Source organism: Bos grunniens, chromosome 2, assembly GCF_055505025.1.
Source record: "Bos grunniens cultivar Pamir isolate PY7600 chromosome 2, Bosgru_T2T1.0, whole genome shotgun sequence".
Classification (NCBI taxonomy): Eukaryota; Metazoa; Chordata; class Mammalia; order Artiodactyla; family Bovidae; genus Bos; species Bos grunniens.
The window spans coordinates 132,198,882-132,343,060 of record NC_141166.1 but is presented as its reverse complement, the minus strand read 5'-3'; the positions used below and the strand labels follow the sequence as shown (position 1 = coordinate 132,343,060).

The 144,179-nt window shown below is 40.2% G+C and overlaps 2 protein-coding genes across 5 annotated transcripts; one reads left to right on the top strand and one right to left on the bottom strand.

The window, feature by feature from the left end:
• Window positions 1-27,893: 27,893 nt before the first annotated feature.
• On the top strand, window positions 27,894-137,691 carry WDR33 (WD repeat domain 33). Of its 4 annotated transcripts, XM_086362418.1 has the most exons (23): window positions 27,894-28,055; window positions 64,731-64,893; window positions 75,658-75,885; window positions 77,181-77,249; window positions 77,821-77,925; window positions 80,160-80,255; window positions 80,386-80,537; window positions 82,232-82,329; window positions 117,846-117,972; window positions 119,113-119,267; window positions 119,356-119,434; window positions 119,856-119,966; window positions 120,335-120,429; window positions 120,634-120,720; window positions 120,952-121,091; window positions 121,760-121,912; window positions 122,545-123,633; window positions 126,386-126,494; window positions 129,362-129,800; window positions 133,839-134,002; window positions 134,111-134,203; window positions 135,080-135,295; window positions 137,046-137,691. In XM_086362418.1, exons 3-23 carry the CDS (start codon window positions 75,682-75,684, stop codon window positions 137,273-137,275), a joined length of 4,011 nt encoding a protein of 1,336 aa, XP_086218544.1. In that variant the 5' UTR covers window positions 27,894-28,055; window positions 64,731-64,893; window positions 75,658-75,681; the 3' UTR covers window positions 137,276-137,691. The 4 variants fall into 4 exon arrangements, with proteins under 4 accessions (XP_086218544.1, XP_086218535.1, XP_086218561.1 ...); XM_086362409.1 differs by lacking the exon at window positions 64,731-64,893; XM_086362426.1 differs by lacking the exons at window positions 27,894-28,055; window positions 64,731-64,893 and adding an exon at window positions 70,579-70,721.
• Window positions 137,692-142,186: 4,495 nt separating this feature from the next.
• On the bottom strand, window positions 142,187-143,210 carry SFT2D3 (SFT2 domain containing 3). The gene has a single exon (XM_086362441.1). The coding sequence runs from the start codon at window positions 143,181-143,183 to the stop codon at window positions 142,542-142,544; it is 642 nt and encodes a 213-aa protein (XP_086218567.1). The 5' UTR covers window positions 143,184-143,210; the 3' UTR covers window positions 142,187-142,541.
• Between the last annotated feature and the right edge of the window lie 969 nt (window positions 143,211-144,179).

Here is a 144,179-nt window from a genome sequence, read left to right as displayed (position 1 = left end):
CTGGATCTCAACAAGGAAATCATGGATGAACTGGGTGTGACTGTGGTGGGCGACACCATCGCTATCCTCTAGCATGCCAAGGTGGTACACTGCTAGGATGTGTGCAAAGTTGCCACCAAGTTGATGCCCTGTAGCCCCAATCCCCTCCCAGGTGAAATTCACTGAGGCACCTGTAGGAATTCTTTTCCATTATAGGTTATTATGAGATATTGAGTATAGCTCCCTGTGCTATACGGTAGATCCCTGTTGGTTGTCCACTCCGTGTATGGTGGTGTGTCTGTTTTAATCCCAAGCTCCTAGTTTACTGGGCCCCCTTTCCCCTTTGGTGGCCAGGGGTTTGTTTTCTATGTTTGTGGATATGTTTTTGTTTTGTGAATGGATTCATTTGTTATCCTTTTTTTTTTTGGATTCCACATACAAGTGAAATCATGTTTGTCTTTGGCTTGCTTCACTTAATGTGATAATCTCTAGGTCCATCCATGTTGCTGAAAACACAGAGTCTTATTTCTCAAAAAACAAAACAAGTATCTTAAGTACAGAAAAAGCTCTCTATCCAGAGCTGATTCTCACTTTTTCTAGTAGAGAAATTGGCAGAGTATGTTATGGTCACTTATTTGTGGACTATACTCATCTGTTAAACAGGTGAGTTTTTCAGGAGCTAAATGGTTTGTAATCAAAATATTTTTGGTTTTGCTGGACCTTGAGGGCATCATGCTAAGTGAAATAAGTCAGACAGAGAAGGACAAATACCACATGATCTCAGTTATATGTGGAATCTAAAAAACCAAGCTCACAGAAACAGAACAGATGTGTGATTGCCAGAGGTAGGGGGTCAGGAGTGGGGGAAATGGGTGAAGTTGAGCAAAAGGTACAAGCTTCCAGTTATAAGTCCTGGGGGTATAATGTACAGCATGATGACTGGAGTTAAAAATATTGTATTATATATTTGAAAGTTGCTATTAGAGGGGCTTCCCTGGTGGCTCAGATGGTAGAGAATCTGCCTGCAAATGCAGGAGACCCGGTTCAATCCCCAGGTTGGATCTTCCCGGCATGGCAACCCACTCCAGTGTTCTTGCCTGGAGAATCCCATGGACAGAGGAGCCTGGCAGGCTACATAGGGTCCACTGGGTCGCAAAGAGTCAGACGTGACTGAAGTGACTTACCACATACACAAGAGAGGAGACCTTAAAAGTCCTCTTCACTGGAAAAAAAATTGTAACTATGTGAGGTGATGGATGTTAATTAAACTTATTGTGGTGGTCATTTTGTTATATTATGTTATACACCATCAGTTCAGTTCAGTTAAGTCACTCAGTCGTGTCCAGCTCTTTGTGACACCATGGACTGCAGCACACCAGGCCTCCCTGTCCATCACCAACTTCGGGAGCTTACTCAAACTCATGTCCATTGAGTTGGTGATGCCATAAACTAATACAAAATTTCGTGTCAATTATATCTCAATAAAACTAGAGAAATACATGAAACTTACTTTTTTTTTTTCTTTACTTAAAGTAAAAATTAGATGCTTGAGTAAACAGACACAAAAGAGGTGACCATTTATGCTTCCCTTCCTTACGGAGCATTTAAGAACTGAACTTGCCTCCTTACTCAGGTCAGTGTACTTTAGCATGGACAGAGGTCTGCCAAACGCCCTCCTCTTCTCTGTGTGGACAGGCGAACTCAGAGTGTGCAGGCCTGCTAACCCCTGGACAGACTGTGTCAACCAACTTTGGCTACACTCAGGGCTCCTGAAAACTCCCTAGCAGGGTCCCAGTACCACCTGGAGCCGGTCTGACACACAGTCCCTTTTTACTGCAAACTCACAGCTGGGGAAACCACGCAGTTGGCATTTCAGTATCACGTGAAGGAGCTCACAGTTGGATATGCCTCTGTGAAGTAGAAAAACCGTTATCAATGTATCCTTCTTGGTGGGAAAAAATGAGCTAGTTTTAATAATAATACTATCTTGCTTTTCTATATAAGACAAGATACAGAGGTCTCTGCCTTTACCAGAGGCAGTTCTTGGTAAAAAATGTTCTTTTCAGCAGCTAGTCAGAACTCACATTCTCCAATAACTTACTCCTGTCAGTTATAAATTTTCAATAAGCAGGTGCTTTTCAAAACATTTAATGATCTAGAAGCTAGGCTGATGACCTGGATGTTGTCAGGCAGTAACTCTGTAATTGCCAGATCATAGTGAGGTCCTGGGGAGATAGGCATGCTCAAGGTCACTTATGGAAATATTTCAGTATTTTAGTAACTAGTATGGTCCCGGGGTTATCTCAGCTGAATCTCTCCTTTCTATGTCTCTCTCACACACACCTACCCATGGATGTCTTGTAACTCCCAGGTTTATTTGCATTTGAAACAGAGAAGGGGCGAAGGCAGACTGCCCTTGAGCCCAGGTGTTTGTGGCTAGATGCTAAGTGTTTTATATATCTTATCGAAACTTCAGCACAACCCTTGGGGAATTTTTAAAAACACTCCAGGGCATGCCCTTATACTTTAATGCTCACTAATGCTCTTAGTCAAGTGGGCCTTAGAAAGCATCACTACGAACAAAGCTAGTGGAGGTGATGGAATTCCAGTTGAGCTATTTCAAATCCTGAAAGATGATGCTGTGAAAGTGCTGCACTCCATATGCCAGCAAATTTGGAAAACTCAGCAGTGGCCACAGGACTGGAAAAGGTCAGTTTTCATTCCAATCCCAAAGAAAGGCAATGCCAAAGAATGCTCAAACTACCACACAATTGCACTCATCTCACATGCTAGTAAAGAAATGCTCAAACATTCTCCAAGACAGGCTTCAGCAATACGTGAACCATGAACTTCCTGATGTTCAAGCTGGTTTTAGAAAAGGCAGAGGAACCAGAGATCAAATTGCCAACATCCGCTGGATCATGGAAAAAGCAAGAGAGTTCCAGAAAAACATCTATTTCTGCTTTATTGACTATGCCAAAGCCTTTGACTGTGTGGATCACAATAAACTGTGGAAAATTCTTCAAGAGATGGGAATACCAGGCCACCTGATCTGCCTCTTAAGAAACCTGTATGCCGGTCAGGAAGCAACAGTTAGAACTGGAAATGGAACAACAGACTGGTTCCAAATAGGAAAAGGAGTACGTCAAGGCTGTATATTGTCACCCTGCTTATTTAACTTATATGCAGAGTACATCATGAGAAACGCTGGACTGGAAGAAGCACAAGCTGGAATCAAGATTGCTGGGAGAAATATCAATAACCTCAGATATGCAGATGCCACCACCCTTATGGCAGAAAGTGAAGAGGAACTCAAAAGCCTCTTGATGAAAGTGAAAGTGGAGAGTGAAAAAGTTGGCTTAAAGCTCAACATTCAGAAAACAAAGATCATGGCATCTGGTCCCATCACTTCATGGGAAATAGATGCGGAAACAGTGGAAATAATGAGAGTCTTTATTTTGAGGGGCTCCAAAATCACTGCAGATGGTGACTGCAGCCATGAAATTAAAAGTCGCTTACTCCTTGGAAGGAAAGTTATGACCAACCTAGATAGCATATTCAAAAGCAGAGACATTACTTTGCCAACAAAGGTTCATCTAGTCAAGGTTATGGTTTTTCCTGTGGTCGTGTATGGATGTGAGAGTTGGACTGTGAAGAAGGCTGAGGGCCAAAGAATTGATGCTTTTGAACTGTGGTGTTGGAGAAGACTCTTGAGAGTCCCTTGGACTGCAAGGAGATCCAACCAGTCCATTCTGAAGGAGATCAGCCCTGGGTGTTCTTTGGAAGGAATGATGCTAAAGCTGAAACTCCAGTACTTTGGCCACCTCATGCGAAGAGTTGACTCATTGGAAAAGACTCTGATGCTGGGAGGGATTGGGGGCAGGAGGAGAAGGGGATGACAGAGGATGAGATGGTTGGATGGCATCACTGACTTGATGGACATGAGTCTGAGTGAACTCCGGGAGTTGCTGACGGACAAGGAGGCCTGGCGTGCTGCGATTCATGGAGTCACAAAGAGTCGGACATGACTGAGCGACTCAACTGAACTGAATGCTCTTATAGCCTTCTCCATATCTGATCATTCATTCATTCAACATATTTTATTGAGCACCCACCAAATAGACTTGGATTCAAAAAGGCGAGCTAGATGAGAAGGTTCCAGTGCTCCTGGAGTCTACGTTCTAGTGGGGAGAAAGGAACAAGAAAAGCAGTGAAGCAGATTAGCCTGAGAAGAGTACCAGATTAGATATGGTTCTTGGGGCTGGCCTCTTTAAAGAGTTGCAATTTGAGCTGCCAAGATAATGAAATCTAGCGGGGGAGAAAGAGTTCCAGATAAGGAGAGAGGATGCAAAGTGGAAAGGCATGGGGTGGGGACAGGGGTGTGGGCGCAGAGAAAACAGACTGGCGCTTCAACAACTAGGGCAAAACCAGCAGGAACCGAGGTGGCAGCAAGGGGTCTGGATTTTATACTCTGTGCGTTGGGAAGCCATTTGGAGGCTTCAAGTAAGGGGGACACAAGCTCTGGTTTGTGTCTGAAACAGGTCATTCTGGCTGCAGTGTAGACAATGGATTGGAGTTGGGTGGAAGAAGAAACTAAGATGGAAAAGGAGAGAAGGGAGAACAGTTAGGAGGCAACCACAATAGTCCAAGCAAACACGGCCTGGACTAGAGCAGAGGTCAACACGCTTTCTGTAGAGGAGCAGAGAATACTTCAGTCATTGTGGGTTACATATGATCATCACCCCAGATTCTTTGTCTTTTTCCTTAATCCTTTAAAAATGCAAAGCTCTTCTCAACTAGATACAGGCACATTCTGCCTATATCTGGACTAGAATGACAGCAGTGGAGAGGAAATGTGGTCAGGTTTACAATTTGTTTTGAACATTCCATGAGAGCATTTCATTTCACCAAAGAAGAAACTGAAACTCAGAAAACTCAATATTATGCAAGCAGTAAATCACAAAGATAAGATGTAAATTCCAGAAGCTATTTGAATCCAGGACTATGTGACCCAAGGGATTTCTGGTGATAGAAAATATTCATGACACAAATGGTATGAGGCTTGTGTATGTCCAAAGGGCAAACCCTGGGCTGGGGATTGAATTTGCCAAGTGCTCCTTAAATTCTCTAACAGGCATTAGAGGAAAAAACAGAGGCAGTGCAGGCCAACATCAGTTCACCATGTGGCAGAACCAGGACTCTGACCCAGGCCTGTTGACCTGGGGTCCAGTGTTCTTGCTTTATAAGCCAAACCTGGAGTTGTGTATACAGTATTCTAAATGCAAATTTTTATTTTCTCTAAACGTCAGAACTGAGTAGTCAAAGACATTATATGCATTGTCTTCTTTGGTCTTTAATTCAGGCACATAGTTTGTTCCGTTTCTGATTTGTTGTTGTGGTTGCTGTGTTGAAAAGCCTTGCTTTCTTGGCCTCTCAGAAAAATATTGGGATTTCCCTGGCAGTCTAGTGATTAAGATTCCACGCTCCCAATGCAGGGGGCATGAATTCGATTCCTGGCCAGGAAACTAAGATCCCATGTGCCATACAACATTATCTAGAACTCTGCATTATCTAGAGGGATCTCTAGAAATAACCTAATTTAATCCAGTGGGAGGTGATATATGAAGCTGTGTTTAGATGTTTAAAAAACATACAAGTATGGCAATTGCAGCATTAGTTGTACTAGCAAAAGATTAAAAGTAACGCAAGTGCCATCAGTGGTTCCAGTGGTCATGTATAGATGTGAGAGTCAGACTGTGAAGAAAGCTGAGTGCCGAAGAATTAATGCTTTTGAACTGTGGTGTTGGAGAAGACTCTTGAGGGTCCCTTGGACTGCAAGGAGATCCAACCAGTCCATTCAAAAAGAGATCAGCCCTGGGTGTTCTTTGGAAGGAATGATGCTATAGCTGAAACTCCAGTACTTTGGCCACCTCATGCGAAGAGTTGACTCATTGGAAAAGACTCTGATGCTGGGAGGGATTGGGGGCAGGAGGAGAAGGGGACAACAGAGGATGAGATGGCTGGATGGCATCACCGACTCAATGCACATGAGTCTGAGTGAACTCCAGGAGTTGGTGATGGACAGGGAGGCCTGGTGTGCTGCAATTCATGGGGTCGCAAAGAGTCAGACACGACTAAGTAACTGAACTGAACTGAGACTAAGAAAAGTGCCAAGACATGTTGCCACAAAAGGAGCAAGATAAGAAACGTTGTATCACATCCTTCTTGCGTAGGAAAAAATAATGTCTATATACTATTTCCATATATTATATAATACACAGGATGGAAGGGGACAGAGTACAGCCTTTAAAAGAAGGACATAGATGATACAACAAAAACTGGTTAGAACCAACTAGAGGGTACTTCCCTGGTGGTCCAGTGATTGAGAATCTGACTTGCAATGCAGGGGACACCGGTTTGACCCCCGGCTGGGGAACTGAGATCCCACATGCTGCAGAGCAAGGAAGCCTGCACGCCACAACTAGAGAGCCCACATGCTGCAACCACAGAAGGCGCGTGCTGCAGCTGCAGAGTGTGCTCCATAAAGAAATATCCCACATGACACAGCAAAGTTCCTTCGTGCCACAACTAAGACCTGATGCAGCCAAAAGAAAAAAATTAAAAACAAAAAAACAACTAGGCCCAACATGGTGGAAGACTTGACTTCCAGTAGACATGGAGCCTCATTATGTGCTCATTGTAATACATCAGCTAAACGACACACCCGCAGAGCTCCCCCATGAGCTCTGAGGTCAAGAAAAGCCAAAGGTGGGTGGTGGCACAATTCCTGGAAATCCTCGACCCTTCCCCCAAATAACTGGAATAATCATCCCACTTGTTAGCCTATGATATTACCCAGCCCGTAATTCTAACCACCCCAGATTTCGGGACTGCTCTTGCCATAGGAGGTGGACCACACTCTGGGGAGTGTTCTTCTCCCAGGGCCTCTCACCTGGGTCTGAGAGGGCCCACACTCTGACTATGGCACGTATATCTCCCTAAAGAAACCTGCTACCCCACTTAGTTCTCAGGACAAAGCCCTCTTGACTCTGCTTGTATCCTTCACAAGGGTTCTATATTAACATCTACTTATCCCTTTGTCTCTTGCTAAATGCCTCTGGTGCTTAGATGTAAAGAATCTGAGCTTCTTGAGATCAGGTGGGCTGTTTCAGCTGGGAGATTGTGGGTTTAAGTCCAGTCTGAAGTGTGACTGGGCTCAGAACTGCAGTCTGAGGTGTGCAGTTTCATCTTTGAAGGACACATAAGAAACTGGTAAGAGTGGCTGCCTTCAGAGAGGCGACTGAATGGGAAAGCAGTTCTCTTTTCCTCCTTTTTCCCTCTTGTAACTTGGATGTTGTGACATTTGAATGTATTACCTATTCCCCCCAATTTATAAGGAGCAATTGTTCAATATTTCCTTAAAGAATGTTTCAAATGCACACAAAAATAGAATAGCTTTATGAGCTCTCATTTACCTGTCACATAGCCCATTCCTGTCATCTAGCTCTTCCTTCCCTCCCATCCATTTTATAAACTGAGCCTTTACAGAAACAGAAATGCAGCTCTACAAGCAATGCAAAGCCTGCTGCTGTTCAGTCGCTCAGTCATGCCCGACTTCCTGTGACCGCACAGACTGCAACACGCTGCTTCCTCTGTCCTCCACTGTCTCCTGAGTTTGCTTAAATTCATGTCTATACAGTTGGTGCTGCCATCTAACTGTCTCATCCTCTGCCTTCCCCTGCTCCTTTTGCCTTCAATATTTCCCAGCATCAGGGTCTTTTCCAATGAGTTGGCTCTTCGCATCATGTGGCCATAGTATTGGAGTTTCAGCTTCAGCATCAGTCCGTCCAATGAACACCCAGGACTGATCTCCTTTAGGATGGACTGGCTGGATCTCCTTGCAGTCCAAGGGACTCTCAAGAGTCTTCTCCAACACCACAGTTCAAAAGCATCAATTCTTTGGCACTCAGCTTTCTTTATGGTCCAGCTCTTACATCCTTCCGAAGAGTGTCTTTTAATTTCATGGTTGCAGTCACGGTCTGTAGTGATTCAAATCCTACCTATCCTTTTTTCCCCTCTACCTATCCTTTTAATCAATCTCCAAACCTCCACTGTGAAGAAATGAAAGTGTTAGTCGCTCAGTTGTGTCTGACTCTTTGAGACTCCATGAACTGTAGACCACCAGGCTCCTCTGTCCTCAAAAGTCGGACATGACTTAGCACCTAACCAATAACAGCAAGCGTGTGTGTATATATATATAACTTTTGGGGGGGGGGCTATTTGTCTTGATAGTGTTAACTACAAATTGGCACTTGCCAAGGGCATTTGTCATCTGCCTCTGTGGAGACTGAACCCTGTACTGCGGCAGCTGTTGACCTTCGACAAGCCCTGAGGGAAGTTGAGTGTGGAGAATGAGGCACTCTGTGCTCCAAGGAAACTGGTGGAATAAGTCTTTAAATAGATATTTTTTAGGAACTGATTTCATGATCTCAATCTTTGCATCTCCTCATATCCAAAAAGCACTAAATCCCTTCATGGTGACACCAGCTCCTTGTGACTAGCAGAAAACCTTTTGTAAAACCAGTGCTTGGTTACACTGAACTCCCCCTTCACCAACATCATATAGGTTGACCTTCCCCACTGCCTCTTTGGAGCAGTTTCTCAGGGCTATCTGAGGTGCTATCTCCCAGGCTGCAGTCCTCATTTTGCCCCAAATAAAACTTAACTCACACTCTCACGTTGTGCCCCTTTTTTTAGTTGACAGCAGTTTCATGCTTCCTTTCTCCTTCTTTCAGATTTACTCACGATTGTTATTATTTTGTAATTTTTATCATTGTGCTATTTTGGAATTCATACATTCTACCATTTTTCTCACTGAAGTGGCTTCTCCGACTGCAGACCACAGGCTCTGAGCGTGTGGGCCTCCGGTAGTTACGGCTCATGGGCTCTAGAGCACTGGCTCAGTATTTGTGCTTTACGGGCATAGTTGCTCCGAGGCACGTGGGATCTTCCAAGACCGAGGATCAAACCTGTGTCCCCTGCATTGGCAGGTGGATTCTTTACCACTGAGCCACCAGGTAAGCCTAGGAATCATTGGGGTTTTTTTTGCTAGTGAATATCTCATTTCTGCCTACATGTACGTTTATCAATATTTGCTGAACATTCCCTCTGAGATCATGCTCCCTTTAATTGCCTCAGTTTGTCTCTGAGAAACCATCTTTATTTTTACTGTTATTTGAGTACACGTTGAAGTACACGATTCTATACTGATCTTCTTTTGAAGTCTGACACATTAAGGTGTTATTTTAGTTCCTTTGATTTTTACTGTTGCTGGTTGTTCTTTTGGGGTAAAAACAGTTCATCTTTCCCTTTGTTTTCTTTGCATCTCAATATAGCTGTATGTGAATTTTTAATTTCTCCACCCACCATGGTTTTCATCCTGTTTCTTAAAGCTGAGAATTCATACATTTTATTAAATCTAAGAAATATTTGGCTGTAATCACTTCAATGTTTTCTCTTCTCCATTCTCTTCACTTTCTTCTTGGAATAAAATTAGAAGGTTATCAGATCTCATCCTGTTTCATATTATTTAACCTTTTTATTTATTTATCTATTTCTTTCTTTTTTTATTTGTTTGTCTTTTTGTTTTTATTATGTTAACCTCCCTAACTGAGTATTCCATTTCTTTGTATAGCTGGGTTGGGAAAATATGTCAGATCTAACTTCCATTTCTATTTTTTTTTCCACCTATCTCTAATCTTTGATAGTTCATTAAATGAGTTTTTAGTTTTAATTTCTGTATTTTTTTATGTCTAATATTTCCAATTGTTTCCTTTAATAATCTGTCAGGACATGTTTGATAATCTGTAATTCCGTGACCATGCTTTTAGTTCTACACTTACTTTTAAAAATATTTTAAATATACCTGTGATTCCAACAACTCTAGAATCTCCAGCCCTTGACAGAAGAAACAAGGTATTTTTAGGTATTTGAAAATGTATGGGCTCTGTCTTCTGGTATCTGGATCTTAATCATTTCCTGTCCTCATTTCTTTCCTTTAATTACTTTTGTATCATAAAGTAGAATGAAATTACAAATGTAGCTTTTACAGAGTGTGTGTTTACTCATATTTGAACATACCAAACAAATTATTTGCTCTTGACATCATAAACAGTCTGATTATAGCCTTTAATAAACTTAGTTATGTGTCAGTACTTATTTCAGATGAGCACATGGCTGACCTAAAATAGAATTAGAACCCTCGTATTAAGGTAGAAGAGGGGACGGAGGAAGGAGTAAGCCACTGGTGTAACGTCCACCACCGTACTGAGTTTTCATTTTCCGCATGTGTGAGAATTCCTCAAAAGTGCAGTATACATGAAACAAACATGTCACTGCTGAGATTTTCAAAGTATCTTCGAAACATACTTTTAAAAAATGTTTAAATTGAAGTATTATAAACATATCGAAAAATCTTTCATAACATGATTGATTAGTTCAATGAATTTCCACAAACTATGTAATCACCCCCTAGATTAAAAAATAAAGACAGAACCCAAAATACATGACTCGAACCCAGCACCCCAAAGTTCCTTCAGACCTCTTTCGCATTATGCACCAGGGGGTCACCATTGTCAACTACTTGCAAATAAAGAAAATAATAATTCCTTTTGTGTCAACTTCATTTGCTCTACATTTTGTGAACTCACTCATATAACCATATACTTTAAGGATCCTTCTTCCCTATGAAACGATAGCATACACTTGCTGAAATATGCTAGAACTGGTTCACACATTCTACTGTTAGGAGGGTTTGGGTGGTTTATGCCTTTGGGAAATTTAAGAATAAAGCTGCTATGTACCGTCCTGTAAATGTCTTCTGGGAACATGTGTGTGCATTTCTAGTGTATTCTTTATTCCTCTGCCAGGAAGAACCACTGGGACACAGCAATGCCTATGTTCATCCTCGGATACTGACCGAGAGTTTTTCCAAATAGAATGAGTGTACATCTAACCCTCACACTGGCTGTCGAAGAGCATCTGGTTGGTTTGGTTGCTGCCTAGCCTCACCCACAATTGGTATTTTCTGGAAATGTCATATCAGCCATTCTGGGAATGCGCAAAAAGCACATCGAAATTTCAGATGCTTCTAGTCAGTTTGCAGATTCTGACAGTTTGCAGAGGCAAGAAGGGCAACCTGGTCAACCTCTGCCACTGTTGGGGCTGTTCCTTAGCATCTCGTCCAAAATAAAGAACTGGGAGATAGTTTGGTGCTACTTGATATCACTGCCACCACAAGCCCTGGAAACGCACAAATAGTGGGAGATACAAAACATGAGGACAAATAGACGCTCAGAGGAACACTGGCGTCCCTTTTTGCAATTCCCTCATATCGCTAAGCAAAAGCAGTGAGTGAGCCGGCCCATCAGTGTACTACAAGTTCATCTGCATCCTCTGAGTTCCCCCAGAGGACCGGTGAGCAGAGCAGGTAAAGGGGGGCCATCTAATGCCAAGTTAAGATTGTCTTTGTCTGAGGCAGAAATGTTGCTTTCTTGATTTTTTTCTTAATCAGCCTAGCTCAGATATGACCTGATCAGGCACATCATAGAGTTTATTTACAGTTTCCTTGGAGGACTGGAAGGGTAGTCTCTTGCCAGCTGTTTCCTTCTTTCTTTTTATCGCAGTATAGTTGATTTACAATGTTGTTTGTGTTAATTTCTTCTGTACAGCAAAGTGACTTAGTCATACACATATATATTCTTTTTTACATTCTTTTCCATTTTGGTTTATACCAGGAGATTGGATATAGTTCCCTGTGCTCTACTCTAGGACCTTGTTTATTCATTCTAAATGTAACAGTTTGCATTTACTAACCCCAAAGTCCCTCTTCCCTTTTGTCAACTCTTCCCCCCGTCTTTTGTCAACTGTTTCTGACTTGCTGCTGCTGCTGCTAAGTCGCTTCAGTCGTGTCTGACTCTGTGCCACCCCAGAGACGGCAGCCCACCAGTTCTTGCCTGGGATTCTCCAGGCAAGAACACTGGAGTGGGTTGCCATTTCCTTCTCCAAAGCATGAAAGTGGAAAGTGAAAGTGAAGTCACTAAGTCATGCCCAACTCTTAGCGAGGCTAAGAGGCTCTTGATTTTTTCTGAGCTCTTAGACTCCTACCAGGCTCTTCCATCCATGGGATTTTCTAGGCAAGAGTACTGGAGTGGGGTGACATTGCCTTCTCCGGTTTCTGACTTAAGAGGCACTAAAATATGGGAGTATCAGGTTATAAACTGTTGGTAGGGCACCTTTCTCCAGCAGCAATTTTTCCTCTTCAATTAAGACTTTTGAAATTGACAACCAGGACAGACTTGAGACACATCCTCCAGGAAACATTTATGTCTTTTGGTATTTGTAGGTGTCTGCTATTCTTGCTTATAGGTTTTCTAGTCTTGACCACTGTTTCTCATCTGATTCTCTAAAGTCAGAAGGAGAGCAAACTATCTGTGTGAACACACTGTGACCTGATCCTCATGGTGCTTTCATTTCTGTAACTGCAGGTGGCTTCAAGAGAAAGCAAAAAAACAAACAAACGAACTGTACACATTCTGGGTCAGTTACTTGCTGGGGAAAAAAATCCAGATGATAAGAAAGGTGGGTTTTTCCTTCTGGCTTTTATCTAGACAACCAGCCCTATTCCAACTTTCTGGTGGAAGTGAGGATTGAGAGGAGGCAGAAGAAAACGATTTTCTAGGTAAAGAACTGTGGCTGTGTTTCTGTAAGCTGCTGCACTCCCTTTAGATAGCACAGGTTTGTCGTGGGGTCTGGGACACATCTTCTCGTCACTTTGTGTGGTGTGTCTTTCCCCTAGATTACATCTCCCTTCCACAGCAAAACTGCAAGTGTCAACTTTTTCAGTAAAAACTTCTGTCACCTGGGACTTCCCTGGGTGGTCCAGTGGTTGGGAGTCTGCCTTAATAATGCAGGGGATGTGGGTTTGATCCCAGGTCAGGGAACTAGGATCCCACCCGCCGTGGAGCAAGTAAGCCTGACAGCCACAACTGGGGAATCCGTGCCACTGCAATGAAAGACCCCACACCACACATCAGGGATCCTGCGTGTGGCAGCTAAAGCCCTACACAGCCACATAAACAAACACATGAATATACAAAGTATTTTTAAAAATCCTGTTACCATTACCTCGTGGGTATGAGTGCATCCTCTTTCCACCCTAGTTGGGTGCCTTGCAATCCCATTATGACTGTAACCACTCAGAGTTACTATTAGACCCCAAAGTTAAGAATAAATTCTTCCACAGGACTGTCCTTTCTTTAGATACCCAGTCACAATTCAGTGGTCCCCAGACTACTGGTACTTCCCAAAGACTGGAGATAAATTTAGGGGTCCCCATGACCCCCTCAGGTTTGATACTTTACTATTAATGATTCACAGAACTCAGGAAAGGGCTATACTTATTACTGAAGTTTTATTTTATTATTTACTATTATATATTTATTACATAGGATGAGGTCTGTGAGAGGATCCTGGAAGCATAGCTTCCATCGCCTCTCCCTGTGGGGTCAGAGTATACCACCCTCCAGTACATTCATGTATTCACCAAACAAAAACTCCACTGAGTTTTAGTGTCTCTAATTTTTACTGGGGTTTCATTATGTAGGCATAATTGACTAAAGCATTGCCCAAACGATTGAAGTTGTGCGCTGTCTGCCCTCCCCTCTCCTAGTCTTTAACCATGGTCAAAGATCATATGATCTATGATCATATGATCATACCTGTCTGAGCATCAACATTTGCTATAGCATTTATATAACAAATACAGCAAGAGTACCAGCATGAATATAACATTTGGAGGAGCAAGTGTGGGGCACAGGTTTTTTGCCTCCAGTGTACTTCATAATACATGTGTCTATCAATACCATAATTATAATTTTACTAATAATGCCAGTGTTAGACCATATTGAAAAATGGCAGATATAAACTGAAAAATAGAAGTCAAGAGATACTGACACGTTACTAAAGTTCCTTTCAGTCATTCATAATTAGTTCAGCCCATCATCATGGTGTATATCCAAGATGTCCCCATGGGCCAGGGTCACACAACCATGCAGACTTCCATTTGAGATTGTCAGGTTCCACAAAAAGGAGCTGTCTCAGCTCGATATGCTTCACTCTTTCTGGCATCTGGAATAACTGGACTAAGGGCTATTTTTGGGACGAATACAAGGTTTATTCCATTGCATAATCCATGTATTCATTCCTTTACCCTCAGTATTACTTCCCCGTCTCTCCTCTGATACAGAACCAATGTGCTATTTCTACACTAGACAATACGGGTGCATTTACTGTGACTCCCATTTTGACCAGAGGAAGTGAAAGCACAACTCATTCAATCAGGCCCTTAAGGATTCTGACATAAAAATATAAAGGTATAGTTACAATTTCTTATCTAGAAACCATGTCTGATTCTGACAATTGTAGTTGCAACCCAATCCTGGAACTACTGGGTCAGTAGGATAAAAAAAATTGAGGTGATGGGGGAAGAAAGAAACGTATATAGACATGCCATCATCTTTCCCCAGTGGGAAGAAGTGCATAGACAGGGACTTCCTGTGTGGTCCAGTGGTTAAGTATCTGCCTTCCAGTGCTGGGGACAGGGGTTTGATCCCTGGTCTGGGAACTAAGATCCCCCATGCTTCAGGGCAACTAAGCCCACACACTGCAACTACAGAGCCCTCAACTCTAAAGCCCATGAACCACAACTAGAGAAAGCCCGTGCACGGCAATGAAGACCCAGTGCAGCCAAAACAATAAAAGAAACTTGGTAGTCATACCAGCATCCTCTCCCACAACCTCTTCCCAGATCCATCAGAAAAGTAGGAGGATCTATCTAGTGGGGACACATCCTCAGCACCGGTCATGGTGAGTGTGAGCAAACCCTTGTAAAGGTGAGTAAGCAAGCCTGTCCTAACTATCTCCCTGTGTTTTGGGCTTCCGAGTTGAAGCTAGTGGTAAAGAACCCACCTGCCAATGCAGAATACATAAGAGATGCAGGTTTGATTCCTGGATAGGGAAGATCCTTTGGATGAGGGCACAACAACCCACTCCAGTATCCTTGCCTGGAGAACTCCACGGACAGAGGAGCCTTGCGGGTTACAGTCCATAGGGTCACAGAGTTGGACATACCTGAAGCAACTTAGCACGCATGCATGCCCCTTGTTGTAGAGAAATGAATGATCTAGTTGCCTATCCCAATTCTCTATCAGATCACTATTCTGAGAATGAGTGTGTGTTCCTTGGTCTAAGAAAATCTAACTGGGTGTTCTAAATTGGTCCAGAACCTTCTGTTCTCGTTCTTTTGTTGTACACTGAGCATCTGCCTTTACCAGCTGGTACTTATAGTCTGGTCCAAAGTCAGGGTCTATTCCCATCAGGATGCGAGGAGAGCCCCTGGGACTCTGACATTGGTCCCATACCAGCTTTCCCCCTAGGGACTCTGCTCTGTGGCCATCTGCAGTTTCCATCACTGTTGTTGGCTGACAGAACAGTTCTTATTGGCATTTCATGTCTCAAAGGGTGCAAGAAGAAAACACGTAGCTTCATCCACTTCTGTTTTATTGCAGTCCATGGGCCAAGATGGCCACCTCAAGCAAGCACACTGATACATCCACTCGTCTATTCCAATCAAGCCTTAAGAAAAGGGTTTTTCTGATGGCATTGAGACACCCACCTTTCAAACACTCCTCAAATTTCCATAGTGATTTCCATAGGGCTACATCCTGTTCGGGTATCCTTCCTTTTTAAAGATATATATTTTTAAAATATCTATTTATTTATTTGCCCACACTGGGTCTTTGTTGCAGCATGCAGGATCTTTTTAGTTGCCGCATGCAAACTCTTAGCTGCAGCATGTGGGATCTAGTTCCCTGACCAGCGATCGAACCTGGGCCCCCTGCACTGGGAGCATGGAGTCTAAGCCATTGGGCCACCAGGGAAGTCCATGAGCATCCTTCTAATAGGACTGTTTTCCAGTACTCTCATGTCTGACTATATTGCCCTGGCTCTAGGTCACATCCCATTAGTAAAAAACAGGGGCAAACACCATTCGGTTTAGTCTGCTGAGCTAATTTATTTTTACTTTCTTTGATTAACATGACAGTCTTCCAAACAGAACACACTCTGTTGACCTTAGAACTGCCATCCAAAAGCTAAGCAGCTCTGTGCTGGTCAATCAAGAGCTGTTTATAGGGCGCTGTCCAAGTGGCAGTGGATTCAGGCAGCCCCTCATGTGGTTCTCAAGGCAGTCCTAAAGGAAAAGATCGTACTTGCTCACAAATGTGCTAACTCTTTACACTCCCCTTGCAGCATCTGGGCATTGCCCTTCATATTACAGTGTCTCTCTGATCTCTCAAGATATTATGGATAGTTCGGGTTTCAACTATTTTATATCCTTCAGTTGTAGGGCAGAGTCAATAAATATCTGATTCAAGTTATACGTGCTCCTCAAATGGAAATTCTTTAGTCCAAGATGCCAGGAGCTGTTGCAAGGCAGCGGGTGGGGCCCAGAGGATTTTGCCGTAATCCCCAGTCTGCAGTCTATACAGCCTTCTTTATGGTCCAACTCTCACATGTGTACATGACTACTGGAAAAACCATAGCTTTGACTATACTTAACATGGTTGGCAAAGTGATTCTCTGCTTTTTAATATGCTGTCTAGGTTTGTCATAGCTTTTCTTTCAAGGAGCGCCTTTTAATTTCATGGTGGCAGTCACCATCTGCCGTGATTTTGTGTGTTAGTTGCTCATTTGTGTCCAACTCTTTGCAATCCCATGGACTGTAGCCCACTAGCTCCTCTGTTTATAGGATTTTCCAGGCAAGAATACTGGAGTCAGTTGCCATGCCCTTCTTCAGGGGATCTTCCTAACTCAGGGATCGAACCAGGTCTCCTTCATTGCAGGCAGATTCTTTACCATCTGAGCCAACAGGGAAGCCCTGCTGTGATTTTGGAGCCCAAGAAAATAGAATCTGTCACTGTTTCCATCGTTTCCCCATCTATTTGCCATGAAGTGATGGGACTGGATGCCATGATCTTAGTTTTTTGAATGCTGAGTTTTAAGCCACCTTTTTTCATCCTCCTTTCCTCTTCCTCAAGAGGCTCTTTAGTTCCTCTTCACTTTCTGCCATGAGAGTGGTATCATCTGCATATCTGAGGTTGTTGGTATTTCTTCTGGCCATCTTGATTCCAGCTTGTGATTCATCCAGCCTGGTATTTCACATCATATACTCTGCATATAAGTTAAATAAGCAGGGTGACAATATAAAGACTTGATGTACTCCTTTCCCAATTTTGAACACGTCCTTTGTTCCATGTCCTGTTCTAACTGTTGCTTCTTCACCTGCATACAGGCTTCTCAGGAGACAGGTAAGGTGGTCTGGTATGCCCATCTCTTTAAGAATTCTCATTAGCATTTCCAATTAATACTGCTTGAAGGGTAGATTTCTGTGCCTTTGTTTTATCCTAGCAGGGAGGGGAAACATTTTCTCAGTTCAGTTCAGTTCAGTCGTTCAGTCGTGTCCGATTCTTTGCGACCCCATGAATCGCAGCACGCCAGGCCTCCCTGTCCATCACCAACTCCCGGAGTTCACTCAAACTCATGTCCATCTAGTCGGTGATGCCATCCAGCCATCTCATCCTCTGTCATCCCCTTCTTCTCCTGCCCCCAATCCCTCCCAGCATCAGAGTCTTTTCCAATGAGTCAACTCTTCGCATGAGGTGGCCAAAGTACTGGAGTTTCAGCTTTAGCATCATTCCTTCCAAAGAAATCCCAAGGCTGATCTCCTTAAGAATGGACTGTAGTCAGACACAATAACTATCCCCATAATACATTCAAGTGAAGCAGACACAGCCACCTCACACAGAGCCTGAAAAAACATTTCAAATTTTACCCCAAAATTTCACCTTAATCCTACCAACTCTTGTATTTCTACATTTTTCAATTTAATTGTAGGCTCCATTAGGATTTTCCCAACAGATTTTAGTAGCTCAGAGTTTATGAGGTTCCCTTATCAAGGAGTCTGAGAAACTTCTCCACTCCCTTATCATTCCAAAACTCAGGAGCATAAGGCTTTATGTCCCAGCAAAGGGAGGAGCCAAGATACCCTGGCTTTTTTGTCAATCTTTATTTTGATAAATCTGCTGACAATTGCCCCAGTTGATTCCAGGTTAATCAACTGGAATCTTTGGAAACTGGAATCAACTGTAATCTGTGCCTTCTGGTTTTTAAAATTCCTCCAAACTGGGTTAAGTAGAATGGACAGGCTTTTGCGGGGGACCCTGAGGAGGTCCTAATGGTCCACTATCCTTCGACAGGGCTCCATGAAGACCTTTGTTTCAGTGCCACTAACGTCTGCTTTACTCAGCCCATTCCATTCAAGCCATGTAGGGGTTTCCATTCTGTTGGGATGAGTCCCTTTATACTGCTTTCTGCCTCTCTATATATTTTTGTTAATTAATCTATGGTTTAAAATTTACTTATTTATTTGGCTGCTCCTGGTCTTAGTTGAGGCACCCAGGATCTTCAATCTTCGTTGTGAAATGTGGAATCTAGCTCACTGACCAGGGATTGAACCTGGGTCCCCTACATTGGGAGCTCTGAGTCTTAGCCACTGGGCCACCTGGGAAATCTCTAATTAATCTGTTTTTAATTCACATCCTTAAGACCCATAAGGTGAGACTGAGAGAGGAAAATCCAATAAGCTGGGACTTCCTTGGTGGTCCAGTGACTAAGATTCCATGTTCCCAATGCAGGGGGCCTGGTTCAATCCCTAGTCAGGTAACTAGATTCCAAATGCCACAACAAAACATCCAGCGAGCCACATCTGAGACTCAGCAAAGCCAAATAAATAAATCAATATTTTTTCAAAAATCCAGGAAGTCACTTGGGGGCCTTTGTTTGCTTTTACAGCTGTAAGTCTACATGATGAGCCCATGCAATAGGGGCACTTGCCCTAGATAATCACAGCACTTGCCATGTCCTAGATAAGTGGCATACTCTGTGCACTGAAACTGTGACCATCATAAAGCTAAGGATCCAGCAAGCAAAGGATATCAGCTGCTTCATCTGAGATGGACCACTTGGCACTCATAGGCAGAGTCCAATAGTCCCCTTTCTCAAGATTCACACATTTTACCCTGCCTTTTATCCAATCCACAAGGGTACTACTTTCTCAGGAGTAACCTGTGGTGTATCTGGATCATGCATAGCCACCTAGGATGGTTCTGTAGTGAGATGTGGGTCCTGTATAAACCCAAACATGCTCTTCCTCTCAGTTCAGTTCAGTTCAGTCTCAGTCGTGTCCGACTCTTTGCGACCCCACAGACTGCGGCACTCTAGGCCTCCCTGTCCATCACCACCTCCTGGAGTTCACTCAAACTCATGTCCATTGAGTCGGTGATGCCATCCAACCAGCTCATCTTCTGTCATCCCCTTCTCCTCCCACCTTCAATCTTTCCCAGCATCAGGATATTTTCAAATGAGTCATTTCTTTGCATCAGGTGGCCAAAGTATTGGAGATAAGAAAGCCTTCCTCAGTGATCAGTGCAAAGAAATAGAGGAAAACAATATAATGGGAAAGACTAGAGATCTCTTTAAGAGAATTAGAGATACCAGGGGAATATTTCATGCAAAGATGGGCTCGATAAAGGACAGAAATGGTCTGGACCTAACAGAAGCAGAAGTTATTAAGAAGAGGTGGCAAGAATACACAGAAGAACTATACAAAAAAGATCTTCATGACCCAGATAATCACGATGGTATGATCACCCACCTAGGGCCAGACATTCTGGAATGCAAAATCAAGTGGGCCTTAGGAAGAATCACTATGAACAAAGCTCGTGGAGGTGATGGAATTCCAGTTGAGCCATTTCAAACCCTAAAAGATGATGCTATGAAAGTGCTGCACTCAATATGCCAGCAAATTTGGAAAACTCGGCAGTGGCCACAGGACTGGAAAAGGTCAGTTTTCATTCCAATCCCAAAGAAAGGCAATGCCAAAGAATGCGCAAACATCCACACAATTGTACTCATGTCACATGCTAGCAAAGTGATGCTCAAAATTCTCCAAGCGAGGCTTCAACAGTACGTGAACTGTGAACTTCCAGATGTTCAAGCTGGATTTAGAAAAGGCAGAGGAACTAGAGATCAAACTGCCAATATCCACTGGATCATTGAAAAAGCAAGAGAGTTTCAGAAAAACATCTGCTTTATTGACTATGCCAAAGCCTTTAACTGTGTGGATCACAACAAACTGTGGAAAATTCTGAAAGAGATGGGAATACCAGACCACCTGACCTGCCTGCCTCTTGAGAAATATGTATGCAGGTCAGGAAGCAACAGTTAGAACTGGACATAGAACAACAGATTGATTTCAAATAGGGAAAGGAGTATGTCAAGGCTGTATATTGTCACCCTGTTTATTTAACTTATATGCAGAGTACATCATGAGAAACGTTGGGCTGATGAAGCACAAGCTGGAATCAAGATTGCTGGGAGAAATATCAATAACCTCAGATATGCAGATGACACTATTTTTATGGAAGAAAGCAAAGAAGATCTGAAGAGCCTCTTGATGAAAGTGAAAGAGGAGACTGAAAAAGTTGGCTTAAAACTCAACGTTCAAAAAATGAAGATCATGGCATCCAGTCCTATCACCTCATGGCAAATAGATTGGGAAACAGTGGAAACAGTGATAGACTTTATTTTCTTGGGCTCCAAAATCACTGCAGATGGTGATTGTAGCCATGAAATTAAAAAAAAAAAAATGCTTACTCCTTGGAAGAAAAGCTATGGGCAACCTAGACAGCATATTAAAAAGACAGAGACATTACTTTGCTGACAAAGGTCCGTCTAGTCAAAGCTATGGTTTTTCCAGTGGTCATATATGGATGTGAGAGTTGGACTCTAAAGAAAACTCAGCGCTGAAGAACTGATGCTTTTGAACTGTAGGTGTTGAAGAAGACTCTCGAGAGTCCCCTGGACTGCAAGGAGATCAAACCAGTCAATCTTAAAGGAATTCAGTCCTGAATATTCATTGGAAGGACTGATGCTGAAGCTGAAATGCCAATATTTTGCCACCTGATATGAAGAACTGACTTCTTAGAAAAAACCCTGATGCTGAGAAAGATTGAAGGCAGGAGGAGAAAGGGATGACAGAGGGTGAGATGGTTGGATGGCATCACCAACTCTATGGACATGAGTTTGAGCAAGCTCTCGGAGTTGGTGATGGACAGGGAAGCCTGGAGTGCTGCAGTCTATGGGGTCGCGAAGAGTTGGACATGACTGAGCAATTGAACTGAACTGAACTGATACTTTACATCTGAAACTAATGTGATATTGTAAAGCAACTGTACTTCAGTTAAAAAATATGGTATAATTTCCATTCCACTGAAGGAAGGAAGTTAGCATAGAAGAAAATACGTAAGGGAAAATGGCAAAAACTTCACAATTTGTAAAGCATAGATCTTGGAACCTCAGAAAACCCTGAACCTAACATGTCATAATTAATCTGCTAAAAATCAAAGGTGAAGAAAAATCTTGAAAGAAGTCAGAGAAGAATGACACACTATATGTAAAAGAATGTCAATTCAAAGGCCTGCAATTTATCAGGAAACAGGGGCCAGAAAATATATTTAAAATACTGGAAGAAAACACTACCAATCCAGGACATTATATGCTGCAAAGATATAGTTACAATCGAAGGCAGAACAAAGGGTGATGAAGACGAAAAAAAGCCTAGAGGCATTAATCACCAGGCAACTAGATATAAAACAATATCAAAGGGATTTCTTCAGATTAAAGTGAAAACACACAAAAGTGCCGAATCTGGAACTTCAGGGATAAAGGAAGAGGAACAGAAGTGGTAGTATCTGGATAAATGTGATAGTCTATTATTTTCTCCTCTTAAATTCTTTTAATATATATATATATATATATATATATATATAAAACTTTTGCAGGAAAAAAAATTATACCATAATCTCAGAGGGTGGGGTTCAGTTCATGTTGATGTTACACATATGACAACTAAAACATAAAAAATAGAGTAAAAGACTATATTGCTGTAAGGCCTACATTTTACTATTGTCAAAACAAAAACTGCACCCAAGAATGTTAAATAGGCAAGGAAGATGTCATTCAAGATTCCTGCAGTAAGGGAGAGAGAGAGCAGAACTCAGCCTGAGCTCGGTTTCACTGAATCCAAAGGTAGGAGAGTTTTAAGTGCTGAGGTTAATGTTGATCTATGGGGTGAGTCCAGGTCATTGTGTCATTCTTGAGTTTGCAATGGCTTTTCTCTGTGATTAGGACACCTGTGTGTGCTATTTAGTACCATTTAAAGTCAGGCTCCTACCCTCTCACAGACACATGTGGTACACATGTCCCTCCTTGCCTGCCTGGCTGCCACTTCAGTTGGCCTCCCCACCAGCAGCATCTTGATGGTGTGGGCACCAAGGGAAAGGGCAGGAGGACACACAGTTGGTGATCCCAAAGTTGCCACTTTGTTTAGGGGTGCTGAACCAGGAAACCTGTTTTTGAGTTCCCTCTCTGCTGGGTGGGGACTGAGGACTCTTTCCTGTACAGTTAGTTCCCCCACAGCTCTGGGGCCTGGCCTGGGGAGAAGGGCCACTGCCTTGCCAATAAGCTCATTACCCTTAAGGCAAACATCTCCAGCTCTTAGACCCCAGGACATTGGGAAGCGCTAGAGAGTCTGAGGTGAACTGCGCTTGTGCTGCCTCCAGTCCTCGAGTGCCCTCTGCACACATGCTGTCTCTGCAGGACCTTTGCTCGGGGCAGTCCCATGCGCCTGCACCCGTTCTTGGCTCCTGTATTCAAGAGCTGCATCCCAGAAGCAGGCCAAACAGGGCCTGTGTCGCCTGTAGAGGTTGGGAACTGGAGGAGAGCGCTTGAAGCCCAGTTCTCTATCTGAGGACTGACCTCATTCAAGTGTTCAATGGGCAATTACCTGAGCAGACTCTGCCCCTCACCCCCACGAAAGGCACTGGGGGCCAGCATGTGCCAGGAGCTTGGCAGCACAAGCCCAGCTTCCTTCAAGTTGAGGGTTTCAGGAACACGTATGGGCTTTACCCCAGATCTGGACTGATTTGCAACACTCAACATTGTAGTAGAGACAATGGGTCAAGGGGCTGAGTATAAAACACTGCTATGGGGGAAGCTCTGGCCTCAATACCTAGGGTTTCTTTGGTCAGAGAACCCCCATGGCGGCCACAGGACCCTGCACTAGAATAATAGTAACCCCGTTTTTGGACGCACTGCTTCCCCTACCTTAAGTCACATCCCCAGGGGCCTGCCCTGGTAGAGCCCCCATTCTTCTAGCCAAGAGCCGAGTAGCATTGCCAGCAACACTGCCTTTAGGGGCATGTTCATCCCAGTCTCTACCCTTGGGAACCCTGCCTATGAGGCCGGCACAAGGAGTGACCTTGTTGTTAACAGTTCCCTCATCACCTGCCAGGGTTTGGTTGGACACAAAACTGTTGGGCCAACCAAGTCATTTTCCCCCAGGTTAGGATCCAGTCACTCTCTTGGGGTCTAAGAGATGAATGCTAGCCTGAGTGAATAGCGCTTCCTAGAGAAGTAGTCAGTGTCTATGTTCCTTCCAGGCTGGACCTTGTATGAGCCCCATTTCAATGAGATACACATGTGTAGGTGTGACCTCTGTGATACTGGAGCAAAGTGGGCACACAGAGATACAGCATTCCCTCTCCCTGCTCTGCAGTTTCCCACAAAAGTGGGTAGTTTGTGGCTGTTGTCTGTAAACAGAAGTCCTTGCCCTGTCCCCTCCAGGCATGCAGCAGGCATGCTCTTATCAAGTGCAACAGGTTCACCCCCTTTCTCAGCCCCAACAGGTTCATCCCCTCTCTCAACCCCTCTCCCCATTTTTGTCTCAGAACCCTTGGGTCTTCTTCATGATTTACAATCAAGCCTTATTCTTGTTGTTTTTCATAATTCTCATGTTTGTACTTTGCAGATCATGGGGAAAACACTGACTTGTAAGAGTGATGATTAGGAAGTCAGAGCTGTTTTAAAGTTTCCTGTGGCCACTCAGCTCAAGGGGTGTGGACAGTAGCACAGACAAGGGAGAACAAGGGCAAAGGATAGAAAATAGTTACAAATATGGTATACATTAATCCAATTATCTCAATAACACTTTAAATATGAATGGTCTAAATATATCAGTTACAAGACACAGACCATCAGAATGGATTAAAAGAACTGCCTGTGCATTTTGTGGGTGCATGCTCAGTTATGTCTGACTCTTTGTGATGCCATGGACTGTAGCCAACTAGGCTCCTCTGTTCAGGGATTTTCCAGGCAAGAATACCGGAGTGGGTTGCCATTTCCTTTTCCAGGAGATCTTCCTGACCCAGGGATCAAACCCGCGTCTGTGTCTCCTGCATTGGTAGGTGGATTCTTCACCACTGTGCCACCTGGGAAGCTCCTTTAACACCCTCAAATTTTACTGAGCTCCATGGCCATAATTTTTTTCAGTTCTGAGCCACAGACCCAAATGGCAATTACCAGAAGGCACTTATGATTCATATTCACTTCTGATGGCAGGTTCCTACTCCCTTGGCTACGGGTAAGTGCAAATGAGGTTGTGACCAGGAACCTTTCTTCAACTCTTGAAGATATTGTAGAATCTTCTGCTAAAGCCATAGCTGTCCGATAAAAATCCCTAGACTCTCTGGCAGAAATGGTTTTTGATACTAGAATAATCCTTGATTATCTCTTGAGTAAGGAGGAGTTTGTGTAAGGGCTAATGTGACTTGTTGCACTTGGATTGATGCTTCTCAAGAAGCTAAGATTTGGCTATGTAAGATCAGCGAACAAACCAGTTATCTTAAGAAAATGACCCCTTAATTGTGGTCTTTCTCTGACTTATTTGATTCTGATTGATTTGGGTCTTGGGGGCTGCAGCTCCAAAGTACAAGTATTGGGAATTATCCTGCTTGTGGTAATTATAGTAGTCTCCCCAGGGCTCAGTGTTCTCTGAAAATCTTCAAATGCATATTGGCAGCCACTAATGAGCTAGCAAAAGATCTCCCTAAAACCAGAGCATCAGAAAAGGAATGACGAGAATGACTGGCTTAAAGTATGTGAATCTGACGTTTCGGCCTGTAGACACCACAGAGAGATTCAGCAAAAACTTAGAGAACTTCAGAGCAATAGTTGGGAGTAATGCCAATTCCTTTGATCACATCTCAGTTAGCCTGAGCATCTCACTGAAAGGGGGAAATTGATAAAAACAAGACAACAGGCCCCAAATGGAGTCACTTATGCTAAGTTTCACAGCACCAAACTGAGAGTTAATTATACTTTTGGCTCTCCCAGGAATGCAATCCTAAGTCAGTCAACCAAGAATTGCATAAACAGCTCTAGTTAAGTAGTAACCTACTTGATAGACCTCATCCCATAAAGGAAAGTGACTTTGCCACCGTTCTACTTTTTCTTAGGAGAACGTCCTTGTCCCTTCTGCCTACACTCTCCTTGGAGCACCTTTCCATCTGTTAGATTGGGTGCTGCCTGATTCATGAATCATTAAATAAAGTCAATCAAAATCTTTAAAATTCACTCAATTTTGTTTTTTAACACTACTCTGGAGTAGTGTAGATTTCCTAAATCTTTGCTTGTTGCTTCCAAGTTTGTGCATTGTCAAATGATGGTTAGCACTTTTTACCAAGAAAAAAAAAAAATAATTTTATAAGTAAGGTATGTACTGGGTTAGCCAAGAAATTCATTTCGTTTTTTCTGTAAGATGGCTCTAGTAGTGCTTAGTTGTCCTTAACTTCATTTGAAACAATTTTTTTAGGTTATATTGTGATAGCTGTCATATTAGCCTCGCGTTTAAAAAAAATCAAAATTAGTGAGTTTTGTGTATCCATTTTAATACTGAAGATGGAAAGAAAAAAGCAACATTTTTTGGCATATTATGCTTTATTATTTCAACAAAGGTAAAAGCACAACTGAAATGCAAAAAAAAAAAACCAAAAGGATTGTGCAATGTATGGTGAAGGTGCTGTGACTGATCAAACGTGTCAAAGTGGTTGGCCAAGTTTCATGCTGGAGATTTTTTCTTGCTGCATGATGCTTCATGGTCAGGTAGACCAGTTGCAGTAATCGAGAACCATTAACATTATACCATGAGAAAGACAGCCAAAATACTCAAAATATCTAAATCAAGCACTGTAAAATCACTTGCATCAGCTTGGTTAATTGCTTTTCAAACTATTAGGTGTCGTTTCAGGGGCTCTGAAGTGCTCTGGTACCACAGTCCTTTATGTCTCAGTACAGAAAGAATTCAGCAAGAGGCAAAGAGGAAGATGAAAAGTGACTTGATTAGAACAGGATGCTCCTGAGGTTTACAACAGGCGGGCAAGGGGATGCCATCTCTGAGAACTTAGTGGGCTACAGTTTTATAATCAAAGGAAAAGTGGGGAGGGGGAGAAGAACTTTGTCTTGAGTACAAGTTATGCTTTCATTATCCGCTCCTTCTGCCGGTTGGGCATGGGTTTTCTTATCCCTACATAGTCCAGCTAGGTCCACAAATTATTTTTTATATGTGCAGAAAGCATGTCCTAGAGATCATTAATTTACTGGGCTCACTAGGTAGGATATGGGTCTCATGCCACCATTGTTTTATTGCTTTCAGGCCTGTCTCCCACTTCTGTAGCATGGTTTTGTTGCTAAGCAAACCAACTCTCTTTAGTAATCATTAACTAACAGGGATCTTTCCTATTTTTTCTACTTAAAATTCTCTAGTGGGATTAACTATTTAATCACCTACATGGTTGCGCAGTGGCAAAGAATCCACCTGCCAGTGCAGGAGAGGCAAGAGACAAGGGTTCCATCCCTGGGTGAGTAAGATCCCCTGGAAAAGGAAATGGAAATGGCAACCTACTCCACAGTTCTTACTGTGAAAATTCCGCTGACAGAGGAGCCTGTCCGGCTATTGTCCTTGGGACTGCAAAGTCCATACCACTGAGTGAGCACACTTGTCCCTTGACTCTGTCCCTATCAATGGCATGACCACACCACAACTTATTTTCTGGTACATAGGTTCCTCTGTCCACAGAAATCTCCAGGCAAGACTACTGGGACAAGTACCCATTCCCTTCTCCGGGGGATCTTCCAGACCCAGGGACTGAACTCAGGTCTCCTGCATGCAGGTGGATTCTCTACTGTCTGAATCACCAGGAAAGCCCTATTACAAATAAAGCTGCTATGAACATTCTCATATAAACCTTTGGTGGACACGTGCACTCAGTTCTCTTGCAGGGTAACTGCTGCGTTTTAGGGTGAGTGTATGCTTAGCTTTAATAGACACTGTGGAAACAGTTTTCTAAACTGGTTGTACCCTAGGGCTCAAGTTTTATGACTCACTATCCACTCTCATTTAGAAAGGAGCTACTTTAAGAGGCACTGGGAATGCACAAACGACACAAACGTGCTTGACTCAGCTCGGTGCGTTTCTTCAAATTCTTAAGATATTGTCAGCCAGACCCCCTAATTTCACGGATGAATAAACATATTAGCAACTGCAGTACCGCCCACGAACAAATTTCTCATTCAAATTTTCCAAAAAGGGGTATTTCTAAGAGGACCAGGGTTAGCTCACAGGGTGAAGAAAGTAAGGCGGCACCACCTCCCCTAGTTCCTTCTCCCCAAGGAGTGCGGACCTCCTCTCAGCCGGAACAAAGAAGTCGCTCCTAGAGGCCGCGTGAGGTTCCGGTCAGGCCCCGCCTCTCAGCTAAGCACATGCGCAGAGTCAGCCCTACGGAGCCCGTCGGCCCAGGCGCGCGTGACGTAGAAGCGTACGCCGGTGCGTGATGACACACGGACGTGCGCTCGGTGGCTCATAGGGGAAGATGGCGGCTGCTCTTTTGGAGGAGTGGGATTGAGAGGGGAGGAGGGAGGGGGCCCGACGGGAGAGACATTCCTGACTGTGAAGACGAACATATCGCTCGCCAGTCGTTAGGACCTCTGATCAGCGCCCGAGGGTGAGTGCGGCGGCGGCATGGGACCGCTCACCTGCAGCAGGCGGCCGCACTCCGCCATTTTCGTGCTCGGCCGTTGCGTGCTTTGGGGACCTCAGGGGTGCCTGTGGACGAGTTGGAAGAGCTGGGAGGATCGACCTCCCGAGGGCTCTTTGAGGCGGGTTTGGGCCTTACGGGAGGGGGCTAGCAGCTTGAGGCAGACCAGGAAGGGCGGACATGGTAAGGCTAAGGCCCTGACTTGGGACCTGTGGCGACGCGAAGACGTAGGTAGGGTAGGCCGCGGAAAACACTGAAGTTTGGAGGAGTGAAGCGCCTTAAAACTGAAATTGGGGGCGGGAGTGGAAGGGGTTGGGCCGAGAATTGAATGGTTTGAGTGGTTGGTTGAAGAGGTCATGGAAAGTTAGTTAATACGAAACCTGTAAAACGGCGAAGGTTTAGTTAGCCTCGTTTTTATCTTGACCTAAAGTCTGTAATTTTAACACGTATAAGTCCACAGCTAGATACGCAAAAAACCTCTTCTCCTGCGGAATAGCTTTATTATTGTTTTGTTTGGTTTAGATCGTGCTCTCTGCAGGTGGCCGTTAGTAACTCCCTGCACATTTCTGATTTTGAGTTCTGGCAGTTAGATACTTAGGATCATAGAAGGCATTCTTTTTTTTTTTTTTTTTTTGAGGAAATATAAAAACTGTTGATACGTGCATGTAAACCCTTGTAATTGGTGGTCCTTCCGGAGAAAGGAGGCGGGTCGATAGGGAATTCAGCAGTTGGACATGTTTAAATCAAATCAGAAATGCATAGATTATTTCTAGAAAACCTGTCATGAATGATTTGAAGTATTTTCTACTCAGATGACATTATGTTGAGTGTTCCGGGAACTTTGGAAGACTAGAAAATGAACAAAAAGCCTGTGTAAAAGGAATACCTCTTACGAAGCCTGAGTGGACTTTTTTTAAGTACCCTCTGGAGATCTAGCACACGCAGTATTTTTTGCCTGTGAAAGTGATGCAGAGGTAGACCTATTTAATTCAAACAAAAACTTTTAGTTAAACGTGTTCGTTGTTCCCCGATGGCATTTTTTCCCAGCTAATCTTAATTGCATTTGGCCTCTCTTATTACCATACAGTACTTTTGCACTTTTTAATTGGTTTCCTTGCCTAGAAGAAGACAAAATACTGTATCGATTTGTATTTATGTTGAGGCCTTACTTTCTGTATTTGGCCTTTTTTCTTGAAGTTTAGAGAAAATTTTTAACTTTTGGTATTTAGGGGAAGAACTTTAGTAGAAAGTTGGCCTTAAATCACAGTGCTTTAGGAAAAAGATAAATCCTTATCTCTGAAGTTGATGGCATAACTTGTATTCTTTGGTTGGTGAAAAATATTAAAACGCAGATTTTACCCTGACCTAAGGCTTTAATTACACTTTTAGTAACCATTTAAGGTGCTTATTCAGAGCTCTGCATGCTAAGTAACAAGTTCTGTATACTTTTCACACTACTTAGGGAAAAATGTTAATTGATGCTGAAACTATTTCATATTTCAGAATAAGAATGAAGAAAGTAAGGCAATGTAAAGTTTTATAACTGTCACAAATATTTTGACAAAGATATTAGTGAAAGCTTTTCACGTAAGAATCTGTTTAATGTAATCCTTTTGAGGTTGCTTAGCAAAAAATAGGACTTTTAGATAAAGTAGTATTAATTAGAGCCCGAAGATTAGAAATCTTTGTTATCAAAGTATATTTAGTTGTCCAGCTCACCAGTTGTTTCAGTATTCCAGATTTGTTTTATAAGATTCCAAATTGTCCTAGTTTACTGCCAAACATTATTCCAGGATTTTATTTGTGTTGTAACTTTTGCTTATAAGAGATTGTTTTTTTCTTTTAGATGAGTGAAAGTTTCTCTGAGACTCATATATGGCATTGTATTGGAAAATCTTTACATTACTCTCATCCTTTCTGGCCTTAGAACATTTTAGTATTTTCTGGTAGTGACTGACTTTATAATGTTTGTATAGTACCTTATAATCATAATTGAGTGCTTGTTATTTTCTAAGATCTAGGTAGTATTGCAAAGGCTATGGGTTTTAGCAGTAGGTAGACCTAGGTTTGAAGGTCTGTCTACTGGTTAGTCTCACCACTACCTAGTTTTTTACATTTGGGCACTTACATGCTGAACTTCAGTTTAGAAATGTTAGTTATAGTACTTATCTCCAAGGTAAAAAAAAAAAAGAGTCTAGTACATAGTAAGCAGCAAATTTTGGCATTTTTCTTTTGTGACTTGAATTTGATGAAGTTCTTTTTTAAAATTGAGATGTTAGTTTTAGGTGTACATATATACAATAATGCTTCACTGTTAGTATATATTGCAGAATAATCACCACAATAAGTCCATCACCATACAGTTATAATTTTTTTTTGTTATGAGAACTTTTAAGATCTACTCATTTAGAAAATTTAAATATGCAATATAGTGTTAACTGTAGTTGCTATGTTTAACTTACTTTAGAATTGGAAATTTGTGTCTTTTGACCCCCTTCATCCATTTTGTCCATTTCTACCTTCCCCATTTTTACTTTTTAAAAAATTAACTCAAATGTCTTTGTTGGAAACAAAGATTGGATGAACCTCATTCCTCTGGTAAAGTAAATACTCCCTTCCCTGTGTTATTAAAGAGTTTTGTGTATATCTCTTCTTAATGTGTTTGTAAAATTTACTTAGTTATTTTTGGCTACTCTGGGCACGTGGGTTTTCTCTAGTTGTGGGCCCTAGGGTGCGCAGGCCTCAGTTGTGGTGCAAGGGCTCAGTTGTCTCATGGCATGTAGCATCTTCTGGGACCAGGGATGGAACCTGGGTCCCCTGAATTGGCGGGCAGATTCCCAACCACTGGACCACCAGGGAAGTCCTATTTAATGTATTTTGATTGGAGCATAACTTCTCCACTACTTTGTCAGCTCTTAGAAGGCAGATGCCACAGGGCCTTATATATTTTGTGTGCTCATAAAGCCTAAAGCATTATAAAAATTGAGTGAATGATTTTTCTACAAAAATTCCCATCATGACTCTCCTGAGATCTGTATTTCACACAGACTGGGTTTATTTCTGCTCCTTTGCCCTTACTGGTGACCTGTTTGCCCATCCCCCTCCTTTCATACTGCATATCCTGTCCATTTCTCAAAGTCCAGCTATGTCTTGTCTCATTAGTGAGGTCTTCAGTGAATATTTGTTTATTTTCAACTGTGCCTCTGGTTAACCTAAGGTCTGTGTGACTGCCGTCTATTACTTTAGCACCTGACACTGTGCCTTACCTTTTGAGCAGGTCCTTGGGTGTGTTGACAAACACACAGCTGTGCTTTAAGGCTGACTTTGTAATATAACCACCTGCTCTGTTTACTTACCCACTTAGTAAGATACGGTTTAGGAGCAATTTCTCTTTATTTGTGTGTAGGGTATTCTGGTAACTTTTTTTTCTTTGTGTGTTGGGATAAATCGCAAACATCCAGAAAAGCTGAAAGAAGAATGCAGTGAACACCTATTGCCTTTCATTTAGATTTATCTGTTTCTAACATTTTGACCATTTTGCTTTAACTCTCAGCATACCTCTCCCCTCAACAACCAGTTGAAAGTAAATGCTGATATCATGCTATTTGTTCCCTGCTGCTGCTGCTAAGTCGCTTCAGTCGTGTCTGATTCTGCGACCCCATAGACGGTAGCCCACCAGGCTCCCCTGTCCCTGGGATTCTCCAGGCAAGAACACTGGAGTGGGTTGCCATTTCCTTCTCCAATGTATGAAAGTGAAAAGTGAAAGTGAAGTCGCTCAGTTCTGTCCGACCCTTAGCGACCCCATGGACTGCAGCCTACCAGGCTCCTCCGTCCATGGGATTTTCCCAGGCAAGAGTACTGGAGTGGGGTGCCATTGCCTTCTCTGTATTTGTTCCCTAAATACCTCTTTAAACTAATGCCATTTTTCTACACTTCATATATCGTTATTGCAAACTAGCCTCCAGCTGAATGCTTTAGTCAGTTAACGTTAACCCTGGGTCGGGAAGATCCCCTGGAGAAGGAAATGGCAGCCCACTCCAGTATTCTTGCCTGGAGAATCCCATGGACGGAGGAGCCTGGTGTCCATGGGGTCGCGAAGAGTTGGACACGTGAGCGACTTCACTTTCAATTAATGTTGTCTCTGGCGTGGACTTTTTAAAGAATATGCCATATTTGGGATTTTCTGACTGAATGCTTAAAATGTCATTTAACTTATTTCTCTATTTTTAAATTTCCTATAAATTGAAAGATCTAGAGAGATTTAATTAAATTTGGGTCAGTATTTTTGGCACAAATACTTCCTAGATGGTAGTATGTAATTTACATTGCATTGCATCAGGAAAAACAGAATTCTGGTTCTCCTCTTTCTAGTGATCTATTAATAAGGTGGTGAGGACTTCCAGATGTTTGCCCCACTGTTTCCAATGCTAAATTTACTTGGTTGGTGTGGTGTCCATTGAATTTCTTCATTGAAAAGGTACATTTTCCCCTGTCACCTAATGGTTGATGATTTTTGGCCTAGTCATTTAATTTGGAGTTATAAAAATTGAATAAGTGAACTTTCTATAAAAATTCTCCTCACGGCTCTGTTATTTCTTGGCTGTTTTCTGTTAATAAAAAAAGTGCTTCCCCCTCCTTTATAGTTTTTACAATTTTATTTACTTACGTTTTTTGATGATCTGGGTCTTTGTTGCTGTGCGTGGACTTTCTCTAGTGTGGCAGGCAGGGGCTCCTTTCTAGTCGTGGTGCACAGGCTTCTCATCGCAGTGGCTTTTCTTCTTGCAGAGCACGGGCTCTGGGCATGCGGGCTTCGATAGTTGCAGCCCTTGGGCTCAGTAGTTGCAGCTGGCAGGGAATTCCGCCTATTCCGTGTGTTTTTTCCTGAAACATCTGGAGTCCTTGATAGCCACTGTGCATCTTTCCCGTAAGAACACCATTCTCTTAAATACCCAGAATATTAATAGATTCTACCGACTGGAGTTTTGAGCAAGCTTTGGGAATTGGGGATGGACAGGGAAGCCTGGCAGTCCAGGGGAAGCCTGCAGCCCCCTGCAGTCCATGGGGTTGCAAAGAGCCGGACGCGACTGAGCGACTGAACTGAACTGTAACTAGGTACAATATCTGATATTCAGATTTCATATTCCAGTTTCTCCAGTTGTCTCAATAGCATCCCTTACAGAGTTTTTTCCCTCTGTAATTTAGGTTCCAGTCTAGAATTGAACGTTGTATTTAATTGTCATGTTTCTTTAGTCTTTATAATTTTTTTAAACTTAAAAAAATTTATTCGTTTTTGACCATGCTGGGTCTTCGTTGCTGAGTGAGCTTTTTTCTAGTTGTCATGTTTCTTTAGTCTTTATAATTTTTTTAAACTTAAAAAAATATTTATTTGTTTTTGACTATGCTGGGTCTTCGTTGCTGAGTGAGCTTTTTTCTAGTTGGCGTCTCCTGGGCTCTAGAGCACAGGCTCAATAGTTGTGGCACATGGACTTAGTTGCTCTGAGGCATATGGGATCTTCCCAGATCAGGGATCAACCTGTGTCTCTTGCATTGGCAGGCAGATTTCTTTACCACTGAGCCACCAGGGAAGCCCTCTTTAGTCTTTGGTTGTTCAGTCGTTTCTATGGCCTTTCTTTCTTTAACGAGTAAGTTTTATTTAAGAGTCTAGTCTACTAGTTTTGTTTTCTCCTGATTTTTGGAGTATTACTTTTTTATTTTTAATGTGTTAGTTGTAGTTGTTATTGTTTTCCATGCTTAAGTTGTTGCAGACTTGGCCAGCGTGAGTTCCTCTTTAAGCTGGTTCTTGTATCCCCACCCCCACCCCGTGGTTTTTTTGGTTTTTTTGGTCATCCCACGTGACTTATTCCAAGATCAGGGATAGAAACCGTGCCCCCTGCAGTGGAAGATCTGTATTCACCAGGGAATTCTCTCTTGTGTCCCTTTTGGCTGAACCTAATTAATCTTTGAGAGCTTTTTTCTTGTTTTTTTAGCAAAACAAAATAACCCATGTCTTTCTCTGTTTTCCTTTTTTGTTTTTTATGTTTTTCTATTTCTCCAAAAAGTCTTATTTTCTTTTGATAGAAAATGATATTTATAAATTTAAGATTTGGGTGCTTGGTAATATATATACTGTTATTAGAATGTCTGTGTTCTAGGCCTCCTTCATTGGACAGAGCTAGAAAATATGTTTTCAGAAACCATCTGTTTATATTAGTATTTTGAATTCCAATTTATTATTATTTTTTATTTATTTTATTTTTTATTATTTATATAAATCTATTTTACTTGGAGGCTAATTACTTTACAATATTGTATTGGTTTTGCCATACATTGACATGAATCCTCCAGGGGTAGTTTAAAGTGAGCATTATTATTGGGATTTGCTACAAAGAAAGTAGATTCAACTGAGTGCAGTTGATTTCTTTTCAGTCCTTTTTCCTTAGACTGTATTCCACTGAAAATGAGCAGTTAGCGGACGTCCCCTGGTAGGCCAGTGGTTGAGAGTCCTTCCGCCAGTTCTGGGGACACTGGCTCAGTCCCTGGGCTGGAGAGATCCCACGTGCCGTGGGCAGCTAAGTCCTTGGGATCTAGAGCCCGGGCTCGGCAGCAAGAGAAGCCACTGCAGTGAGAAGCCTGCGCACCGCAGCCAAAGAGCAGCCCACCACTGCCCCCATCACTGCAACGAAAGAAAGCCTGCCTGCAGGAGCAGAGACCCAGCACAGCCGCCGCACACCGCCTAAAAAGAACTGTGTTCAAAAGTTGCTTGAAATGACACCTTTTTGTTTATTTGATCAATTTGATTAGTTTTGACTATCAAGTCAGACTTTTTGCTTTTTGTTCATGATTGTGTTTTTTTCTTTACTTTTTAACATAGTAAATGTTTACGTGGCTTAAAACGTGATACAATATTGAAAGAGTATATAAATCTTGCTTCTGTTTCTAAGCTGTCTATTCCTTTCTCACCCATCCAAAGTATGGCGTGTTTATGTCTGCATCCTTATTTTCTCTTTCTTACAAAAGAGGCATACTGTAAACAACTTGTGAACTTTGTTTTTTCCTAGTAATTTTATTCATTTATTGGCCGTCCTGGGTCTTTGCAGTCGTGGCCTGCGGGCACTGCCTTCTGGTTGTAGCGCGTGGGCTTGTCGTTGCCATGGCTGCTCGTGTTGCTGCGTCGTCTAAGACTTGGGGGCTTTAGTAGTGCAAGGGCTCAGTAGTTGTGATTCCTGGGCTCTAGAGCACAGCCTCAATAGTTGTGGCATATGGGCTTAGTTTGCTCTACGGCAACAGGATCGTCCCAGACCAGGGATCGAACTTGTGTCTTCTGCATTGGCAGGTGGATTCTTTACCACTGAACCACCAGGGAAGCTTGGGTAATTTGATTTTTGTTGTTGAGTTGTAGGAGTTCTTCATTTATTCTGAATATTAACCCCTGTCGGATTTGCAGACGTTTTCTTCCATTCTGTAGGTTGCCTTTTCACTCTGTTGATTGTGTCCTTTGCTGCACACAAGTGCTTAAGGTTGATTATATTCTCATTTGTGTGTGTGGGACCCTTATTTTTTCCTAACAGTGTATCCAAGAAATCATGCTATATCAGTTCAGTGCTCCCCCATCCCCAATGTGATTTATAGTAAGAAGTGTGTATTTGGTCTTTGTCAGGTTTCTGGCATAGAACTCCTAAAACTCTTGGAATTTTCTAAATGGTTAGAATGATAAAGGTGTTTTGATATTCATGACAAACCCCTGAAATCACACCTGAGTTTGTGTTAGTGAGGTGACTTTTAGAAAGCACCTAGGGGTGAAGGGAACTTTGAGTCCCACCCTCTAGGAGAGGAGGGGGGCTGGAGGTTGAATTAAGTGCCAGTTATTTAGTCAAACATGCCCAGTTTAGGAAGCCTTCATAAATACTCTGAAAGAACATGGCTCATGGTTCAGAGAGCTTCTGGATTGGTGACCGCATGAAGATTCTCAAGAAGACTGGTGGGCTCTGAGAACTCTAAGACCCTTCCTCCATACATTACCTTGTGCATCTCTTCTACCCGGCTTTTTCTGATTTCTGTTGTTTATAATAAAGAGGTAGCCTAGTAAATAAAATGTTTGGTTGTTTTCACTTCTTGATTATAGCAAGTAATACTGCTATGAACATTCGTGTACAAGTTTTTGTGTGGATAATAATACTTTTTGTTCTCTTGGGAATGTACCTGCTAATGCTGAGTCACTTCAGTCGTGTCCGACTCTTTGCGACCCCATAGACGGCAGCCCACCAGGATGCCCCGTCCCTGGGATTCTCCAGGCAAGAACACTGGAGTGGGTTGCCATTTCCTTCTCCAATGCATGAAAGTGAGAAGTGAAAGTGAAGTCGCTCAGTCATGTGTGACCCTCAGCGACCCCATGGACTGCAGCCTTCCAGGCTCCTCCATCCATGGGATTTTCCAGGCAAGAGTACTGGAGTGGGGTGCCATTGCCTTCTCCGTGGGAATGTACCTAGGATTAGAATTATAATTATATCCTTAGAATTTAGGGAAGTTCTGAACTGGTTTCCTAAGAGGCTGCACTATTTTGTATTCATTTCTACCAACAGTATATGAGGGTTCCAATTTCTCCACATTCTCACCAACCCTTGTCATTTTCTTCTTTTTGACTATAGTCACCTTAGTGGGTATGAAGTGTTTTCCCTTTGTGATTTGATTTGCATTTTCCTAATGATGCTTAGCATCTTTTCATGTGATTATTAACCGTTTGTTATCTGTAGAGAAGTAGCTATTGTCCATTTAAAATATTGGTTGTGTTTTTAATATTGAGCTGTGAGAGTTCTTTATATATTCTAAATGCCAGTCCCTTATCAGATACGTGATTTGTAGGATTTTTTTCTAATGATGTGGATTGTCTTTTCATTTTCTTTTTTTCTTATACTTCTGTTTATTTTTGTCTGTTCTGGGTCTTGGATGCTGAGATGGCTTTCTGTAGTTGCAGAAAGCGGGGTGGGGGGAGGCTCCTCTGGTTGCTGTCCTCAGGTTTCTCATTGCGGTGCCTTTTGTTGTGCAGCACAGGCTCTAGAGCGCACGGGTTTCAGTAGTTGGCCTCCCAGGCTCTAGAGCACAGGCTCAGTAGTTGTGGTGCATGAGGTTAGTTGCTCCATCGCGTGTGTGATCCCTCTGAATCAGGGATCAAACCCGTGGCTCCTACATTGGGAGGCAAATTCTTTACCACTGAGCCACCAAGGAAGCCCTGTCTTTTCTCTTTAAAGATGGTTTTATTGAAGCACAGAAACATTGTAATTTTGATGATGTCCAGTTTGTCCATTTTTTCTTGGGTTGATTATGCTTTTGGTGTTGTATCTTAAAAAGGCTTCACCTAACCTGAGTCACAAATATATATATCTGCTGTATTTAGTGCAGTTAGTAATTGGTCAAGCAATTGATTTTTCCAATGAAAAATGTAGATTGTTGTCCATGAGTATGCCTAAGAAAATGAATTTGACTGTTTAGAAAGCTCTAGTGAGTTTGCCTTTGTGGTTATGTCATGCGAGTGTATGCTCCTTGGTTTTTGTCTCACCACAGCAAAGATTTGGAGTGACGGACATTAAAGCCCCCTTGGCGTGTCACAGCTCTCGGGTCTTGGACAGACTGTGTTATAGCTCTCAGACAAATCAGCTCTATTTTATTTAGAAGAAAACAGGAAAATCCATCTTCAAGGTGTGAGGGCACGTCGATCCAAAGATGTGAAGAGAAGAGCGCCCAGGAGCGCAGGGGAGAGAGAGAGAGCCCTTTGGCTCCTCTTTTTATATGTTTTTTTCTTCCCCCTGGGCCTGCCCCATGCAAATTGGGCTTAGTCAGGAGTGCTGTTCTACCTGAAGTTCTCACTCTGGTCCTGGACCTTCCTTTGACCTTCCTCTGTTCTATTTTCGTGGGCTTTTCTCTTCCTTGTCTTTTAGCCACTGCCATTTTGGACTCCTTTTCCCTATTCTAACTACCTAACAGTTAGAAATTAATAAGCTTTAGTTTTAGCTGTAATAAAAGCAATTTTACGTAACTATACTGAACCTTTATAAAGGGGAGATTCACATAAAAAATAAAGGACATGTGTTTCATTGGTGAAATATTTTTAAACTTTACTTTTTAACTCGGTAATTATAACCTTAATAACCACTGTATTTTTGAAATTCTGACTGATTAGTTTGAAGGGAAGGACCAAACTAAGACAGTATGTGTCATAGAGTAAAGACACCACAAATGCCAGTGACTGAGGAACTAGTTAGGCTTGTAGGCCAGTGTGGGTAATAAAAGCAGAAGCAGAATCACTGTGCCAAAAGCAGGAGGCACCCAAAACCTCAAGCTTTTCATTTTATCTTGCTGTTGACAAATTTGAAATAGTCAGGACCATCTGCTTAGGATTCTGCCTTTGGTAATGATTGTGTATTTTGTTAAATGTTTTTACATTCAGTTTAGTTGTTAAGCTAAATTTAAAAATGAGATGAAGAGAAACTGGAAAATTCTCACCTGCTCTCTGTATAATCTTGGAATTTTAGAATTATTTTAACTTTAGAGGCCATAAGATCTAGACTCTTAAAAAAGCAGGATTGAAGAGATTGAATTTGTTCGAAGTCACACAGTGGAAGAATGCAGGTCACTTGAATACCTGTGTAGTGTTTTTTCTCCACCTTAAAAAACCCCCCAAAACCCATCAACATTTCAGTGTAACTTTGAAGAGCTTTTTTGTTCACTGTCTTTGTGAGAGAGCTAAAATTATAAGTTTGCATAGCCAGAAAAGTCTAAAATAGGAAGATCTTCCATCAGGAAATAAGTGATCATATTATTCGGTGGTCTTGAAGTTGTTATATCTAGCTTTGTTCAAAATTGATTACCACCTTGGACTTTGGTATACTTCTATTTTAGTAACAATGATTTCAGCCTTTAAATCTAGTATTTGACAGAATAGTTTTTGGTAGATATTTTAGAAATTAATTATATTATTTGGTCGTGCTGGGAAGCTTGTGGGATCTTAGTTTCCTGACCAGGGACTGAACCTGAGGTCTCTGCAGTAGAAGCGAAGAGTCCTGACCACTGGACTGCTGGGGAATTCCCTCTTGGTAGATATTTGTTATCCAAACATGCCACATCCCAAACGAGTAGCTAGGTTCCTCCCTCATATGTGTCACGTTCTCAAATTATAGTTTATAATATGAAGGAGTTTTTCTTTTTTCCGCCCACATTTTCTACCCACATTGCTCATTTGCGGCTATGTTTTTTACAAGTTTCGTGCCCAGAATATTCATTTCCAGTTCATTGCCTATGTTCATAACCCTACTTAGTAACTTCTTTTATAAGTTACTTTATCTTTATGCATTTGTTCATTCATACATTTACTTTTATACTGCATTCGTGCTAAGTCGCTTCAGTCATGTCCTGTAGCCTGCCATGCTCTTTTGTCTGTGGGATTCTCCAGGCAAGAATACTGGAGTGGGTTTCCATGTCCTTCTCCAGAGGATCTTCCCAACGCAGGGATCAAACCCACATCTCTTATGTCTCTTGCATTGGCAGGTGGATCCTTTACCACTAGCCTCATTGCCAAAAAAAGTGAAGACTATAAGAGGATATACAGTGATCTGTCTCTTCCCTGTGGCTGTCCTCCAAGCCTCTTTCATTTATCCAGTAACTAGAGTTATCAGTTCGTTGTGAATTTTTTTCCAGAGATAATTTGTGTTATATATATAGAAAATGTGAGGCTTCTCTGGTAGCTCAGCTGGTAAAGAAACTGCCTGCAATGCAGAAGACCCTGGTTCTATTCCTAGGTTGGGAAGATCCCCTGGAGAAGGAATAGGCCACCCACTTCAGTATTCATGGGCTTCCCTGGTGGCTCAGATGGTTAAGAATCTGCCTGCAGTGTGGGAGATCTGGGTTTGATCCCTGCGTTGAGGAGATCCCCTGGAGGAGGGCATAGCAACCGACTCTAGTATTCTTGCCTGGAGAATCCCCATGGACAGAGGATCCTGGTGGGCTACAGTCCGTGGGATCACAGAGTCAGACCTGGCTGAGGGACTAAGCACAGCACATAGCAAATGTATTTCCTACAGATGTGTGTGTGTTCCTTTTTTGTTGCTTTTCACATCCATGGTGGTAGTCTGTACACTGTTTTGTACTTCTTTTCACTTAATACATCTTGGAGATTCTAAATAGAACTACCTTCTTTATAATAGTTGCTTAATATGTATTGTATGGGTGTTTCATGTTAACTAGTTCTCTAATTAATAGACGTGGGTAGTTTCCAGTCTTTTGTTATTAAAAACAGTGCTCCATTGAATAACCTTATGGATATGTGTTGGCGCATGTGTGAACACATGTAGGGATAAACTCGTGGAATGGAAGTGCTTGGTCAAAGAATGTGCACTGTCAGTGTGTGAATAGGGTGTTTTTTCTCACACCAGTCTGTCACTTCTACTATCATAGTTTCTGCTTTCTTGAATGATGTGGCTTCCTAGTAAATGATGAGTCATTTTCAGCATGAATAACAAGGGGAATTTAAAATCACTAATTTGTCCCTTTTTGATAATTTTCATGTGATATATGTTCCAGGGATGATTTATCGTTACCTACAGTAGTGCTTTCTATACTTTTTGGACCCCATAGGAATCTGATAAAACTTACATATTTCTTCCTAGGAAAAAAAGTGAATATCCATATTAGAATTTTACCTGTAATTATGAGGTGGGAGGGTCATTGAAATCCTTTTTTCTTTAATTTTTTTTTAACACTCAAATCATTTTGTGTTGGGGTTTAGTTCCAGTTCAGTCCCTCAGTTGTGTCCGACTCTTTGTGACCCCATGAACTGCAGCACGCCAGGCCTCCCTGTCCATTACCAACTCCTGGAGTCTACCCAAACCCGTGTCCTTTGAGTTGGTGATGCCATCCAGCTATCTCAGCCTCTGTCGTCCCCTTCTGCCCTCAATCTTTCCCAGCATCAGGGTCTTTTCAAATGAATCAGCTCTTCGCATCAGGTGGCCAAAAGTACTGGAGTTTCAGCTTCAACATGAGTCCTTCCAGTGAACACCCAGGACTGATCTCCTTTAGGATGGATTGGTTGGATCTCCTTGCAGTCCAAGGGACTCTCAAGAGTCTTCTCCAACACCACAGTTCAAAAGCATCAATTCTTTGGCGCTCAGCTTTCTTCACAGTCCAGCTCTCACATCCGTACATGACCACTGGAAAAACCATAGCCTGACTAGATGGACCTTTGTTGGCAAAGTAATGTCTCTCTGCTAGGTTGGTCATAACCTTCCTTCCAAGGAGTAAGCGTCTTTTAATTTCATGGCTGCGGTCACCATCTGCAGTGATTTTAGAGCCCAAAAAAAATAAAAGTCAGCCACCGTTTCCACTGCTTCTCCATCTATTTCCCATAAAGTGATGGGACCAGATGCCATGATCTTTGTTTTCTGAATGTTGAACTTTAAGGCAAGTTTTTCACTCTTCTCTTTCACTTTCATCAAGAGGCTCTTTAGTTCTTCACTTTCTGCCATAAGGGTGGTGTCATCTGCGTATCTGAGGTTATTGATATTTTCCCCTGGCAGTCTTGATTCCAGCTTGTGCTTCTTCCAGCCCAGCGTTTCTCATAATGTACTCTGCGTAGAAGTTGAATAAGCAGGGTGACAATATACAGTCTTGACATACTCCTTTTCCTATTTGGAACCAGTTGTCCTAACTGTTGCTTCTTGACCTGCATACAGATTTCTCAGGAGGTAGGTCAGGTGGTCTGGTATTCCCATCTCTTGAAGAATTTTCCACAGTTTGTTGTGATCCACACAGTCAAAGGCTTTGGCATAGTCAATAAAGCAGAAATAGATGTTTTTCTGGAACTCTCTTGCTTTTTTGACGATCCAGCGGATGTTGGCAATTTGATCTCTGGTTCCTCTGCCTTTTCTATAACCACTTGAACATCTGGAAGGTCACGGTTCACGTACTGCTGAAGCCTGGCTTGGAGAATTACTTAACTAGCATAACATGCCAAAAATGTTGCTTTTTTCTTTCATCTTCAGTTTTAAAATAGTTACACAAAAATGCATGTTTAAAATGTTGCTTTTTTCTTTCATCTTCAATATTAAAATAGCTACACAAAAATTCACCAGTGTTGATTTTTTTTAAATGCACGTTGATATGACAGCTGTCACAATACAGTCTTAACAAGACTGTTTTCAATGAAGTTAAAGACAGCTAAATGATCCTAGAGATAGCTTATGGAAAAAACTGAATGAGTTTCTTGGCCAGCCCAATATTTATTACCATTTTTAGTGTGCCAGGTTGTATGCTAGACACTGGAATACAGAGATTAAAAAATGTTCAGTTCTTGCCTAAAAGGAATTTATATTTTAAATAGGCAGACATACAGGTTTTACCAGTATAATGTATGCTTTTCCATGATTATGGCATAGTATACTTTGGAAATGCAGACTGCTGAATAAATTTAAGTGTAATAAATAAGCATAAGTTCACAAAAGTAATTGAGAACATTGGTATAGAAATACACCAGCAAAGGATGTGAGAGTATTTGGCAGACTTAGAGATTTCAGAATAGCATTGAAAAAAGTGAAAGGAAAAAGCTCCACCCCTAGCTGCTTCCATAGATCTCCTTGTCCATTGTGGACAACTTGGAAAAACTCAAGGTGTAAAGAAGACAACAGAATTTTACCATGAGTCCATGCTCTGTTATCTTCGTTATGTGTTCCTTCTCATTTTTTGGCTTTTGAGGAAAAGTGTACAGTTCTTTTAAAATAATTGCAGTTGTTTCACAGTCTGAATTTTCCACTTAATATTAGATCATGTGCAATTTTTAAAAATATTTCAAGTATTTTAATGGTTATCTAAAATTTCATAATATAGATATGCAGAAGTATTGATAACTCAGGTTGCTTACTGTGCTTGTGAACTGAACTGAAAAACTTTGTTGTAAGACAGAATTTCTTAGTTGGCTACGTGAATCCCTATTAAATCATAGAATGGTTCTCTGAAATTTATAAATATATAAAGGTACTCCTGGCACAGCTAGGTGCAGCATGCTTTAAAAATTGCAGAAGCTTTCTTGCATTTCAGATAGAAGATATAAGTCATTCTGTGCTTTACAAATTTTAACTATTGGGTAATATTAATGGTTCTTAATACTATTCCTTCATTTTCAAAATTAAGGGAAAAAAGACCCAGAAGTATCACAGATTTCTTCAGGGTAGGAGAGCCTTAAATAGAGTCCTATCTTCTCCACTTGGTTGTTGTTTGCACTCTAATGATACGGTATGCCCTTCCCCCAAGGCTTAGGGGTTCTAGGGAGGAGTTGTGAATAGCATTACAGTGGTACAGCTTTGTTGTATATTTTTTTTTAATTTCATTTGCTTATTTTTGGCTGCGCTGGGTCTTTGTTGCTGTGTGTGGGTTTTCTCTAGTTCTAGCGAGTGGAGGCTACCCTAGTTGTGGTGTGCACGCTTCTCATTGCAGTGGATTTCTTTTGTTGCCGAGCACAGACTTCAGGGTGTGTGGGTTTCAGTAGTTGCTGTGCGTTGGCTCAGTAGTTGTCATATTGGGTCTTTCATTCAGGCTCATGGACTCTAGTTGTGACACTTTCGGGCTTAATTGCCCTGCAGCATGTGAGATCTTAGTTCCCCATTTAGGAATTGAACCTACGTGTCCCCTGCATTGGAAGGCAGATGGTTAACCACTGGACTATCAGGGAAGTCCTTCTTGAACTTACTTTTAAGATGTAGCTTGAAGAAAGGGATCTACAGTTGAAGGAGTTTTATAAAAAATGAGAATTTCCTGGTAATCCAGTGATTAGGTTTCTGTGCTTTCACTGCTGAGGGGCCAGGTTCAGTTCTTGGAGAGAAAAAGATAATGAGAACGTCCTTGAGAACATCTTTGAATTCTTTGTCTTATTCAGTCTTCTGTTTTTCACTTGTGAATGGTAGGTGCTGCCAACTCCAGTTGATTCTTGTTATTCATAGCACTGGCAGGTCTGGGAAGTCTCTTGTGGGGTCACTGCTCTTTTCTCCTGGGTCCTGGTGCGCACAAGGTTCTGTCTGTGCTCTCCAAGAGTCTGTTTCCCCAGTCCTGTGTATGTTCTGGTGGCTCTGTGGTGTGGTTAATGGCGACCTCCTCCAAGAGGGCTTATGCCATACCCAGGTCTACTTTACCCAGAGCCCCTGCCCCTGCAGCAGGCCACTGCTGACCCGCAGCTCCACAGGAGACACTCAGACACAGTTCTGTCTCAGTCGCTGTGGGGTCTCTGGGTCCTGATGCGCACAGTTTGTTTGAGCCCTCTGAGCGTCTCGGGGGGATATAGGGTTTGAGTTTAAACACGATTTTGCCCCTCCTACCATCTTGCTGGGGCTTCTTTGTCCTTGGATGTGGGGTATCTCCTAAAAGTTGTTCCAGCTCCTGCCGTCTTGCTGGGGCTTCTCTGCCCTTGGAGGTGGGAAATCTCACAGTCGCTCCAGCGGTGCACTGTAAAGAGCAATATTGCTGTAAAGAGCAGTATTGCATAGGAACCTGGAATGTTAGATCCAGGAATCGAGGCAAATTGAAAGTGGTCAAACAGGAGATGGCAAGAGTGGACATCAACATTTTAGAATCAGTGAACTAAAATGGACTGAAATGGGTGAATTTAACTCAGATGACCATTGTATCTACTACTGTGGGCAAGAATCCATTAGAAGAAATGGAGTAGCCATCATAGTCAACAAAAGAGTCTGAAGTACAGTACTTGGATGCATTCTCAAAAACAACAGAATGATCTCTGTTTGCTTCCAAGGCAAACTGTTTAATATCATAGTAATCCAAGTCTGTGCCCTGACCAGTAATGCTGAAGAAGCTGAAGTTGAATGGTTCTATGAAGACCTACAAGACTTTCTGGAACTAACACCCAAAAAAGATGTCCTTTTCATTATAGGGGACTGGAATGCAAAAATAGGAAGTCAAGAGTTACCTGGAGTAACAGGCAAATTTGGCCTTGCAGTGAAGAATGAAGCAGGGCAAAGGCTAACAGAGTTTGCCAAGAGAATGCACTGGTCATAGCCAACACCCTCTTTTAACAACACAAGAGAAGACTCTACACATGGACATTACCAGATGGTCAATACCGAAATCTGATTGATTATATTCTTTGCAGCTGAAGATGGAGAAGCTCTATACAGTCAGCAAAAAGAAGACTGGGAGCTGACTGTGGCTCAGATCATGAACTCCTTATTGCCAAATTCAGACTTAAATTGAACAAAGTAGGGAAAACCACTAGACTATTCAGGTATGACCTAAATCAAATCCATTACAATTATACAGTGGAAGTGAGAAATAGATTCAAGGGATTAGATCTGATAAACAAGAGTGCCTGAAGAACTATGGATGGAGGTTCAATGACACTGTACAGGAGGCAGTGATCAAGACCATCCCCAAGAAAAAGAAATGCAAAAAGGCAAGATGGTTGTCTCAGGAAGCCTTACAAATACCTATGAAAACAAGAGAAGCAAAAGGCAAAGGAGAAAAGGAAAGATACACCCATTTGAATGCAGAGTTGCAGAGAATGGCAAGGAGAGATAAGAAAGCCTTCCTCAGTGATCAGTGCAAAGAAATAGAGGAAAACAATAGAATAGGAAAGACTAGAGATGGAACTTTTCATGCAGAGATAGCACAATAAAGGACAGAAATGATATGGACCTAACAGAAGCAGAAGATCTTAAGAAGAGGTGGCAAGAATACACAGAACTGTACAAAAAAGATCTTCATGACCCAGATAATCACGATATGTGGATCACTCACCTAGAGCCAGACATCCTGGAATGTGAAGTCAAGTGGGCCTTAGGAAACATCACTAGGAACAAAGCTAGTGAAGGTGATGGAATTCCAGTTGAGCTATTTCAAATCCTGAAAGATGATGCTGTGAAAGTGCTGCACTCAGTATGCCAGCAAATTTGGAAAACTCAGCAGTGGCCACAGGACTGGAACAGTTCAGTTTTCATTCCAATCCCAAAGAAAGGGAATGCCAAAGAATGTTCAAACTACTGCACAATTGCACGCATGTCACACGCTAGCAAAGTGATGCTCAAAATTCTCCAAGGCAGGCTTCAACAGTACATGAACCATGAACTTCCAGATGTTCAAGCTGGTTTTAGAAAAGATAGAGGAACCAGAGATCAAATTGCCAACATCCGCTGGATTATCGAAAAAGCAAGAGAGTTTCAGAAAAACATCTGCTTCATTGACTGCACCAAAGCCTTTGACTGTGTGGATCACAATAAACGCTGGAAAATTGTTCAAGAGATGGGAATACCAGACCACCTGACCTACCTCCTGAGAAATCTGTATGCAGGTCAAGAAGCAACTGTTAGAACTGGACATGGAAGAACAGACTGGTTCCAAATTGGGTAAGGAGTATATCAAGGCTGTATATTGTCACCCTGCTTATTTAATTTTTATGCAGAGTGCATCATGAGAAATGCTGGGCTGGATGAAGCACAAGCTGGAATCAAGATTGCCGGGAGAAATATCAATAGCTTCCGATATGCAGATGACACCACCCTTATGGCAGAAAGCAAAGAAAATCTGAAGAGCCTCTTGATGAAAGTGAAAGAGGAGAGAGAAAAAGTTGGCTTAAAACTCAACATTCAGAAAACTAAGATCATGGCATCTGGTCCCATCTCTTCATGGTAAATAGGGAAACAGACTTAATTTTGGGGGGCTCCAGAATCACTGCACATGGTGACTGCAGCCATGAAATTAAAAGATACTTACTCCGTGGAAGAAAAGTTATGAGCAACTAGACAGCATATTAAAAAGCAGAGACATTTATTTGCCAACAAAGGTCCGTCTAGTCAAAGCTATAGTTTTTCCAGTGGTCATGTATGGATGTGAGAGTTGGATTCCGAAGAAAGCTGAGCACTGAAGAATTGATGCTTTTGAACTGTGGTGTTGGAGAAGACTCTTGAGAGTCCCTTGGACTGCAGTGAGATCCAGCCAGTCCATGCCAAAGGAAATCAGTCCTGAATATTCATTGGAAGGACTGAGGCTGAAGCTGAAACTCCAGTAACTTTGGCCACATGATGCGAAGAACTGACTCAGTTGAAAAGACCCTGATGCTGAGAAAGATTGAAGATGGGAGGAGAAGGGGACGACAGAGGATGAGATGGTTGGATGGCATCACCGACTCAATGGACATGAGTTTGAGTGAACTCTGGGAGTTGGTGATGGACAGGGAAGCCTCACATGCTGCAGTCCATGGGGTTGTGAAATGTACTCGAGTGAGTGACTGAACTGAACTGAACTAATTCATCAAAGTTATGTTCTTTGAAGTTTCCACAAACACTGGACTGGCAAATACTGTGCCATTGGTCCTCGGAACTTTAGATTCCTGTGAGCCTCTGTGACACTAGTTCAATCAGTCTACCAAAGCATATCCTTAGTTTATATGTGCTTCTGTTTAAAGATACCTTGTGCTGTACTCAGTCATGTCCAACTCTCTTCAATCCCCTGGACTGTAGCCTGCTAGGGATCCCTGCTAGGGAAAATCCCTTGCCAGGATTTTCCAGGCAAGAATACTAGAGTGGGTTGCCATTCCTTTCTCTGGGGGATGTTCCCAGACCCAAGGATTGAACCCAGGTCGCCTGCTTTGCAGGCAGATTCTTAAGCAATGAGCCACGTGGGAAGCCCTTAAAGATAACCTTAGTTATTAATATGTTAGGTTGGTACAAAAGTAATTCTGGTTTCAGACACTGAATTTTAAATCCTTTTAACTAGACTCAAACACATCTTTATTAATCAAAATAGAAACCATTATAGTCAACACATTTTTGCCAGTGAGAAATAAGTTTATTCCTGTAGCATAAAGATCCATGCTTTGGGGTTTGATGAACTCTTGGGACGCGTTTTCTGCCTCCCTCTGGTTGTGGAAGCATTTTCCCTGCAAAAAGTTGTCGAGATGCTTGAAGAAATAAATGATGGTTGGCAAGAGGTCATGACAACTCCTGACCAGACATCACACAACCAGTGCTTCCAAAGCTGAACAAATTGGGCTGTGAAGTTTTTTCTCATCAGCCATTTTCTCCTGACCTCTTGCCAACCAACTGTAACCATAGGTAATAGAATTATTTTACCTCAGTAATGTGCATACGCATGGTAAGTCGCTTTGGGTATGTCTGACTCTTTGAGATGCTATGAACTGTAGCCTTCCAGGCTCCTCTGCCTCTGGGATTCTCCAGGCAGGAGTACTGGAATGGGTTGCCATTCCCTCCTCCAGAGGATCTTCCAGACCCAGGGATTGAACCTTAGTCTCTTAATATGTCTCCTGCATTGGCAGGTGGGTTTTTTTACCACTAGCACCACCTGGGAAGCCCACCTCAATGATAATCTTTATCATATTTCAAAATAACTGTCTCTATATGGGACATTATTTCAATCTTTACTGACTCATAGGCATATGAAGGTGGAGAAGGCAATGGCACCCCACTCCAGTACTCTTGCCTGGAAAATCCCATGGGCGGAGGAGCCTGGTAGGCTGCAGTCCATGGGGTTGCTAGGAGTTGGACACGACTGAGCGACTTCACTTTCACTTTTCACTTTCATGCATTGGAGAAGGAAATGGCAACCCACTTCAGTATTCTTGCCTGGAGGATCCCAGGGACGGGGGAGCCTGGTCGGCTGGCGTCTATGGGGTCACACAGAGTCGGACACGACTGACTCTGTGCAGGCATATGAAGGAGTGCCAGCTTCTGCCTCTTCTTTGTTCTCTTCTTTCAAAGTAGATGGCATTATTTAATGTGTTTAATGCAGGAGAATTAACACTTTACAAACATACACAGTTAAGGTTAAAGTAATTGACTAGGGAGCTTGCATACTCAATTCAAAATTTAATGTATTTTCCTCCGTAAATACTTAATTTGTCATACATAATTGTCATGAGACAGCAATTAGGTTTTCAAAAACCATGTTTAGGGATACATTCATAGGACTGATTAGATGGTCCAAGTGAAATGGTTATAGATACAGAGACAGCGGCATCTCACAATAGTCATTTATATATCAAACTGTATTTTCTGAAATGTACAAAAACTCTGAAGTTTGCAGAAAGGCTGAATTCTTCAAACTAATTATGCCTTCTCCAGCTAAGACACTCTTCTCTTGGCAAGAGCCAGCTGAAACTTACCCATGAAGGTAAAGTACGTGATGCTAAACTTTTCTTCTAAGCTTAGATTTGAACTGCTTAAAAAATGGTGCCCCAAAAACCAGCTTGGTCTTTTTCTACATTTTTGCTATCTTAAGTAAATCATGTCATATTTAATGGAACATTTAGGAAGTTGTTAAAAACATTTGCAAAGCCTTCTGTAACATGGAAAACTCTTAACCTGTAATTTTTAAGGGGGAGAAAGTAAATAATTTAGGTATAATCCATGATTCACGTACAATTAACAAGCAACAATGGGGCTATATAGTTGTCTCTAAGTCTCATTGAAGGATTGGTTAGAGGCATAGTGTTTGCATAACCTACAGACATCCTCCCCTATATTTTAAATCATCTCTAGATGACTTATACAGAATGTAAATGCTATATGAATAGTTGTAAATGCAAGAACAATGTTTTAGAAATAGTTCCTACTATGTGGCAATTTCAAGTTTTTTGAAACTTTCAAGAATTAAAAAAAGTTTTTTCCCCATCCACACTTGGTTGAATCTGGGGGTGTAGAACTGACGGATTTACTTCCTCTCTCCTTACTTTCTCCTTTTCTCCCAGATTTCTATCATCACCCTATATTGTTTTACAGTGGATCAAGGTTTAAAAATATGTAAATTGTTGATAAGAAATGCAGATTTGGGTTGGGCTTCCCTTGTGGCTCAGCTGGTAAAGAATCTGCCTGCAATGCTCCCCCATTCAAACCCAAACCTGGGTTTGATCCCTGGGTTGGGAAGATCCCCTGGAGAAGTGAAAGGCTACCTACTCCAGTATTCTGGCCTGGAGAATTCCATGGACTGTATAGTCCATGGGGTCGCAAAGAGTTGGACATGACTGGGTGACTTTCACTTTCATTGCAGGTTTGGGTTACAGTATGTATTAACATATCATTAGTGTCTGTATTAATTTGACACTAAGATGAAACAGGATCTTCAAGTGCCTTCTAATAGTCATTCAGTTCAGTTCAGTTCCATTGCTCATTCGTGTCCGACTTTTTGCAGCCCCATAAATCGCAGCACGCCAGGCCTCCCTGTCCATCACCAACTCCCAGAGTTCACTCAAACTCATGTCCATCAAGTCAGTGATGCCATCCAGCCATCTCATCCTCTATCGTCCCCTTCTCCTCCTGCCCCCAATCCCTCCCAGCATCAGGGTCTTTTCCAATGAGTCAGCTCTTTGCATGAGGTGGCCAAAGTATTGGAGTTTCAGCTTCAGCATCAGTCCTTCCAATGAACACCCAGGACTGATCTCCTTTAGGATGGACTGGTTGGATCCCCTTGCAGTCCAAGGGACTCTCAAGAGTCTTCTCCAACACCACAGTTCAAAAGCATCAATTCTTCGGCACTCAGCCTTCTTCACAGTCCAACTCTCACATCCATACATGACCACTGGAAAAACCATAGCCTTGACTAGACGGACCTTTGTTGGCAAAGTAATGTCTCTGCTTTTGAATATGCTATCTAGGTTGGTCATAATTTTCCTTCCGTGGAGTAAGCGTCTTTTAATTTCATGGCTGCAATCATCATCTGCAGTGATTTTGGAGCCCAAAAAAATAAAGTCTGCCACTGTTTCCACTGTTTCCCCATCTGTTTCCCATAGGGCGAGGTTAAATTGTGCTACGTATTGCAGCATGGTTTTCATTTATTTGTTTAGTTTTTCTTTTTTCCTGAACTCTGAAAGATACAGACTTTTAAAATTTCAGTGTTCATCATCTGTAGAAATAAAGAAATTTTCTTAAATGATTATAATGGTGTTATCAGACAAAAATTAGGAATAATTACCTCATTATCTAATTCTTACTCTAATTTAACTAATAAGGTCTGTTTACCAAATTTGCCTAATTGAATTGTATCAGTTGAATAAATTATCTTATATAACTGGCACTTAAAAAGCTGAAGTATAATTGACATAACATTTTATTATTTTCAAGTGTTCAACATAATGATTTCATATATGTTTACAGTGCAGAATTATCACCACAATAAGTCTGATTAACATCTTTTACCTTATTTAGTCACAAGTTATTTTTCTTTTGATGAGAACTTTTAAGGTCTGTTCTCTCAGCAGCTTTCAAGTATGCAATATAGGATTATTAACTGCTGCCGCAGTGTTGTTCATTACATTCCCATGACGTTTATAACTGAGAGTTTGTACCTTTTGACCTCTTCACTCATTTCACCTACTTTGCACTCCCTCCCTCTGGAAACCACCAATGTATTTTCTGCATGAGTTCTGTTTTTTGTTTGTATTTTAGATTGCACATATAAGTGAGATCATACATTATTTGTCTTTGTCTGACTTATTTCAATTAGCATGATGCCCTGAGGGTTCATCCATGGTGTCACAAGTGGCAAGATTTCATTCTTTTTAGTGATTGAGAATAATACTGATACATAATATGTGTGTGTCTGTAGACACATTGTTTCTGTATCTGGCTATAATAAATAATGTTGCAGTTAATGAGGGTGCATATATCTTTCTCAGTTAATATTTTTGTTTTCTTTGGGTAAATACCCAGAAGCGGGATTGCTGGATCGTATGGTAGTTCTGTTTTTAATTTTGAGGGGAACCTCCATACCATTTTGTAGCTTACTTACCTTGTAGTGATAATCATCAATCTCCAGAGGCTTTTCTAATTAGTATCTTACAGTTTGGGAATAGAAAGAATTGCTTAAGCACATAGGAAAGGACAACTTTTTTTGAAAGTTGTACTTCCTGTTTTAAGTTAATTTTGGTTACAGATGTTTCAGGTAAACTCTAGATATTAGATTTGTGCCTTATTCATTTAAAATAATGTTGTAATGAAGCTGATTGTCAGTTCTCTAGAAATCCTGTATTGGACAGAATTCTTCATCTGGAGGGACTAGTTCCGTACATGGCATGCATGTTGTTTTTCAGTCTTACAGAGCTTCCAGCTAAGAACTATCTCAGGTTTTCTATTGAAAACTCAATCCAATAGAGAGTTCACAACTGAATTTATATTTCTGTCACATAAATTGATACCATCCAGTCATTAAACGAGATTTAGTTAGATTTCTTTTGTTTTAGAAAGATTATGTTGTTGTTCAGTTGCTAAGTCATGTCCAACTCTGTTCGACTCTATGGACTGCAGCACGCTAGGCTCCCCGTCCTTCACTATCTCCTGGAGTTTGCTCTAACTCATGTCCATTGAGTCGGTGACATACATACCATATACTGGAATGGAAAAATATTAAAAAAAAAAAAATGAATTGTCTTCTGCTTCCCAAGTTGAATGAGGGTGGAATTAAAAAAAATAGACGTATATGTTTATTTTTTGGCTCTGGTGGATCTTTGTTGCTGCATGTGGGCTTTCTGTAGTTACGGTGCTGCTGTTTGTTGCCGAGTTGTGGTGGCTCCTTGAGCACAGACTCTGGATGTATGGGCATCAGTAGCTGCAGTACATGGGCTCAGTAGTTGTGGTGCATGGGCTTTGTGGCTCCTTAATATATGGAATCTTCCGGGACTGGGGATCAAACTGATGTCCCTTGCATTACAAGGCAGATTCTTAGCCACCAGGGAAGCCCTTAAATTGAATTTTTAATGTACCAAATCATTATATATTTAACTGTGAAAGAAACTTCGTTTGCTTTTGGGGTGATACACATATAGTCTAAAATTCAAAAGGTGTTAACTGAATTTCTTTTTTTCTAAAAATTTGATTTATAAATTGTGTTAATTTCAGATTCACAGCATGGTGATTCAATTTTTTTCTTAGATTATATTCCATTATAGGTTATTACAAGATCCTGGGTATTCCCTGAGCTTTACAGTAATCCTTGTTGCTTATCTACTTTATGTACAGTAGTTCTTAAAATTTTTTTTTTAATTGTTTTTGGCTGAGATGAGCCTTTGCTGCTGCACTTGGGCTTTCTCTGGTTGCAGTGTTTGGACTTCTCACTGTGGTGGCTTTTCTTGTTGCAGAGCATGTGCTCTTGGGCACGTGGGCTTCTGTAGTTGTGGTGTGTGGGCTTAGTTGCCCAGCAGCACGTGGAATCTTCCCAGACCAGGTATTGAACCTATGTTACCTGCATTGGCAGGTGGATTTTTTTACCATGGGATCATCAGGGGAGTCCTGTATAGTAGTTTGGATTTGTTAATCCTGTACTCTTAATTTGTCCCTTCACCCTTCCCTTTGATAACCATAACTTTGATAACCATAAGTTTGATTTTTACATCTGTTTCCATTTTGTATATAGATTCACTTGTATTATTTTTTAGACTGCACCTATACGTTTATCATATAGAATTTGTCTTTCTGCCTGACTTATTTCACTAAGGCTGATATTTTCCAGGTCTGTCCATGTTGCTACAACATGTTTCCTTCTTTTTTTATGATTGGGTAACCTGTCACATTTTCTTAAGCCAGTTGTCTGTTGATGGGCACTTGAGTTGAGTCCATGTCTTGGCTGTAGTGCTGCTGCGAATGTTGGGGTACAGGTATCTTTTTAAAATTTTTTCCAGATGTATATATACCTGAGTGGAGTTGCTGGATCATATGGTGACGATGTCTTTAGTTTTTAAAGGAACCTCCAAACTGTTTTCTACAGTCACTGCACCAGTTTCATTCCCATCAGCAGTGTGTGTATGCTGCTGCTGCTAAGTCTCTTCAGTCGTGTCTGACTCTATGAGACCCCAGAGACGGCAGACCACCAGGCTCCCCCATCTCTGGGATTATCCAGACAAGAACATTGGAGTGAGTTGCCATTTCCTTCTCCAGTGCATGAAAGTGAAAAGTGAAAGTGAAGTCGCTCAGTCGTGTCCAACTCCTAGCGACCTCATGGACTGCAGCCTACCAGGCTCCTCCGTCCATGGGATTTTCCAGGCAAGAGTACTGGAGTGGGGTGCCATTGGCTTCTCCAGTGTGTGTATGAAGGATCCCTTTTTTCCACACACTCTTCCAGCAATTTTTATTTGTAGACTTTTTGATGTTGGCCATTCTTACTGGTATGAGGTGATACCTCATTGTGGTTTTGATGTGTATTTCTCCAATAATTGCTGATGTTGAGCATCTTTTCATGTGCCTGTTGACCATATACATCTTCTTTGGAGAAGTGTCTGTTTAGATCTGCTCAGTATTTGGATGGGATGGGTTGTTTGATACTGAATTGTATAAGCTGTTTGGAAATTAATCCCTTGTTAGTTGTATCAGTTATAAATCTTTTTTCCCATTCCTAGGTTGTTGTTTTGCTTTATGATTTCCTTTGCTGTGCAAAACCTTTAAGTTTGATTAGAGTCCTGTGTGGGTTTTTTTTTTTTTTTTTTTTAATTTTTGCTTTTGTTTCTTTTGCTGTGGGAGACTGATCTGAGAAAACATTATTATGATTTGTGTCAAAGAATGTTGTGCCTATGTTCTTTTCTAGGAGTTTAGTCTTCCTGATAAATTCAGAACAAGACAAGGATGCTCATTCTTACCACCTCTATTTAACATAGTGTTGGAAGTCCTAGCCATAGCAATCAGATAAGAAAAAGAAATAAAAGGTATCCAAATTGGAAGGGAGGAAGTGAAACTGTCAATATTTACAGATGACATGATACACTATATATACAGAATCCTAAAGTCTCTACATGAAAAACTGTATTGGAACTAATAAATTGTTTCAGCAAGGTAATGGGATTTAAGACTAATACACTGAAATCTGCTGAATGTCTGTACACTAATAATGAACTGTCAGGAAAAAAATCCTGTTTAAAGTTGCATCAGAAAACTTAAATACCTAGGAAAAGATATAAGGAAGGAGGTGAAAGACCTATACGCCAAAAACTATAAACCCTAAGGACAGAAATTGAAGATGATTCAAAGAATTGGAAAGATATTCTGTGCTCTTGAATTGAAAAATTAATATTGTTAAAATGGCCATACTACCTAAAGCAATCTACAGATTTAGTGTAATCCCTACCAAAACACTGATGATGTTTTCCACAGAACTAGAATAAATAAACCTAAAATTTATGGGACCACAAAAGACCCCAAATTGCCCAAGCCATCCTGAGGAAAAAGAACAAAGCTTGGAGGTGTAACCTTTCCAGACTTAAACCTATACTATAGAGCTGCAATAGTCGGAACAGTATTCTACTGGAGCAAAAACACATACATAGATAGCTCTGTGGGACTTAATAGAGAGCCAAGAAATGAACCCATGCATCTGCAGTTACTTATCTACAACAAAGGAGGTAAGAATATACATTGGAGAAAAGCCAGTCTCTTCAAGTGGTGTTGGGAAAGCTGGACAGCTGTGTGTGAAACAATGAAATTAGAACATTCTCTCACATCGTATACACAAATAAACTCAAAATGTTAGCTCTAAATGTAAGGCATGACCCTGTAAAACTTAAAGGGAGCATAGTTTAAATTTCTTATCCCGAGTTATCTAATTCCCTTCCTGAGGTCATCACTCATAATATTTCTGGTGTATTTGTCTGTAAGTGATATAATCCTATAAAAACATGAGTGCACTTATAAAATAGCTGGCTTTCTTTATTTCTTTATTTGTTTTATCACAACCAAGTTTAGTTTTTTTTCTTTTTTAGATCCTGTAGAGCTTTCTGTTTCCTTCTAAGGTTTATTTCATCAGATGAAAGTGTAACTTGATCATTTTCATCAGTGAATTTGAAAATGGAATTAAGAATGGATCACTTTTTTAGTATTAGTTGTCTGCTGTGAGTACTATGTGAATACCTTAAATTCCTAATAATTTTTGCAGTTTATAAAATTTTTTTCTATGCTAGTTATTTGAACTCAAGTCTGTAAGGCAGTGGTGAGTTCTCAAAGAGAAGTCAGAACTACTAATGCTTCTCAGGTAGCACTAGTGGTAAAGAATCCCCCTGCCAATAGGTGTAAGAGATTCTGGTTCGATCCCTGGGTGGGGAAAATCCCCTAGAGGGGAGGACATGGCACCCACTCCAGTACTCTTGCCTGGAAAATCCCATGGACAGAGGAGCCTGGCAGGCTGCAGCCCATGGGGATACAAAGAGTTGGACACGACTGAAGCGACTTAGCACACAAGATATTACTAGGCTTTTTTCCTATATTGACATATGCAGTTCTGGTACAAAAGGCAGTAATGGATAAACATGCTGACTCCTTAACATGATTCAAGGCAGTGGCACCAACTGTGTTAGTAGTCATTTCATGTTTACTGTCTCCTTACACTGGTAGTTAAAGTGAAGAAAGCTCAAGGATGGCATTGGAAAGCAGTAAAAATAATTTATTTAAATGTTAATTGTTGAATGTTAGTTTTTAAATACTGTGTAGTGTACTGTGGACAGAATCGTGTCCCTGTGAAATTCGTATGTTGAAACAGTAACTCCCAGTGTAATGACATTTGGAGATGGGGCCTTTGGGAGATTGTTAGGTTTAGATGAAATCGTGAAGGTAGAGCCTTTGTAGTGGCATTAGTGTCTTTACAAGAAGAGACATCAGAGAACTTCCTGTCCCTTCTCTGCCCCATGAGGAAGCAGGAGGAAGGTGGCCGCTGGCAAGCCAGAAAGGAACCCTCACTGAGACTTGGACGGTGTTCGTACCCTGGTTTCAGATTTTCAGCTCCATAACTGTGGGAAAATAAATTGTTGGTGTTTAAGTCTTTCAGTCTGTGGTAGTTTGTTATGGCAGCCTGAGCAGACGATGTACACTGTGTAATGAAATGAGAAGTACAGATAAAGCAGTTTTTCCCACTTAGGAAAGTATGGCATTTCTCTTGATGGAAAATTATGTAATGATTATACTCAGTTTTTCCCATGGAACCCGTTTTTTACATGAAAGAATGACGGGCTGTTCATAGAGAAGTGTGGCAAGTATAGAGGGCAGGGGCCTAAATTAACCATCGGGAATGAAAGAAGGGCTATCACCACAGTTTACAGACATTAAATGACAATGAGGGAATACTAGGAAAACTCTGCCCTAAGTGAAAATGATCAATTTCAGTGACAACACAAACTACTAAAACCTACTCAAGAAGAAATAGATAAACTGAATAGTCCATGTGTTTGAAAGAAACATATTTTTTTCTTAGTTAAAAATCCTTTCAAAAAAGGAAACTTGAGATTCAGATGGTTTTACAGGTGAAGTTTATGAAGCATTTACGGAGGATATAATACATTAGACTTTACTGGTGGTCCAGTGATTAAGACTGCTCTTCCACTGCAGAGGGCATGGGTTTAATCACTGGTTGGGGGACTGAGATCTGGCATGCCAGCAGCCAATTAAAAAAAAAAAAAAGAGGAAATGATACAGGTTTTATAGTCTTTTCCAGGAAATGTTAGAAGAAATGCTTTCCAACTCAGTATATAAGGCTTAATATAAAAACCAAATACAAAACCAAATACAAGAAAGTAAAATATATCAGTACACCTTGTAAACACAGATGCAAAAGTCACAAAATATTAGTGATTCACATATAGTCAATTATAAAATAGTAAGTCATGACTAAATGGGATTTATTCTGGAAATGAAAGGCTGTTCAACATCTGAAAATCAGTTAGGGATAATTTATCATATTAATAGGCTAGTCTTTGTAGAGGTTAGTCATTTGATACAGTTTTTCATACTTTCCTGCTAAAAATTCTTACAAACTGCATTCTGGCATGCCATGGAAGGAATGGGAGGGGTTTTCTTTTATCATGAAATGTGTGCACACTCAGTCGTGTCTGACTCTTTGCAACCCTATGGACTGTAGCCCACCAGGCTCCTCTGTCCATGGGATTTTCTAGGCAGGAATACTGGAGTGGGTTGCCATTTCCTTCTCCAGGGGATCATCTGGACCCAGGGATCAAACTCCTGTCTCTTGCATCTTGTGCATTGGTAGGTGGATTCTTTACCACTGGCACCACCTAGGAAGCACCATTCACTCATGAACGGCAGCTGTAAAAGTTTATGACTAATGTCATATTTGGGCTTCCCTGGTGGCTCAGACAGTAAAGAATCTGCCTGCAGTGCAGGAGACCTGTGTTTGATCCCTGGGTCAGGAAGGTCCCTGGAGAAGGAAATGGCAGTCTACTCCAGTATTCTTGCCTGGAAAATCCTATGTACCAAGGAGCCAGGCAGGGCTACAATCCATGGAGTCATGAAGAGTCAAACACAGCTGAGTGTCATAACACGATGTCGTATTGAATGGTACATACTTTAATGGTGAAAGACAGTGCTTTTGCTCTTAAAATTTAGAACAATGTAATAAGACAGGAAAAAAAAAGTACAGAGGACTTTCAGAACAGAAAGGAAGAAATAAAATTGCCTCTATTTGCAAATGACTTGATTGTCTATGCAGAAATCCCTAAGAAAACTGCAGGAAAGCTTCTAGAACTAGTGAGTTTAGCAAGATTTCAGCATATATAGACAATTTATACAATTAGTTGTATTTCTGTGTACCAGCAATGGAATTAGGTCAAAACTGGTTAACATTTAAGTAGCACCAAAAAAATAGATGTAAGTTTGGCAAAATGTGTACAGGATTTCTGAGCTGAAAAGTATAAAACACTGATGAAAGAAATTAAAGAAGGTCCAATTATAGAGAATTTACTTGTTTGTGGTTTTGAAGACTAAACATTAAGATGTAATTTCTACTCAAATTGATCCACCAGATCAGAATCCCAGAAACATTTTTTGTAGATAATGAATGATAAGCTGCTTTTAGAAAATCATAGAATGGCAAAGAAACACAGATTGCTAAAAGGCTTTTGCTAAAGAACAACATCATTGGAGAATCTGATATGAAATTTAGCTGATTTCAAGGCGTTCTTTACAGTTAGAGTAATCAGGGTGTCAAGGTAGACCTCTGGAAAATGCAAAAGGCTGTTTAGTAGAAAAAAGAGTTTTTTGTAATTGGTTACAGAATAATCGAGAAATGTAAAACAGTAAAATTGACACGAGAGAAAACAGAAAAATCTTTGTAGCCTTGACTTAGAAACTTCTTAGATATAATCAAAAGCACAAAATCAATTGATTTGATTTAGTTAACATGGAAACTTCTACTCTGAAAGAAATGGAGAGAATGAAAAGTGTTAGATTGACAGAAAATACTTGCAGATCATATATCTGATAAAGATTTTGTTTGTAGATTGTTGAAAGAACTTTCTAGAAACTCAGCAGTAAGAAAACAGCCCCAGGCCATTGAAGTCCAGTGATTATGGCTCCCTGCTCTCAGTGCCAAGGGCCTGGTTAAATCCCTGGTTGAGGAACTAAGATCCCACAGGCCATCAAGTGGGGCCAAAAAATAAAAGAAGGAAAGAAAACAGTCCACTTTAACAGTAGTAGGCAAGATTTGAACAAAAGCTCTGCTGAAAAGATTTGAGTGACAAGTAAGTACCTGAAAAGACTTCAACATCATTAGTCTCTAGGGAAATGCAAATTAAACCTCAGCAAGATGCTACTTCTTGGGACTTCCTTGGTGGCCCAGTGGTAAAGAATCTTCTTGACAATGCAGGAGATACATGGGTTTGATCCCTGATCCTGAAAGATCCCATATGCAGCAGAGCAACTAAGGCCAAGCACCACAACTCTTGAGCCTGTGCTCTGGAGCTTGGGAGCTGCAACTGCTGAAGTCCATGTACCCTAGAATCAATGCTCCACAACAAGAGAAGCCACTGCAGTGGGAAGCCTGCATGCCGTAGAGTAGCCCCTGCTCACCATAACTACAGAAAAGCTTGCATAGCAGTGAATACCCAGCACAACCAAAAGTAACCAAAATTATATACATAGTTTTATTTATATGCCTGCTTAGTTGCTAAGTCATGTTTGAGTCTTTGCACCCGCCATGGACTGTAGCCCACCAGGCTCCTTTGTCCGTGGGATTTTCCAGGCAAGACTGGAGTGGGATTTCAGTTCCTTCTCTAGGGGATCTTCCGACGAAGAGTGAAACCCACGTCTCCTGCGTTGGCAGGTGGTTTCTTTACCCCTGAACCACCTGAGAAGCCCGTGGGTGTGGGTGTGGATGGGGGTGGGTGTGGGTGGATGTGGGTGTGTTTACCCCTGAACCACCTGAGAGGTGTGTGTGTCTTTTACTACTTCTCAACTATTAGAATGACTAAGAAGCAAGACAGCCTTGTCCTCCACTTAGCGGACTATATACCAAGTGTTGGTGAGGATGTAGGATAGGACTGAGCTACTGAGCACACAGCAGAGAGCAACTGAAACTTCTACATATTGCTGTTGGGAATGCAAAAATGGTACAACCACTTTGGGTAACAGTTTGTTTCCCATAAAATTAAACTTACATGACCCAGTAGTTTCAGTCCTAGATATTTACTCAAGAAAAATGAGAATTTATGTTCACACAGAAACTACTGTGAATGTTCATAGCAAAACAGTAACAGCTGGTGAGGATATGGAGCAACACAAAGTTGCATTCACTGCTGGTGGGAATGCAAAATGGTGCAGCCACTCTGGACAGTTAGTTGTTTTACAAAAGGAATTATACTCTTTATCAGTGGACCCAGTAATCACACTCCTTGGAGTTTAACCAAATGAGTTAAAAATAAGTGCATCGAAAAGACCTCCATATGAATATTTACAATAACTTTATTCATAATTGCCAAAACTTATGTAACCAAGTTGTACTTTATAGGTAAGTGGATAAATATGATCCATCCAGACAATGAAATGTTAGTGCTGAAAAGAAACGAGCTAACCTATTGTGGAAAAGACCTAGAGGGGTTTAAACACATATTTCCATGTGAAAAGCCAATCTGAATACGTCTTTGAAAACGCATAGGATGTACAATACTGAGAATGAACCCTCATAGAAACTTCGGGCTTTGAGAGGCAATGATGCATTAATGTTGGTACACTGGTTTTAACTTTCACTCTGATGCTGAATGCTGTGGGGGAGGGGCACTGTGTGTGTGTGTGTGTGTGTGTGTGTGTGTGTGTGTGTGTGTGTGTGTAGGAATTCTGCGCTTTCTGCTAACTTGCTGTGGAGCTAAAAACTGCTTAAAAAAAGAAGTATATTTACCAGGAAGGTGAAAGGCTTAACATGCTGAGAACTGTAAAACTAATAAAGGAAATTGAAGATGACTCAGAGATATGAAAAGGTATCCCGTGCTCTTGGATTGGAAGAATTAATATTGTTAAAATCGCCATACTGCCTAAAGCAATCTGCAGATTTAATATGATCCCTGTCATATCACCCATTATGTTTTTCACAGAACTAGAACAAAGAATTCTAAACTTTACATGGAACCATAAAAGACCCAGGATTGCCAAAGCAATCATGAGGGAAAAGAACCAAGCAGGAGAAATCACCCTCCAGACTTCAGACAATACTGTGAAGCTATAGTAATCAAAACAGCATGGTACTGGCACAAAAGCATATATGGATCAATAGAACAGAATAGAGAGCCCAGAAACACCCCCACACACCTACAGTCAGTTAATTTTTGACAAAGGAGGCAAGAATATACAATGGGGATGAGATAGTCTTTTCAGCAAATGGTGTTGGGAAGGTTGGACAGCTTCATGTAAATAAAGTTAGAACATATCCTCACATCACACACAATAATTTAAAATGGCTTAAAACTGCGTATAAGAGACTATACTATGAAACTCCTAGAAGAGAACATAGGCAAAACATTCATTGATGTAAATTGTACCAATATTTTCTTAGGTCAGTCACCCAAGGCAATAGAAATAAAAGCAAAAATTAACAAATGTGACCTAATCAAACTTACAGGTTTTTACATAGCAAAGAAAACCATAAACAAAACGAAAAGACAGCCTAGGAAATGGAAGGAAATATTTATAAATGATGTGACCAACAAGGGATTAATTTGTAAAATAAAGTTATATTAAAAAACCCTATCAAAAAAATGGGCAGATCTAAATAGACGTTTCTTTGAAGAAAACATAGATGACCAATAAGCATGTGAAAAGATGCTCAGCATTGCTAATTAATTATTAGAGAAATGTAAATCAAAACCACAATGAGGTATCACCTCACACTGGTCAGAATGGCCTTCATTAAAAAATCTACTCAGAATTCTCCAACCCAGGCTTCAACAGTACATGAACTGTGAACTTCCAGGTGTTCAAGCTGGATTTAGAAAAGGCAGAAGAACCAGAGATCAAATTGCCAACATCCATTGGATCATTGAAAAAGCAAGAGAGTTTCATAAAAACATCTGCTTCATTGACTACGCCAAAGCCTTTGACTGTGGGGATCACAACAAACTGTGGAAGATTCTTCAAGAGATGGGAATACCAGACCTCCTGACCTGCCTCCTGAGAAATCTGTATGCAGGTCAAGAAGCAGCAGTTAGAACTGAACATGGAAGAACAGACTGGTTCCAAATCGGGAAAGGAGTACGTCAAGGCTGTGTATTGTCATCCTGCTTATTTAACTTCTGTGCAGAGTACATCATGAGAAATGCTGGGCTGGAAGAAGCACAAGCTGGAACCAAGATTGCTGGGAGAAGTATCAATAACCTCAGATATGCAGATGACACCACCCTTATGGCAGAAAGCGAAGAACTAAAGAGCCTCTTGATGAAAGTGAAAGAGGAGAGTGAAAAAGTTGGCTTAAAGCTCAACATTCAGAAAACGAAGATCATGGCATCTGGTCCCATCACTTGATGGCAAATAGATGGGGGAAACAGTGGCTGACTTTACTTTTGGGGGCTCCAAAATCACTGCAGATGGTGACTGCAGCTATGAAATTAAAAGACACTTGCTCCTTGGAAGGAAAGTTATGACCAACCTAGACAGCTTATTAAAAAGCAGAGACATTACTTTGCAAACAAAGGTCCATCTAGTCAAAGCTATGGTTTTTCCAGTAGTCATTGGATGTGAGAGTTGGACTCTAAAGAAAGCTGAGCACCAAAGAATTGATGCTTTTGAACTATGTTGTTGGAGAAGACTCCTGAGAGTCCCTTGGACAGCAAGGAGATCCAACCAGTCCATCCTAAAGAAGATCAGTCCTGAATATTCATTGGATGGACCGATGCTGAAGCTGATACTCCAATACTTTGGCCACCTGATGTGAAGAACTGACTCATTTGAAAAGACCCTGATGCTGGGCAAGATTGAAGGTGGGAGGAGAAGGGGACAACAGAGGATGAGGTGGTTGGATGGCATCACCAACTCAATGGACATGAATTTGAGTAAACTCCGGGAGTTGATCATGGACAGGGAAGCCTGGCGTGCTGCAGTCCATAGGGTCGCAAAGAGTCGGACACAACTGAGTGACTGAACTGAACAAATTTAAAAATGCTAGAGAGGGTGTGGGGAAAAGGGAACCCTCCTACACTGTTGGTGGGAATATAAACTAGTGCAGCTACTATGGGAAAATAGTATGGAGCTTCCTCAAAAAGCTAAAAATAGAGTTGCCATAGATCCAGCAATTCCACTCCTGGGCATATTATCTGCATAAAATGATAATTCAAAAAGTACCTGCACCCCCCTATGTTCATACATTACAGTAATCAAGACATGGAAACAACCTAAATGTCCATAGGCAGATGAATGCATAAAGAAGATTTGTTTGTATAGAGTGGAATGCTATTTATTCATAAAAAGGAATGTTGTTTGCAGCAATATGGATGGATCTAGAGATTATCATACCAAGTGAAGTTCAGTCAGAAGGAAAAAGACAAATACCATATGATATCTTCTGTGGAATCTAAATTATGACTCAACTTATCTATGAAACACTCACAGGCAGAGAGTACAGACGTGGCGGTTGCCAAGGGAGAGGGAGGGATGGAATGGGAATGTGGGGTTAGCAGATACAGACTATCGTATATAGACTGTATAAACAAGTTCCTGCTATATCACACAGTGAACTATATTCAATGTCTTGTGATAAGCTATAATGGAAAAGAATATTAAAAAGCATGTATATATGGGTATGTATAACTGAATCACTTTGCTGTATAGCAGAAATTAGCACAACATTGTAAATCAACTATAAAAGGTATATAGAGTATTAAATTTAAATGGAAAGGGTGACGAGCTATGGCATTCAGACTTCTTGAGTATGTGTTAAATATTTTTCTTGACAGTAAATGTAAGTAGACTGTTGCTTCAAGGAAAACAACTGTTAGTATTTGTTGCCAGTGATAAAAATTTAGTTTTCAAGCAAGAATTACAGTTTCGGAAAACTTGTGTCTATGAGGTTGACTTTCCCAGTAGTTAGTAGTTTTTATGATGAGGTCAGTGGTGATTTTAATAAAAATTACATATGTTTATAAGAAGTGTGACAGATGAAATACCTAATTTTGTGGAACCATTGCTTTCCAAGTGATCAGTACATCATGTTGTAAAATCACCCATGGTTTAAAGTTTCAAAGTGCAAAATAAACCAGTGTATTTTAACATAATAGTACAAAAAGCTTATTGATGTTGCACTACAGTTAATATTTAATAAACTATCACATCAAGTTTTGTTGGAATATCAAAAAGTACCTATAGTTTTCTTCCTGTTTCCTAATATATATTTCTGTGTGCCCAGACATTTTTCCTGTATTTTAAGTAACGTACTGTAACAGATTGAATACAGAAGCTGACAAGAGGACTTCTGTGGTGGTACGCTGGATGAGAGCCCACATGCCAGCTCAGGGGACACAGGTTTGCCTCCTGGCCCCAGGAATGTTCTGCACGCCACGAAGCAACGAGTAAGCTCGTGCGCCACAACCACAGACCCCATGCCCTAGAGCCTACACACCGCAGCTAGAGAAAGCCCTCCAAAAGCCCTCACAAAACCCAGTGCAGCCAAAAATAAAATAAAGAATTTTTTTTGAAAAGGTCCAACTTAAAAAAAAAAAGACATGAGATTTTGCCTGTTTCAGTTAAGCTAGACATTAAAGAAATTTGCAGAAATGTAAAACACAATGTGATTCTCACTGGTTGTTTTTGGTGAAGGGAAAATAGTTATTATGAGCTTATCTTTGTTCTAAAATAGGTTAAATACTTTGAATTTTTCTAATTTTAAAATTTTAATTTCTTTAATTTCTAATATGGTAAGTATCTATAGCTATAAATACCACAATAAACAAAAATTGGGTGGAAAGGAAGCCTCAATTTTTAAGAGTAAATGAGCCCTGAAATAAGAATTTGCTACTGTAAAGAAACTCTTTGAGAGAATTCTGTGGCTGTCTGTTGGTTAGTATTTGGCATTTTCACTGCTGTGACCTGGATTTGATCTTGTTGGGAAACGAAGATCTCACAAGATGCTGAGTATGGCTTTTTTAAAAAAAGAGCAAGCAGCTGTTTTATAACTAGGCTATCCAAATGATTTTGTTCTGTGGTTCCCAAACTTTGCCACACTAAAGTATCACCTAGAAGTTTTTAAAACTCTCAGCTGCCCAGTTCATATCCCATACTATAAAATCTGAATGACGTTGAGAGCCGTAAAGTCTAACCTTAGGAACTGCTGACTTGAGCTCATCCTTGAATGTTTGAATTCTTTGTCTTTAATTTAATTTGGGAGGTCACTTTATGGTTACCTTAGCTGAGGCATAGCTTTTGTATACTTGTGCAAAGATGATTCACTAATCCAGTGAGAATTTGTTTGTTTAGTTTTTATTGATTTAAACAGTTAATAAATTAATGTATAATTCAGTTTTAAAAACTGTAATAACGGGAAAACCCTCTTTCTATGGTAATGACAAGCGGGGGGCGGGGGAAACACACCCAATAACCACTGACTTTATTTCCATTGAAAACAGTTGATGGTACAGGTTCCTTATCCCAGAATCACACTTTTGAAATACTAAGTTGTACTGTCTAATTAAGTAGACAGATTTGTGGTCATATGCATTACAGTTATTTTTAATATTTCTGTGCCTTTAAAATGGCACAGAAAACTGAATGTAAAAGCCCAAATACAGTATCAGGAAACATTCATTAAGCTGATCCAGTTCAATATCCACTAAAATGTCTCAGTTACCTTGTACCTAGGTACACAACCAAAGCTGCTTACCCCAAGTAAGTACAAAAAATGGTGTAGTTAAATCTGAGGCTGAAAGCAATGAAAGTTGGAAAACTCCTGCACTGAGGATTAACTGAAATTGATTTTTAATGTCATATTTAGTTATCAACAAGATACAGTCACGTGAAGTTTTTTTTCTAATGGAGAGTTGATTTTATTTTTTTTCCCATTTTTAAATGTAAATATATTTTTAAAATGTTAACAGTGTTCTGTTGGTTTCTGCCATATGATGATGCAAATCAGCCATAATTGTACATACCTCTCCTCCTTCCCTAGCTTCCCTTCCTTCCCCTCATCCTATCCCTACAGGTCATCACAGAGCGCCAGACTGGGCTCTGTGCTACACAGCACGTTCTCATCAGCCATCCATTACACATCCATTACAGCTAATAGTGTGTATATGTTGATGTTACTTTCTCTTTTTGTCCCACTCTGTCCCTTCCCTACCGTGTCCACAAGTCCAGAATCATGTGAACTTTTATAAACTACTTACTTAAACAGTTTCCTTCCTGTTTGTTTTTTTGTGGAATGGTCTCAGTATAATGTCTCCTGACTTGTTCAGGATTCATATTTATCAGTGATTGGACAACCAAGAGAGAATACAATGTTCATTTTGTTATTGGTCTTTTTTTTTTTTTAACCACTCAGCGTAGAAAACTCCAAGTTTTGTGACAGTTCAGTTCAGTTTAGTCGCTCAGTTTAGTTGCTCAGTCGTGTCCAACTCTCTGCGACCCCATGGACTGCAGCACGCCAGGCTTCCCTGTCTATCACCAACTCCGGGAGTTTACTCAAACTCATGCCTATTGAGTCAGTGATGCCATCCAACCATCTCATCCTCTTGTCGTCCCCTTCTTCTCCCGCCTTCAATCTTTCCCAGCATCAGGGTCTTTTCAGATGAGTCAGTTTTTCTCATCAGGTGGCCAGAGTATTGGAGTTTCAGCTTCAGCATTGGTCCTTCCAATGAATATTCAGGACTGATCTTCTTTAGGATGGACTGGTTGGATCTCCTTGCTGTCCAAGGGACTCTCAGGAGTCTTCTCCAACACCACGATTCAAAAGCATCAATTCTTCAGTGCTCAGCTTTCTTTATAGTCCAACTCTCACATCCATACATGACTACTGGAAAAACCATAGCTTTGACTAGATGGACCTTTGTTTGCAAAGTAATATTTCTGCTTTTTAATAAGCTGTCTAGGTTGGTCATAACTTTTCTTCCAAGAAGCAAGCGTCTTTTAATTTCATGGCTGCAGTCACCATGTGCAGTGATTTTGGAGCCCCCAAAAGTAAAGTCAGCCACTGTTTCCCCCATCTATTTGCCATCAAGTGATGGGACCAGATGCCATGATCTTCGTTTTCTGAATGTTGAGCTTTAAGCCAACTTTTTCACTCTCCTCTTTCACTTTCATCAAGAGGCTCTTTAGTTCTTCGCTTTCTGCCATAAGGGTGGTGTCATCTGCATATCGGAAGCTATTGATATTTCTCCTGGCAAGCTTGATTCCAGCGTGTGCTGCCTCCAGCCCAGCATTTCTCATGATGTACTCTGCTCAGAAGTTAAATAAGCAGGATGACAATACACAGCCTTGACGTACTCCTTTCCCGATTTGGAACCAGTCTGTTCTTCCATGTCCCGTTCTAACTGTTGCTTCTTGACCTGCATACAGATTTCTCAGGAGGCAGGTCAGGTGGTCTGGTATTCATTCCCATCTCTTGAAGAATTTTCCACAGTTTATTGTGATCCCCACAGTCAAAGGCTTTGGCATAGTTAATGAAGGAGATGTTTTTCTGAAACTCTTGCTTTTTCAATGATACAATGGATGTTGGCAATTTGATCTCTGATTCTTTTGCCTTTTCTAAATCCAGATTGGACGTCTGGAAGTTCTTGGTTCACATACTGTTGAAGCCTGGCTTGGGGAATTTTGAGCACACTTTGCTAGCGTTTGAAATGAGTGCGGGTGTGTGATAGTTTGAGCCTTCTTTGGCATTGCCTTTCTTTGGGGATGGAATGGCGGCTAGTCCTGTGTCTACTGCTGAGTTTTCCAAATTTGCTGGCATATCGAGTGCAGCACTTTCACAGCATCATCTTTCAGGATTTGAAATGGCTCAACTGGCATTCCATCACCTTGAGCGTTGTTCATAGTGATGCTTCCTAAGGCCCACTTGACCATCCATGTTGCTGCAAATGGCATTATTTCATTCTTTATAATGGCTGAGTAATACTCCATTGTCTACGTTTTCTATATGCCACATTTTCTTTATCCATTTCTCTGTTGGTGGACATTTAGGTTGCTACCACGTCTTGGCTATTGTAAACAGTGCTGTAATGAACATTGGGGTGCATATATCCTTTCAGATCATGTTTTTGTTTATACAGTTTTTATTTTTACATTTTTTATAGTTTTTATTACTTTAATCAGACAGTCTCAGTGAAATGAGTTATTGTTTCACACAATTCAGCATGAAACTTGTAGTGACTTCTTTAAGAAAAATATTTGTTTAGGGACTTGCTTGGCAGTCCAGTGGTTGAGACTTTGCCTTCCAGTGAAAGGGGCATGGTTCAATCACTGGTCAGGGAACTATGATCCTACATGCTGTGCAGTGTGGCCAAAAAAAGAGCATTTGTTTGTTTTCCCTATCTTCATTTGTAATCTTGGTAATATCAGATGACTAAGATTATAAAAGAGGTTATTTTGTAATAGTTGGGACAAGAAGCAGAATTAGAATGCTTGTATGGATTTGCATGCTCAAGCATCTGAGAACTAAGTCTGGGTATTCCAGTTTGTTCACAGACTAATCAGTACATTGGCTAAAGGAATAATATATTTCATACAAAATAGTATCTTTGAGCAAAAAGTATCTTTGGAGTTACTTACATTAAACTGTTGTCCAGGTTGAGAAAACAGATGGAGAGAAGTTGCATGACTTGCCTAATTTTGGAGAAAGCTTGAAGCTGCTTGCTTTTGTGGATTCAGGAGTCTTTGTATTTGCCAAAAATAGGCGTGGGGACCAGACACCACAAAGTACGAAATCGGTTCTGTGAACTCAGAAGTGATACTCGTTGAGTCAGAACAATACGTTGTACCTGATGTAAGGTACAATAAAAAGTAGGCACTTGGTAAAATTGTGCCGGTTCCTTGCAATGTTGAAGGTTAGTGTGTATGAGAAAGACAATGAATTCAGTGTTTCAGGTGGAGTTTTTTTTTCCTTAGCAGTTTGGTTCTGTTGTTGGTATGTATTTAATAATCATACACAAATTTCTTGTTCTCATTCTACCTCAGTTTCTGTCTTGCCTACAGCCTCCTTCCCCCTACCCCAAGCTCCACCCCAGATATGAGATAAATACGCTTTGGGGATGACCCTGACTACTAGTTTAAATTTGTCGTTTCTGTTAGTGTAGCTCAAAAGTGAATACTGCAATGAGTAGAAATTACAGTAATTATTTTTATGAAAAGTACAGCTCTTCTTTTTTTGTATTTGGTTATTTATAGGGTTCCTTAAATTACAGTCTACTGAGTGAAGCTTGGAAAGAATAATTTCAGTGATTTGATTGATGGTTCTTTCTATCTAGGCCACTCAGTTTTAACCTCATATATCAAGTTTTCTGCTGTTGAAATCAAAGAGAGCTGTTATATCATTATTGTAGACATCTTTTGGCAACCCATGTTGAAGGAGGATCAGGAGGTCTAGGTGCTTTGCTTTGCCTCTGTGTTAATCTGCTTGGGTTGCCAGGACAAAGTGCCATAGACTAGGTGGCTTAAACAGCAAACAATTTTCGCACAGTTTTGCAAATTAGAAGTCTAAGAGATGGTATGGGGAGGGAGGAGGGAGGAGGGTTCAGGATTGGGAACACATGTATACCTGTGGCGGATTCATTTTTATATTTGGCAAAACTAATACAATATTTTAAAGTTTAAAAATAAAATAATTACGAATAAGAAAAAAATGTAAAAAAAAAAAAAAAGTGAATTTAGAACTCCCCCCCCAAAAAATAAAAATAAAAACAGAAAAAAAAAAAAAAGATGTGAGCAGGGGGTTAGTTTCTTCTGAGACCTCTCTTCCTGGCTTGTAGATGGCTATTGTCTTCCCTTGTTTTCACATGGCTCTCCTTCTGTGCATGTCTGTGTCATAATCTCTTCTGATTAGGGTACTAGTTATAAGGGTCAGAGCTTTATCTCCAAATACAGTCATATTCTGAGGTATTGGAGGTTAGGACTTCGCATGGGAATTTGTGAAGGTAACAGCTACTAAATGGCTTTGCTTTTGACTTTGGACAAGTTATAGCGGTTTGCACGAAGTGATGCTGACATGTGTTAAGACATTTATGAAGATTGATTACTGTATTGTCAGGAGGTTTGTTTATGTTTTATTTTAGGGCTGGATTTTGATTTGGAATATACTTTTTTTTTTCTCTTTTTCTTCATGCTGGACCTTTCTTTCTAGAATACAAATGGTACTTGACCATCCACGGAAAAGTGAAAGGCCTTTTTTTTCTGAACAAGTTTTATCAACAGATCAGTAAGTGGAAATATATTTTCTCCCACCCTCTGTAAAGTCTTTTTGAAAGCTTTATATCTATTTGTCCATGGATTGGACACGACTGAGTGACTGAGCTGAACTGTGTTTAGTTTAGTCTTGTTTTTGACATACTTCGTGGCATGTGGGGTCTTAGTTCCCCAACAAAGTATGAAACCTGGGCGCCCTGAATTGGAAGCATGGATCTTAACCACTGGACTGCCAGGAAGTACCTGGCAGTGATGTCTTAAATGAAAGAGTAATTTTATTTTCTAGCTTTAACAAGTGAATTATTTAAAAGTGTTAGTAACAACATATTGATTGGTTTGCATTTGACTTCAGCATTGACTTCAAATATTTTCTCGTATTTGTACAGTAGATCCTAGGTTTGGCTCTTGATTAATGCTTTATATTCGTGTACCCATCACCCAACTTTAATAGCGTCAGCTTCCTGTAAATGTCTCATCTGTGGTGGTGGGTTAGTCACTAAGTCCCGTCTGACTCCTGTGACTCTATGGTCTGTAGCCTGCCAGTGTTTCCTTTACTCCATATGAAATTTTTTTCCAGTGGACTAAACCCCTATATTTTAAGTGAGGTAGAAGTTGTATAACATAAAACTCACTGTCTAACCATTTCAGTGTCTAATTCAGTACTACTCAGTGCATTCTCTGTTGTGCAGCTGCCACCTCTTCCTAGTTCCAGATACTTCCACCATCATCAGAGGAAGCTCCATCCCCATTCTCCCTTTGCCTGCCAACCACTAGTGCGCTTCTGCCACTGTGTATTGGCCTGTTCTGGATTTGAGTGCACGTGAAGGCGTATATTACGTGACCTTTTATCTTTGGCTTCTTTTGTTTATGTAGTGGTTTTGAGAGTCATCATGTAGCATATGTCAGCACTTCATTCCCTTGGTTTTTTGGCTGAATAATTAAGCCTCTTTTGATATGTATAAAAATCTTTATTCTCATTTGATATCAATAATAGAAACTAGAATATTAGGATAATTTTATTTTAATAAAATTAGAAATTTGATGATTATAAAGTGAAAAAATAGTAATTTAAAAGTATACTTACCAAAGCTGCATTCTTTTAGAATTATTGACAGAGGCATCGAAATTAAAGCCTTTATTTGAAGTCTGGATGCTGAAACTTAATTGGACTCATGAGATAGCTGAATAAACAGATTCCCTCACCAGCTTTATTGAGGCAGTTGTAGTCTGTTTAATTCATACGTGCACAGCTTGAAAAGAGAGAGAGAATGTTTCTCATTGCACTGGTGTTGTTTTTAGTTGCTAAGTTGTGTCCGACTCTCTGTGACCCCATGTGTTATAGCGTGCCAGGCTCCTCTGTCCTTGGGATTTCTCAGGTAAGAATACTGGAGTGGGTTCCCATTTCCTTCTCCAGGGGATCTTCCCAATCCAGGGAATCCAACCCGCATCTCTTGCATTTAGAGGCGAATTCTTTACCATTGAGCCACCAGGGAAGCCCTGTCTCATCTCATTACAAATTAACATTTGTTAGGGTCTTCCGTAATTGTTCCAGAGTAGTGGAAATAATACTACATTCATGTCTTATTGTTTTGCTATGAACAAAGCTAGTGGAGATGATGGAATTCCAGCTGAGCTGTTTAATTAAAATCCTCAAAGGTTATGCTGTTAAAGTGCTGTACTCAATATGCCAGCAAATTTGGAAAACTCAGCAGTGGCCACAGAACTGGAAAAGATGAGTTCGCATTTCAGTGCCAAAGAATGTTCAGACAACCATACAGTTGCACTCATTTCACATACTAGCAAGGTAATGCTCAAAATCCTTCAAGCTAGGCCTTAGCAGTACGTGAACCAAGAACTTCAAGGTGTGCAAACTGGGTTTAGAAAAGGCAGAGGAGCCAGAGTTCAAATTGCCTACATTCGTTGGATCATAGAGAAAGCAGGGGAATTCCAGAAAAATACCGACTTCTGCTTCATTAACCACACTAAAGCCTTTGACTTTGTGGAACACAAAAAACTATGGAAAATTCTCAAATAAATTGGAATACCGGACCACCATACCTATCTCCTGAGAAACCTATATGCCAGTCAAGAAGCAACAGTTAAAACTGGACATGGAACAATGAACTGGTTCAAAACTGGATAGGAGTATGTGAAGACTGTGTATTGTCACCCTGTTTATTTAATTTCTCTGCAGAGTACATCATGCACAATGCCAGGCTGGATGAATTACAAGCTGAAATCAAGATTGCCAGGAGAAATATCAACAGCCTCAGATTTAGAGTGGTATTATCTGCGTATCTGAGACTGTTGATATTTCTCCCGGCAACTCTAATGGCAGAAAATGAAGAGGAACTGAAGAGCCTCTTGATGAGGGCGAAAGAGGAAAGAAAGAATGCAGGTTTAAAACTCAGCATTCAAAAAACTAAGATCGTGGCATCCAATCCCATCACTTCATGGCAGATAGAAGGGGGAAAGTGGAAGATTTTATTTTCTTGGGCTTGAAAAATCACTGTGGATGATGACTGCCTCAGTTAAATTAAAAGACGTTTGCTCTTTAGAAGGAAAGCTATGACAAACCTAGACAGCAAATTAAAAAGCAAAGGAATCACTCTGCTGACAAAAGTGTATAGAGTCAAAGCTATAGTTTTTCCAGTAGTCATGTATGGATATGAGAGTTGGACCATAAAGAAGGCTGAGTGCTGAAGAATTGATGCTCTTGAACTGTGGAGCTGGAGAAGACTCTTGAGAGTCCTTTGGACTGACTGCAAGGAGATCTAACCAGTCAACCCTAAAAGAAATCAACCCTGATATTCTTTGGAAAGACTGATGCTGAAGCTCCAAAACTTCAAGAGCCAGCTCACTGGAAATGACCCTGATGCTGGGAAAGACTGAGGGCCGGAAGAGAAGGGGCAACAGAGGATAATCTGGTTGGATGGCATCACTGACTCAATGGACGAGTTTGAGCAAACTCTGGAATGTAGTGAAGGATAAGGAAGCCTCATGTGCTGCAGTCCATGGAGTTGAAAAGAGTTGGACATGACTTAGCAACTGAACAACACCAACCACAACAACATGTTTTATTTCTCAAATTAAAAAAAAATTAATTTCAAAAGTTTGTCTGTGCTGGGTCTTCATTTCGACACGTGGGCATATCTGGTTCTGCACATGGGCTTGGTTGCCCCAAGGCATGTGGGATCTTAGTTCCCCCACCAGGGAGTAAACCCAAGTCCCTTGCATTACTGGACCTCCAGGGAAGTTTCTATTTATTTTTGGTATCATGGGAGTCAGGACTTAATCTCCCCACTCCCACCTTTCCTCCTCCATTTCCTTTCTGTTACCATCATCAGATGGTTTCAGGAGACAGTAAAGTGACAAGGATGTATTAAGTAGTACTGATTTTCATCCACAGGAAATCACAAATTTATTTTCAAGTCCTTAATTTAGTGTCTGGAATTAAGAAAGGCAAATGTAAGAATATAGAAAAATAATCATTGCTCTTTTTGAAACAAAAATGCAGGAATGCTAACACCCTTTATATATTTTTCATGATCTGATTTTTAAAATATGCTTGAAATGTGTTTTTAATTCATGCACATTTGTATTACTGGAATGTAAATTTAATTGGAGAGCACTAAAGTTGAAAAACTAAGCCCCTAACATTTTTTCTTCAGATGTTAGCCTAATATTGCCTGTATAGAAATGTAGCTGTACATACTGAGAAATACATTTCTGTGGTTGTTACTTTGAGCCTGAAATTAGATAGACATACTTTTAGTATTCATTTGAAATAAGATAGTTTATTCTACTTTTTATACTCGTCCTAAGAAATTTAAGAGGATAGAAATGAAGCTTAAGGTTTTTTTAAAATAACTTGTATAAAATGAGGGTCTTACAATAAACTTAAAATGATCTGTTTTATTATCAAACATCTGATGAAAACTTCATTTTAAAAATGTGAACAGTTCTCAAGTGATTTTACCTTCCTTTCCCCTGCAGTTTAGCCACCCTACACGTACAAAATACACTTGCCCCAAGCTCTGAAAAACAGATGTTTCCTTCCACCAGGCTAAATTTTACAACAAATACTTACTAAATTATTTATTTATTCTTTTTTGGGGGCTGGTGTGCTGGATCTTCATTGCTCTGCATGTGCTGTCTCTAGTTGGGGCTGCTGCTGCTGCTGCTAAGTCGCGTCAGTTGTGTCTGACTCTGTGCGACCCCATAGACGGCAGCCACCAGGCTCCCCTGTCCCTGGGGTTCTCCAGGCAGGAACACTGGAGTGGGTTGCCGTTTCTTTCTCCAGTGCATAAAAGTGAAAGTGAAGTCGCTCAGTCGTGTCCGACTCTTCACGACCCCATGGACTGCAGCCTACCAGGCTCCTCTGTCCATGGGATTTTCCAGGCAAGAGTACTGGAGTGGGGTGCCATTGCCTTTTCCCTACTTGGGGCAGGCAGGGGCTATTCTAGTTGCCGCGCTCAGGCTTCTCGTTGCAGTGACTTCTCATGGCAGAACACGGGCTCTAGGGTGCGTGGGTTTCAGTAATTTCAGCACATGGACTCAGTAGTTGCAGTCCTTGGACTCTGGAGCGTGGGCTCAGTAGTTGTGGCTCACAGGCTTAGTTGTCCCATGGTATATGAAATCTTCCTGGACCAGGGATTGAACCAGTGTGCCCTGCATTGCAAGTGGATTCTTAACCACTGGACCACCAGGGAAACCCCTACAACAAATACTTATTAGCACTTAATCTGTCAATTGACCTTTTTTCAAATTGTAACTGGTTTCTGCCATTAAGTCAAATTGTTCGTTTTGTAAATAGGTTGACTAAAAGCTAGAAATGATGCATATTAGAAAAAGGTACAGGAGTGTAAAAAAATGTTCATTTAAAAATGTTTTCTGGTAGTGTTACAGTGCTGACATATTTGTAGTGAAAGTACTTTTTCCTTTCCCAGGTGTCATAGAACGAAAACATCGCCATGGCTACAGAAATTGGTTCTCCTCCTCGGTTTTTCCATATGCCAAGGTTCCAACACCAGGCACCTCGACAACTGTTTTATAAGCGACCAGATTTTGCACAGCAGCAAGCAATGCAGCAGCTTACCTTTGATGGAAAACGAATGAGAAAAGCAGTAAACCGAAAAACCATAGACTATAATCCATCTGTAATTAAGTATTTGGAGGTAAGTTCAGTTAATGTGCTTTAGATGACCAAACTTCGGTTTTTTAAAAAGAAGAAAAGTTTTAAAATGTAGGGTAATGAGTATACCTGTGTTTTTTGCATTAGGAGGATGAAATAACATTTCAAATGAGGCCAGTAACCTCAATTAAGTAGAGTACTGGGTGGGTTTTTTTTTCCCTTTGAATGCATGAATAATTTCAAAAAATTTTAAAGACACTAGTTTAAAAATACACTTTGTTCTAAAGGTTCACAACATATATCAGAGTACTTTTGTTCCAATTGTAAAGCACTCATTAAACTTGTAGTGTATGTAAAATGTTAAGAGATTACCAATATAAGGATATTTGTATGAGAACATGTGTTCAGAGTAGTGATGTGTGTGTCCAGTACGCTGGACTTTTCAAGGCCCTCAAGGAAAGGGCCTCTGTTTACTTAGAGGATTGAGCATGTGCTACAGTCTTGTCGGGTGAAACTCTGATACGGCTCTGATAGGGCGTGTGAAGGCAGAGTAGGGGTCTACCTAAGCCTGGGTCAGCTTGACACATCTCCCCGTGAGTTCTTCATTTATCTTAACCTTTTTTAAGTCCCTTTGCTTTTTATTACCATCTCCACTTTAATCGGGTTTTGGTCTGTTTTGCTTCCTATGAAGAAAATTTGTCTGCTTTTCATTGCTGCTGCTGTTAAGTCGCTTCAGTCGTGTCTTCTGTGGACTCTGTGCGACCCCATAGACGGCAGCCCACCAGGCTCCTCCGTCCATGGGATTTTCCAGGCAAAAGTACTGGAGGGGGGTGCCATTGCCTTCTCATTACCTGAGACAAATTGCTGAAAGACCTATATGCCTAATTTGTATGTTGCAGGGACTTAGCAGAAAAATATTCATTCAGAGGTAAAGGTAGATTAAGGCTTTTTCAGATGTTTCAGTTGAAAAACTAGACTAAGAGAGTTTGGGAGGAGTTAAGAAAACCAAGACCAGGATAAGAGGAATTGTTTTGTGCTGAGGAATTTGAAGGAATTGGGAATGTCTGTCTATGAGAATGTGTTGGGGTCACCAGCATCTTGGATGATTGGTTGGGCATAATATGAGCAAAGAGAGGAAATTCTAAACAATGTCAGTAGGAAAAGGGGGAAATCTCTTAAGATAAATACTATTATCTATGTTTTAGAACATAGTGAAAAAGTTTTATTCTTCTTTTTCCCCATTTGATGACAGCTTACATTCTGTAAATATTTACTTAAGTTTCAAGTTGAGTATAGACTATATATTGATTGATTGATTGATTGATTGATTTTTAACAGAATAGAATATGGCAAAGAGACCAGAGAGATATGCGAGCAATTCAGCCTGATGCAGGTTATTATAATGATGTAAGTATAAGATATGTCATATTTGTTTAATAAAAACCTCTTTGCTTGGACCTAGGAACTATGAGATCTCTAATGTAAACATGGACTTTTCTTTTTACATTTTTTTTTTAATAATTAAAACATTCCTGAAAGGATAGTGTATCTGCATAAACCATGTTTTTTTTTTTAACCTGCATTTAAATTTTTCTTTTAATCTGATAATGGATGAACTTTTGATTTGGGGCTTAAAGCAATGTCCAGCAAAAGGTTGCACTGCCTAAGAGTCCTTATAATAGAGAAGTTAATTTTAAACCTTGCTTGTTATGAATATGTTTAAGTGTGTTGACTTTGAGAAGTAATTTGGGAAATCTGGCCCTTGATTTTATTGTTTATTTAGTAATAAATAATAGGCATTTAACTTTCCTGTACTTTCATTTTCTTCATTTGATTACTATAGACTAATATATTACAATACTGTCCTGTATGGTCCTGAATTTGTCTTTAAATGTTGAAATAATTACCTTACCATGTCCCTGGTTTATACCCTGTGCATGATCAGAAGCTCTTTAAATCTAATTCTCTTTTTTTGTAGCTGGTTCCACCTATTGGGATGTTGAATAATCCTATGAATGCAGTAACAACAAAGTTTGTTCGAACATCAACAAATAAAGTAAAGTGTCCAGTATTTGTTGTCAGGGTAAGTATTCTGTTTGATACTTTTTGGAAAAATTAATTTTGAAAAATTAACCTGCAAATATATTTAATAGGACAAAGAAAATGAAGCAGTGTTTAAAATATATAACTGGGATAAAAATCAGTATATTGCTTTTATTTTTATTTTGGACTATCCAGTTTATCTATTATATCCACGTTTAGTAAGGTAGTACTTTTGGATTGCTTTTATGTTGCAATTTCTGTAGAATTCTCTCTGAGCTGGCCATGGATATATATTGCAGCAGGTGTCTGACTTGCTCTTGAATAGAAATGTTCTGTTGCAGTTGAGAGAACAGCATCTCAAGGTGAATCAAAACTCTTAGGGTTACTGGGAAGGGAAACACCCAAGAAGAGCTGAAGTCCAAAGGTAGACCATAGTTGTCATCAGTGAAGGTACATTGTGGGTACTCAATACATTTTCGCTAAAATTTTTAAAATATAATATTAAAATAAACAGTACATTGACATGGTTCAGATTATTAAAATTTGAAGGATTTGTAATAAAGAAGTCTTCCCATCTCTGTGTCCCAGGCATCCAGCTAATATTCCTATAGATGATAGTATAATCTTTTTGTGTATGTGTTTTGCTAGTAAGAAAGTACTTGTTGGTTAGCCGTATATCAAGTCCAGAAACATAAGATAGTTAATAGTCAAAGTTGAGTGAATAAGAATTGAAAAAATAATGGGACAGAGGAAAGACATTTGTGGCAAATGAGCAAAATAAGCAGGTCTTCTTATTAGAGAGGTGTGATAGACAGCCCAGAGAACTCAGAGGGCTGAAAGAGATGCTGGCTTCAGCTCCATACAAATGTGACAGTCAGTCAGGCCTCCTCTTTGTTTCGGAGGCCTATTACAGTAGAAAACATTAGAAAAGGAACATTATTTGAATGGCTTTTGTGTTAGTAGAGCCAACCAATTTGTAGTGTAATTTTGTATGGCAGAGGATTTGGTGAAAGGAGTATGATGTGCAGCTAATTTTAATTTCTCATTAACATAACACAGAAAACCTTTTTGAGGTGAATAGAATCTGAGCATTCCATGTGCTGTATCTCGTTAGATGGGTAAATTGCTCATTTGGGAATCAAGCTATAAGGTCTTAGGAAATTTGCACATAGTGAAGACAAGTCCAGATTACAGGCGTTAAAGACATAAAGACTGTGGGTCCTGTGTCTACAGGGTGGTAGCCTGTAGTCTTTACTGAGTTGGGATCCATAGCAGATAGCAGAAACTAGGAAAGTAGAAGGGTTTTTTAAAATGATATCAAAATCGTGATCTTCAGGTAAGCAGTAAAAGGCTGGCTTGTCATGTGTATCTGTGTAATTTACCAAATAAACTTGATTTCATATGTCTCATCCTATAAGCACCCTTGTATTTTTCAGCCCTGTGTCACACTTTTTACGGGGGAATGTAGGATTGTTGTATTGATATTTCTTGTGTTTACATCTATGGAAAACGTGTGTAATCTGTCATAGAAACTTGAAAATAAAAGAAAAAGTACGTTGCGTTTTGAGTTGATAAGCATATGCCACAGATTCCTTCAGAATGCAGATTGTGACGTTGAAATACTGGGGTACTGTTAGTCATGCCTCTGTTGTATTGCTTTTTTCTTGTTTGATGCTAGATTAGCATGAGACTTGTCACTGCTTGATATTGTGAATGAAGAAGAACTTTATATGTATTGTACATTTAGTTTCCAGGAAAAGTTTGATAGCCTTGATTTCCTTAAATTGATATTTATTGTTATACTGTTTTGTTTTGTTATTTTCATAAAACACTGGTAACTTTTCTGCCCAAAGGTCCACTAGCAGCTGTAATAAACCAAATCTTTCACTCATTCAGTCTCTGAGTTTTTCTGGTGACTGACGATCTTATTTATTAGTATGATGATCTTCCATGTATTCTAGAAAAAGTAGATCTTCAGATATTCTGTTTTGAAATGCTCTTTAGGGTGCCTAGGTGTGTGTAACTTAACAGGTTATTGTAATGCACTTACTCTTTTTAATTTACTTAATGAGCCAAGTGCTAGAGTTTTCCTTGGACTGTGTTAATTTCTTTTCTGGCTAAGTATTTGCTTATAAATCTGAGCCATATTCTGAAGTGAAAGTATTGTCCACTTAACGTCAATTGTTGGATATTTTCTAAAGACTTTCTGAGTGTTTTAAAAATTAATTAAGGTTGTGGATTTGTGACCTTGTATAATGTCTTTTTCTTTCCCAGTGGACTCCAGAAGGAAGAAGGTTGGTCACTGGAGCTTCTAGTGGGGAGTTCACCTTGTGGAATGGACTCACTTTCAATTTTGAAACAATATTACAGGTAACAGTAATCATCAGATGGTAGCATCATTCTGTGTTACTGGCGTTTTAAAACTTATAATTGGACAGATCATTGCCTTCCATTGTATTGTCTTTGATATGATGTTTATAAATGTTTTGTGTTTTCACAGGCTCATGATAGCCCAGTGAGAGCCATGACTTGGTCACATAATGACATGTGGATGTTGACAGCAGACCACGGAGGATATGTGAAATATTGGCAGTCGAACATGAACAACGTCAAGATGTTCCAGGCACATAAGGAGGCGATTAGAGAGGCCAGGTTTATACACAATATACCATTTTCTGTAGTCCCTATTGTCATGGTTAAATTATTCTCTAAGTGTATTCTGGGTGCAGAGATGCATGGGTTCTGTCAGATTCTGGGAAACTTTTTGCACCCTATAAACACAATATTTTTCTTTGTTTTCACACATTCACCATTTTGCTGGCACTTTTCTGAAGTAGTGTTGTCCCGATATGAGCCTTTGCAATATGTTAGAGATGTATTGTCTGCCGCATTTTGCACTGGTTTTCTCTTTTCATTTATGGTTAATAATGTGTATACGTTATTCATTTTTATTACCTACTATGTAAGATAAGAATATTTAATTCCAAATAAAGAATTCAGTCTTTAATTATACAACTGAATAAAATCTAAAGCCTACAGAAAACACCTTCAGAGTTCTCACAAAATACAAGAAAAAAAAGGCTTAAGTGAAGACCTGGTTGGCTTGGTTATGCCACGACTTCAAAAGGAAAGTATAGTAGGGCTAAAAAGTCTCCAAGTAACTCTGGATGTGGCAAACATTAATGGATTAATGAGCGGGTTCTTTCAAGCTTTGGAGCTGTGAGCAGACCATTGTCAAGAAGACTGTAGGACTTTCCTTCTGATTCATTGTTGTTGACATCAGTAATGCAAATGTATGATAAGTGGGAGTTTAAAATATTTTCATTAAGTTGTATATTTTTACATATCAGTGAGATATGTATAGTAGAAATGGAAAAGAAAAAGTTTCAAAAACAAGCTTGAAGAAATGCTGCAGCTTCAGAAGAAAGCTAAGCAGCGTTCTTTATGGTTGTGCCACCCACACGAGGGAGGAGGTTGACATCTTTATAGAAACATCGTCCACTGTAGTCACTTGTTTCTACTTTCAGAATCTTAACAAAGACTTATTGGATAAACACACATCTGCAAAGACTGTGCCTTATTCTCCTGACTATACACTGAATTTTCAAAAGTGGTCCTTTCTTAAGCATAAGGTTCAGAAGTTCAGGGGCGTTCTTAGAGTTAAATGAGAAACTTGATGGTCTTTTACAGGGAGGAAGAAATGGATCCCTCCTTTGCAGCATATTCTTTGGCTTTAAACAGTCGGCATGTCCCCATGTTAGTTTCCTTCAAAAAGTGTAACATTCATGGGATAACTTGCGTGAAAAGAAGGTGTGAACATTTTCCACAAACCTTTTACATAAGTGAGAAACATCATATGAAGGAATGTTTTAACAACTAGTCTTAAAACAGCCTGCCTGAAACTTTTCAGCTTATCATTATATGAAGTTCAAAGCAGAAGCTGATGCTGGTTTTTTTTGAGCAGTATTCCTATGTGATTTTAAAAGACTTTACAGGAATATTGCAAAGAGAATTTGTTTAGTTCTATACTTAATCAGCTCTATGTTTTCTGTTGATACCATAGGAAATACTGTACTGTGGGGAGTCTGGATAGCATTAGTACTAATAATACCCTCATTAAGTTCTCTGAATATTGATGATTGAAAACTAAGAAGCAACTACTGTGAATTATTCTTTTGTTGAGATAGGTTGTTAGCTAACAGCAGTCTCTTTAAGGCCCTTCACGTTGGATGCTTCCCTCTCCTGTTTATCGCGCAGCGCAGTGTTTTATTTTTCCCTGTCTGAGACGCGCAGATAACCTGTGAAATGCTGACTTCTTTCCCCTGCTGTGTGTCTTCACGTAACAGTTTCTCACCCACGGATAATAAATTTGCTACATGCTCTGATGACGGCACTGTTAGAATCTGGGACTTTCTTCGTTGCCATGAGGAAAGAATTCTCCGAGGTACGTGTCCTAACAGTACTGATTGGAATATTTAAATAGGGAAGGCATTTGTGGTTTAAATCATCACAGTACCACAATACCAGCTTACATCTTCATTCAGTTGTTTTACATACACACCATCTCAACCAGGCTCTTTAAAGAAACCTGAACTCTTTCTGGTTCACAATCACTTTTTGTCTATTTTTACTATTAATATTTTGAGCTATAAATTAAATACACACACATTTCCTGCCTTGTACCCAGGACGGCTTTCTCCAACATATTGACGCTATAATTTTATTTATATAACTCACATTCTTCTGACATTGCTTTTTCAATAGGCATTAACCAAAGTCTCAGTAGCTACACTTCTCAATATTGGTATTTCTGAAAGGAGGTGGTTTTTCAGTATACCACATTTATACTACATGGGCCATTTGTTACTACATATTGGCGGGATTTTTATTTACTTTTATTGATTTCATAGTTATAAACTAACATCTGTGAATTACTCTATCCTAGAAAAGAAATCCATATTTTCACTTGGATTAACTTAGTTTTCTAAGATGGGGCTGTTGAAATAACTCACAGTAGTACATCAGCACTATTGATGTGAATTTAATAGTGTTAGAGTTAAGGAATTAACTGTGTGTTTTATATATTCAATATAAATATTGACACAAAAAACATTTACGTACATCTTGGTTTATTATTAACTAGGAAGGTAGTTTCCTCAGGTATTAACGAAGAGTACATTGTCTTCCATACTCTTGATTCCATTATGCCATAAAAGTATCATCTTCCTCTTACACATACATGCGTAGAGAGAGAATGGGTGCCACAGACATTGCGTGTCAAGAAATTACTATTCAGAGATTGCCCTTTTTTGTTCAAGAGTTGGTAGAGTGAGTTATCTTGCTTGACTTGTTTCTCACACCTTTTCAGAGTTTTATTTACAGCATATAGAGTTTATGCTTTCTAGACAAGAAGTTTAGTGTTCTTGATATTTAACCCGTATTTCAAGCCAGTGTATTTTTTAATCACAATTTTTAAACATTCCTGGCTTTACACATTTTGTGGGTTTTATCCACAGTAATGTATTGTGATAGCTAGAATAAGGATATCATACCTGTCCTATTGAAGGGGTATACTCAGGATGAGGTCATAATATTGACAACCAGAAACTAGATGGAGCCTTTGAAATCATCTAATCTGCGTTCTTTTATGGATGAGCACCAAGACCCAGGAGATTAAGTGAAATAGTCAAGGTAAAATAAGATCAGAGCCAGGACTAGCTTCCTATCACTTGACACCTATCCTAATTCTACTATGAGAAGTCTTAGCTGTTAAACAATGATAGCTTTTTCTAGACTTTGAAAATCCTAAGAAATATAGAGGAAACCAAATAATTTTATGTATTGATGTAATTCTAAAGGATCAAAACCATTAATTTTACAATGGCCTAGACTATAATAACCATGAAGTCTGATATAATACGACTATGCATCTTGTATTAAATAAAGAAGAAAAACTAATATAAGATAGTGTCTTTAACCCCAAGTGCCAATGAAGTGTTTTTCAGTTATATTAATGAAACTATTTCTAAACAGTGCTTAAGAACTTGATTCTTCTGAGATTTAGAGTGTAAGTTAGGTATTAATTAGCAGGTAAATATTTTCAAATTTGAGTCCAGGTGAATTTGGATAAAATTACATGAATGCTGAATCATAACCTGTTCTTCATATAGCTTAAAAAACAGACCAATATCATGTCTGTATTAACTGAGAGTTGAATTTTATATTTGCTGTGGGTATTCTTTTTAAGTTTTTACTATGAATATTTAAAAATGAACAAAAATGCAGTGAACCTCCATGTGCTTTTAGGATCAGTATTGTAGCTTACTCATGTTGTTGTCTTCCTGTAAACAGTGTTATATTTGGTTTATGGTCATGACTGTTTTCTTAGTACCTTAGTGAGTACATAAGAAATAGAAATACAGTCAACCAAGTTAATTATACCACCTAAGTAGTACTTCTGATAGTGGATCTGGTGTAGTGGATGGGTTGTTAGGGTCTAATTATCTGACAGAAAACTATCATTCCTCATTTTTCTAAATTTTCTGAATTTTAGACATGATTATAAAGTAATGAAACCAGTGTTGTTATAATTTTCCTATTCACTTGGTGGGTTTGGGATCAGGGCACTATGGCACTCAAGTTGTCTCAAGGGATGAGGTGAAATTCTTAACAAAGTGAAGTGAATTTAATTTAGTTCTATTCATAGAAAATGGAATCCCCAAGTTAAGCAAATAGGAGGCTTTTAAAATGCCTCTTGCCCTTTATGAAGGTGCGATAGGCTCTATGACGTCAGGCAGGTAAGCACACTTCCACGGCGTGTTAGTGTTGTGCATCAGACCATCACCTGGGATTAAGTTAAGGAAATCCAACAACATTTTGATTGAAGGGGATATTTGTGAGCACGTAGTCCAGCTGTTTATCGAATACTTTCCCACATCACTCCCCCAAACCATTTTTCTACTCACAAAACATTTTTATTGATACAGTATTTACTATGCGTGCGTGGTTACTCGCTCAGTTGTGTCCGACTCTTTGCGACCCTGTGGACTGTAACTCACCAGGCTCCTTTGCCCATGGGATTTCTCATGCAGGAATACTGGAGTGGGTAGCCATTTCCTCCTCCAGATGATCTTCCTTACCTAGGTATTGAACCCGAGTGTCTTGCATTGGCAGGCAGATTCTTTACCACTGAGCCACCAGAGAAGCCCATACGATATTCACTACCTCACATGAACCTCTCAAAAGAGGTTCAGTTTTATGTAGCTCTAATTTTCAGAAAGTTCTTTCTTTAAATCAGAAGCCTTCTTTCTCATAACTTGTCCTGCCTTCTGGAACACAAAAAATTAAATCTGAACTCTTCTACATGGCAGCTCTTCAAGTATCTGAAGACAGCGCTCATATCTTCTTAATGTCTTGTAGCTGTAAGCTTACAGGATCCCTGTGTGTGGCAGAGGCCATTATATGGTACTTTTGAGTACAGAATTTACAGTTGCTTTTTAGTGAGTGTCCTTACTGAGATTGTTCTTATGCTTCTTGGAAAAAGAAGACGTTACACAAGAGAAAATACTCAGTATTTTTAATATTTAAATGAGCATCGATCTATTGTCAGATTTGCTACTTTGAGGTTGTCGTATTTGTTCCATAGATGGGAAAAGGACACACTTGTGAAGCTGAATATATTGCAGCATTGAGAAATACTATGTGTATGCCCACCCATTTCCAAAGCATATGCAAATCAGCATAATTTACACACATTTATCTTTCTTTTCTAGTATGAATTACAGCACTCAGTTTAGGGACTGGGATTAAAACAACCTTTAAGCACCAAGAATACATAAGTCTAAATGAGCCTGTAGGTGTTTATGCACTTGACTTCAAGTGAAATAGAGGCATTAAGATCCATTTATTAGTGAGCATATATTGTATTCATGCTATCATAGGTAGAACACATTTTTAAAAAATAAAGTATGATGTCTTCCTACCCTCATGCTTCTTAAAGTTTATTTTCACAAACTTAAAATGTTGGGTATTGGGGGAAAGAGTCAGTGAGAGTCTTAGAAGTGTGCTTTTATCAATATAAAGTTAGAAACAGATCATTTGTGACTAAAATGAAAATAAGAAAGATTGGAGATACAGAACCAATAAGAATACTGTAGTTAATTTTAATTAGAAGTGAAATTTTATTTTTTTGTGCTTAGTTGTATCTGACTCTTAGTGACCCCATGTCTGCCAACATAATATATACTAAAAAGAATCCAATTTACTAGCTTTAGTATGAATTGTTTTACCTTCTTGATTTTAGCAACAATAACTGACACATTACACTTATTCTAAGTAGTTCATTTAATCTTACCATTACCCCTATGCGATAAATATAGTTTATTCCACGTTTTAGAAAAAAGTGAACTTCCCCAAGGCCATATAACTTGTAAGAGGTGAGGCTCAGATTTGAACCCCTCTCAACTCTAGAGTTCATACTCTGAAGCGTTATGTTAAACTGCCTCTTTTATGTTTTAAAAGTATCATCAGCATAGATGTAATGTCTTCCTGAGCTGTGATGATCAAATTGTAGAATAAAGGTTTTTGTAGGGAGAGAAGAGAAGTATTGGGTAGAGAGAACTGTAGATTCTCAATTTTTTTTTGCCATTCTACTTTAAAGCTGTCCATATAGGGTATAGGTTTTCAATCACACAGAATAGTTCAAACTGCAAATGAGTTACAAGCTATATACTGGGTTAAATAAATAAACATGAACATAAGGAGTTATACTGAGGCTTACTCAGGAGGTAAGATCTGTTTTCAGTTTTAAAATACACCATTCATGGAGAGGAAATGAACCCTTGAGTACACACAGCATAAGAAAATAATACTGTTAGTATTTTTGATAAGTCTCTGTGTATCTCTGCCTGACTGAATGTGACTGTGGTTCTTTAATGAGATAAGCCCCTCTGCGAAGATCTTTTGGTTTGGCAGTGTGTTTCTGAACTGTGTGAAGAAATATTTACAAAGTCTTGAGTGTTCAAAAGTCTCTGATGCTTTTTTATTGGTAATGTTTTATTTAAAATTGGCAAACCATGAAGTTTGCGATTAAGGGACCTTAATGTATTTGTACAAAACATTCCACAGAATCCTTTGTGTTCTCCCCAAGATGAAAAGCAAATACTCAGCTTCCTTTAAAATAGCCTGTAGCAGAATAACCCCTTTCACTAACATAGCATGTTTTAATATTAAAAGAACTTAGGGCACATCTTATATAATCGTCCAGTCATTCATGTGGGCCCATAAATATATTGGTTGATAACCTGTTTTCCCTGTGTTTCCTTATTTTGAGGAAGCGTTTATTGAAGGCTCTTTTCCCCCTGCTCCCTTGAACAGACTGGATCATGGTATGTTTTCCTACGTAAATAATTATCTGAGTATATCATGAGAGGGAAGAAGACTTAATATGTATGTCTAAAGCAAATTATTTGAAGAAATTAGTGTAGTAGCATCCTGAAATATTCATTTACTATGGTCCATTCATGTTTTACAGTATCATTTTAGGTTTTTATACTGAGCTTTGTTTTAACTATGTACTTATTTAAAATATTGCACATATGTTCCAAAAACTTGTTGAAAATAGATCTTGGCTTTCTTGGGATGCCAGGGCTGCACACTGTTACAGTCATTCTGTTTTAATTAAGAGCAATTTCCAGACATTCTTTTGTGTATAGAGATTCCAATTTTTTGACAGCAACAGATCACTATGACTTGTCATCTAGGCAGTCAGTTTTTATCTTTGCATTTAATAAATATTCTGTAATTGTCTGCTTCAGTTTGAGTGAGGCTTAAGTTTTTGTTTGCCAGTGAATTAGTTACCCTCTAGAGCTCGGCTGATGAAGATTTGTATAGTTTTTAAAATTAAAATTCAGGACATTGGAAAGAGCTGATAAAAGTAAAGGTATAGTATGCTTTTGGCATCTTCATTTTCAGTGGGTAGATCCTTTAATAAAAATAGTATAGGTAAAATATGGTATCACCACAAGTAAGTTGTTTGACAGTGAAGGAGGTTAAGTACCAAAACAAATATTGTTTTTTTCATAGTCACTTTCTTTGTTCACTTTTGTTATGTATCTGAAAGCCATCTTAAAATTTGATTTAAATCAGATCATGGGAATTTCTAAGAAGCACCTACAGTGGTGTGATCTCTTTAGTTATAAGAGACTAAGAATTTCTGTTTAAAGGAAGAAATGGTAGTTTCTTGGTCATTTATCCTTTTTTTTTTTTAACAAATCGTGTCATAAAATAGTCTTAATTTGTCCAAAACACACTATTATGACTCAAAATCAATCTGCTGAGGCTTCTTTTTTTTTTTTTTCTTTTTCAGTGAATATATTTTAATATAGTTCTCTCTGAGAGAACTTTACCTTCTTAGCCTGGTTTTAGAATGTCACATTACTTGCATTATCCCAGTGAAGTGTATCTACCTTAATTTGATGTTTTTAACTATTGAATTGGTTTCTAGGGAACCCCAGGAAGGGCCCAGCCACCACAAGACGCCTTTGCACAGGGATTGGCAGAGCTCCTCTAGCAGTGTGCAGCCCAGTGTGCTGCTGTGTGATAGCCCTGCCCTGACTGTGCATGCCTCTTTGTAGTTCTCAACAGGCAAAGGTACAGACATGGTGTTGAGATCCAATTTAGGTTATATAACTTTAAAAGTGGCTAAGTTGCTGCTGTTTAAATCATAAGTGTTCTGCCACATTAAAACAGTTAGGAAGTACTGAGGGAAATCAAGATGAATGCAGACCAAGTCTGGGCCAGAATACTGGAGTGGGTAGCCTTGCACTTCTCCAGGGGATCCTCCCAACCCAGGGATCAAACCCAGGTCTCCCGCATTGCAGGTGGATTCTTTACCAGCTGAGCCACAAGGGAAGCCCAAGGATACTGGAGTGGGTAGCCTATCCCTTATCCAGCGGATCTTCCTGACCCAGGAATTGAACCAGGGTCTCCTGCATTGCAGGTGGATTCTTTACCAACTGAGCTATCAGGGAAGCCCAAAGAGTATTAAGGTGAGTCCAGGAGACTTCGTACCTGGGAGCTCAATATTTTATCTGCAACAGAAACTTCTTGTATAAAACAAAAGTAATTTGTGATAACAGAAGTCACCAAAGGTTAGAGCAGTTGGTCTTAGTCCTGTAAAGCCTACTAATTGCTTTTTAAAAATTGTTTTACTCTTCTGAAATGAAATTTATTGATAATAACCCATACATATAAAACTTTTTTTTTAAAAGGTACCAGTGCACATCCAAATAGACTCTGAGAAGGAAAGTCTTTACAGAATGCTTATTAAGGGACATTACTGTTTCCATTGAAAACCAGTGGTTTGGAATAGAAATAGGTCATGCTAAAACAACCCTAGTTTTATAGAATTACCAGAGGGGGAGATAAAGGAATTGTTTTAAACCATAGTCAGTCTTTTGAATTAATCTGTAGGTCATGGTAGATTGTGGCATTATAGCTGCATGACTGACTGTTATTTCCAGAAAAGTTCATTGGATATTTGTTACCTGTGAGGCATGTATGCAGAAAGTGCTGCAAGATCCTTTACTTGGCCTCTCTCCTGTTTAATATTTTTTATTAAAGATGGCTTTTGCAAGTTAACAGGTGATTCACAACTATAAGCAGAAATTCTCATCTAGAATGGATAGTGTCATCTTAAACCTTGTGAATAGAATATTATTGTATAAAATTTTAATTAGAGATAAATGTGAAGTTCTGTATTTAGATTTTCCGTCTCAATTCTGGAGTTTACTAGATTGGTATATGAGAGTTCATATAAAAATAACCATGGGTTTTAGCTGATAGGTGTGAATTCTTGAGGTGTCATCCCATCCCTCACTTGTAAAAAATGTATGTTTCAGAATGATATGAGTGTGTGTGTTTAGTCTCTTTAAGTCGTGTGCAACTTTTTTGTGACCCCATGGACTGGAGCCCATCAGGCTTCTCTGTCCAAGGGATTTCCCAGGCAAGAATACTGGAGTGAGTTACCCTTTCCTTCTTCAGGGTATCTTCCTGACCCATGGGAATCAAACCCATGTCTCCTGCATTGCAGGCTTTGTAGTTAGATTTTGTGACTGAGTCACCAGTGAAGTCCTTCAGAATGATGGGGCATAGTTATCATGGGAGATGATTAGAATGGAGAAGGATCTGGAAATCATGAGGAAAAGTACAGCGAAGTTTAGTATTCAGCTTGGACAAGAGAATCTGAAGAAAAATTTTGTCATCTTCAAATATTTAAAGGCTTTTGTATGGGAGTAGGATTGGATTTGACTGTGTGGATCACAATAAACTGTGGAAAATTCTGAAAAAGATGGGAATACCAGACCACCTGACCTGCCTCTTGAGAAACCTATATGCAGGTCAGGAAGCAACAGTTAGAACTGGATATGGAACAACAGACTGGTTTTAAAGAGGAAAAGAAGTACGTCAAGGCTGTATATTGTCACCCTGCTTATTTAACTTCTATGCAGAGTACATCATGAGAAACGCTGGACTGGAAGAAGCACAAACTGGAATCAAGATTGCGGGGAGAAATATCAATAAGCTTAGATATGCAGATTATACCACCCTTATGGCAGAAAGTGAAGAGGAACTCAAAAGCCTCTTGATGAAAGTGAAAGAGGAGAGTGAAAAAGTTGGCTTAAAGCTCAACATTCAGAAAACTAAGGTCATGGCATCCAGTCCCAGCACTTCATGGGAAATAGATGGGGAAACAGTGGAAACAGTGTCAGACTTTATTTTTCTGGGCTCCAAAATCACTACAGATGGTGACTGCAGCCATGAAATTAAAAGATGCTTACTCCTTGGAAGAAAAGTTATGACCAACCTAGATAGCATATTGAAAAGCAGAGACGTTACTTGGCCAACAAAGGTCCATCTAGTCAAGGCTATGGTTTTTCCAGTGGTCATGTATGGATATGAGAGTTGGACTGTGAAGAAAGCTGAGTGCCAAAGAATTGATGCTTTTGAACTGTGGTGTTGGAGAAGACTCTTGAGAGTCCCTTGGACTGCAAGGAGATCCAACCAGTCCATTCTGAAGGAGATCAGCCCTGGGATTTCTTTGGAAGGAATGATGCTAAAGCTGAAACTCCAGTACTTTGGCCACCTCATGCGAAGAGTTGACTCATTGGAAAAGACTGATTGCTGGGAGGGATTGGGGGCAAGAGGAGAAGGGGACGACAGAGGATGAGATGGCTGGATGGCATCACCAACTTGATGGATGTGAGTCTGAGTGAACTCCAGGAGTTGGTGATGGACAGGGAGGCCTGGCATGCTGCAATTCATGGGGTCTCAAAGAGTCAGACACGACTGAGCGACTGAACTGAACTGAATTGAGGATTGGATTTATTGTATATAGCTCTATAAAGGAGCCAGGGAGAAAATTAGGACATCATCATGTGTGCTAAGTCACTTCAGAAGTATCCAACTCTTTTCAACCCTAAGGACCCTTTGCAACCCTCTAGGCCCCTCTGTCCATAGCATTCTCTAGGCAAGTATACTGGAGTGGGTTGCCATGCCCTCCTCCAGGGAATCTTCCCAACCCCAGGGATTGAACTTGGATCTCTTACGTCTCATGCATTGGCAGGCTGTTTCTTTATCAGTAGTGTCACCTGGGAAGCCCTAGGACTTCATATGTGGAGTTAATTATGGAAGTTGTTTTTTTTTTTTTTTAGAAAGATAAGATAATAGGCTATTATGTGAGCTATCAGGCTTTCCTTTGCTGAGATTTTGCCATGTTTAGCTTTGCCAGCTGTTAGGGAGATTTGAGAAGGCACTGCTTTTTTCAATTGGATGGTTCTATTTGAAAATAATTAACCTGGATTAGATTGTCTGTTTCCTGTAGTTTCTTGTTTTAAGGCAGACCCAAAAGCCTGAAAAGTCAAGCATGTGGATACATTTATTATCAAGGGTTAAAATGGGTAGGGTAAGTCCCATGAGATACTGCCACTTTGCTCTAAAAATACTTTTGGTAAGACGGTAGATCATTTAATTAATCCTATTATTTGAAGTAGTAAATAGAGCCTCAAAGCCACCTCATGTTTTTAAAGATATTTAAAAGTATTTATACTCTTACATCATTATACATACGTGTATACAGTAAAATATACAAATCTTAAGTTTACAGTATGAGGTATTTTTACATACTTAAACATTCATCTGTAACTACCTCTTAGATCAAGATACAGAGTATTTTCAGCGTTCTAATGTTTCCTTCATGCTTCTTTTCCCCCTATGCCTTTTATTAAGTAGTTTAGACTGTCAAAGATATTTTCATTCAATTATTTTTCCTTTTTTCCCCACTATTATTTTGTCGATTTGTAGTTTCTGTCATCTCACCTTCTCTTGTGTATAGCTTTCTTAATTTCCTTTCCTTGATTTGTTTCTGTAGCCTTTTGAAAATGTCTGTTTACTTATTTTGATTTTACTAGTTTTTCATTTTTACTAATTTTTCATTTATTAGTTTCCTGTTACATAATAAAACTTAGTTTATAAAGAGATAGTATTACGTATTACCACAATCACAGGCTCTGGAATCTGAATGTTGGTCACAGTTTTAGCTGTTAGCAGCTGTGTGAGTCACATTGCTTTGGTATGTCCTCGTGTATATAATGGGGATTAATAATAGTGCCGACCGTACTAAGCTGTGAGAATTAAATGGGTTAATTCAGAAGAAGCACTTAACTAGTGCCATAACAAGTGTTCAGTGAATGCTATTTGTCAGGTTCAAAGCCAGTTTCAGAACCTGTTTCCCTAGCTCTGCCTAGTTAAGCGCAAAAATGGTTGTTTCAGAAGTGTATTTTACTTGTTAAATGTTTTTCAACCATTGTCATTGGTGTTTCACTAGTACAGGTTTTATTTACAGGTCATCCGTAAATAGGAGTACTTGTTTAAACACAGTTGTCATGATTTTCTAATGTTTTCAGGTATAAAAAACTCAGCACTTAGAACTGGGTTTTCTAGGATCTCATATGGAAACATTCAAGGGATTCCCAGGGGGCTCAGTGGTAAAGAATCTGCCTGTCAGTGAAGAAGACACAGAAGATTCAGGTTCAATTCCTGGGTCAAGGAAGATCCCCTGGAGGAAATCTTCCCACTTCAGTATTATTTCCAGAAGAATCCCACGGACAGAGGAGCCTGGTGAGGTACAGTCTGTGGCATCGCAAAGAGTCAGATGCGACTGAGCACGAACACATGAAGACACTTCAAGGTTCTGTTTTTGTTAGATGACCTGAGTGTCTAATGACTACCCACTGTTCAAGATTCTGTGCTTGATTCTTCTGTGGATACATGGCACGATCTTTACACTTAAGCTGCATTTTCAACATTTCCCTAGTTTTTATTTTTTCACATGTTTTGTAAATTGGCCTAGTCCCATGGTGAACCAATTCAGAGTGCTGAATAACTGAAAAATAACTGAAGCTATTCAGTCTTCACTGTTTATCACATTGCAGTAGACTGTGGTAATTGGTGTCTAGACAGCTTCATCAAGACAACATTTATTTTTCTCTGGGAAAAGAACAGGTATTTTATGTAATGACCAAATTGATCACAGTTTTAAACTTCAGACTCCATTTAGCAATGTAATAAAGTTGGGCGAGCTAGTGATAGCCCCAGTAAAATGTCATTTTTTGGTCATCTTTGATGAGTAATGTGACCAGCAGTTAAGTTAGAAGTCTTGAATATTCCACATATTTTTTTTTGTCACAGTAGACAAGACTTAAACACAGAAATCTAATATCATCTGTCTGGGCTTCCTGATCATGTTCTGTCCCTGTCCCATCCAACTTGGCAGGTGACAACAGACTGGCTGGGGTAAGGCTTATTTGCTGGGTAGGAGCTAAATCTTTATATAAGGTGGAGCAGATATGGGCCCAGCTGGTAAAGTGAGCCAACAGCATGATGTTATAGGACATACTAGATGGTAAAGAGCATTGTAAGTTCCATGATTTATGAATGTATACCCTGCTTCCCTCTTGAGGTCGTATAGTACAGTGCTCACTTGTAATGTTCTCTGTAGGCCCTGTCGTGTTCTTTCCCAGCTAATGCCTGTACTTTGGGCCTTTCCTAATGACTCAGACGGTAGAGTCTGTCTGCAGTGGGGGAGTTTGATTTGATCCCTGGTTTGGGAAGATCCCCTGAAGAAGGAAATAGCAACCCATTCCAGTATTCTTGCCTGGAAAATCCCATGGAACAAAGAGTCTGGTAGGCTACCGTTCATGGGTTGCAAAAAGTCAGACATGACTGAGCCACTAATGCTGGATAGTAGGCCCTGAATGTTTTGAAATACTTCAACCAAAAGTTTTGTGTTTTTAATATTTTACATATTTTTTGTAATGGTCAAGTCAGGTCATTTTATTTAGTTCTCAGAGATTTAGGAAAACTATTTGATTTACATAGTTTTCAAGTGGCTTGTCAATCTAATTTTTGAGGATATTTTTAGTTTTACAGATTTAATGTTTTAATATATCATACAAATATAAATCACCAAGGGTGTTCTGGGTAAAAATAAAAGGTTTATTGACACAAACATTCAAGAGTATATGCTAGGCAAGTTATTTGGTTTATTAAATTCTAGCAGAAACATCATTAAATGTTACATAAATGTTACTGTAATTAACCTTTTCAATTATGTGTTTTAAATGTTTTTCCCTTTATATTTTGGACCATATTTTTAAAAAGGAAAAGTTTCTGTCATCCCACCATGAGGAAATAAGATGATACAGTTCTGATTTGGGGAATTGGATATTAGAAATTGAAGCCTGTGGTATGATGGGTATTAACAGACTCACTATGTTAGAGGAGAATTTTAGTCCTGGTGGAGGCTTGCCAAGGACTGTGATGCTTGAAAGGGACAAGGCTTGGCACTGTTGTTAAGGTCTAGACTGTAAAAAGAATAGTAGTCAGTATTGTGATGTTTCCTTCATCATTATTTTACAGTCACATTTGAATAAATGTGTTAAAATCCAATGGGTGATTAATCCACATTTCTTGAAAGAATTAAATGTAGAAGAGATTTACAGAGGAGGTTGAATTTAGCAGAACAGTCAGCCTTCTTGGATTACTTCTAATACTCTGGTACAAATGTTGGTGGAAGGATATAAAACTAAATAAAATGTAACATGAGTATTTACCAATACTCTCTAAACATTGTGGACTCATTTACCATGTGGACTCAAGGGAGACCACAAGCCTCCTTTTCCTACTGTAAGTTAACACTGGCATTACATGCTTCTGAACATTTTTTATTGATACATAGAAGTTGTGGTTTTTAACTGCATGATCCCCTCAGTTCGGTTCAGTTCAGTCGCTCAGTCATGTCCGACTCTTTGCGACCCCATGAATCGCTGCACGCCAGGCCTCCCTGTCCATCACCAACTCCCGGAGTTCACTCAAACTCACGTCCATCGAGTCAGTGATGCCATCCAGCCATCTCATCCTCTGTTGTCCCCTTCTCCTCCTGCCCCCAATCCCTCCCAGCATCAGAGTCTTTTCCAATGAGTCAACTCTTCGCATGAGGTGGCCAAAGTACTGGAGTTTCAGCTTTACCATCATTCTTTGCAAAGAAATCCCAGGGCTGATCTCCTTCAGAATGGACTGGTGGAATCTCCTTGCAGTCTAAGGGACTCTCAGGAGTCTTCTCCAACACCACAGTTCAAAAGCATCAATTCTTCCGCGCTCAGCTTTCTTCACAGTCCAACTCTCACATCCATATATGATCCCCTCATATAAGTGTAAATCATTGCTTGTCCTGCTTGTTGAGTAACTGGGTATTCATAGCCTGCAAAAAGTAAATCTGACGAGGGGAATCAGATTGTAACGCGTGTAGCACACGGATAGACGGCAGTGGTGGTGAAGGTGTTTCTTCTCAACCAGAATGCCTACACAGTGCACGTTCCTCAGGAACGACGTGCCTTTGCAGACAGCGACTTCCATGTTTGAGACCTCCAGACTGAAGTTCCTGGCATGTCTTCTGTGGCCAGGGAGGACACAGTAGACACCTGGGGAACTGCATGCACTCACCTCTGTCCCCAACCCTAGACATGATAATCTTCCAGTTTTATCTGGAAAGTAAGTAATGGGTGATTTTTTTTGTTTGTTTTGGTATATAGGGCTTTTTTTTTTTTTTTGAAAAGCAAATTTTATAGTTGACAAATTAGAAGATATTTTGTTTTTTCCTTTGGTCCAGAAACTTCTTTTTTATTATTATTATCCTCAGGTTCTTCAAGACTTAATAGTTTTTAACTTCTGTGTTAAACATATAGTTATGAGTAGATTAACTTTAAAATATTTTTTGACAGAATTCTTATTTTACTGTCTGTAGTAGATTTGGTTCTGTTATAGAAACTTGTTTGTTCTAAGTTAGCAGATTAATTCTTACAAAAAAAACATTCAGCTGCGAAGAGAGAGTTTTGCGCACATTTAAAAAAAACGTTCAGTGAGAAAGTACATATTAAAATCTTCATTTTCTTCTCATAGCTAACCTGTTATCCAGGTCTTTCCAGTAGTTATGATGAGCACTGTTGTGTAAGAAAAAAGCAAGCAAGAGTTATTTTCTTTCACCTTTTCCTTATATACCTTTGGTTTTATTGCTGTGTATTTCCATGGGATCCTTGGTTTTAAACTGCCTTTGAATCTGGATGTACGCAGACACTTTGCACATGCCTCTACTTGAAATGACTCTTGATAAACTCCTGTTCATTCTCCTAAACAGCTTGGCTAGATGGGTTTCTCCTATGCCTTTTCAGTATGACTAGCAGTAATACCTGCTTTTCATCTGAATTCTTCAACACATTTTAGCATGGTTTTGACATTAAAAGCAAAATGGAAGAAATCTTACACCAAAATCATCCAAAGTGGCCTTCCTTATGAATAATGAAATGAGTATTAATACTCATGTTTTAGAGTGTTTAATACCCATGTTTTAGAGTCATTTTGTAACCCTAGAAGACTTAGTCTGTTTTTATTCTGCAATTAGTATTGACAAGTATACCTGCAGTCAGAGACCACCAGAAACATACTTGTAGTTTAACAAGTTTATTTATTACTCGTCACAGCAAAGAACATAGGCCTTAGGGAATTTGAGGTGTCTCAGTAAGAGGATCTTATGAAGATTATATTATAGGCTTTGGACTGGATCATTGGGACGAGGGTTTAAGGACGTGAGGGCTGTCATTCTTTTAGCATAAGAGAGACGTTTGATATTTTGTGCTTTGTGCAGGACCTTATTTTTGTCTCACCTCATCATGGTCTCAGAATGACTTAATTTAATAGATGTTTAGTGAGATTGTCCAACAGAACAGAATGGTTTAGCTGTAATTGTCAGATCAGTTTGTAATAACATTGAGGCTTAGTTGTGAGCATTAGATTAGTTCTCAGAGGAAGTGACTGCTCCGCCCCCCCGCCCCCTGCCCACCATAGCTTTTAAGTCCAAGTGGCCTTTGATTATGTAGGAACCAGCTGATGGGGAGGCCAAGATTTAATAGCAGTGACATATTTGGTCTGTCACTTGAACAGGCTGCGATGATATTGACAGGGACATTTTTATAAAACAGCAACTGGGAAGCTTGCCAGTTTTCAGCTGGTTATAAGTAGTTATAGGTTTCCCCCACTATCCTAAAGTAGGACACAGCTTACGAACAGATGTACAAAATAAATTGAGACAAAGCATGGATGCTTACGGTTGCAGTGCACAGCTACCATGGCTTGATGCAGAGATGCTGAGTGTAATTCCCAAGGAAAGAGCTTGATGGCACCACTTTCGTTGTTCAGGGAGACCACTCTTCTATATTGGCTTTCCTGCAAAACCTGAATGCTTTTGCCTTTTTTGTAAAAGCAGAAATCCTCTTTGGATTTCCTTCTGTCAGCATTTTTCACAAGTTGAGGGTCTGTTGCTAACCCTGTGTTGCACAAGCCCTATCATGCCGTTTTCCAACAGCATCCGTTTTTAATTAAGGTATGTACACTGTGTTTTTAGGTGCACTGCTTTTATACACTTAGTAGACCACAGTGTGTGTGAGCACAAGCACTGGGACACCAGAGGTTCGTGTAGTTTGCTATATTGTGGTGTTCTAGAATCAAACCCACAACATCTCTGAGGTATGCCTGTACTAATGTAGGTCTTTCATAAAAGTGAAGCGGTGTAAAGTGAACTTTGGAAAAGCAGGGGATACCTGTAGTGGGTAAAAACATGTTCTTTTTAAGAAATAAGATCAATAAACTTTTATTAATCTCTCTGGAATCCTAAGGGTTTACTCCACTAAATTTAGCATCTCATATTAGCTTTTTGTACTTCAGGAGTTCTTTCTTTACATCTGGGAAGAATCAACTGTCTGTTTTCTGAATTGTCTGTGTTAATACGTAGCCATATACATCAAAGGGATTGTAAAGATTTTTAAGACTTAAGAACACTGTTTGAAACCTTACAATTAATAATTAAAATAATTGTAAAATTCTTTATGAACTCTCAAGGCAAAAATAAAAGGACCATGTTTTTCATAACTCCACTCTAGTCATATTCATTGAAGGTCACTGAAAAGAAATTTATATTTATCCGTTTATTCATTCCTGTTTTCATGAGCAGTACAAGTGATAGCTGGAGATTTTTAGTTTAAAAGCATCTATTTTAATATCTTCATATATATCCTAAAGTAAGCACTGCATTATTTTTTTTTCCTCTTCCAAGTGTTTTTTTTTTAATATATTTTTTTATTGAGGGATAATTGCTTAACAGAATTTTATTGTTTTCTGTTAAACATCAACAAGAACCAGCCATAGGCACACCCATGTCCCCTCCGTCCTGAGCCTCGCTCCTGTCTCCCTCCCCATCCACACTTCTAGATTGTTGCAGAGTCCCTGTTTGAGTTCCCTGTAAGCACTGTGTTATTATAGTGCAGAAAAAAGTATCACTCTAATTCATGAGGTAGTTCTTACAGGTTTGCAGTTTTTAAAGTGGTAACTTTTTAAAATCAGATATTTTAGAACATCTTGTGCAAGTCTAGAGGTAATCTTTTTAAAATTTGAAGGTCTTCAGAACAAAATTGCCTCCTAGGAAACTGCAGAATAGGCTTTTTCTGTTGTATTTTACCTTGAACAGTAAACTAAGAGTATTTGCCTTAACACTGAATCTTTTTATCATTTGATAACAGCTTAGTGAGTTTTAATACTGGAAAAGTTAGGTTTGTAATTAAGACTTTATTAAAAGTATAGAGCACATTTGGGTAGTGTCACATGATAGAATTCAAAATGTTTAGCTCCATTAGACAAGCAGACACATTATAGGTAAACTAGTCTCTTCATGTGATATCACTAGTTCTGCCATTGGTGTATAGAATTTTCCTATAGATAAAAGAATATAATCACATTTTGTCATTAAAATCTTCATGCTAGCTTTGAATGTTTATGAGAATCTCAAAAACCTTTAAGAAAGAATTTAGATTGCAAAACTTTTGACATCTTGATGCTTTTAGGAGAACACTAGTAGCATAAAAAATATGGTTGATTTGGACCAAACTAAGGATGATAACTTTTCAAAATAAGGTTTTTTCTTAAAGACCATTAAACATAAAAAAATGTATTTAAAAAAAATGTGTTTAATCGTGGTTTTAAACACTCTATAATGAACTATTTAGATTTTATTTAATAAGTACAATAAATATTTTTGCATGGGAAAGAGTATTCCAGAGTTATCACAGATTTCAAGATTGATAGGGAACTTACTATGGTACCATTTTTAATCTGTGTGTAAGTTACATGTAGATGCCAGAATATATCTCCTTGTAATTTAGGCACAAAGGTTTATGATATGTTCTCTTGATTTAAAGTAACCTTGATTTAAAGGTTTTATAATTTATCTGGGCAGCATCCCACTTTCATGATCTCCACAAAATTGACTCTACTGTTATTTACTGTAACCAGTAGATTTGCGTTTATGTTTTCTTTGTAGCTGTCCACTTAACAGAAGTACCAGAATAGTACAAGTACACTATGTCTTTTCATAGTCAATGATGTGTGCAAATCTTATTTGTAATGTCATTTTTTTCTATAAAAAAACAGAGGGGTAAATTCTCTGCTATGTGTATTGTTACCTTTAAAATATAGGACAGTATAGTGTAATTGCTATTTCCAGTGGTTAAGGGACAAGGAAGAAGAAATCATTAATGTTACTGAACCTCCTTCTAGCTGTTCCAAAATTCTGGGTACACTCACAGTTTCTACTTGGGCAGTCTTCGTTTTTCCTCCAGAGTACCTTAAACATTACTCACTTAAGAGCAGCAGGTCTGGCTTTGAATCCCAGCTCTGCTACTGGGCAAGTCAGTCTCTTCTGTATGTGTTTCCTCCTCTGTAAAGTGGGGCTAATGATACCTACCTCACAGGGTTGTTGTGAGGGTCCCAGAAGTACACAGAAGGCACTTCTCATGTTGTAGGCTTGAAGCAAATGTTTGTTGCTTAAATCATATATGTGCTAGGAAAGATGGGGAAAGCGTGGAGGATATAAAGAACGTAACATTTAAGTTAATTTGATTTAAGAGGAGGTTGAAATTGATTAGGAAAGATTAAATAAAGGGTTTATTTATGAGGCGATTACTAGATCAAGAGTTGGGATGGGTTATATAAGATTATCCTATTTCGGTAGTGATTCTTAGGTTTAGAAGTGTCATTGATAAAATTAATTGTATTGTAAGCCATATTTAAATAAATAACATTCTACTGAAATGGAAGTATGACTTATTTTTTGAAGCTTTATTTATATAAGTCCTCATACTTTATTTCCACTGTCATCTTAGAACCACAGCACTACCTTAAGGCAGTTGTTCACTTCCATTATTCCCCAGGCACTGTGTCCAAAGTTCTGTTTTTTTCCTTTTTTTGGTTGCTTGTTTGGCTTTTGAATAGATACTATATTTGAATCTTTCCTGAGAATCACTAGGCTTCCCTGGTAGCTCAGCTGATAAAGAATCCGCCTGCAATGCAGGAGACCCCGGTTTGATTCCTGTGTCAGAAAGATCCCCTGGAAAAGGGATAGGCTACCCATCCACTCCAGTATTCTTGGGCTTCTCTGGTGGCTCAGCTGGTAAAGAATCCTTCTGCAATGCGGGAGACCTGGGTTCGATCCCTGGGTTGGGAAGATCTCATGGAGAAGGGACTAGCTTACCACTCCAGTATTCTGGCCTAGAGAATTCCATGGACTGTATAGTCCATGGGGTTGCAGAGAGTCAGACACGAATCACTAGCTGGTTTTTTGAGTTCTGGTTAGGTAAATTTATACTTGGTGAATATATAAAATATACTGAGATATTCCATAGATACAGCAGAATATTCTGTCCCAATCTTATTACTACTAGGTTTATAATATCTTGAAAAAATATAAAGGCCAAAAAAATGATACATCTCTGTGGTGTGAGTTATTTGAGCATTTTAAATAGACGTTTTACTTTAGATTGAAATCACATTCTCCAGTTTTAGAGATATTTATATAACTGTCAATGTGGTCACATTATAAGTCCTTATTCTGTTTTTCTTCAGTCTTTGATTTTCTCCTTTTATTTTTGCCTTTTCTGAAAATTAGTAAATGAAAAGTCATTCTTCAAGCACAGTAAGGTTGAGAAACCTTCATTCTGCCACATTACTTTTATTTGTGTTTGGTGTGATGGCTGAAGATGAGAATTAAATACCAGAAACTGAGAACTGCGTGGTCCCACACTCCTCACCATCACACTGGTCCCACAGAGTGCAGACAGGCGGTGTTGCTGCAAATACCTGGCTAACCTACGTTTTCTCTCTGGGAAACATTGATGACTCAACTTAGTGTGACTGACTGGCAAAGAAATACATAAACTGTGGTTATGCATTTACACAAGTGTGTTCAAAATACAATCAAGAGACTGGAGCCCACTGTCAGTATTTACCTTTTAAGAGGTGTCCTCACTAGTTAATATGGGTTTATGTTGACTTTTCCACATCTTGTCCTGTCACCAGAAAGATTACAAATGATGAATACAAATTCAGGCTGACTTCCTAACACTTACTGAACCTACATGTGGATATCGTTTGCAACCTTGGCTTTGTTAGCCGCACCATTCCCTAACCAACCAGGCTGAAGACCACATGCAACATTACGATGCATTTTTTTCCATCAGTTGTTCATGGCAACAAGTATATTCTGTGTAACACATGGAGGTGAGCTTTGGAGAGAACTGTAATGTCTGGATTCACACATTCCCACCCTGTGCCACATGGAAGGCTGAGATCTATGATACATCAGTGTTGGGGGAAGGGAGGGGTGGACAGGTAAGGAAAGAATTGGGTGGGATTAATTTTGAAACTTTTCTTTAGAATTTTCTACCTTTTACAAAGGTAATAAAGGTTCATAAAACATTCAAGCACTTAGAAGTAAAAAGTCAGTGTCTTCCCCCTCCTCGAGAGATAATCACTATTTCCTTCATGGTTTGGTGTGAATGTTTCTGCAACTCTTATGCATCTATAAAAAGACGTTGAAGAAAACCTACTAAAATGAGGTTATACTACATGTATTATTCGGCTATTTGCTTTCCTCACAACACAGTATATCATGATCATGTTTTCATGTTGTTACTATTCCCGTTTTCTCAGGTAACTGCTCTATAACATTTCATAGCATGTGTCGATCATAGCTAATTTCACCATTATCATTGATAGGCGTTTAGGAATTGCAAGAAGTTTTCCCATAGTTGTGCACCAAGCTTTCTGTACCTTTTGGTTGTTCCCACTTATGTAAATTTTCCTTTATGATAGAATCCTAACAGGAAACTTAATGGATAACATTCAAACTTTCTTTTGAAAGATACTTCTGAGATTCCTCACCATCTTCGAATCATTAATGATTAAGAATGTTATTATGGTCCAGCCAAAAATTATAGATTCTGTAGGCTTAACATTTTAGAAAATTTCTACCATTTAAAAATGTAAGCTTATTTTATTTACGTTTATTTTGGGAGTTCTTTTTTACCGTGCCTCGAGACAGGTGGTTTCTTAATTAGTTCCCTGACCAAGGATAAAACTCACTCACCCTGTAGTGGAAACTCAGAATCTTAACCAATGGACTACCAGGGAAATTCCTAACCTTATTTTACAAATTTATAAATAAAATGCACCTGTAGAATTTTCTCCGGCACCACAGAGGGATGGAATTTGGACAGTCCTCCTAAACTGTTTATTTCTGTGGTTACCATCAGAATTTAAAATAATACATTTCTTGGTATATCTGCCTGACACAGTACCTGTTTACTTCCTATCATGAAAGGTGAAGAATTTCAAGTATTGACACCACCAGTCATGCCTTTGTTAGTTTCAAGACCTCCTGTTGGCTCTCTGGCCTTTCCATTTTTAATGGTAGTCTTGTTTTGTTGTTTATTTGAAATGCATGTACCCTTTAAATTATGGTTGCTTTGATAGTTTCTCATATAGCTTTAAATGTTCTTAGTTCTTTATTTTTTGGGGCCGTGACCTTTATACAACATTCCTTGACTCACCATTTTGTTACCTAAGGAAATCTATGCCCTCAATGTCTTTCTACCTTTTTTTATCTGTCTTTATTTAAAAATAAACACTAAAAACAAACAAACACTCCCAAGGATTTTTAACTACTGAACATTCTTAAAAAAAAAAGAAACCAATAAGTAGAATTGTGACTATGAATGATCCTACTGATCTCAGTGTTATCAGATTTATAATAAACTGTGTGGGCAGTTAAAAGTTGTCCTACTTGAATGTCAAGATCAAGTGAGTCTGTTTTCTTAACTGTTGTCTTATAAACTGTTAAAATAATGTCATAATTTAGTTTTTCTGAAAATTTCTAATTTCTTTTCTTAATGGCACTAAAAGCCTTTATCATAGGAAGTTTTTAAATTCTGCGATGACAGTAAATATTTTGTTTTTGCTTTTGAAGATACTTTTCACCTGTTTCTCTGACTTCTTGCTCTGATTTGGACTGATTGTCTTCTGTGCCTGCAACTGCAGACACACTGGGACTTCTTTGCCTTTCCTTATTAAGTCCACTCCCTGCCTCCCAGTTTAGTAAAAGATATACTCTGTTCACCACCTTCAAACAGTGCTTGAGAGGTAAATACCAGATTTCTTACATCTGGAGAGGTCTATAATTTGTCATCATACTTGACTTATAGTTTGGGTTTCGAATTGTGAATTTGAAATCCTTTTCCCTCAGAATTTTAAAGGCCTCCACTACCTTCTCTCAGTTCTGCTGATTAGAAATCATATGCTATTCCAGTTCTCATTATTTTGTATGTAACCTGGCTTTCCCTTCTGAATGTTTTTTAAATCATCTCTTTTTCTCTGTGGACTTTTTTCTTTTTTAATTTAAATTTCATTTCTTTCTCTCACTTTGATGTGCAATCTCAAATCTTTATTCCATTCAAACAATTTTTGTCTTTCTTTGATTATCATTTCCCAATATCTCTGCTGTCTTAGGGATCTCAGTGTTCACCTCTTGGAGCTATCTGCCTTGTATTACCTTTTCTTTCATATTTTCTGCTTCTGTCCTTTGCTCTAAGAACTGGGGGATTTCTTCTGTTTTATCTTCCAGAATACAGTCTTCCTTCATGCCCAATCTGATACTCAACCCTTCTGGTGAAATGTTTATTTTATCCACTTCATGTTTAGTTTCAAGACCTCGTTGCTCTCTGGCCTTTCCATTTTTAATGGTAGTCTTGTTTTGTTGTTTATTTGAAATGCATGTACCCTTAAAACTCTTCACATAACAACTCAGGTGTGTGTATATGTGTCTTTAGTTCGATTAGGTCTGTTCTTCCTGTGTTGTCCCTAGAATCACTTGAGTTTGTTTCTTTTTCCTGGTCTTTCTTCCTGTTTGATTTTTCTCAAATGTCCAGTGATCCTTAGTTGGCCAAATATTTAAATGAAAATTTATGTTGGTTAGTAAAAGTCAGTCTTTTATTTCTTTTGCAGTTGAGAAAGTCGACTTGCCCAGAACACTCCTCTGTCCATAGTAGACCTCACTATAGACTCTGTGTGTGCCACACTCACGGGTGTATGTTTGTGGGTAGTGAACTAAATGGGGAAGAACAGTCTTGGCGTAAACAGGCAACTACCACAATTGCCAGAGTAAGTGTGTTGTGTTCTGAGATGGAGTCCTCAGTTTATTTCACTCTTGGTTGGATGGGCCTCCGCTCTTCCCCCTCACCTTTCCTCCTCCTCTCCTATCTAATCTCCCCTCCCCTTTCTTTCTTTTTCACTTCTCCTTTCTTTTTCCTCTCTCCAGGGTCATAGTGTGGCATTGGCACAAGCTTTGTGCTTTCCTCTCCAACTTTAAGTCCTGTCTGGGATTTCTTCCCAGCTACCTTTTGCTTTGTTTAGAAAGCCATTGTCTGGCTTTAGTTGAATGCAGCTGTTCTATATAAATGGGAAGGCAGGAGGAGAGCCTGGACAAGTTGCTCTATGGAGAGTTCTGTAATTACCCTCATTATAGTATCACAGCCTTTGTCACTGAGCTGTCCCTAGAGCCTGTTTTGTTTTTTTTTTTTAAGGCCCCAGCAGCCCATTCTGTATTATGGGTTTTATTTTCTGCTCTGGTTTATTCATCATGAACCCATCTATTTTTGGAGCATGTCAACATTTAAGTTGAAGTTTTTTGAAATTTTCATAAATTTTGTAGTCAGTGACAGTCTTGGAATAAGTACATCCACTGTAAATTTTTTAAAAGTAATTTAGGAAGGAGCTTGGGTACATAATTTTACTTATTCTATTATCTGTCATCAAATGTATTACCTGTTTTTCTTAGTTAATTAAAATACAGTCATAATATAATAAATGCAATGATGACTTCAATTTTGTAGGTCTTCCAATTCTGAGAAAATAATGGCATTAGATCAAGTCTAATACTTAGGTTGGGTATTGGTAATTAGAACTCATGGGTTATTTGAAGGTTGAAATTTAGGAAAATCTTAAGAAGTCTGACTTTTGGGAAGTACTTTCCAGTGGACCATTTTCTGCTTTCCCGTACTCTGTCCATGGTAGTGACAGCTCTTGCTGAACAACTAACTCTACATGGAAATCTGTCCTTGTGGTGAGCTTTTTCCAGGAAGAGATTGAATCAAAATAAAGAACTTTTATAATTTGACTATTCAAAATGTGTGCTAGGCATGGTGCTAAATGCTTCATACATTTCGTTTCATTCTTGAAACTGCCCCCAATAATTGAGTAATCCATTTTACACATGAAAATATTAAGGTTTAGCAAGGGTTATGTAAATTATATAAGGCCAGAACTGGTAAATGACATCTGAGGTTTAAACAGATGGTTTACTACAAATCTTTTCACTATTAACCCTTGTATAGCACATGAACACTAAACATAGTACCTACATAAATTATATTTAATATGTCCTTGATTCCAAATGAAACTGTTCTGACACTGTACCTGTGGGCCTGTTGGACAAATCTCATTTTATCTCTTGATTATTTCTTCCAGAGGGAAGTAAATATAGTAGATTGTACGTGAAGTTGAGAATCTGTATAATTCACTCTTGACACTGCTCAGAGAGGGAGGCAAAATAAAACACTCATCTGTTGTTTTCCCCAAGAACACTCTTTTGTTTTGTTTGTTTTTGAATTCTGAGCTTTTCATCATTCATTCAAGTACAAGAAGATGGCAAATTTTAAACACCTCCATGAGGAAATCATGGTGTTCTTTATAATATGTTACATTTAATTTGAGCTGTTTTGGATTTTCACATTTCCTAATAAGCATTACTTGGTTTCCACATTTCTGGAATAGTTAATTTTTTTTTACTTCTGAGATCTATGAGTGAAATTCTGAAAATTTATTATATGTCTTCATTTATAGTGAGTCTTTGGCTAGATACAGAATCCTAGATTCCAAGCTGCCTGCCCCTCTCATTTTAGCACTATCAAGGTTTTGTTTCTGTGTCTTCTTGCTGCCAATGTTTTGATGAGAAGTTTTATGGTAGTTGTGGAATGGCCCTCAATTGGGATTTATCTGATATTTCTCTCATGACTGGTTTTGGTGTGGTGTTCTGGAATTTGGGGAGGAGATTCACAGAGGTAAAGTGCCACTTCTGTCACATCAGAATATGAGGTGTATACTGTCAGCATGACTTAATGTTGACTTTGATCACCATGTTGAAGCAGTGTTTGTCAGAGTTCTCCAGTGTAAGGCGACTTCTTTCCCGTTTCTCCATACAGTTCTCTTTGAAAGGAAGTCATGAAGCACAGCCCACACCTAAAGCATTGGGAATTATGCTCCACATCCTTGAGGGTAAACCTAAGTTGTTTGGAATTTTCATGTATGAGTGATTCAGCTGCTCTCCTCCTCTTATTTATATCACTGTGAACTAATGGATATTTATTTTATTGGAATATGTTTTCATTATGATGGAAACTAGATAACATGACCAAGCTTCCAGTTGAGGTTTTCTCCATTATCTATTTCTGCTTTGAAATAGAAATGAAAATAATGATCAAGATCCAATTAGAGTGTACGGCTGTATCTGAATATTCTTTTGTAGGAAAAAACTCCTAATTGTAGTTAGAAATTACACAGCCTTCTGGGACTCGTGTGATATACACTTACCCCAGCAGTATTTAGGGGTTCACATAACCTTTTTGTTCTGATATAGATAAATTTCTCTAACTTTGCCATTGTTACCTTCCTTTCTTCCAAGGCATGAGTAGTAGTAGATGGGCAGAATTATATAGGGAACCACATTTACCAAAAGTGTGCAAATATTCCCAAAAAGATTCTGGCAAAACTCAAGAGATTCAGAGTACAGTTGATACTGTGCATGGCTATGATTGCCCTGGGGTTAATAAACTGTACTTTGACCTGGATTATGTGTTGTGTTTATCTATCTAAACTTTCAACTTAAAAAAAATGGTCTCTTTAAATGGTCTCATTCAGCTGGGTGAATCATAGTTTTACCTGTTTTCAGAAGGAAAGCTTACCTTTGAAGTACCCAAAGGTATCATTGTAAATGGTTTTGTTTTTTCTTCTTTATTAGGAGCTTCAATTAGGAGTTATCTTCATTCTTGGCCAAGGTATCTTCTGGCATTAATTAGCTTTATTATTAATATTGCATAGGACTGCTCTTTCTGGTAGTCCTATTGATTCTTTTAAAGTTTTTTTTTCTTTTTTTACATTTTCTTTCAATTTTTCAAACAATGACTATGCTTTTTTCTTGACCCTTTAAAAGAATATTGTACCATCTGTATATTACTGTTGAATTGGGTATATGCATAGAAATGTTTGCTAGAGAACCTTTGACTAGCTAATTACACACAGACACACACAGACACACACACACACACAGACACCACCCCCCCCCCCAGTGTACCCTTTCTTATAAAGGACTTTGCTGCTGGTTTTTGTGTTGGATGAGACACCAGTTATCTCCCATCTTAGACAAATAAATGGCTGAAGTGCTTTATAATATTTATTGTTAACATTCATCAATGGGGGAGTATATCAGCAATGAGGCTGAAAGAATATTTGGTTGTTGCATTCCTTCTCTTTAATCTTCTTTGATAAATATTCTCCAAAATAGCCTTGTATTTTTTGAATACTTTAAATTTTTTTTTTGAATACTTTAAATTTTTAATTGGACTCAAATTATGCACTCAGTCATATATTCTTTTTTTTTTTTTTCATTTTGTCAGAAGTAGTTACATGGCATTAATTTTATGTGTGTTTGATTTCAATTTTTAAAGTACTTGACAATTTCTTTTAGGTCAGCTTTTGTCAGTACTATATAAGCACATGGTACAAACATACAGAAACCATTTTCCTTGCATATGCAAATTAAATATGTACGTTAAGTAGAAGTTTGGCAAATTTATGATGTATCTACTTCCTATTCCGTATGAGTTTTTCTGTTTGTACACCCGATGCTCTTCTGACACTATATCTTCTACAGTTTTTTATAACCTGATAAACACTTCTGTGTTACCACTCAGCTCTGTCAAACCCTTACCTTTTGGCTTACATATTTATGAATTTTAAAAAGAAGTACACATTACAGATATGGTTAAAGGGCCTTTTACTTGTTCCTCTCCTGCTCCAAAACTGTCTGCTAACCTGAATTTCCATTCATCATTTCAGCTAGCATTTCAGAATTTTGCAGATTAGTCTTTTGAGGGGCTTGGAAGTATTGGAAGTATTCAGGAAGAAAGACTCATGGTCAAATTCTCACCTACAGATGTGTCATATACACTGAAAGCCTTGTAAGGCCCTCAGACATGGAAAGAAACTTGTCAGTCTTTAAAATTCAGCATTGCCCAGCTATTTGACCAGAGAAACCCTTTACCCATGATTATGTACACTGTTGCTGCTTAGGAGATGCTTTGTGTAAGCACTGCCTAGAGGTGTACTCTTTCCAAAATTTATTTTCCATTTAATTTAATTTAATTAATTTATTTATTTATTTTTCCATTTAATTTTATAGGTTTTTTTTTTTTTTTTAAACTAACATACCTTTCTAGATTTAAAAGACAAAGATAGTAATTACTCCCAATTGATGTTCAGTGTTGGATCAAGTTTAAAATCATCCTACAAAAAAGGAAGGTAAAAGTGCTAATAAATCGCATATTCATTGACCAATGTACAAGTAACTTAATGTTCCTTAATTTTTAAAATTCTTAATTCTGCTGATCTGCTGAAATGTCTGGCTATGGACCATGACTACACATTCCCTTTGCCTTAAACTGAACTGTTATATTTTCTGTTTTTGTGGCTGAAAGTAGCTTAAGTTTGTTGTTAATGTTTGACACACTTTCTTGAATAGCAGTTCTTCAACTGTTAATGTTGTGCAAAGTGGTACTTGAATTTTGTTTGCTTTTTTCCCTTCCTGTATTAGAAAATCTTGGTGTTTTGTAAGCTATGTATGAAAGAAAACTTTCTTAAGATTTGTTCACATAATGATCTGATCCAGGAAAAATAAAATGGGGAAATGGACGCTATTTCTGACCTTCAAATAAAATTCTGTATCTTGCTTTTCAGACTGTTCACCAAGCCTTGGGACATATGCACTGTCTTAAGGCAGGGCTGTTTACCCATGTGGGCTAATAGGTCCCTTAGGGTCTGGTGAGGCTGTGAAAGAGAGATGAGGTTCTTAAAATGCATAGGGGTACTAAATTCACACACAGTTTCACAGAGGCCAGGGAAGCTCCTATAAGGGAAGATCCAAAAACAGACCTTAGTCCTTTGTTGGCTTCTAGCCTTCACTGCACCATACTTTATGGTTCTGGAATCAGTTCAGTTTAGTCGCTCAGTCGTGTCCGACTCTTTGTGACCCCATGAATTGCAGCACGCCAGATTCTGGGATAGGAAATTATTAATAAACAGGAAGCCTCCAGTTTCTACAAAAATAAGCCTAGAGCTGTTCACCAAATAGCTAAGGACATCTATCCTGTTATTCCTAAAATTTTAGGATTTATTAAGAGTCTCCGCGTTATATTTCTAGGATAGCCTTTAAAAACAATAACATCTAAACATTTTACCATTAGGAAAATGTTTTTTTTCCTGCATTCTGCACCTTATTTCAAGATAGTTACGTGACACTTATTTAAAAAGGTTTTTTATTTGTTTTGTGGACAGCTATCTCTAAAAAACCTGTATTAATTTTTGCTGGCTTAATTTCCATCTATATTCAGAAAACTTTTTTAAGCATTAACTTTCTTAAAAGCTTTTGTGCCTGGACTTTGTGGTTCCACAGATACTTCCCCAGAGTTCAGTTCTGTTTGTTTGCCAATCACCTACTTTAGAGATTGAGCCCCTGTAATAGGAGCCCAATAAGTACTGTTGAGCACCTTTATTTTGAGTTAGTGAACAAGTGAAAGATAGATGAATGCGTGAAAGAGTAATCAGGTGGAATAAGTAAAGTTATTAATCTCCCCATTCAGTATAAATTCTAATGCACAATTAATGGTTTCTTTCTGCAAACAAGTGTATGAAGTAATAAGCTAAACAATTCTGGGTGTCAGACACTGGTTAACCCACAAAGCAAATGCTACCTGTCTCCCAGAGATGCTAATTCTGTCACTATTCGTTTAGCGAGGATCCTGAAGGAATGTTTAGCTACCGAAGAAATGATGCAGAACTCACTGCCCTCAAAACTTAAGTTTGATAATGTATGATTAGATTAATATGGAATTTCTTTGGGTGGAGTTGAGTCATGGTTGTCACATTTAACAGGACCTTGCTCTTCAAGGTCAATGTGATTACTTCTCAGGTAAAAGTAATTCTTATTTTTGTGTTTAGGTTTCACCCCTAAATTCTTTCCATATTTTCAAGATGGAAAGATATTTAGAAGGTTTCCTTCTGCACCCTCCTCATTTACATTTGTGCAAGCAAAATTTGATAAAAGAAACTCTTTGCCCCTTTATATGGATGTTTTATATTTGGTGAGGTGAAGGGAAGATTGGACATGGGAAGGAGGCAGTCCTGGCTACCAGTGGTCAGTGGACTAACCCAAATAGGCCTCAGTTTTCTCTTGTAAAACTTTTACAAGACTTTATAACTTTGCAGGTCTTCACTAGTTCAAGTATTGATTGAAGATAATTTTTTGTTGTTGCTATCATTTTGTAACTGAGATAGTAAATAAAAATAATGTGATTATGGAGATTTAAGAAGAAAGTTTTTTTAAAAAATAAATGTCTAAATCAGTGTTGTCCGATAGGACTTCTTGTGGTGATGGAAATATTCTATATTTATGCTTCCGATATGCTAGTCATTAGTCACATGGGGTTGTTGAGCACTTGACATGTTGGTAGTGTGACTGAGGGATGTATAAAAACATTTAAATAGCCACATGTGGCTAATAGCTACTATGTTGAACAGTGCAGGTTAAATTCTTAAGTGTTTATAAGCATTCAAAAGGAGTCTCACATGTAGATTTATCATGACAGTCTTATTTTTCATTTGATGAGTTGCAACTGGGATATATTAGAATTTGGCAGTTGTACCTCCAAGTATCAATATTGAAATCTTTCTTCAAGCACAGCCTCCATTTCTAGTTGCTGTCAAATACAGCCAAGCTGGGCTTCCTTGGTGTCTCAGAGAGGAAAGAATCTGCCTATAATGCGGGAGACCTGAGTTCTGTCCTTGGGTCAGGAAGATCCCCTGGAGGAGGGAACGGCTACCCACTCCAGTATTCCTGCCTGGAGAGTTCCTGAACAGAGAAGCCTGGCAGGCTACTCTGTCTGTGTGTGGTCTGTGTGGTTGCAAAAAGTTGGATACGGCTGAGCGACTAACACTACTGCTGAGCGACTAACACTACTACTGCTACTACAACCAAGATCCTTGTTACCTTTCTCAGGGATCCTAGAGTTCTTATTTGGCAACCATGTGCCTGCATCACTGGCTTCTTAAAGCTCTGCCATCCTAATGATGATTGTATGTGTTTGCTACAATCTACCTGTAGACTCCCATCAGTACCCTACAGATCTACACGTTGTTCCTTTATAGTATCTGGAGCAGGTTTGGTGTTGTTGAGAGTTTTATCTTTGTATTTTTTATAAGCTTAAACCTGAAACATTTAAATGTTGCTTTAAAAAATATTTGGTCTTTCATTGTTAAGAAGTTTTTAGTCCTAAAATCTTGAGCCATTAGCAAGATGTTTTTACTTCTAAAATATCTAGGTCACTAGGCCAATAAAAATTTGTCATGTGGATATATATATATATTAATTGCTTTAGCATTAAAAATACTGCATTCTTGAAATTTCCATGTTTGTGGATAACAAAGCACTTTGAATGATTCTATCCTGAAATTATCTTTGAAATAATAAAAATTATTTTATAGGCATTCTGTAGGAATAATGGTTGAAATTGATAAGCCATGTGTTTGGGACTCAAGTCATTTTTCCATGAGATAATAATTTATATAAGGTTAAGTTTTTATATATGGCATGCTAGGTCACAAAACCTAATATCTTTGAACTTAATTCAGTCATACCAAGTCCAAAAGCTTTCAATGAAAACTTGCATTCCCACCGAGGCTCTGAAGTGTATCTCCCTGGGACCCTAGGCACTGGTTAGTTCTGTACTGGCAAACCCAAGTGCTAACTGGCGTCAGTCAGTCCTTGAGTTTTGAATAGAAGGAAACCAGAGGCAGTTGCCGTTATATAGAGTAATAAAAGCACATGTTGGAGATTTCAATCAGTATAGAAGAGTAAATTGCTTCTTAAACCCGTACCATTTCTTCTCCCTACACTATTAACAGCTTATGTTTTCTTCTTTACAAATGGAGCTAAAATCTGCTTAAGATATTAGAAATCAGGTTTATTGAGATATAAATTATGTATAGTAACATTTACCCTGTTTAGGTGTACAGTTCTATGAATTTTAACAAATATATGCATGATAATCAAGATATATAACATTTTTGTCCCTCCAAAAAGTTCCTTCCAATTGCTTCATTTTTGTAACCATCACCATAATCAAGATATAAAGTCTGTCACTCCAAAACGTTTCCTCTTTCAGTTCCAACCTCAATTTTAATAGCTGTATTGTATTGAATTATATTGATGTACCTAAATTTTTCTAAATAGCCCTTTATTGATATAGATTGTTTCCAGTTTTAGAATTCAAATAAGGTCCAATAAATACCTTTAAATATAAATCTTGGTGTGCTTTTTACAGCTGCAAACATGGTGGATTCCTACCAGAGGGATTACAAAATTAAAGGCTGTAAGCATTAAAACATTTTGATTGGGCCAAAAGCCCCCAGAAAGTTGTGCTAATTTCCTTTTCAACCAGTTGTGTATAAAATGTCTATAACTCATTAACAGAATCCGCCTGCCAGTGCAGGAGACATGGGTTCAACCCCTGGGTGAGGAAGATCCCTTGGAGAAGGAGACGGCAACTCACTCCAGCATTCTTCCCTGGGAAGTGCCATGGACAGAGGAGCCTGGAGAGCTAGTCCATGGGATTGCAAAAGAATCGAACACAACTTAGTGACTAAACAACCATCTTAACACTGTGTCACCAAAATTAATTTTTGCCAATTTGATGGATAAGATATTACCTAGCAAAGTAGCTTGCATTTTTTTCTCATTTTAAAAGCACATCAGAAAGTTCATACACACAGTATCTACCCATGTTGTTTATGACTAAAACCACAATATTTTAGGAAATGTGGATAGAAAAATCTTACCTTTATTCTCACAATTTCCAGTATAATTTTCCTTTCCCGCTTATCTGTATGTACATTTTTATAATAATTGTTTATGTGCATTTTTATAATCATCTTTACAGCATATGCATAGTTTGTGCATGTATAGTTTGCTTTTTAAAAGTCCACTTTATTTCAGGGCATTTGTCTTTGTCCCCAGAAGCTTCATTGCAGTAGTTGTACGTTTCTTCTGTTTGGGGGCTGTGGCGCAGTTGATTTAGTCATTCCACTTCTAAACTATTTTATACTTTTTTACTATTATGAACAAGGTTTCAAATACCATGTTTTGAAACTAAGTTTTAAAAAATCCTTTAAAATTATTTTCTTAGGATAAATTTCTACTTGTTTGATTCTTCTGGATTTAAATGTGTCATATTGACAGGAGAGGGTAGAATTTCATCATTTGAAGTAGTTTTTGTCTCTTCATTGGGAATTCAGTAACTTTTTTTCCTGGGGAAGGAATCAGTTGCATATTAGTTTCCTTCTATGCCAGCTCAATCTATTTTCTCCTTTTTCATGAAAAATTATGAAAATGACTTACACTACTTGTAAAGATTTCATAAAGGTAATCAATCCATTAAGTAAATTAAAATTTTTAATTGACTTTTTTTCTCCAAAGACCATTTGTTTTCAGTGTTTTAAAGTTAGCAGATGACACACAGCGAGCTGCCCTTGCCCGTGCTCCCTCCATGCCCAGCCCTCACGCTTGTGGCACTTGCTGTCACCACACTCTCGCGTGTCCTCTCAGACACATGGTCTGTATTTTCAGCACGTGTGTGTCCTCTGTGTGTGTGTGTCTATTTAAGCCACAAAGGTTAGCAAGCTACACATACTTATTGTACATATCTTCTTAGATTATTTGTATTTATTTTTTTAAGTAGATAATATATGTACGTTTTTCAAAGATAAAATAATGAAAAGATTTGCATAGTCCCCCTTGTATTTCAGTACCCTGTCTGAAATATACCGTCCTTTGGTGAGTCTTTATGCATAGAAAAGCAGATATTCAGTAGTAAGGTACATATTTTTGTTTTCCTCTGTAACTCTCAAGCTGACCTTTCACATGTAATAAGGCAGTATGGAGTAGACGACAAGAGCAGTGGCTTAGGAGCCAGCTTGTTGCATTCATATATCGGCTCTGCCACATATCAAGTGTATAATTCTGGGCAAGTTAGTTAGCCTATCTGTGCTTTGTAATCAGATGTAAAATTATGGCTCAGTATACATACTCTGCTTAGAGTAGTACCACACATAAGGAGTATATGTGTTTGCTACTGCTATTATTTTTATTATTAGGGACAGTGACCAATAAAATAATATTCAAGAATCAGTCCAGACCAATTTGACTTATATTAGTGATATATATGAATATGGTGGCTCAGACGGTAAAGCGTCTGCCTACAATGTGGGAGACCCAGGTTCAGTCCCTGGGTTAGGAAGATCTCTTGGAGAAGGAAATGGTAACTCACTCCTCCAGTATTCTTGCCTGGAAAATCCCGTGGACCGAGAAGCCTGGTAGGCTACAGGCCATGGGGTCGCAGAGAGTCAGACATGACTGAGCGACTTCACTTTCACTTTCTTTTCAAGTTCATTTAACAAAAAGGGATGAATGGGATTTCTCACTTGTTTGAATTCTATTTAAATATTTCAGAAAAATTCCAAAAACAAAAGTAAAGCAACTAAAATATACTTTGTTGTTCCTTTCTTATGGGTTGATAGGGTTTTTTTTAGGGGGGGTTTGTTTTTGCATGTACGTTTTTAAACAGATATACTTTCTTTATGTAGTAAAAGTGTCTCAGAGAAAGTGAGGTAGAGGTGACTGCTGAGAATATGAACTTTTTTTGCATAGTGCATCACAGTTAAAAAAATACTTTCTCATGCACTTTCTACTCAAATTTGATAAAAATACAATATGAAAATACATATCTATACAATATGAAATTTTAGGTGATAGTGACCCATAAAGTTTTAAAATTCTCTGGTCATATCTTTTAAGGATAAAGTTATTAATAAGATTTAAAGTTCTTAAGGCAAGCAAGGGGCTGGGAGCTTGATTTATATTTCTATCCAGTTTTTCCATCCTTAGCTCTTAATGAAAAAAATTAAGGGAACAACAAAACCTCTTTTCCCTTTCCCTTTGTTGGTTACAAAATAATATATATTAATTGTAGGAAATATAAAAGCAGAAGACAGAGAAATAATTACCTTGAAATTACTGTTCAGTTTAATATTGTAACAGCTTGGTATCGAGGCTTCTTGCCTTTTTCCTCTATGTAGCTGGACACACAGTCCCTCATGTTATTAATTTGTTTGCTTTCTACAGTGATAGCATCAGGAATGCTATACACAGTTTTTTTTTTAATAAACTTAGTATCATGATCACTTTAATCATGCTGTTATCTATAAAATCATTTATAATAGGTGTATCATATTCTATTGAGCACATATGCCATACTAAAATTTAATTTGTAGTATATTTCCTACTCAAGAGCATTTAAAAATAAACTATATCAGTAAATATCCTTACAAATCAAATTTTATGGACACACATTATATCCTTATGATCATTTCTGAGACATGGAGTTATTGGGTTGTAGGTCATACTCTTTTTTTCATGCTTTTTCATACACATTGCCAAACTGCTCTCCAGATAGTTGGTACCTTCTGAGTGCTTACTAGCACAGGGATGGTCTTTAGTTAAGTCCTTGCCTATTTGAGGTGCGAATTCCCCTTCTCTCCAGTGCCTCTAGAACCATCTCTTCTTCCTTCCTTCCCGATTTTTCTGTTCTTCTGTATCCTTCCTCCTTCCCACTTCATAGAAGCTGGATTTGATCCAGGTTAGAGAAGGAGCTATTTCAAATGCTGTTTACTTCTCTCCATTTGCTTCTTAGTGCATTTGCTGTATAAAATACTCTTGAAGCTCTTTTTGTATGGCAACCAAGTTTTCAAAAATCATGCTCTTTTTTTTTTTTTTTTTTTCAGTTTTGTAAATTCTGATTTTTGCTTTAGTGATTTTTAGTAAGCTTAGTCTATTACGCGTGTGAAGTAACTACAGTGGTTAAGAGAACTACTATCCCTAATCCAGGAGACTGGGTTCAGATTCTAGCTCCTGTTCTTGTTGAAGAGAACAGCTTTCCTCAGGATTTTGTGAGGATTTAAAGAGGTGATGATTGTAAGTGCTTCATACACTGCCTATCATATAGTGAGCACTTGATTGTCTAGCTTTTATTATCATCTCATCTGACATAAGTGTGAGTGAAACAGGGATTATTTTTCTCATTCTATATTTCAGGAAATGATATCAGAAAGATGGAATGCTTTTCCTATTGTCACGTCTAGAAAGTGATGATGTCTGGATTTATAACTTAAGATCTGTAGGGACTGCTGCAAAGTAGGAAAGCTAAAGTGAACAAGAGTTGTTTCTAATACTTAGGATAATACACAGAAGATCATGAAAAGTTTGAAAAGCTTTATATACAGGGGCCTGAGAGGTAAAGCTTCCAAAAAGTCTTGACTGGCCTACCAGCAAGTAAGTGAGAATAGTTCCAGAAGAGAAATGGTTCCTGTGCCTTGTGGCATAGGACAGGTTGCATTTTAAAGTTTAAGAAGACTGAGCACTAGGATCAAAGCATTTAATAGATTTCTCTACTTTGGTTTAAATTAGAATGGAGTCCTGTTTTAAATATCTATGCTGATTAGGTTTTTATCTTAACTTGTTTCCGACAGGGCACGGTGCTGATGTGAAGTGTGTAGACTGGCATCCAACGAAAGGGTTAGTTGTTTCAGGAAGTAAAGATAGTCAACAGCCAATCAAGTTCTGGGATCCCAAGACTGGGCAGAGTCTTGCAACACTGTAAGTGATAGGAACCCCACCTTGATCCTTAAAAAAAGGGGAGCACAGCTGACTGGATTGTTAACTCTTAGCCTTCTTTCCTTTCATGTATTCCTGAAAAAGTAGTGTAGACAGTAGATGGATTCTTATCTATAGGCCTTTTATTTATTAAATATGGTTTCTCTCTGAATTCCTCATCAAGTCAGGCTTGATGTTTGTTCTCCCACATACATGTAAATTTAATTTGGGTATCGTGGGGGTGAGGGGTAGGGAGGAGGTGGTTATTACTACCACTCTAGGTTACTCATAACACTGATACACTTGGCACTATGTAGAGTTGATATGTGTGCCACGTGTGAGACAGCCCCCTTTCTCCTTCTCCCTACAGCTCTTCAGAGGTAGGGAGGGAAAAAACAGAGGGAAACAGAGAAGTTTTCCCTCTGTTTTTAAATCAGTTTTAATTTTTTTTTTCTGAGGTGTTTAGTTACAATGCAGCCACATCGTAAAATTTTCTCTTTGACTCATCTGTGAACATTCACAGTTCATTTAATATTGATTGATTGTTGTTGATTTTTTTTTTCCAACTAAGCAGCTGTTTCCTAGTCCCTCTGATTGAGAACTGAGCCATGTCCAGAGTGAGCTGGTTGGCAGCAAGGCTGCTTTGTTGCACAGCTCCAGTGGCCACGAGCAAATAGAACACGTTGTTAATGGTGCTCCTAGGAGACGTGTATTGTCCTGGCCTCAGCAGTTGCAGAGTCTTTAGTTCAAATTAACCCTCAAACTGTCTCAAGTTCTTTTTTAACGTTTGACTTAATAAGAGCAGGTTATTGAATTTCTAAAATTTAATGAGTTTTATTGTATATTAATTTATGTGTTCAAGTGCTTTCCTTGCTTCACAGATAAAATTTTCTACCCAGTTGAAGTTCTGCTGCTGTTTTAAATTGGTCAGTAAAAACTGCTTAGATAATGGACATTATTTCTGTCTTTGACCTATTTCTTTCATGTATATTTTAACGGTAGTCCTGTAATGTTACATGCGCTTTACTTCTAGGCCAAACTTCTTCCATCTTGACTACCGTGTGCTTTTCAAGAAAATGACCATTGATTTACACTTGTTTTGAATTCTGACCAAGGATTATTTTCTTGGTACTTTGTTTCTAGTCATGCCCATAAAAACACAGTAATGGAAGTGAAATTAAATCTCAATGGCAACTGGCTACTCACAGCATCACGTGACCACCTCTGTAAACTTTTCGACATCCGAAATCTGAAAGAAGAGCTTCAAGTCTTCCGAGGTCATAAGAAAGAAGCTACAGGTCAGTAGCTATGATATGCTTCTCATTCTATCACTGTAGAATTCTGACATCCTAATAATTTTGTTTTTCTCTATGTTTTTGTTTACAGCTGTGGCCTGGCATCCTGTTCATGAAGGACTTTTTGCCAGTGGAGGGTCTGATGGCTCTTTGTTATTTTGGCATGTTGGGTATGTGGCACTCACTACATAAAGAAGTTGTAAATTATATGAAGACCACACCCGAAAGTGAAAAAAATGATAGTGTGTTGTATTTTTCTCTGAGTGTTCATATGTCCTGTATCTGTAAACCCAGTTTGGAATAGAAAACATAGCACTTCTCTTTCTGGCTATGGAAGTCATAAAGGGAGAGGAAGACCAACTTCCTTGTTTCCTGTGATAAGGTAATTTCTAAGGCACTTCCCCTCTGAAGTGCTCTTTGGAAAAATGTTATTGATCACAACTGGGTACCTCTGAAACATGTGGAATTGACCAGATTCAAAGTTACCAAGTTTGGTAGCTTTGTATTACGCTAAAAGAAAGTACCTTCTTTGGCAGAGGAGAAGCTGAGTAACTTTTGTGAAAAAGACTGCTTTCTGTGGTGCCGTTACAGAGTAGAGAAAGAAGTGGGTGGAATGGAGATGGCCCATGAAGGAATGATCTGGAGTCTGGCTTGGCATCCCCTTGGACATATTCTCTGCTCAGGCTCAAATGACCATACTAGGTAAGCTTTATGTCAAAAGTAACAAGGAATTGCTGTGTTTATGGAGCAGCTGGAGATAAATGCATATTTAGTCCATTCATAGATGAATGTATTTATTTATTTTCTAACTTACTTTTAAGGACATGTTCGCAGTGGTTTATAAATACACATATTACAAGGAGATTGAGTATTGAATATGACTTTGTTATTTGAATTTTGTTTTACCTTCTAATTTGAAAAAAACTCTCTACATTAAAAATTTTTAGAATAGGGCATTTTAAAACTTTGTTGTTTTTGCCAGAGGACTGCTTACTACTACTGTTAAAAACCAGAGATACACTGAAACTCTGCTCCTCTCCTCTTCCCTCCAAATACTTTTATTTTGACAGCAAATTTTGGACCCGAAACCGACCAGGTGATAAAATGCGAGATCGATACAACCTCAACCTATTACCTGGAATGTCTGAAGATGGAGTGGAATATGGTGAGGTTCTTGCATGTTTATTCTTCTTTGAAATATGATATTCTGTAATAAAAGTGTTAAGTATTGAGAAGATTATGTAAAATGAATTTTAGTTTTATAGTTTATTGATTTATGAATCTCTAACAATTTTTATCAAGTGTTAATTTTATTGGCCCACTACATTCATGAAATCTCTATTGACAATGGCTATATTCCTATTTATAGATGACCTTGAACCTAATAGTCTGGCAGTAATTCCAGGGATGGGAATACCAGAACAACTAAAATTAGCTATGGAACAAGAACAGATGGGTAAGAGAAGTTGTTGCTATAAATTTAACTTTTTCTGTAATTTTACCTGTTTCCTATAATTGTGATAGTAAGTTATTTTGAAAATGTCAAAATGATGTATGTTGAGAAGCATTGATAAAAGTGATATAAGCTGTATAATATTTAGAATTTGTTCTTTCAAAAATACATTCACTGGTGAGGTGGCCATTTTCTTTCATTTCCTTGGCTAACCGCTTCTCTTCTTGGTTGCAGGGAAAGATGAATCAAATGAAATTGAAATGACAATTCCAGGTTTAGATTGGGGAATGGAGGAGGTAATGCAGAAGGATCAGAAAAAAGTGCCTCAGAAGAAGGTTCCGTATGCAAAACCTATCCCTGCTCAGTTCCAGCAGGTGAGCAACTCCAAGGGCACCCTCATCCCCTCCCTATGCCCTCCTCATGCGCTGGGGAACTGGTGAGTCTCACTGATGTGCAAGGATAGGTCTCCCTTATGTTATCTCATCTGTTGAAGGTATGTCTGTCTGTACTATAGACTTTCTGGAGCTTTCTTCACGTATTTCAGGCATTATTAGACATAGTCTCCATCTGCTGCTTTGCAGTTAGTGCTGAGTTTGTCATGAATCTTCTCTGGATATTCTTTTATTCTCACCTTGTTATTATCCAAGCTATTGGAAGAAGAAAAGAGACTTGGAGTGGAAAGAGTATGTTGACACTCTTCAGCATATTTTTTCTGTCTTCCACTTTGTTTGTCCCTCACACAACGTGCAAAAGTGTACACGCCCTTTTGAAGAGGCAGGCAGTCTTTGCATCTTAATAGCATGTGAAATCTTGCAGCTTTTTCAACTTGGCAGTTTCTACCTAGTAATGTGCTTTGCCTAATTCTATTCCTGTGTCACTAAGAATTAGAGAATTAGAGTTAGAAATAAAGATAATTTACCAGCTGCATGAACTTGTATTCACCAGGTTGGAATGAGCTGGTGATATTATAGAAAGGTTTTCTCATTCTGTCATTATAATTTACACACTTAGGGTATACTTTAATGTTCTCTTCATTCCCAAGGCATGGATGCAAAATAAAGTTCCAATTCCTGCCCCAAACGAGGTATTGAATGACAGAAAAGAAGACATTAAATTGGAAGAGAAGAAAAAAACACAAGCAGAAATCGAACAAGAGATGGCCACATTACAGTATACTAACCCACAACTTCTGGAGGTGCGTGACACTTTTGAGGGAATTCAAGATGATCTAAGAAAGTAGTGGTTAATGTTTTTTTATTGATCTGCCCTTGAGGAGAAGGAAAGGAACTCTTACATGGGTCAGATGAGCAGTATAATTTCTTATTGCTACATTAGGAAGCTAGTTTCTAGCAGAATCCTGTTTCTAAGACTTTTAAAACCAGACCAGTCAAGCAATGAGTAGACCTCAGTTGAACATACATTTTTAATAGACAAGGTAAAACCAACAGTTTCAATTTGGAGTCACATATTTATCCATAGATAAAAGAATTTTCTGTTAGCTTTAGAGCAGGTGGTTTGTTCTTTTTTTTTCTACCTTGGAAGCTACTTAGAATGATAAAACACTAGTAAATTGTTGTGCTTTCCCCGATCAAGATGGATATGAATAGTCCTGGCTGCTGTTTCCCAGCACCTGGAAAGAAGCATTTTAGAGTCTGGAAGCCTGAGTACCTTCAGAACATATGAATATCATATGGATTCTAGTTATAGTTGGGGCATTAAGAGGTCAATCAATAATGTCTTTATGTTTGTTTTGAGATTCCCCAAACAAAATAAGTGATAGTAATAATGTCATATTTATTAGCATGCCTTTTCTCTCTTTCTTTCTAGCAACTTAAAATTGAAAGACTTGCACAGAAACAGGCTGAGCAGATTCAGCCTCCTCCTTCATCTGGCACCCCTCTCCTGGGACCCCAGCCCTTTCCAGGACAAGGTCCAATGTCTCAGATTCCTCAAGGTTTTCAACAGCCTCATCCATCTCAGCAGCTGTCAATGAACATGGCTCAAATGGGGCCTCCAGGTCCACAGGGACAGTTTAGACCCCCTGGACCACAGGGACAAATGGGACCACAAGGCCCTCCACTGCATCAGGGGGGTGGGGGGCCGCAAGGATTCATGGGACCACAAGGGCCCCAGGGACCGCCCCAGGGGTTGCCAAGGCCTCAGGACATGCATGGGCCCCAGGGAATACAAAGGCATCCTGGACCTCATGGCCCTCTGGGACCTCAAGGACCACCTGGACCCCAGGGTAATGCTGGTCCTCAGGGTCATATGGGTCCTCAGGGCCCACCTGGCCCACAAGGTCACATAGGCCCCCAAGGCCCACCTGGTCCCCAGGGTCACTTGGGCCCTCAGGGACCTCCTGGTACTCAAGGTATGCAGGGACCACCTGGTCCCAGAGGAATGCAAGGACCTCCCCATCCTCACGGGATACAAGGCGGGCCAGGGTCTCAAGGGATCCAAGGTCCTGTGTCTCAGGGACCTCTGATGGGATTGAATCCAAGAGGAATGCAGGGTCCTCCAGGCCCCCGAGAGAACCAGGGTCCTGCTCCCCAAGGGATGATGCTGGGTCACCCACCTCAAGAGATGAGAGGTCCTCATCCTCCAAGTGGACTGCTGGGACATGGCCCTCAGGAGATGCGAGGTCCTCAGGAGATGCGAGGCATGCAGGGCCCTCCACCCCAAGGATCGATGCTGGGCCCTCCCCAGGAATTGAGGGGGCCTCCAGGCTCACAAGGTCAGCAGGGGCCGCCCCAGGGCTCTTTGGGACCTCCACCCCAGGGTGGCATGCAAGGGCCCCCTGGACCTCAGGGACAGCAGAACCCGGCAAGAGGGCCACATCCATCTCAAGGGCCAATACCATTCCAGCAGCAGAAAACAGCTCTGCTAGGTGATGGGCCCCGGGCCCCCTTCAACCAGGTATTACTTATTTCCAACTTGTAGACATTACACTTTGGGAAAATACACTCCACACTGAGGCAGCACTTCAAAATGCTGTGAAAGGAAGGAACAGCTGGTGTAGACGTCTCAAGTAGTGACAGTGGCTTGAGAATAGCATCATGACTGAAGGAAGAAAGAGTAATTAAGTAGATCATTAAATATATTGCAACAGAATCTTTACTCTCAGCCTCTTCCAGAAGAACTCCCGATTGAATACAGTTCATATTTGTCTCAGGGCTCTAAAAGAGCTGTGGTGCTGAGGAGGGAGCATGGGGGCTCCAGGTCTATTCTGCTGCCTTTTCTGGGCTCTTTATTTCATAGGCTGGTGTTTCATGGGCTTCCAGACAACTGAGCCACTGCCTGCCAGCTCTACTTTTAAGATAGTCTGGGATGTTTAACTCTTGAATATACTGTAGACTATGTTCTCACTATTTTCATTTCGTTGAATACTTTTAGAGATATGAGTTCAGAATTGCATGTTTTCAAATGGTGACCCTTTGGATGAAACTCTATTCAAATTGTTTTTAGTTCACGTATAAGAATATTTTCAAGAGGAAGTATTTTTGCAGAAATTTTCTTGGCTCTCTTTAGAGAATTCTGTTACTGTCAGCCAAGTTTTTTTAAACCCATCTGCTGAGCTGTGCTTGAGAGGTAGTGGAAGTTCAGTTTTCTTGGGCCGAATTACAGAAGAATGCATGGGCACTGTTTGGCTCTGTGGGTTTTTATGTTTTACTGAATTTCATAGTCTGAAAGAATTATTTGGGTAAGAACAACTTTGTTTGTGTCCTTGAAGTCAGTCATGGACCAAAGTGAGTGAATGAACCACTGTTGATTCCCTGGGTCTTCACCTTTTGAAAAGCACTTGATTCCCGCCGAAGAGGGCCTGTTGTGGATGCTGTGTGTAGAACATACACCACCTCTGAGTGTCTGTGATGTGAAGGTGACCAGTGGATTCACCGAATTAAAATAACTAGATTATGGTCCTCTTCAGCACATCTTCCAGAAGTTAAAAATGGCATAGCAATGAAGAATTTGATGGCATTTGAATCTATTTCCAGAATTTATTGGGCACATTTCAGAACTTAGGATGTTTAATAAATCTAAGTTTACCATCCAGAACTGTCCTAAAACTTAAAAATATTTTATATTTTATTAATACAGTGTATATTTGTGTGTGTGTTTTATATTCAGTTCAGTTCAGTTGCTCAGTCGTGTCCTACTCTTTACAACCCCATGGACTGCAGCACACCAAGCCTCCCTGTCCATCACCAACTCCCGGAGTTTTTATATTATATTTATATTATAAATATTTATAATATTTACCTACCTAACCTTATGTTAGTGAATGAACAGCTTTCATTTTGTAGGCTAAAAATATGATGAACTTTAGCTATCACTTTGCGACTGAAATTATATAAACGTGTCAGATTCCAGAGGACAGGTCTGTGGGAACAATTTAATGTTTTTATTGTATCATATAGTAGAAGATTTTAGACATGAAAAGCAAAATGGCTCTAAAATTTAATTTACCTGTAGAAATACTGGAGTGAAAATGGAGGATTAATACATTAGAGGGCATTTCACGTCTCAGAAGTTGTCTGATGAAAAGCTTTGCTTATATTTCTTATGCTGATATCTGACTTTCTTCACCTTGATCAGGTCAGTTATTTAAGCCAATCATTATAATTGGTTAAATTTAATGGAATTGCTTTCAAGTGTTAAGGTGATAACATGAAAGATGTTGAAAAGAGCTGCCCTCCAGTAAAAGGCGCAGGACACAAAGGCGTGTGGACGTTAGTGGTACTGAGTCCATGGTGGCAGTGTTTAACTGCGGAGCTTGAGTGAGTCCTGCCGAGGCTGCTCTTGTAGCTAGTTTGGAATGTGAAAGCAGTTTTGCTGTTGATGGTAGGTTCAGTCACTAATGCATTTTTTATATGAAGGAATGACTAGATGTATATTTGATTATTTGTCAGGAGTCCAGATTCAAGATCACTGGACAGTGTGGGGAATCAGAATTTAGAAATGGCTAGGTAAAAATACAGAATATTATTTATTCTGTGGAACAAGGACTAGGAACAAGCTAAGGTTGAGCTCTGGGGCTGCAGAGCAAGGAGGTTATGAGGATCAGAGCAGCAAGTACATGTCAGACAGAAGCTGTGAGAACCCAGGAGCCCTAGCGAGCAGTGGGTGCTGGGCTCAGGGGAGTTAGCCAGTAGAGAGAAGGCAGTGAAAGGAGAGAGCAGTGAGTGAGCGCCTTGCTCAGCAGGGGGCCCTTTCCTATGCTCCTGCCCCCATCTTTTAAACCTACTCATAACCTTTTGAGAGGATGAATTATTTTCTGTAGCTGGAAAGGGATTATGGATGCAAGAGCAGAATTTACCTGTCCTGGAAGGTCTCCAGGTCTTTACTTTTGCCAGAAATTCCATCTCTGTGCAGTGTTGTTTTTATGTTATGATTTCCGACTTTCCATTGAGGTTTTGGCTTGGAATTACAACTGAAGATCTAGCTTTAAATAAACCTATCAGCAGGTTTGAAATATATGTTTCCTTTTATTATGGTCAGAGAAATATCTTCTTTCCCCCGATATAAGGACGGTTCTGCTAGCTGTTTATGTATTGCTGGAAGATTTGCGGCAACGTAGTATTTTTATCTTGTCACATTATGATAAAATTGCTGTTCATGAAGCATAAGCCTTTGATTTCACACCCCCGCTTTAAACACATCTTTTCAGGAAGGACAGAACGCAGGCCCCCCACCCCTGATACCAGGACTAGGGCAGCAGGGAGCACAAGGTCGCATCCCCCCTCTTAACCCTGGACAAGGACCTGGCCCTAACAAAGGTAAATATCTGCTCGGCTGAATAAGAGATTATATTCTACCTCCTTTGGGTAAATTTTTCAATAGTTTTACTGGTAAGTAATTGATAGAATGTGATCATTTGAACCTCTAGGAAAAATAAGAGCATAGTCAATTCGGTCATAGCTTTGCCTTATGCTGTCTTCATAGATTTGCTTTGGTTAGCCTGAATGCTGCGCAGAGGGCACAACTCCTCACTACCAGAGGCGGGAGATGAAACCGCTTGGACAGCCACCAGGAGAGCAGGGCCTGTGCTGCAAGCCAGCCTTGTCCTCCTGGGAATGGGAGTGGTTCCTGTGTTAATCCAATGCAAGTGTATCTTATTAGCATGCCAGAAAACTGAACTGTTTCGGTCTGAGTTTTTGATGGGATAAGGAATTCAGTTTTAGCAGTGTTTCTAGTATTATCCCTCCTTCCCCTCAAGTTGTGTCAGGCAGTGTTTCCTGGTGGCATTGTTCTGTACCTTTGAGAGGACGAAAGCTGTGTTCCAGTGTGTTGTGCCCCAGATTGTGGATACTGTGAAAAGCAGAGTTAAGAATTTTCAGTGTAGGCTCTGTGGACATTAAGAATCAACCCTGAGTATCAACAGGGGGCACGTGCAGGAGCCACCGTCTTGTTTTGCAAGGTGTTCAGCTCTCCCAGGAGTGTGGGAAGAGCAGGAGTGTAGTGGGGAGGGGCAGCGCTGGAGGCAGTTAGAGGGTGGGGCTGGGAGGGACGTGGATGGATGGAGTTGCTGCCTTTTCACGGAGGAACACACCAGAGAATCATGAATATCGTGGAGACATCACTGCAGAGAACGAGACCCCTTTTCAGTTGTAATTGGCTAAGCCCACAGCACCTTGTAGTACATGTGAGGTTCTGCCCCGATTTGATCAGATTAGGCAAAGTCCTTGTCAGCATATTCAACCCCGGGGCTTTGGGAATTTAAAGCTTAGCTGTGAATTTATGCGATTTGTTAGAAATAGGAAGGGAGAGGTAAAAGAATTAGGAGAATGTTTCTTCTAGTCTTACCAAGTGGAAGTGGTGACCACCAGGGAAAAAGAAAGCATCAAGAGCCAATCTCTGGATTTGGGGACCCTGAGAAAAGAAGTCTGTTACCCACAAGGTACAGCCATCAGCAAACTGAGAGCCTGCCTCTCTCCCTCTCCCCTACCTGTGTCTGTCTCCACCTACTTCCCTTTCTTCCTTGCTCTTCCCCTTTTCTCTTCACTCCCCCCCAACCCCCACCCCTCTCCTCTTCCTCCTCTCTTTCTCCTCCCAGGGACCAAAGGGAGAAGGGGGAGCCGAGAAAGTGGCCCTGCCATCCCCCACTGGATTAACCAGCGCCGCCGCCCGCTCACCGGCGGCCACATCCCTTCTTATTTGTAGTGGTGGGTTTCTTTCCTTGGAGGAGCCAGGGTACTTTTAAGCATGGTAGAGGTAATGGGAGGATTGTTATTCATGGGTAAGTCCAAATGGGATGTGTTCAGCTTCCTCAGGTCAAAGGTCTGCAGTGTCTGAGGTCACACCACTCTACATGAAGTCAGAGAATGAGCCATTAGCTGCAGGATCACACTGGGAAGTGAGGGGCTGTTTACCAGGAGGAAATGAGCCTTGAGGTATTTGAACAAAATGGCAGCTTAGAAGACACTTTCCTCAGCGTGGGAGGACTGGCTTAATGGAAGGAAAGTAGGCAGAGGGGATGGAAAAAGCTAAAGAGAAGAGACTTGTCTAATGATGTTTTTAGAAGGAAAACACTTCTCATGGTGTATTTTTCTACTGAGATTTCCAAGTTTTTTACCCATGTTGAATGATGAAGAGGAATTGAAATGGCTAAGAGAGATGAGTAAAAATGAAAGAGGAAGGTGTTGGGAGGGTAAGGATTACGACTGTGACGTAAGGAAAGGAAGTTTGTCTTTATTGCTGGGAAAAAACAGTAAAAGTCATGAGCTGGGAAAGTGCAGGGATGACATTTTTAGAAGTTAGAAGCAAGAGTGTCCCTTTAGCTACGTACCTTAAAAAAATATTTGATTTAAATTGTATGTTGACAGAAAAGAGATGCACATTTACAATGGCTGCAGTCATCATTCAGTAGCCAGGAAAACAAACCCCTTTACAGTTGGGAGATAAACTAAGTGTAATTGGTCTCTTTCCGTTTTTATTCAGTAACTATACAGCATATATTAAAATATTTATTAAAAGAAATCTTTAATTTCCAAACACTGTGAAGAATGGTGATGATACTGTGATGAAGAATCCAGAAAAAGTGTTTATATAAACCCTGAAACTGAAGGACAGCAGGGCACCCAGCAGTTATTAGAGAAGCCCATGCTTCCACGTACACTACAGAGGATTTTGTTAAGAATCAAAGCATCAGCTAACAAATCAGGTTAGATGGACTAGGAGTTAAAGGAAAGACCTCAGGGCAGTGTGGGCCCAGTGGCCCTGTGGTGGGCTTTGCAGGCTGTTACGAGTGCAGAGGTGAATTTGTCTACTTGGCTTCCTGGCCGACCTTCAGCATGAGTTCCCTGGGTGTGGAGCAGTGGGCCCAGCAACACTCTGAAGGAATGGGGGCAGGAAGGGAGGCTTATCCTTATACCTGTGATGTTCTTGTGCTCTAAATGAGCCTTCACTGCGGCTGTTGAGTTGCTTAGCCAGTGAATTGATGAAGTTGAAATCTGTATCCCCAAACCCTTGTTCTTTTCATTATATGATGCCTTAGAGACATTTGTCTCCTAAGTACGCTGGGAACCAAGGAGGGAAAACACTCTCAATAAAAGACTGCATTCTGAAATTTTAAGATGCTGAAAATCAGACCTGTGTTGACAGGACTCCTGGAAGACAAGGTAAACATCAGTTTTGTTTCCTTTAGGTGATTCGCGCGGCCCTCCAAACCATCACATGGGCCCAATGTCAGAGAGGCGGCACGAGCAGAGCAGCGGCCCTGAGCACGGTCCCGAGAGGGGGCCTTTCCGGGGCAGCCAGGACTGCAGGGGTCCCCCTGATAGGCGTGGCCCTCACCCCGAATTCCCTGATGACTTCAGCAGACCAGACGACTTCCACCCCGACAAGCGCTTTGGCCACCGGTTACGAGAATTTGAGGGGCGAGGAGGCCCTTTACCACAAGAAGAGAAGTGGAGGCGTGGGGGCCCTGGGCCTCCATTCCCCCCTGACCACAGGGAGTTCAGTGAAGGGGATGCCCGGGGTGCAGCCCGGGGCCCCCCAGGGGCGTGGGAAGGCCGCAGACCTGGAGACGACCGCTTCCCCCGGGACCCTGAGGACCCGCGGTTCCGAGGGCGCAGAGAAGAAAGGTGGGCCAGACACTGTATGGGTCCATGTCCTCCTCCCTGGAGCTTCCCATCTGTTCTGTCCACATGGATCTCTTTCCTCCTTCACTGGGGGAAGAGTGCCCTCCCCTCTCTAGGTTTTGTGTTTAGACCTAATATGCCTTTTAACATCTATGTGGTTCTTTATTATCTCTGCAGTTTAGAAATCTTTTTGCTTATTTCTTGGTCCTTTTAAACAGATGGGTGGGCCTGTGTACTATAAAGTTACTTGGATTTGAATAGAAATCTCCAGGTTCTCTTGGTTAGAATGATGAAATATGAGACATCTAGACAGAGAATAAAGGAATTATTGAGTAGATAGTTTTTGTGTAATTGCTTAAAGATGTTAACAAAATGCAATCAAGCTGAAGAATAATCTTGCTGTTCAAATAGGCTGAGGTCAGGCTTGGACACTTGACTTGTTTGGGGTAAAAAAAGGAATAGAGGAAGTAGGGAGTAAAAAGAATTAGTGAAATCTCAAGTGAGACTCAAAATAATCAATGATAATAATTATTTGCTGTCTGCCAGATGTTACTTCATTCAGTTGTTGCAGTGAGTTGTGAGTTTAGGTGTTACTGTCAGCCTGCACAGGTGAGGGATGCCACTGAGAGAGCAGTTGCTTGACTTTGGGAGGTCCCATGGATGGTACGTGTAAGAGCAGCTCCCGGTCTGGCCATCCAGTTGGCAGAGCCATGCTCTGCTGCGCAGCACCCCTGTCTTCCTGCCTCAGTCATCTCTCCCACGTCTTTTCTCATCACTCTATGACTGTTGCTAGTAGGTAATTGAGGTGAAGGTTGGTGATCTCCGTTCTCATGGGTATGTTAGAAAAGAGTGGCTGATAACACGTCCAGGGAGGGTGAAACGGAGGGGTCAAGGGAAGCAGCTCTTGGAGGGGAGTTTTTAATAAAAAGATTTAAGAGCTCACTAAATGATATCCAAGAATTCACTCTTTGAAGTGGCTTTTTATGTCTGCAGGAGCCCCATTTCCAGTGGCCTTGGCACCAACATAACGTTCACTGATTTCTTGAATCTCTGTCTGTGCACAGTTTTAGATTTTACTCTGTTTGTGTTTTATTTCATTTGTCAGTGACAGACCCACACCTAGACACCGTGCTGTTGACAGTTTGTACTCCTCTTCTGACATGCCAGGCGTATCCTGCTCATGTTGTGCTTGCTTTTTCCTTCGCCAGGAATACAGTCTCCTAGGTGTTTGTGGCTCACTGCACTTGGCTCTTTCTTCCTGTCCCTTTCCTCTGCTTTATGTTCCTCAGAGCACTTAGCAGTCCTTGACATGAAGTGATATATTTATCTGTGTATCACTTGTATCTCTCAGAACCGTGGCACATTCCTGAAGGGAGGTCCTCAGAGCCTAGCGCAGTAGTGGTGACGCCCTGTGGGTGCCCAGTGACTGTTGAATACATGAATCTGTTACAGAGGGAGATATATTTTAGAGGGGTCAGCTTGTTAGCAGATACACTACTCAGCTGACAGATACGGACTGAGGGGTTTCAACAACAGAAATTGATTTTTCTCACAGTCCTGGAGGCTAGAAGTCCCAGATCAAGGCCCAGCAGTGTAGGTTTCTGGTGAGATTTTTCTTCCTGGCTTGCGTACAGGCACCGTCTCCCCTTGTCCTTGCGTGATGGAAAGAGACTGAGCAAGCTCTTTGTGGTATCTCTTCTTATTAGAGCATATATCCCATCATGGGGTCCCACCTGCAGAGCCTCATCTAACCTAAATAGCTCTCAGAGGTCCATTTCCAAAGTCACTTTGGGGGATGGAGCTTCAGCATATGAATTTTGTGGAGGGGACAAAAACATTTAGTCTGTAACAGGAACTATTTTCTAACTAGGGCAGATTAGATTCCCTCTGTCCTTCTGTAGTCAGAGCAGTTGTCTAATGGATGCCTGGACAAGAGAAGAGTCCTGCCATGTGTGGGGACTCCTCCCTGAATCTGCCTCGGGGGAGGAGCGCCCTCTGCTGACACTCCTGCTCCACTTCTCGCCCCTGTCAATTCTGCCCTCACCCTGAGTGGTAAATTCCCAGCATCTGGAGTACCCCTCCTTGGCTTGCAGGAGCATGGCTCATTAAGTTACAAAACAGGTGTTAAGAACACATCTAGATCGTTGGAATGGTGGAGTGAAACAAGGAAAGCTCTTTACAGTAAAACAGCAAGTTACAGATGCAGACTTAGAAAATCACTTATTTTAAGCAACCAGTGTCATAATTAATTCAGGGAAGGATCCTCAGCAGATACGGAAAGCCATCATCAAATAAAAGGATTGTGGAGAATCAGTATATTTTCACACTGCCCAGGTATCACTCCACAGATTACTTAATTGCAAAGGAGAAAGTGGACCTTTACAACAGTGAAATTTGGTTGCCATATCACTTTTACATCCTAAACAGTGAGACAGACTGGCATCACTGTGAAGGTATAAGAAGTTTTACCAGAAACGTTTTACCTGAATCTAATCATAGGAAAATCAGAATTCAAATTGTGGAATGTTATGTAAAACCCCTGTATGGACCCTTCAAAAATGTCAAGGTCTATTCCAATAAAAATTAAAAAGTCAAGGTCACAAAAGATAAAACACAAGACGGGGACTGTTGTAGATTAAAGTAGACCAAAGAGATGGGACCGCTGAAAAACAGTGTATGATTGAAAACTATAAAGACACCTGTAAAGGACATTTTGAGGACAGAGAAATTAAAATTGGATTGTGTATTAAATACTATTACATGTTATTTAGAATGATAGTAGTGTTGTTATGTAGGAGAAAGTCCTTATTCTTAGAAGAAATCTACTGAAGGATGAAGAGGTGAAGCATTATGTCACAGCTGGTTTTGAAAAGGCTTAGAAAGTGAATTAGTAAATAGATAGTGAAAAGACAAGGTTTGTGTGGCAGAATCTTAAGAACCGATTAATGAATTGTGGTGAAGAATGTCTGGGCATTTGTTGCTCTGTATGAAATTTTTCAAAATGTTGGAGTGTAAGATAAACAAATGGAAACTCGGGAGAAAGCAGAAGGCCTGGTGGGCCCTAAGCCCTTGCCCCTCTCTGATCCTTTCTCCAGTTTCTGTGGCCTATCTTGGTTGCTCACGCACCTTTCCTACTGGCAGGCCCCTCTTTCTGCTTCCTCACAGGCTTCTGCTGCAGCTCTGGCACCCCTCATTAATGGTCCTGCTTCAGTAGCACTCCTGGCCCACTTAGTTTCCCAGTTCAGAATTCTTGAAAGGTGGTGACATGGTCCACTAGCCCAGGCATGAGATGGTCACCTTGGCAGTGGTGAGCCACCCACAAACCAGATGCCTTCCTGTCCATCGGTCAGATGTGGCTGGGGCCACTGGTGCAGGTTATGGCCCCTAGGCCTGCCCCTGAGTAGAGAGGTGGACCAGGGCACATGGCAGAACAGATGCCCCCAAACAAGTCAAGTACAGTGAGTAGGCATGATCTCTAGTGATCTCTGCCCCCTCCCCCCACTTTTTTTTTCTGATTATGTAAGCCATGTTTATATATAAAAATGTGAATGGTAAAATGAAAAATATTTGGGAGGCAGAGGTAAAGAGCCTGCACTGAGTGTCAAAACTGGCTGAGTTTAAATCCCAGCACTTAACCATGTGTCCTTAAATAAGTGACTTAACTTCTCTGAGTCCTGTGTAAATAAATACTCAAGGGTAGAATAGTCACTTTCATAAGGTGGTTGTGACGATAGAACAAATGAAATAATACACTGTAAAGCACTTGGCATGAGATAAGCACTTTAAAAATGCTCACTGTTATTATTCCTAAAAGCCTAAAAGAAAATTAAAATAACCCCACATTTTAGTACATTGCCCTCTTGCCCATATTTACCTGCCATACTATAAAATGGGTACTTTAAAAAATACTTAATTTTGTTTTGTTTTTCTCTCATTCAACATTGTATCATATTTCCTCACATAATTAGGCTTTTTTGAAACATGAACTTCGACCTACAAGGTATTCCATTAGATGGATATCCTGTTGATTTTCCCTAACAGCTTCAGAAGAGGAGCACCCCCAAGACATGAGGGCCGTGCTCCCCCCAGAGGAAGAGATGGCTTTCCTGGGCCCGAAGACTTTGGACCAGAGGAGAATTTTGATGCTACTGACGAAACAGCCCGAGGAAGGGATCTCAGAGGTCGAGGTCGGGGTACCCCCCGAGGTGAGCTGAGAACCATGGGTCTGGGAAGGACAGGGATGAAGAGTTAGGTGGTTGTGAGCACGCCTGGAATAGTCTGTGACTGTGGTGGTGGTTTGTTTCATTGTGTAGGAGGAAGGAAGGGTTTGCTTCCCACTCCTGATGAGTTCCCTCGCTTTGAAGGAGGACGGAAACCAGACTCCTGGGATGGAAATAGAGAGCCAGGTAAGGCAATAGAGCTGCTTGTGCCTTAGGGTTCCTCTGACCAACAGTTCTCAGAGTGTGGTCTGAGGACTCTCCCAGGGGTCCACTGCATTCTCTCTTCAGCAGCTCACCTCTCCCTGGGAGGCTGGGTTGTCTTCATATCTTCAACCCACAGTGTGGACTGAATGCAGGAGCAGGTGGGGACTTTCTCCTGCTGAGCCAGATATTAAAGAGATTTGTCAAAATGCCACTCTTTTCACTAAACAGTTTTGTTTTTGGAAAATATAGTTAAATGAACGAAAGTTTTCTCAGTCTTAATTTCTAACATGGCAGATGTTGTTAGAACTCTCATAAATTAAATCTATTTGGGGTCTTCAATAATTTTTAAGAGTGTGAAGACGTTCTGAAACTAAAAAATCTGAGAATCACTTTTGTAGACCTTCCCAACTCCTCTTATTTTAGGGGGTGTGTTGATTCCTAATCTTGACCTTTCTGTGTATTCATGATGTCACTGGCCTACGGCGGGTATTTAGGAAATGTTTCTTGCGTGAATGAATATTTGTTTTCAAGTTGCTGCTTAACAGTATAATTTCTGTCGTCTTTTGATCACATTGTACTTTAATATGGGGTTCCCCAGTGGCTCAGCGGTAAAGAATCCACCTGCAATACAGGCGATCTGGGTCGATCCCTGGGTTGGGCAGATTCCCTGGAGGAGGTTATGGCTACCCACTCCAGTATTCTTGCCTGGAGAATCCCATGGACAGAGGAGCCTGACGGGCTAGTCCATGGGGTCGCAAAGAGTTGGACATGACTGAGCAGTTGAGCATGCGTGAATGTACTTAAATATAATGAGATTGTCAGATTCTTAGCCTTGTGGATCTGTGCTTCCTATTTTAGGGCCAGGACATGAACATTTCCGTGATGCTCCCCGCCCTGATCATCCCCCTCACGACGGTCATTCCCCAGCTAGCAGAGAACGGTCCTCTTCTCTCCAAGGCATGGACATGGCATCTTTACCACCCCGAAAGCGCCCCTGGCATGATGGGCCGGGAACCTCTGAGCACAGAGAAATGGATGCCCCAGGAGGTCCTTCTGAGGATCGAGGAGGCAAAGGTAAGTGAGGCTGGTGATTACAGCTTGGGAGCTGTGGGTGCTACAGCCCTGCCAGGAAGGCTTCAGGGTTACTGGAAGCCCCATCCCAGTGTATGCCTGTTCTGTCTGTCCCTACTGGGGCACCCCACACTGGGGTACTAGGGGTCCTTTACCCTCCAGGGCTTAGACTGCAGAGATACGTGTTCCCAATTGTGGTGCAGCCAGTGGATGACTGCAAGCTCAGTCTCTGCACAGGTCTCCTCCACTTGCTTCCAGGAGTGCCTGGTTTGTTCACGTTTTCCACTACGGCTCTTTTTCAGACTGTCCCAGCACTTTCTCTGCTGATCTGTGAGACTCTTGCTCTGATTGGCAGACGTGCTCTGGTAAAGACTGCTCTGAGCCCTCGGGGCCATTGTCAGGGGCAGGGAGGATTATCTTCTCTCAGGTTCTGTGCCTTTGTTTTTAGAAGGAGCTCTGCTTGTGGCCAGAGTCACAAAGACTTTGGGGAACATGGTCTGGAAGTGGTTTTCTTTTCATGAGGGCAGTGGATTATTTCTGCCACTTGAAACTCTGGATCTTTATTTTATAGAGGCAGCAATGAGTTTCAGCCCGGAGTGGTAGCTATTGAATGCTAACTACAGCTGTGGGCTCAGGTGAGGCTGGGCTGACAGACAAGGAGTGTGCCTTGGAGGCTGCTGGAAAGAGTGCCCCTGCGCCGCAGCCTGTGCTCCACTCCAGTTCACCTGCCTCCTGTTGAATCCCTTCTTTACAGAGTTCTGCCTTTCGTTCTTGGTAGTTTGGTTCTTCTAAGTGCAAAGCTCTCAGAAATAACTTCGTGTCACCAGTGCCCACCCACATGCACATTTTGCTGCTGGCTGGGGTGGGCACTCAGGACGCACTTTGTAGGTCCCAGGCTGCGGCCACATGGCTAGTGTGGAAGTGATACCCTAATTGACAGCTTCTCTGCCAGGGTACCATGAGGGGGCCTAGGCTGAGCTTTGTAAGAAAAGAAGCCAGAATTCCTTTGGCTATCTTTCCTCACCTCGTCTTAGCTGGATTCAGATTCCATTCAAAAATTTAAGACAAAGTTGGCAATAGTTTTCTGATAGTGCATGATGGGAGATGTGACTAAACGCTGTCATCTCAGGAAAAAAATTTTAAAAGTCAGAATTTTAATGATACCTAGAGGTTTGTGTGTCTAATCCTGGGACAACTAAAACTATCCCTGGGAGAAGCACTAAAAGCTAGTGTTTTTCTTTTTGTATTTTAACAAGAAATCAAAAGTGCCATATAGTTGTAGGATAATCATAGTAAATACTTATTCTGTAGAACACTTGTAATTAACATCATCAGCAGTTTGTATTTCTTACTTGCTTCTAATATTGTTAGTGCTTTTCAAACCTTCCCCCAGAACAGCTGTGGTGGCATAGGAAGGTGAAGATACACTTCTCATAGGCTGTAGGCACAGTCCAGCATGGGGCTCTGTATGTATCTCTTGGCTCCCCAGCGGCTCCATCACAGCCTTGGGGAACACTGCGTCTAGCTGATGCTGAGGGGCACAGCCACAGGCCAGGACGGGGATGAGAAAAGGAGAAGTGGAGGCACAACTTCTACTGCTCTGAGTACTGTGTTAATGTTCTCAGAACTCTGTTTAAAAAACAAACAAAACCAGAAATGTTGCAGTGTCTGTCATCGTAGAGTAAATGTTTGTACCAGGAGTTACTAAAAAGTTGAAATAAAAGTCACATGTAAAACCACTGTTTCATTTCAGGCCGAGGGGGCCCAGGACCTTCTCAGAGAGTGCCTAAGTCCGGACGTTCCAGCTCCTTGGATGGAGACCACCATGATGGATACCACAGAGATGAACCTTTTGGGGGCCCTCCAGGCAGTGGTACCCCTTCTAGAGGGGGCCGGAGTGGCAGTAACTGGGGTAGAGGGAGTAACATGAACTCTGGCCCACCAAGGCGAGGAGCTTCGAGGGGGGGTGGGAGGGGTCGGTAGAAGTTGGGGCTCAAACCCCCTAGGCCTCTCTGGACAGTATTTAAGAGCTTCTGCGGACTTTCCAAGAGAAAGAAAAGGAGACCTGCACCGTGTGGCCCTGAACTCTCTCTGGGCAGCTGAATCCCAGGAGCCCCTACCGAGGTCTTCAAGATGAAGAGACTGCTGCTGGCGACCCAGAGTAGCTGGCCTTGTTTTGTCCTGTCCACCCTCACTGCCCGAAATCCCACATGGGTTTGTGAAGATAAAAGCTGGAATCTTTTTTTTTTAAGTGTCACGAGACATGGAGCACCTCCACAAATTTAAGTTCATGTCCAATCGAAAATTTGTTTCTATATGTACAGTTGTCAGAGAAAAAACATTAAGTTGTTTTTGTATGAATACAGAATGTGATTTACGCAAGAATTAACAGAAAACAACTAGTCGTCAAGTGCTTGCCTTAAGGAAACCTTTAGTTTCCGTCGCATCCGGTCTGCTGAGAGGTGTACAACTACTGCTTACATTTGTGAACATCCTTGATGGGAATCTCTAAGTCATCTAAATTAACTCATCTGTGAATTTTGTTTTTAAACAAATTCTTATCTAGCCATTCTGTCACACTTACTTTTGTAGCATAGTGAAAAATACTTCAAAACTATAATGTGGTTTGAAGTTAGATTCAAAGCCTTATTAGTTAGACCTGCTGTGGCAAATGGAAAATTATACACTGAAGAAAAAAAAAATCTGGATGTCCAAGCAGAGGTCTCCCTTGGCTGCATCTTCTAGTAATTACACCTTAGCCTTGACTTGTTTTTTTCTCATTAGAGGAACATAAGCTAGAAATCATCTACACATACCTTTTGAATACTGTAAATCATTTCAAAATGGTTTTAAGTTGAAAAGGAATGGATCAAAATCTTTCTTAAAACAGTTCTGCAAAATTTAAATAATGTCTTCCTCTTCCACACTAGCTCTGTGGAAACACCAGTGTTTAAGGCGGAGGATTGTTCAATTAAAAGTGAGCCAGGAAGTTCTCATCCACAACAGATTCTTTTAGTTTTAAATGAATAGGACAGTTGGCCCACTTTGAATTGGAAGCCAAAAGTTCAGTTTGAGATTATCCCAGGATACTTTCTATATTGACCCCTTACTTTGTTTTTATAAGTCTTTTTTATTCTTCAAAGGACATCCTGTGGTCACCCTCACTACTTCGACAACTTCAGCTGGGCACTGGAAACAAGTTTATTTGACAAATTTAGTGGTGCTGGAAAGTGTCAGTAGTTGCTTAGAAAAGGGATATTGACATAGTTGGCGTATATAAAAACTCCTAATTGGTTCTCCACTAATTTAAAAAATGGTAAAAAGCTAAGTTACTTATGCAGATAAAATGTTTACCACACATAAACACTGCCTTTTTTAGGGTGTTAGAACCTAGAGGCTTCAAGAGATTTTCTCTTTACTTTGCAATTTAAAACATCCTGTTTATCAGCACCTTGCTCTAAACACACCTATAGGAGGCTCAAGATTGCTTTAGGTTTGTGGATATTCTTTATTTGCCCTCTACTGCTGCTAAGTCACTTCAGTCATGTCCAACTCTGTGCAACCCCATAGACGGCAGCCCACCAGGCTCCACCGTCCCTGGGATTCTCCAGGCAAGAACACTGGCGTGGGTTGCCATTTCCTCCTCCAATGCATGAAAGTGAAAAGTGAAAGTGAAGTCGCTCGGTGGTGTCCGACTCTTAGCAACCCCATGGATTGCCGCCCACCAGGGTCTTCCGTCCATGGGATTTTCCAGGCAAGAGTACTGGAGTGGGGTGCCATTGCCTTCTCCATGCCCTCTACTGGTATAGCTTAAAAAGAAGTTGTAATCAAATTCTAAGAGGATAAAAAGGGATCCAGAGCACAAAACCATAATAGACAGTTTATTGTTGTTCAGTTGCTAAGTTGTGTCTGACTCTACGATCCTATGGACTGTAGCATATCAGGCTCCTCTGTCCTCCCGTCTCCTGGAATTTGCTCAAATTCACGTCCATTGTGTCAGTGATGCCATCCAATTATCTCATCCTCTGTCTTCCGCTTCTCCTTTTGCCCTCAGTTTTTCCCAGCATCAGGGTCTTTTGCAGTGCATTGGCTCTTCATATCACATGGCTGAAGTATTGCAGCGTCAGCATTAGTTTTTCCAATTCAGGGTTGATTTCCTTTAGGATTGACTGGTTTCATCTTGCAGTCCAAGGGACTCTCAAGAATCTTCTCCAGCCCCACAACTCAAAAGTATCAATTCTTCAGCACCCAACTTTCTTTATGGTTCAACTCTCACATCCAGACATGACTACTGGAAAAACTATAGCTTTGACTATACAGACCTTTGTCAGCAAACTGATGTCTCAGCTTTTTAACATACTGTCTGGGTTTGTCATAGCTGTCTTTCCAAGCAGCAAGTGTCTTTTTGGAGCCTAAGAAAATAAAATCTGTCACTGTTTCCAATTTTCCCCCATCTATTTGCCATGAAGTGATGGGACAGATGCCATGATGTTAGTTTTCTGAATGTTGAGTTTTAAGCCAGGTTTTTCACACTCCTCTTTCACCCACATCAGGAGGCTCTTTAGCTCCTCTTCACTTTCTGCTATTGGAGTGGTATTATCTGCATATCTGAGGTTGTTGATATTTCTTCTGGCAATTTTGATTCCAACCTGTGATTCAACCAGTCTGACATTTCACATGATGCTACGCTGCATGTAAGTTAAATAATCAGGGTAACAGTATACAGCCTTAATGAACTCCTTTCTCAATTTTGAATCAGTCTGTTGTTCCATGTCCAGTTCTAACTGTTGCTTCTTGACCTGCATACAGGTTTCTCAGGAGACAGGTAAGGTGGTCTGGTAGTCCCATCTCTTTAAGAATTTTTCAGTTTGATGTGATCCTCACAGTAAAGGCTTTAGTACAGGCAATGAAGCAGAAGTATATGTTTTTTTGGAATTCCCTTGTTTTTTCTACGATCCAACAGATGTTGGCAATTTGATCTCTGGTTCCTTTGCCTTTTCTAGAGATTAGGCTCCTTTTTTTTTTTTTTTTCCTGAGACTCATGTGCTAAAAACTTTATCATAAGATTTTAGGGCTTTAACTCCAAAAACACTACCTCAGTAAGCAGATAACCAGGTTGCATTTTGAGAATGAATTCATTTAGAGAAAACGGAAAACTCAACATTTTTATTACTTAATGTATATATCTGCATTTTAAATCATCACTGTCAAAATACATACAATATATTGTGCTTTGAATTTTATAAAAACAGATTTCCTGACAGTGAATTCTTGGGAAAATGCTGGAAAAACAATTTTTAAAAATAGCATCAATATAAAAATGGGCTAAATGCAGTAAAATCTTCAGCCTAAAATTTAGAACTAAAATACAGATTTAACTAGGGGGTAGAGAAAGCAGCCAATGGTACACTTTCCAGTCAAAAAAATATATCATTCCCCCAAAACAGTGGATTTGCTTTTACAAACACCCAGTAGTTGTGCCTCTCGAGGCAGGTAACCCTGTTAACTGATGGGGGGAAAAGCAGCCTTCTTTCAAAGTAAGGGGGGTGGGAGTAAGTGCCTCTTGAGGCAGGTAACCCTATTAACTGATGGGGGGAAAAGCAGGCTTCTTTCAAAATAAGGGGGTGGGAGTAAGTGCCTCTCCAGGCAGGTAACCCTATTAACTGGGGGAAAGCAGGCTTATTTCAAAATAAGGGGGGTGGGAGTAAGTGCCTCTCGAGGTAGGTAACCCTATTAACTGATGGGGGGGAAAGCAGCCTTCTTTCAAAGTAAGGGGGGTAGGAGTAAGTGCCTCTTGAGGCAGGTAACCCTATTAACTGACGGGGGGGAAAGCAGCCTTCTTTCAAAGTAAGGGAGTGGGAGTAAGTCTACTTCAGCGTCCACTTGGAGCAGGGCTTGTTGGACACTGATCAAGACCTATAAATACAAGTTTTGAGGCTGGAGGAAGAGGCAAAACTCTGTTGCCTGACAGCCTGTTTAAGCAATGCTAATCCAGTCCCAGGAAACAATTACTTTCAAGTTGTTCTCAACCTTAGCAGAAAAAGGAAATCATTTGGGAAGCTTAAAAAACAATACTGATGCCAATCTCCTCCTCACCCCACCCAGAGATTCTGACTGAACTGAAATTTGACTCAAGTAACTCTCATGTGAACTGAGAACCACTGGCATAGGACTAAAACTTCTTAAATACAGTTTACTTCCCAGTTAATATGTAGCTAGTGAAAAAATGTTGTTTTATTTATGGACTTAACCAGAATACTGAGCCCATTCTTTCTGGCAATAAATTAAGGTAAGTCCTAGACCAAGGTGCTAAATCTAAAAATGAAGAAAATTTGGCAATTAGGTATGAAAAGCACCTTACATTCCATTAAGATCAGAATATAAAGTGTAAACTATGGTTCAAAAGCACATCATAAAATTAGGAATGAAAAACGACCCTGTAGAAATCCATGGTTTCCATCCAATAGGATAACTGGATGTGGAATTATCTTCCTGTCTGCCAGGCATTTCCTTAGCTGAGTTCTGTCCTTGGACCTCTGAGCATTTACGTGCACCTTACTGGATACCATGCTTCTTGGTCCATGGTTTCCTTATGTAATGCAGAACCAGCTGTCCTTTAATTTTATAAGACATCATGTTAACAATTTCACTAAGAGAAAACTGAGATAAACCGTATTAACTAAAGCACTTGAAAAAATTACAGTGGCTAAAGTCAGCATTTAATCTGCTAACTCCTATGGATACACTCACGTTGAAGAACAAGGGGAAAATCTTCCAAAAGCGAAAGAAAGCACGTTTAGTGGAACTAAGCTACTGCGATCCACCCCTGGGTTTTTTTAGGTGACAAAACGTGAAAGACAAATCCGGGAAAATAAGGGCAATCAAAACGGAAAAGCTATTTCCTCTTTTTACTGAGTGTAATCTAAGACCACGGTTAACGCAAAACCAATTTATCACTAATATTCATAGCGTCCTATCACCAATTCAAAACAAAATCTGGTTTTCACAACACTTGCTGCCGAGTGTAGCACAAAATGCAGAAATCGAGGAGCTTCCCAAACTCCTTGTGTCTCAGTTTACAGTTCGCTGGCACAGTAAAGGAGCGGCTTCTACCCCGTGCGGTCTGGGAACGGACAGGCGCAGTCCTTGGTTTGGCTGGCGGTGGGCCTAGAGCCGGTTGTCCGTGTCCCCATGATGGCGCATCCTGGGGACGGATTCTGCGTCCTTCCGACGGCGCGGACCGCGGGCCTCAAACGGGGAGCGCCTTGGCGAGGGCGGCGCCCGGGCCCAAGCGCCCGAGTGTGATGCGCAAAGCGGTGCCCGCGCCCCGGGGAAGCACGCCCAGCAACGCGGCCAGCAGTGCGGCCACTTGTGCGCAGGCGCCCAGCGCTGTGAGCAACGTACTCCGCAAACACAGCGCCGCGTATAGCGTCACGCCTAGCGCAAACACGTAGAGCAGCGCGGGCCGCGAGGGCGCCTCCTCGCCGCGCAGCAGGCGTCCACACGCTGCGCCGCCTCGCAGTAGTGTGCCTCCTGCTAGTGCCAACGCCGAGCCCAGCGACCACAGCAGCGCGAACTTCCGGGCGCGCAGCAGCAGCACAGGCGCGTAGAGTGCGGCCAGGCCGAAGCAGAGCGCAGCCAGCAGCAGGCACACGCCACTCGCCGCCAGCCGCTGAGTGCGCGTCACGCTGGGCAGGCACGTCTGTCCCGCCGCCGGCTCCGCGGGGCTCTGTGTCCACGTCCAGCGCAGGCCTACGCGGCTGAACCACGCCCCGGCCCCCGCCGCGGACTCCTTCGCCTCTCCCGCGGCGAGCAGTGGCTCCGCGGCCGCAGGGCCGCCCGCTTTCCCCTGCGCCAGATATTCCTGCAGCTGGCGGTTGAGGTCCGCCATGTTGGATGGACGCTTCCGCGAAGTCGCGAGGGGGGTGGGGTGCAGCCTCCCACTTCCGGCTCTACTCTGTCGGCTTTGGAAACTGCTCGGACCTCGGGCGGCTGTTAGTCCGCCGGGACGGAAGGGGCGGGGCTTGTGGTTCCGCTGCCTACGTGGTCTCGACTGGCACTTGAGCTGAGACCGCGGCTGTATCCCTGCGTGTAGCATCCGGACACATTTTTCAGTGTCCGCTGTAGGCGCGGACAGGGCTTGGGTGAATTATAATAGCATTAGAAGTTAGTTGAGGGGCGTGAGCTCGTGTGGCTATAAATGAAAGAAACTTGTGTGTCTTGACTTTACGGTTATCAGTATCGTGATTCTGTGCTGTTGTTTTCCAATATTTGGCCATTGGGGAGAAATGGGGAAAGGGTATACGGTCTTAAATTATGCTAATCTATAACTTAATTTTTAATTTAATGTTTTAAGAAGCTCACGCTTCAGGTCGTAAGTGGTTTCTTTGGGAATGCTACAGAGCTGAAGCAGAGTTAACCGCCCACTCCCACTGATGTGCTTCTCTTCTCTTACCCGTTTCAGCATAGGTCTGGCAATATTGTTTCAAGCCCCAGGTCATATATGTATATTTTTGGACCACATTGTCATGCTTCTGATGCACCTCCGGGTACAAGTTTCCAGACCCATCAGATAATTCTGAAGCGCTTGTTCATGGCTCGGTTAATTTCTGATCTTTTTTCAGAACCTCCTTGAAGTTCCTTGGCTTGTTATGTAGGTCACAGCCATCTGGGTGTCTGCTAGGACTTCTGGTTTCCCTGCTCTCTGGTTTCTGCTTGGCTAATTCCTGTTCTCAGACATTCAGAGTAAGCTGCACCTCTTGTTTACATCTCTCACTGAGGTGCACTTTCTCTGAGTTCTCATCTATCCCAATTGTGAAAGTTTATTTGTTCAAGGCAGTGCCAGCAGCTTGAGGACAAGTTCTCTCTTATCTCCCTTTTCTTTGGA

Bases quoted from the DNA above. Each gene is read 5' to 3' on its own strand.
- WDR33 (XM_086362409.1), top strand. From the start codon at position 75,682: ATGGCTACAGAAATTGGTTCTCCTCCTCGGTTTTTCCATATGCCAAGG. The intron at 77,250-77,820 runs GTAAGTATAAGA...CTTTTTTTGTAG, and splicing joins ATGCAGGTTATTATAATGAT to CTGGTTCCACCTATTGGGAT. The intron at 119,967-120,334 runs GTAAGCTTTATG...TTATTTTGACAG, and splicing joins GGCTCAAATGACCATACTAG to CAAATTTTGGACCCGAAACC.
- SFT2D3 (XM_086362441.1), bottom strand. From the start codon at position 143,183: ATGGCGGACCTCAACCGCCAGCTGCAGGAATATCTGGCGCAGGGGAAA.